The sequence below is a fragment of the Hemicordylus capensis genome, chromosome 3, assembly GCF_027244095.1.
Source record: "Hemicordylus capensis ecotype Gifberg chromosome 3, rHemCap1.1.pri, whole genome shotgun sequence".
Taxonomy (NCBI): Eukaryota; Metazoa; Chordata; class Lepidosauria; order Squamata; family Cordylidae; genus Hemicordylus; species Hemicordylus capensis.
Window position 1 is genome coordinate 98689908 of NC_069659.1, and position 123627 is coordinate 98813534.

At 42.7% G+C, this 123627-nt stretch overlaps 1 protein-coding gene across 2 annotated transcripts; it reads left to right on the plus strand.

Annotated features, from left to right (window-relative positions):
* Positions 1-5166: 5166 nt before the first annotated feature.
* On the plus strand, positions 5167-112583 carry LOC128350419 (amine oxidase [flavin-containing] B-like). 2 transcript variants are annotated; one of them, XM_053308711.1, is made up of 15 exons: positions 5167-5470; positions 33269-33363; positions 33799-33936; positions 66256-66360; positions 67999-68090; positions 73816-73957; positions 75311-75460; positions 83638-83797; positions 85574-85670; positions 86413-86466; positions 90464-90521; positions 92870-92967; positions 95851-95962; positions 104353-104415; positions 105485-112583. In XM_053308711.1, exons 1-15 carry the CDS (start codon positions 5419-5421, stop codon positions 105638-105640), a joined length of 1572 nt encoding a protein of 523 aa, XP_053164686.1. In that variant the 5' UTR covers positions 5167-5418; the 3' UTR covers positions 105641-112583. The 2 variants fall into 2 exon arrangements, with proteins under 2 accessions (XP_053164686.1, XP_053164687.1); XM_053308712.1 differs by lacking the exons at positions 5167-5470; positions 33269-33363; positions 33799-33936 and adding an exon at positions 66047-66161.
* Positions 112584-123627: the final 11044 nt, after the last annotated feature.

Consider the following 123627-nt stretch of genomic DNA (forward strand, 5'->3'; position numbering starts at 1 on the left):
CCAACACTGCTTACCTTGCAGGCAGACAGAAAGAAGGAAGACACCAACTTGTGCTAGCAAGAGGAGTGCCTCCACCTTTGTCCAGTTACCCAGTTTCTTTTCCTGCACCCACATTTCAGGCAGCAGAAATGTGGAGAAGCTCCACCAATCCTACATCCAAATATGCTGGGGATAAAATGAATTGCTGGTCAGGATTTTCTGATTTTACGACCATGCTTTTGTGGCAGGTAATGTTCCTGTTGAGCCAGTGGCCTCAAACCTGCCAATGCACTTCAGTCATGAGCAGCCAGGTAATTATTTGCCAGCCTTCCCCTGCCTTTCTTAATGGGGGTTGGGTGGCAGGAGTGGCCTGGGCATTACACATTTGTGTGTATGCCCCGTTGACCTAGTGGGAAAGTTTCTATGGCTGGTGATTTTTTTCCTTGGTTATCATTGGGTGATTCTGGTAGAGGGATATTGGTCATCCCCTCTGCCCTACCGTAGGTCTTTCCCCCCACTTCCATTCGCTTCCCCTCTATCTCACTTGGCAACATGCCCAGACACCAGGAGTGGGTGGGTCCATTTTATCATCTTCCTGTTGGCAGCCATGCAACCCTTCTGCTAGAATGCAGACATGGGTGGGGCTACCAAAAGTGCATCTGTGTCTTTAAAATGTTATGTGGAAAGCAACCCTGTGAATGGATGCTGTGGATTAGATAGTTGCTAAGCACCAAAGCCAGACTGATAACAGTGAGAGGTCTCTGGCGTGTTAATACCCTATACTGAGACAGATTTAGAAATGACTGGAAAGTGAAAAGCAGTCTTGTCTCAGCAGGATTATTTGCTTCAGGTCGAATGATAAAGAGAGGAGGGTGGGATTTTTATTAACTGGATGCAAATATGTTACTCCAAGTCTCTGAGACAGGAATTTGGTGATCTGATTGTTGGTGGCACTGAAATAAGACCACCTGATCAAGGCACAGTTGGATCTGGAAGCTCTCTTCTGCAAAGATAGAGATTGGTCTCTCCTGAGACTTACAGATTCTGTAACATACCAGAATGCTCTAGGCATATTATAGGAGGTAACCTTGATGATCAAATCAATGGATAGAGTAGGAATTTAACAGGGGGAATCACAGATGCCTTCAACATCTTCCCCAGCTTCAGAGGTCAGCAGAGAAGTTTAGAACAACACTGGAGAAGATGGGTCCAAGGTGATTCAAGCCCCATCTGAGGATTTTTAACCAGAAACAATTCCAATGAAAAAAATCACCCAATACCAGTAAACCATTCAACACATTGGATTGATATTGTATTTAATATAGCATTTGTGTGTGGAGGCGGGGTACCTATTGAAGATCTGGCTTCTCTGAAGAAACTGTCTGCCTTCTGGATAGCCACAGCATTTCAAAAATGCTGCCTTTCCTTCTTGCTCTACAGTGCACTGAGAAAGGAAGCAATGACATGGCATATCTTCTTCCCGGTGCATTTCTGGGGGGAAATCATCACACCTGACCCCGATGCATCAACCTGACAGTGATGTATCGGCTCGATGTAATCCAAGCCACTCAAGGGATCAAATGCATGGTTTGATCATTTCTGGAAATGGGTTAATACTGACTCAAATAATGACAGTCATGCATGGCCCTAATATTTGTACCCCACATTTTGGCCTCCAAAAGTGCCTTTAAAGCAGCTATGTGGCATATGCATGCTGATGTATCTGTGCTTTACTGCATTGCCCCCGAGACTTGTAGATCTCAGCACCAGCTATGGTGGAGAAAATACCTGGGAATAAGAGAGGATCTAGATGGGGGGCAGCCACACAACAAGTTAGCAAGAGACAATAAAGAGAATTGACTCAAATAGAGAACAAAAGGCTGCTTGATTGCATTGTAAACCATCAATGAGTGTTTCTTCAACATAGGAAGCTGTCTTATATTAAGACAGACGACTGATCCATCTAGGCAGTGTCATCTATGCTGACTGGCAGTGGCTCTCCAGGATTTCAAACTGGGGTCTTTCCCATCCACAGTTTCTGATGGTACTGGGACTTTCTGCATACAATGCACATGCCATACCATTGAGCTACATTCCAATTAATCAAGAATAAGGGGTTAACATTCATGACTTTTACTGCATACACCTAATGAGCAATAGTCTTTGGGTACCTGGTCTGCAGTTGACTTTGAGATTCATATGGTCTCACAGCACTCACTGGTCAATTCCCTGGGGGGGAAATGGGGGCTAATATTAAATTCTGGCATGTACTTACAAAGCAACCTGGTCAGCTGGAGAGTTAAGTGTATATGTGTAGAATCTTGTTTTATATTCTGAACTCTAGAAGATTTTCTGGGGGAAATGATATTCAATTTGGAATGCACCTGAGCATTACATGATGGACAAACTAATAATTTAAACCAGATTATGATGAACATTGGTAATGTCTATATGAGAAGCTGATCTTGGCTGCTCCCCATAAGAACCAAAAGATTTTTCTTTTAAAATGTGATGTGCTGCCCAATTCTATGCATATTTACCAGAAGTAAGGACACTGAATATTTACTCTCTAGTGAGTTTTTTGGGGGTGGTTTAAATAATTTGCTTGCTGCTTTGATTGGTAACTAGCAAGCCAGAGGTTGCTGGTTCAAATCTCTGCTGGGATGTTTCGCAGACTATGGAAAACATCTATATTGGGCAGCAGCGATACAGGAAGATGCTGAAAGGCATCACCTCATACTGCGCGGGGGATGGCAATGGTAAACCCCTCCTGTACTCTACCAAGAAAATCACAGGGCTCTGTGGTGGCTAGAAGTCAACACCAACTTGACGGCCCACTTTACCTTTACTTTATTGCATTGCTTTAAATAGTATGTGCAGCCTATACATTTTAAAATAGTATAAATGGTACTATATTATTTTTAAAAATATAGGCTGCATTACTATTTGTACTATAGTACAATTAGGTCAAAGCAACATTAACTTGAGAGACAGAGTGAATGCTCATTGAGAATGACAGTGACAATGTGAATTATGCAAATAGAGTATTAATAGAGTTTTGGAAGTGGGCACTTGGGCTGCAACAGAGCTAAGGGACTGCAGTAGAGGAAGGGAGATGCAGTAGAGATGTGCACAAATTTGTTCAGCATTCCATTCAAGGAACGCCGAACAGGTTCGGAACCCCCACATTCGAACTGGTTTGAGTGCAGGGGTGTAGGAGGCTTAAAGGTGTGGGAAGGCTGCTCTTACCTCCCCTGTCGCATTTCCACCTACGGAGGGGCTTTTAAAAATGCTAGCACAGGGTGGCTAGAAAACCCTCTTGCTGCCCCAGTCAGCATAAAACCCAGAAGTGGCGTGCACCCGCCACATACGTGCACATGTGTGGCAGGCACATGCCACTTCTGGTTCTACCCTGACCAGGGTATAATGCGGCGGGGGAGGTAAGAGCACCCTCCCTGTGCCTTAAAGTGTGCACAGAACCCCTAATATGCAGACATAGCCAATGGGGTAAGATGGAATGGCAAAAGAAAAAAAATGAGGAGGAAATGGGATGCCAATATGGTGGTGAAGCAACCCCAGACTGCCAGTGTAATAATGTTGGAGCTAGGACCCCGGCGGCATCAGCTCTCAGATGAAATGTCTCATAGTGACCACTGTGGGGGCAGTTTAGGGTCATGGATAAAAGTGCTGGACTCCACCTCTCTTTGTTCTTCCAGTGTTAGTCTCCATTTTGTCTCTTCAGAGATGGCTGTTTGCTTTGGTCTCTCTCTTCAGCCATGAGCTACAGCTGAAATTAAGGAGCAGGCATTTTCCTTTTGTTTGTAACCTTTTCTTTAAATAAATCCTTGAAGTTCTTCAGTACTAAAGAATTGTCTCAAGATCTCTTGCTTTGCTGCTTTCTCACCAAACTGGTTTTGCTTTACTATTTGGGGACTGAACCAACCCCTGCTAAACTGGGCAAAGAGGCACCTTTAACGTGGTGGTTCTCTTTATTTAGCAGGGGGAGAGTAAGTGGCCTATCCACCCCCAGCACAGTACCTCCAGAGATGCTGGTGTCTACCTTATGTTTCTTTTTAGAATGTGAGCCCTTTGGGGACAGGGAGCCATTTTATTTGTTTGTTATTTCTCTGTGTAAACCACCCTGAGCCATTTTTGGAAGGGTGGTATAGAAATCGAATAAACAACAACAACAACAACAACTGCCATCCTTCCCCTACAAATAGAAGGTGGGATGCATGAATGAAGCTAGGAGATACAACAGAAAGTGACAGCAGAAGAATCAAAGCTAAATCTGGGTTGAAAATGGGGCTGTTGGGTGGAAGCAGCAAACCCAGTTGGTAGGTATGAGCAAAAGAGCAAGACAATACTTCCGGGAAGAAGATGACATAGTGGCTAGTAATTCAAATTGCTACAAGCAAGCTATAATGAAATTTGGACATATCCAAAAGTACTTTCTGAAGAAGCCATAGGAAGCTGGATTATGCCTCTGAGAAAATTGGAAGGCACCATGCAACCAGCTGAACTTTATGTGGTGCCATTTGGCATCAGAACAACAAATTGAGCGGGGCACAGAAGAGGCAAAGTGCATTTCTGGGTGGGCAAGCTGTGCCCCATGTGTGAGATTTCTAAACCAGAAAATAGGGGCAGCTACTTTTCAGGAGACACTTTCACACCCTCTGCAGTTGAGCTGCACTTGACTGTAATGCCCCAACATGCCAATGCAACATAGCAAGCAACACAAGAAGAATGATGGGGATTGCCATGTTCTACTTCTGTTGGTATTCCTGTTATTCAGAAGCTTGATTTGTAAAGAACAGCTTCTTTCCGGGCCTTTAACGGCTGATGCAGAAATCCAACAGGTGAAGCTCCCCTCTTTTGTTGCATCTTCAAAGCAGGACATTTAATTAAAACATTTCTATACTGCAAAAGCGATATGAACGTGTGTTGTGGTTTTTTTTACAACCAAGAACTAGCAAGATAATAAAACAACAAAACCAAAACAGTTTTTTTTTAAAATGAACAATAAGCAAATCAAAAAGCAGTACACATCCAAATGGTTGGAGAAATACAGCAAGGGAGAGCGACAGCCAGTCACGTATCTCAAATCAAAGGTTGCAAAAGGCAAGCAGTAATTTGTTGAAGACTTTGTGATATTTGTGTTGGTGCTAATAAATGTACCCACCGGCTTTGACTCCGTTATTCTTCAGGCTGCCCCTGCCCCAATTTTTAAGTCCAGTTGAGACTCGACCATGGAGTCTTCCCTCCAGCGCCTTCTCCTCAACCGAGGGCTTGATAAGAACGCTGCAGGCGGGGCTTCCGCCGGGCAGAGCAAAGCAAAGCGAGAGGCGTGTGTGTGTCTCATTTAGGCTGCTGCTGCTGCTGGCGGAGCTCACTCCCAGGAGCTTCGGCGGCTGCAGAAGGAGCATCCGGAAAGCAACCATGAGCACCAGCAACAGATGCGATGTGGTCGTTATTGGGGGAGGCATCTCAGGTCAGTGCAGTAAACGAAAAAGCCCCATCCTCACCCTTCATGGGCAGCTCTACATCATCAGCTGGCTGGAAGGAGGGAGATGTCAGGGCGCGCGTCGCTTACAGGATCGGGTCCAGCGTGGTTTTAGAACTTGTGCCATTTCTTGAGTGGAGAAATGCTCTTAAACCAGCTGCGAAGCTGCCGCTGCTACCTCCGGAAGTGTTCGCTACTCTCTTTTTCTCCTCCTAATTTGCTCTTGTTGTGCTCTTTACGCAGCAGGCAGTCATCCTGCTCCAGAACGCGGGGGATGCAGGCCGGTTGCTCTTAGGGGTGCTTCCACAAACTCCTCGTCTCTATCCAGCCAGCAACTAGCACGCAGTCACTTAAAGCAGCGAATGCTCTACTCAAGCCTTACAGTAGAATTAGCTTGAACGTCTGCCGGAAACAGTCTTGCAAGCCCGAGCTCTGAAATGTCCCATAAATACATGATGGTGACATAATATCTGAACCATAGTTGTTAAATGTTGGTACCTGTATGTGTGTATTCTGAAGCTCTAGTTTCCTATAAATGCTCTCTATCTTATCCAAGCCTTGAAATGAAATAATTATTTCATTTGAACACCCAGGAATTGCATATTTAAGCCAACTATGTATTCCAAGACTGAAAGATCCCTCAACTAAGAGGGAGGCTGTTGCAGGTTCCTGATGTACATTTATTTATTTCCTCTGGTAGATCATTACTAGTGGTATTACTAGTAGTAATATTAGAGCAAGATAAAGCTGAGAGATACTGAAGTAGATAGGGTATAAAGAGGAAAGCATATTACTAGCAAAAATGGATTGATTTGTTCTCCTGATATTTTTGGAAGAATTTCTGAAGAGAGGAGTACCTCGATAAAAATTGTAGGGTGGGGCAGCAAGAAAAACCAAAGGCAAGGTCTGTTTAGCCCTTTCATCTTCCAAACATCATTATGACATCACCTTATTTCATTTACAGTTGACTGTCATGCCACCTGTTACACAGTGGCTTTTCTTAACAATAATGTTTACCCCTATCTTTTCTGTCTTTTTTAAAAAGGAAAAGTTGCTAGTCTTTTAAAATGATTTTGTGCTTTTAATTTCCAGAGATCTTTTATAGTTGGATCAGTTTTACTTACTGTTGTCCTAACTGTGCTTTGAATTGTAATGGTTTGCTAATGTGTCTATATTTATTTATTTTTCTGTATGGTATTTTAAAACTGGTATTTTAAAGATGGTATGTTTGGTGTACTATGGCTTTTATGCTGATGTACCATAAACCTCCAAGGCATCTGCCCACCTAACATCATGCATTTTGTGTTGTTTAGTGGTCAGAGTGTCTGACTAGGACTGGGGAGGCCCAGATTCATATTTCTCCTTACTTGATCAACTTAGGCCTATCACTTTCCCAGCCTAAGCCACCTCACAGGGTTGGTGTGGGGAGAAAAGGAGCATGATGGCACATTATTAGCATTATTAATTATGACATGTATATCCTGCCCTTCAGTGTTCTCTCTAATTTTTTTCATCTGTGTGTGGAATCAGTTTTGTTCTGGGCAGCAGTATCAAGGCAGTATGTGTGCACATGCATTCAGAGTGGGGCCTTCCTGATTCAACCTGAGCGGGATGTAAAATTAACTGAGCAGACATCAGAAAATGTGTGAGCACATGCCTTAGAGGGAACAGTGCTGCCCTTCTGCTTGGATATAATTAATTTCCATGTCATGATTAATAAATAGTGCTCTCTAAACACTTCTGGCTCTGTACGTTTACCAACTGCATAAAAGGTGGAAACTCAGAAGATGTGATTTCCCCTGGCAGAGAATGGAGACTAGAGATGTGATTTTCCCTGGCAAAGATGGAGAAGTTGGGCTTGTTTAATTTCTGTCATGTCGCTTCTAAAGTCAATAGAAGTCATAGCTTCTAAAGTCATAGAAAACTTGCCATAAGAAGTGGCTTTTGTATGTGCCTTCATGTGGGGTGGGTTGTGGTAATGTTATAGCTAAGTTGAGATCTTGGTCTGGGTTGAGAGGTTTAGTCTGAACAATTTAAAATAATAAATATTGTATTAATATATATCTGTCTTGATGTAATCTGTCTGCATTAATGTATATCTGTCTTGAGAATTACTGGCCATTATCAGGCTGCAATTGTGCACATCCTTACAAGGGGAAAAGGCTTATTAAATCAGAGGAACACATTTCCACATGAACATGCAAAGGATTATAGTGCATATATGTTTTAACGTCGACACTTTTTGTGGCAAGGTAGAGGACAACTTTACAGCTTCCAGGAATGTTCTCCTAAACCTGGCTGTATTCATTTTTGGCATCTATCTCAAATGTGCTAAACAGGGCCGGACAAAGGATTTGGGGGCCTAATGCCAAGTGAGATTTGGGGCCTCCTGCAATTCATGTGGCACCACAGGCATTGCTCAAATGTTGGAAGAGCCTTTTCTACATCCCACCTCATTGGGAGGGTTGTAGAAAAAGGCACAGCAAACAGCCCCCATAGCCACACTCACCCTGACAACATTGCCCCATAGCCACACAGAAAACTGCTTTATACTGAGTCAGACCATTGGTCCCTCTAGCTCAGTCGTGTCTACTCTGACTGGCAGCAACTCTCCAGGACTTTTCAAACAAAAGTTGTTCCCTACCATACTCTACCCTCCCTGCAGATGCTGCCAGGGAGTGAGCATGAGACCTTCTGCATGCAAGCATGCAGATGAACTTCCAATGAGGAGGAAGCAGGTTTTAAAATAATTCCCTGTGATTCATTTTGTAAAATCTTATTTTGATGCAAATATAAGAACAGACCACACAAAACTATGTCTTTTGGGTGAGGGAGGAAAATGTTTAATTTTCATCTTTGCAGTCTGCAAACCTTTGCAAAGAGTGAAATTAGGTGGGTGTTCTGCTGAAAGCTAAAAGTCTCAACTGCCCCGCCCAGAAAAATGTATGCCCTCTTCACACATTATGGTCAACACTCTAAAATCTGGTCCGCCCCCACCTCTCTTCATTTATTCATGACTTCACTCACTCACTTGTGGTCTTCCAGGAAGACCACAAGCAGGAGATGAAGCTAAACCCTTAAGATTTCAGGCCCAGACTAGACTTTTACCACCCTTGCCCCCTGAGTTTCTTTTAGCCAGAATCAACAGAAATGCCAGATTCATCACAACACACATCATTGTTAAATGAATAAATAAAAGTACAGCACATCATAAAGAACTCCAAAAACTTGCAACAACTGGAAATCTTATAGAAATTATCTCGTCATGTATCTCCAACTGTGTAGATTAGAACTCATAGATCTCAAATTAGACCTATACAAAAGCCAAACCCTTCATGATTGGACAGTGCTGCCTAATAAAAATAAGAGACACAGGTGAATTATATCAAAAACCTCAAGGCTCAGACAATACTTACTGAAGGAGAGCTCTGCCTTCAAGGAGCCCAGAGTGGTGTTCATGGTTATGCTTATTCTCATAATAACTGTGTTAGGCTGTCTCTCAGCCAGCCTGAGAGAAGTGACAGTCGCAGTCACTCAGTGAATTTTATGGCTGAACAGGATTGTGACTGCTGGTCTGCCCAGTCCTAGTTCAACACTTTAACCCAGGGCTGCACAACTTCAACTTTCCTGCCTATTTTGGACTACAACCTGTAATCCAACATCTACAAGAGAATTAAAACTCCCGTAATCCCTTACTATTGACCACTGTGGCTGGGGATGATGGAAGTTGTACCAGAAACAGCTGGAAGGCCAAAGTTGTGCCCCCCTGCTTTAACCACTACACCATGTGAAAAAGAAGGAAATAAAAAGGAGAGTAAATTAATAAGCCTTCTCACTTCCTGCGATGCTTGGGGCTTCATTCTGTGCTTCATCCGCACTGGATGTGAGCTGCTCCTTTGTCAGAGTGGGGGCTGCAGGGGTGCGGTTAAGCTGTTGTGATGTTGACGCCAGGCTGCACCCCCCACACCTGGGACAGGGGCTAAGTAGCTTGTAAACTGTCACACATTTTTGAGGTCCCTTAGTGCATGCGAATGGATGTGCAGCAGGAAATATATCATCCATCTTGATTGGAATATTAACATAGGCTTTATCTGATTGTTTTCTTCTGGGGTCATCTTTCACCTCTCTAATACATTGAATGCTCATAAATCTGGTATGGCACTGGCAAGAGAAAGCTATAGGGGGAAAGACCTTTTTACAAGAAACTTAGTAACTGACCCCAGCCATGGCAATTCTTGCTGAAAGCCAGCCACACAATCACGTAATGGAGGGTCTTTTATTTTTCTGTTTACATTTGACAAGGAATCCATGCAAATGCATCATTTACATGCCCATTGAGTCAGGCTAGGTGGTAATATGTAACCTCGGCCATTACCTTTCTAAACCATTTGGATTTTTATGTTGACTGAAGGAAATTAAAGGTATGCTGATGTGGATCTTGGTTGTTAATGAACAACAGGTAAAATCTTTGTTCAACCAACAATTAAAGTCTGAAACTTCAGGATTACACTCTCTCATAATGACCTAGCAAATGTCTCAAGTTACAACCAAGTCAAATGTGAAATGATGAAATAATTGTTTCTCAAGGTTAATGTTCAAGGTGGTGTAGTATGAACTTTATGTACCGTCAGCCCAGTAGCATCAGAAGCATGATACCTCTTCAATCCTTGTCCCTATTTTAGCATCTTTCTTCAAAGTCTATAGACTTTTACCCTTCACAGCTACTGAGCTCACTGGACAGGAAGCTTGAAGATGCTGAGAGAGGCTTAAACTTTGTATCACAATAAGTTACAGAGCATTCCTGGGTGTGCTTGCTACATAGGTTTGCAGTGTTATACCCTTTGGCTGCAGTCCTATACTCACTCACCTGGTAGTATCCCACGGTACTCAGCAGGTGTGTAGCAAGCTGCCTGGTGGCCCAGGGACAAAGTTTCCTGGGCGGCCCCTGGTGTGTGGGCTTTGCATGCATGACTCACCACCCAATCCATGCTCCCTCCTTCTGTGAGGGCTGCCCTTGATTTTTTTTGGGGGTACTCACCCTGCCACTGACCTCTACTGCTTGCTGTAGTCCCACTGCTCATACTGCCCATAATCTTCACTGCCGGGGGAGCAGGCCACCCTCCGTGGTGGAGGGCAGACTTCTCCCCCCCCACTCCCAGCCGGCCCATTGCTTCTTCCAGGCCTTTGCACCTGCCGCCTGCGCACTCCAATTATGTATAGCATCATGTGTCATGTAGACATGCAATGCTATCCATAATCAGAGCGCACAGGCACACAGGCCCAAAGAAACTGGGGGCCAGCCAGGAGTAGGGCGGAGAAGCCTACCCATCGTTGCCATGGTGGGTGGGCAGCTCACCCCAGAGGTGAAGATTTTGGGATTATGGGCGGTATGAGCGGTGGGGCTGTGGAGGTCAGCAGCAGTGCTGAGGGCAATGCTGGGCAACAGGGTAGTGGCAGGCACTGGTGGCCCAGGAACATTCACACCCCCTTGTCCAACGGAAGCTACGCCCCTGGTACTCCGTGGGACTACACTTCTGAATAAATATATATAGGATTGCACTGCTAAGGCTTGGCTGGAATGTATTGCAGATGATTTATATATAGTTTGCTGAAGGATGGAACGGGAAGGATAGACAATAGGAAATGGGGGTGTTAATAAAACATGGTATAGGAGCTTCCATGGTCCGCTTTTGAGGTATCAGCTGTTGGAGGCTGGAAGATAAGGTGTGCCATTGGATAGGAGACATGAGTTGTGGGTGTGGGCAGAAGGGGCTATGTTTCACCTTGACCCTTAATCAGCCCCATTTGCTTTAAGGATGATAGGAGATAACTCTTACCTCTGACTTGCTTCCCCTTAAACTTTCACCCCATACTCTCTACCTTGAAGAAATCTATGTTGATTTCAGTGGAACCTGTTTCCTATTCCCACACTTCTATTCCTAGATAAGGAGGCTGTTCTCACAGCAGCCTAGCCCAGATTGGGGCAGCCTAGTCTGTGCTAGTCTGCTCGTGGAGTGCTGGGATCTGCATGGATCCCCGTGGTCTTGTCCAGCCTAACCTCACTCCTGAGCCCAGCTCTTAGCCAAAGTTAAGGGAGCAAGTGCTCCCTTAACCCCGCTGCTGGGCTTGTGTGTGTCCTCGGCTCCACGGAACCAAGGAGACACAGAGATGGGCACCTAGAGCACCTATCTGATAGGGGGAATAATCCAAGGCACTGCAATCGCCACACGGTGCCTTGTGAGATATGCAGAGGCTGGGATAATAAGTTCCCACCTCTGTTTGCCTGTGCTGCTGGGAGCAGCCTGGATAGTCATCCAGCAGGATATGTGGGTGTGCAGCTTGCACGCTGCAGGGGCTGCACACGATCGTCTGGTGGAAGGTTGAACCCTGCCCCCCCCGCCCATGAGTGCAATCATGTGAATAGCGACAATACGTATGTAGCTTGGGAGTGTTCCTGGATCCACAAGTCTCTCTGGTTTTTCAGGTTGACGCAGTGGCTAGGGCACTTTTAATCAGTTTGGGCTGATACGTCACCTGCGCCCATTTCTTGAGGTAAATTACCTTAAAACAGTAGTATATAGTCTGGTAACCTTCAGGCTTGACTACTGTAATGCACTCTATGTTGGGCTGCCTTTGTACATAGTCTGGAAACTACAGTTGGTATGTAATGTGGCAGCCAGATTGGTCTCCGGGACAACCCGAAAAGACCATATCAGACTGATCAAAAAACAAAACAAAAAACACTTCACTGGCTACCAAAATGTTTTGAAGCAAAATACAAAGTGCTGGTTATTGCCTATCAGGGTTGATAAACATTTGTGTGTGTTTTTAAACCATTTTTAAATTTAAATTTAAATACTATTTTTAAAAATTGATTTAGAAAAAAACAATTAATAAAGAGCCTAGGTCAAAGATATCATCAAGAATGATAATCATAACTTCTAATTATATTATATAAACATGTTAACAGCAGTATATGGGGATGAGAGATAGCAGACCTGATCAGTCTTATTCTGCTGGTGGTGTATATGCAGCACACACACAAAGTCAAGCCCCTGCTCCCCCGCCCCAGATGCAAAGACAAAGAAAGTCAAGGATGAATAGAGGATTTGGGGGGATGGAGTAGATCTGAGCAAAGAGGAGTCCTCTGTCTATAAATGTGTGGGGTGGGAAGGGGAATAGAAAGTGAAACTAAAAGTAAACAGAACATATTCATGCAGTCTGAGGAAACGTTTTCTGTGTGTAGCTTCCATTGTAGAAGGGAAGCATCTATTATGGCAGCAGGCTATAAAAGAGACTCCATTTGGGAATATTTTAATGAAGTTCTTGTACCGGTGGGTAAGAATGGCATGCGTCAAAATGCAAACAATGCAACCATGAAATGCAAGTCTTGGTTGCTCGAATGAAACAGCATTGTGAAAAGTGTGTGCCTACTTTCTAAAACTGAAACCTACTTTTGTCTCTAAACATGTCGTAAGGTTATATCAGACAACAAGAATGTACTTTTATAGAAAATAATGATTAAATAGGATCTGCCTGAGTAGTTAAATCAAGTTCTTCTGCGAAATTATTTAAATCATGGTTTAAATTCATTTGATTTAAATAAAATCAATCCTATTGTTAATAAAGCCCTTAACAGCTTGGGTCCAGGGTTTCTAAGAGAGCTCTTCCTCTGTCATGAACCTCCCTCCCATTAAGATAATCTGGGGAGGTCTGGTTATGGTTACTACTGACTTGTTTGTGGCTGCCCCAGAGCTCTGGAATCCACTCCCTGTCAAAATAAGAGCTTTTCCTTCTCTGGCTATTTTTTAAAAGATTCTTTTCTCACCTGTTTTCTCAGGCTCTTTGATTGATTGATTAGATTAATTAAAATGGTTTTTTAGTATCATAAAATTGTGTTAATAATTTTATCCTGTTTTATTTGTTGTATTTTAGCTGATGTACACTGCCACAGGGCTCTGTGGTTGCCAGGAGTTGACACCGACTCAAGGGCACACTTTTACCTTTAGACAGCCTAGGGATACACATAGCAGGTGGTACATAAATATGATAAATAAATAAATCTTCAGAGTGAGAAGTACACAACTCTTGTCATGGAAGATATGCAAACTGTCCCCACCCCAGAGCCCACTGGAAAAGGACTGCTCCTTGCACATTATCCCAGAAAGAAGAAATAGACATGACTCATGCCTGATGCTTCTACATAAAGCTTCTCCAAGACACGTTGTGGAATGAGGTTTGGGACTGTAGCTCTGTTGCTTGAAAGGAAACACAGGCATGAGTTATATTGTGTCTTGGTTGTTTAGTTAGAAGATGGGCTAAGATTATTAAAATGATATACAATACAGAACAGGTAGCCATGTTCAGTGTTTCTGCCACAGACTTCTGAAGTTGTGCTTATTTCTTTACTGGTCAGAGCATATGATCTTCAACAGACTTTCAGCATCACATCTGATATCTGTATAAACTAATTGTAATCACTGTATTTGGAAGGAAGATCCTTTCTTAATGGAATTTGCAGCTGTGGAAGAGGAAAAAGATGTGTGGGCATATCCAGAATCCATTTACTATAGTCAGCAAAGGGGCCCTTGCACATTTTAGAATTCTTGGTCACAGCCAGGTTGGACTGAGAGATCACAGTTGCTGAGACTTGAACTCTGCCCCATCTAAGGCTGATAATCCATCCATTGCAACACAATGACTAAAAAAAAAAGTTCTGACGCAGCTGCTGAAAGGGACAGTAAACAGACAGCATTAAAATGAAGTTTGGGGAGACTATTCCCCCCGCCCCACCAAAGTTACCCTTTATGCAGAAATCTTTTTTGTGTGTTTCACAGATGTAGAAACAGAAGTGCAAGTTCATCTTCTATACTATATGCAGTATTTGAGACGCAAAATGCTTGCAAAAGTATGTTGTGATGAATTAACTAAACTTATCTGCTTTTATAGACACATCATGTTATAAATTCTGGCATAATTACTTAATGGTAGCTTCTTAAAATGTTGACTTAATGTTTGTTAATTGTGTATGTGTGCAGTTCTTATGGACAATCTAACTTTTCATTGAAAATTAGCCTTTATTGCATTATTTTAAAATAATTCTACATATAGGTATTATAGGCCACTTTATAATTGGTGCACTTGGTGTATAGTGATATTCCTCTTTAGAAATCATTCTTTAGATGCTAATTTAGGCAACATCATAATGAGCAAAGCCAGGTTCAGTATCTTTTCAGCTAAAGGAATATATTAATGGCAATTCTAGAATTAGGCATCTGATTAGTCAGATATGGTGAAGTACTTTAAAAAATCCAACTAAGGATTCTAGCATTATATATAACATAATCAAGGATAGAATTACAAATATGTGTAACTGAAAGAAAAAGAGAAAATAATAATTATATGGATTATATCTACAATGCTTGATGTAATGCTAGATTCTATATGCTGCGGATGTACCCCAAGAGAACATTAACAACCTTGACAAGGTCTTATTAACAATCTTACTAATTTCAAGCCAAAATGGAACAATAACTGGAGAGGTCAGGGGCGGAGCCACCCTTGAGTCTTAGGGTTCAAAGAACCTGGGCAGCCAGTGAAAAGGATCACTGGAGCCCTCTTTGTGTGTGATGTCACATGCAAAGGGGGCTTGGCCTGCTCCAGTTCTCCAATCTCATTTCCAGCCAGTGTTTTCTGGTTGGCTTCATTTATTTCCCCTCCTCTTACTCCAGCAAGGGGGAGAGAGGGAAATAAATACACCCAACCAGCAAATGCTGGCTAGAAATGTGATTGGAGGGCTGGGGTGGGCACTCTGGCAATTGGGCCATGTCCCTTTTGCATGACATAATGTGTGGTGAGGCCACCAGTGGGGCAGAACTCGGGGCCGCCATTCTGCTGGCTATACTATTGGGACAGGATCAAATATGCGTAAGTGTGCCCTCATTCAAATTACACCTCCAATATCTAGGAGTCTGCATTACTTTAAGGCATTAAGGTTATTAGAAAAATGACAAATGTGTTGGCTTTCTTTCACTCTCATAATTGTTTCATTTTCTATACCTGAGCCAAGTCCCTCATAAGAATAGACAACTAGATCACATGGACATCTTACTCCATCCATGCTTTCTGTAGCAAGCTAGATGTAGTCACCTTTGCTACTGATGAGTACTTGTCATCCTGATCCTGTTTGGAGATTCTTGTATTTATATTTAAATTTATTTATTTATTTATTTAACACATTTCTATACTGCCCTAACCCAAGGTCTCAGGGCGGTTCACAACAACAAATACTAAAAACAATTTAAAACAAATAATAAACAATCAAAAGTTTTAAAAAGTTAAAAGTTAAAAAGTTAAAAAGTTTGGGTAAAAAGATGAGTCTTTAAATCCCTTTTAAAAGCCACTAGAGATGGGGAGACTCTTATTCTCATGGGAAGTGCGTTCCAAAGTCTCGGGGCGACAACAGAGAAGGCCCGTCCCTGGGTGGCCACCAAACGACATGAAGGTAGCCACAGATGAGCCTCCCCTGATGAACGTAGTGGACGATGGGGATCATGCAGAAGAAGACGCTCTCTTAAATACTGTGGGCCTAAGCTGTTTAGGGCTTTATAGGTTATAACCAGCACTTTGTATTTTGCCCGGAAACCTATCGGCAGCCAGTGCAACTCCTGTAATATAGGAGTAATATGGTCTCTTCGAGATGACCCGGAGACCAACCTGGCTGCCACATTTTGTACTAATTGTAGTTTCCGGACTACGTACAAAGGCAGCCCCACATAGAGCGCATTGCAGTAATCAAGTCTGGAGGTTACCAGCAAGTGTACTACTGTTTTGAGATCATTAACTTCAAGAAACGGACGCAGCTGGCGTATCAACCAAAGCTGATAGAAAGCGCTTCTGGCCACTGCCTCAGCCTGGGAAACCAGGGAGAGGTGTGGATCCAGAAGCACTCCCAGACTGCGTACCTGTTCCTTCTGAGGAAGTGTGACCCCATCTAGAACAGGTAGATCAGTATTGCTTCCCGAGTGACGACCGCGCACAATAAGTACCTCCGTCTTGTCTGGATTCAGTCTCAGTTTGTTATCCCTCATCCATCCCATTACTGCTTCCAAGCAGGCATTCAGGGAGGATATGCCTTCTCCTGATGATGTTGACATGGAGAAATAGATTTGGGTGTCATCAGCATACTGATAACACCCAGCACCAAATCTTCGGATGATCTCTCCCAACGGTTTCATGTAGATATTAAAGAGCATTGGAGACAATATGGAGCCCTGAGGGACTCCATATAAAAGCTCAGATTTTGAAGAGCAACAGTCTCCAAGAGACACCATCTGGAATCTGCCAGAAAGGTAGGAGCGGAACCACTGCAAAGCAGTGCCTCCCACCCCCAACACTCTCAGACGTTCCAGAAGGATACTATGGTCGATAGTATCGAAAGCCGCTGAGACATCCAAAGGGACCAACAGAGTCACACTTCCTCTGTCCATTCCCAATTGGAGATCATCCATCAGGTCGACCAAGGCAGTCTCCACCCCATAGCCCGCCTGAAAACCAGTTTGAAATGGGTCTAGATAATCAGTTTCCTCCAAGACCGCCTGGAGCTGGGAGGCCACCACCCTCTCAATCACCTTGCCCAACCATGGGAGGTTGGAGATAGGCCTGTAGCTATTAAACTCTGAGGGGTCCAAGGCAGGCTTCTTAAGAATAGGTCTAATAATTGCCTCCTTTAAACAAGGAGGCATCCTGCCCTCCCTCAGAGAGGCATTTATAATTGCCACCAGGCTCTCCACAACAACCCCCTTGCCAGATAGTATAAGCCACGTCGGGCAAGGATCAAGCAGACAGGTGGTAGAACGTACCGTTCCGAGCAGCTTGTCCACATCTTCAGGAGTCACAAACTGAAATTGATCCAGTCTAACCACACAAGAGGAATTGCTGGATACCTCTGCATCTGACACTGCGATAACTGTGGAGTCTAAATCGACCCGAATACAATAGACTTTGTCCACAAAAAACTCATTAAAAGCATCACAGTGGGCAACTGATGGTTCCAAAGATGGATTCAGGGGAGTAGGGGGCCCTACTAGACCCCTCACAACCCTGAATAGCTCCGCCGGACGAGAGCCTGCGGAAGCAATACGGGCAGAAAAGAAACACTTCTTTGCTGAACGTATAGCCAGAGCATAGATCTTTAAATGTGCTCTATGTCGTAATCTGTCGGATTTATAGCAGGTGACCTGTAGGAGAAACTTTGCTATGTGTTAGGTTTGTCTCCAACTGTTGCCATCACTCCTGTCTTTGCTAACAAATCACAACTGGGGGGGAAAAAATTATGTTGCCACTCACAGAATTGTTGTGTTGGCTTCATGGAATATTTGTTTACAACAGAATAACAGAATAGGCAGTCAGTTGACCTGACCAGCATAAGAACCATATAGAATTCCCATATAGCTTCTGAAGTAGGGCTTATATTATGAAAATTCAAACCCTAGGATGGACCAGAAGTTGACTGAGCAGAGATGTTAAGTTAGCAAATGATAACATTTAGTTCAGATTTATTGAAAACCACCTAACTAAGGTTGCTTCCACTTACAGAGAGAACAAAATCAATTGCTGCTCTTTTGTGTATGCAGATCTACAAAGATACATTTAAAATGGCTCACTGAGTAAAAGTGAACTTTAAAAGGGGGGGGGACATCTGCTAAGGAGCCACATGTCATTTGCATGCTATGCAAAACATGCCATTAAAGTAACCATTGGCCATAAGTTGTTACATAGATCTGACTGGCGTTGCAGAAGTGATGGTAACCATATCGTGAAGCTGAAAAAAAATGTTAGGTACAACTTGAGTGGCACAGCAGGGAAATGCTTGACTAACAAGCAGAAGGTTGCTAGTTCAAATCCCCCGCTGGTATTATATTGGGCAGCAGCGATATAGGAATATGCTGAAAGGCATTATCTCAGACTGCGCAGGAGGAGGCAATGGTAAACCCCTCCTGTATTCTACCAAAAGAAAACCACAGGGCTCTGTGGGTGCCAGGAGTTGAAATCGACTTGACAGCACACTTTACAACTTGAATAGCATTTGATAGGGCTGTGGAGGCTAAGTAGATTTGCTACTTAGATGAAGCCCGTAGCCTTCCAGTTGGTTAAGTCTGGTACCTTCATTTACTGCAAGCTTGATTCTAACTTTGCTTTTGGTGCCCACAGATAGGTGTGAAATGAAAAGTTTTTTTTAAGTTGTCATTCTTGTATTGCTTGAAGTCAGAATTTTAGTTCTTTCCATCAAATGTTATGACATGAAATGTCAACCCTATAAAAATATTTATACATATTTACAAACCAATAAAAATACTTTTTAAAGCTTTCTGTAAGTTCTCATCCAGCCACACCCACTGAACACTTCAATCACGTTTCCTGGAAATACCTTTTGATATGATTTGAGTAATATTGGTCAACAATCTATATTCATCCAACTGTGTCTTAAAGGCTGAAGCCATTGGATTGTGCATACATAGTGTAGTATCCTCTGTTGTTAAAATATAATGCATTAAACTATGTCTTCAATCCTGTGTGCATTGATCTGAGAGTAGTTCCTGGTACAGTTAATGGTAAACATGGAAAAAAACCATGTAACTATGGAAAGGAGAGGGCTGTACTTTAATTCTCAGTGTCCATGATTTCTCTCATCCATGTGAATGGGGGGCCAGTTTTCACAACCTAATTGTTCTTTTTCAAAATCTGCTCCCTCCCCCACACCCGCAACCTAAATTGGATTTGCTCATGTCGATCCAAGGGACATGCATCCAGAAGTCTTTGGGTTATCTTGCATTGCTACAGAAAGAACAAATTAGTCATACCTCTGTGTTCAAATGCACCTTTAAGGGAAGGATGTTTAGTAACTCAACTGAAGCAAAAAGGAAATTGTTCAGCAAGCTCTCAATAGAGGGAAACAATGGTTGAAATCATTCTCAGTTATTGAGAGACTGCTGTCAAGGAGAGAAGTGTGTGGGTTACTGGATCTATCTTTAGATTCACAGTGAAAAGGGCCTAATGTTTCCACTTTGACCCAAAATTAACATGAGAAAACACATTCTGGCACATGTCTTGTATGAAAAGGGGAGACCTGGCATTTTGTGCTTTTATGCTGTGCAGCTGCCTCATCTCTTTGACCTCAGGTTACCGCAGGACAGGTAAGAAGCCAATCTATGAATTGTCTACAGTAGTTGCATACTCATTCCCAGGCACTAGCAAGTTTAACCAATTAATAATTGATGAACAATTAATCAGTAGATGTAGCTTCCTGGGGAAGATAAAGAATCTTTTTCTATAGAAGGTTTTGAAGAAGAGATTGGGTGAGCCGCTGTAGTTAGGTTTATTTGAATTCAGGATCTCTACTAAAGTTACACTGAAGTTACACTGTCGCACTGTTCATACATTGTACATATGATACATGTACATGTGTTCACTTTAAAAGTGAACCTGGGTACAAAACAGTTGTGGAGCCAAGGAACAGAGGCACAGATTCTGCTCCATCCCTAGCGGTTCCGCCATGTGCGTGCCACATGTGCCAGTGATGCCCCTAGTGCATGATATCATGCTCATGTGGCCCAGTCTCCTGAGGGCCAGTGCAAGTCCTCCAGAGCAAATTCCCTGCCAGCGTTTGCTGGCTGGGTGCATTCTATTTCCCTCCTCTTTCCAGCAAGGGAAAGAAGGGGAAATAAATGCACCCATCCAGCAAACAATAGCTGGGAATGAATTCCAGAGGGCTTGTGTGGCCCTTCCATGGCATGCAGCTAGATTCTTTGAACCAGTCTGCTCAATGGTGGCTCCGCCCCTGGTACAGAACATAAAACTCCTCCACTAATCACATTGGTATTGTGATATCATTAGCCTTACATTGCCTAAGAAAGATGCAAGTCCCACAATAGCTAATACTCCTGAAAACCTTTTAACTGCAGATTAGCGTGGTGATACATGCCCAAGGTTGGGTGCTAGAAGCATTTGGTTCTTAGTCACGAAAATGCTGCTGAGCATTGGAATGACTTTTCAAATGTAGCTGTTTGTGCTGCTTTAGTGTGCTGCAAAGCCTGCGTTATTACTATAAATATATCAAGATATTTTTGTGTTCACAAACTGCTGTTACGTCTGTTGCAAGTAGAATGAAAGAGCAACTCTTTGTGTGAAGAACTTATTTCTGACTTCTCTGGATGGGCAATGAATCAAACTCTTTGACAGATGGTTATGTTTTAGGTTAAAAGGCCCATTAAAAATATATGCTTGGGAATTACACACAGAGTATCCTTCTCGAAGGACAAAATATGGCAAATGCACTTTTAGCTCTCCTTTCATATATCTTAGTCATAATTGTCTTCTGTTGGGATGTCATGATTTGTATTTCCCCACCTTCTACCAGCAGCCAATGCAGCAGAAGCATGAAGCCTTTATTAGTCAGACCACTATGCTTTAAATCTGGGGAAGAAAACAACTTCCACCCTCTTGCAAAAAGTGCACATTGGTTCTTCTGACTCAGGTCCAAATAGTGTGAGCTACTTGATGTTGTACAATAAAAAGCAGCCGCTACTCTTGCTAGCTGTGAAGACTTCATGTTGGGGCGGGGGGGACTGTTCTTGGTTCTTTCATTGATTAAATTGTATTTGTAGAGCGCAGGTCAGTAATAAAGCTGCATCACTATTTGATTTTTGCTGTAGCAATGCTGACGGATGAATTTAATGTCTGCACTCCTTAAATATAAAAATGCAAGATTATTATCATCAGTTTATTGGGCCATAAAAATAAACGTATATTTGTCAGCATTTTATAATGACTGCTGTTCAACGGTTGACTTTGATTTTAAGGGCAATGTTTCACAGCAAGTGTTAACTTCTTTTACTCTCAGCATCCTGCAGGGTTATGTTTGCTGCATTTAGTAAGTTGAGCTGCTATGTGTACCATCAAAGTCCTCCCAGTCCTGCATCAGCTGCCACTGAAATGTGACTGAAAGGCATGCAGGCAGCATCACAGAAGATTTAATAATTTTCTTCATAAATATTTTTTATAATAGGCACTAAAGAAAAATTAATACAACTTGCTTGCCTGCTTCTCTCTCCCTTCTTCTGGCTGGTTGTATGTAAGTCTCAGTGAGCTATAGGATGCCTTTTGTTGCTGATATTTCATTTCATTACCTTCCATTGATCTGATGCTCTGTAATCTGATTTTGTCTTTTCTTCTATGCTATTAAAAGGAAAATCCCCTTCCTGATGCTTTCAGTGGGAACTGTGGAGCATGTTGACAATGCTCTCTGAGAGAGCTATAATCTGATTGTATAGATTCTAATTCTGTACCCATGTTGCATTGTTTACCTGGCTGCATTCTGATATAGATATACTGAGAGGGAGGAGGCAATGCTAAACCCTTCCTGTATTCTACCAAAGAAAAACCAGAGGGCTCTGTGGGCACCAGGAGTCAAAATCGACTTGACGGCAGACTTTACCTTTACCTTAGTTAAATTTGATACGTCTCTCTGCTTATGACACAAACATTATGAAAAATCGTACGTGCAACATTTTCCTGCTTGTGACTCTTCCAAAATCACTCAAGCTTTTGCTTGAGAAAAGCCATGTTCAGGAAGAAACTGCAGGTGCTTTGTTTTCCATAATGGTGCTAATGTGTCTGTTGAAGATAATGTCCTTTTCTGAAGGGTGCAGAAACTATGCATCAAACATCAAATGCACGTGTAAACCCTTTGTTTCATAGCTGCTTCCCTCATAAACTCAAAGCAATCTTGTGTATGTTTAACTAAACTTTATTCAGAAACTGCTCCATCTTCCTCTTTATTCTTTCCCCTGCTTCTTCTTTCTGACTCCCCCGCCCCACACCACTATTCACATGAGTTCTTCACAAAACTAAAGTAGCCCAGCCCTATTTTGCATGTGCATATGTACCGCCGGGATTGGGCCCAATCCTGGCAGCACCACAGCAGCAAACCTGCCTATGGAGCCTCCCTCTAAAATGAAGTTAAGGGTGCAAGTGCTTTACCTTGTTTTTTCGATCGTCTGTAAGCTGCTGCTGCAAACAGCCATGGCTAGCAGACTGTGGCCCTCTTGGGAAGGAGGATTCCCATAATGCGCCACTCATTTTTGGGGTGTGTTATTGGAGCTCCAGGGGGCAGTGATGCTATTGGAGGTCTGTGGGGTAAGGATGTGTCCTGGCATCCTCAGAGCTACCAGCAGCAGCCAGTGTTTGTCTGGACAGGCAATCCACCTGCCTAAGGAAAGGAAACGGCTCATCTGCAGGGAGGTAAGCTCTTCAGGGCTTCCTCCCTGCTAACCCTATTGCCCTTTCTTGCTGGACTAGGACCAGGGAGACCCAAGTTCAAATCCCCATTCAGCCATGATGCTAGCTGGGTGACTCTGGGCCTGTCACTTCTCTCTCAGCATAACCTACTTCACAGGGTTGTTGTGAGGAGAAACTCAAGTATGTAGTACACCGCTCTGGGCTCCTTGGAGGAAGAGCGGGATATAAATGTAAACATAACAAAAAATAAAATAATAAAATATACAAGATTGCTAGAGAGAATACAACGCCATTCTTTCTGCCAAGTTCACAGCTGAACTAAAACGAGTCCTCCATTTTGTTACCTTGCAATATGTTCACAAATGTCTTGACTGAGGCTACAAGGCACTTGGTTCCATATGAATCAATCTCCCAATCATTTAAGATCAGCTAAAGAGGCCCTTCTTCAGGTTCTAATGGAGGCCAGATTTGGCCTCTGTGAGAAGCAGACCTTCTGGTTGCCACCCCTGTGCACCCCTCCATTTGCTCTACATTTGGTTCCTCCCCTCCTTGCATTCCATAAGCTGGTTAAGAAAATTTTAATTCAACATATTCTTTGTTGCTAGCCTTGTTCGGTTGTTACTGTGGTTTTTCTGCTGACTTCTATTGTTTTGCTGTGTGCTTTTAAAAATTGGTTTGTCCTTAAATATTGGTATGGGTTGTTTTTAAAACAGTCATTTGTAAGCCATCCTGAAGTTCAAAACCTTTTCAGGTAAAAGATAAGTTTAGTTAGTAAGTAAGTAAATAAGGTGTTTCTGATGATGCTAGTATAAATATTGCACATTATAACTTGGCAAAGAGGCACCTTTTAATGTGGTGATTCTCTTTTTAGCAGGGGGAGAGTAACTGGCCCTGTCCACTCCCAGCACAGTACCTCCAGTGACTGTTTCTGGTGTCTATCTTGTGTTTCTTTTTAGGTTGTGAGCCCTTTGGGGACAGGGAGCCATCTTATTTATTTATTATTTCTCTGTGTAAACCACCCTGAGCCATTTTTGGAAAGGCGGTATAGAAATAGAATATAATAATAATAATAATTAATAATTAATAAAATGGAGAAATAAGCCCCTGCATGGTCAATATTTGCACAATGTAAGTGGAAAATCAGACATCACCAAGACCTGGCAATGGCTTAAGAATGGCAACTTGAAGAAAGAAACAGAGGGTTTAATACTGGCTGCACAAGAACAGGCACTAAGAACAAATGCAATAAGAGCAAAAGTAGAAAAATCCACCACAAACAGCAAGTGCTGCCTTTGTAAAGAAGCAGATGAAACAGTAGACCACCTAATCAGCTGTTGTAAAAAGATCACACAGACTGACTACAAACAAAGACATGACAAGGTAGCAGGGATGATACACTGGAACATCTGCAAAAAATACAAGCCACCTGTAGCCAAACATTGGTGGGACCATAACATTGAAAAAGTTGAAGAAAATGAAGATGTAAAAATATTATGGGACTTCCAACTACAAACATCTGCCACACAATACACCAGATATCACTGTAGTAGAGAAGAAAGAAAAACAAGTCAAAATAATGGACATAGCAATACCAGGGGATAGCAGAATAGAAGAAAAAGAAATAGAAAAAATCACCAAATACAAAGATCTACAAATTGAAATTGAAAGGCTGTGGCAGAAAAAGACCAAAATAATCCCAGTCGTAATTGGCACCCTAGGTGCAATTCCAAAACAACTTGAAGAGCACCTCAACACCATAGGGGCCACAGAAATCACCATCAGCCAATTACAAAAAGCAACTTTACTGGGAACAGCCTATATTTTGTGACGATATCTATAATAACCAACAGTATTGATGATTAAATTCAGCCATCCCAGGTCCTTGGGAAGGACTCGATGTCTGGATAAAACAAACCAGTCAATAACACCTGTCTGACTGTGTAAACAAGAAATAATAAAATCAGTATTTCAGATGGGCACCTGACTCTCCTCCTTTGCTTGAGAAGAGCAACTTGATTGCCCCTGTACACTTTCTCTCTCTGCTGCACAGCATCCTGCGTGTTCATGTCTATCACCTGCTTTGAAGATTTCTGTTTAAACAGGAAGGAGAATGCCATAACCTCTTTGTTTTGGGCCAGCTGTTCCATATGCATTATTTAGACTGCCCAGATAAGAAATTAAACCCAGACTGTGTGGTGGGCAGCACATTGAGGCAGCTGAGCAAACAATTCATGCTACACACTGTTATTGCCTGCAGAGCTCATATACCTTAAGATCTATTGGATTTTAATGTTAGGGACCTGCCAAGAAAATATCAAGTATTTATTTTATTACCTTTCTATACTGCCCAAAACTTGTGTTGAGTATTGAAGTAAGTCTTTTCAAACAGTTTTGCTTTTGAGGCATAAGGCCAAATGGTCTGAAGCAATAGAATGAGCCCAGATGTCATGTGGCAGGGGAAGTTGTGTCCTCGGGATTAACCCTGGGCGTCATGCCTTCCAGAATCTTTGGAGAGGCAGATCTGTAAATATTTCTCTCACTTGCTGGGAGCAGAAGCCAGCGTGGGTAGGGGCAGACCCAAGGGTGGACTGGGAGTGTTAGTTTCCACCACCCTGTGTGCAAATATTATAACCTTGAACAAAGGAGCCAGATAATGGGGATGGGACCTTAGCTGAGTGGTAGAGCATCTGTTTTGCATGCAGAAGGTCCCAGGTTCAATCCTTGGCATCTGCAGCTAGGACTAGAAAAAGTCTCATCTGAAATTCTGGAGAGCTGCTGCTAGTTGCCGTAGGCAATACTGCACCAGAGAGATCAATAGTCTGACTCGGAATAGGGCAGTTTTCTGTGTGACTAAAGTTGCTTAATTTTTTTCTTATTTATAGGGATGTGCATGAAATGTGATTTGAGCTCAGAATCATAGCACATTCCCTGCACCTTCTAACAGGGAGGAGAGCAGGCCCATACCTGCTCCTTCTCTGCTCGCCACCAGAGGAGGTTTGGCAACACTCCCCCCCCCACTAAGATTGCATGCCAGCAGGGCATCTCCCAGCTGCCCTTGCATGATACCGGCACACATGTGGCCTTTGTGCATGTGCAGCAGCCATTTGTGTGGTCAGTGGCCAGGTATGAGGAAAGTGCTACAATTTGGAGCTTGAATCGTGTTTCATGCACATCCCTACTGATTTATTTAGAGTGAATGGCTTTCTGACTGTATTGTTCGCTTGCCTTATGCCAGTGTCCAAACTGTACAGTGAGGTGTGTATGGGGAGGGTCAGGAATACTTGTGAATTTTCTATAACACATCTGCACAGACCTTGTGTGTGTGTGTGTGTGCACGTAACATGCTCTGTTCAATAATAAACCCTGCTTTACTATGAATCCTGAATGTTGAGAGAGCGCCTAGGCACATACAGTGTGAATACATCTAAATGGCGGGGTGGGGGGCACCGGCCACTGCAATTCCACTCCCATCCCCCAGGCATTCTCAGCTGAAGCAGGGGCGTAACTATAATAGGGCAAGGGGAGACAGTTGCTGGGGGCCCACTGCCTTGGGAGGCCCCCCAGAGGCAAGTCACATGACTGACTCCCCCAGCTGTGCACCCGCCCGGGCTTCCTTCAGTTGCATTCATCCTCCGAAATTGATGTGAGTGTTTAGACCTGGAGCTACCAGAACAGCATGTCTTTCTCTAGTACCATTAAATGACTTGCATCGTCCACAATTTACAAAATCTTTTAAAAAATAATTTAGGATGATGTTCTATTGTGGCACATAGGTGTGTGTGTGTGTGTGTGTGTGTGTGTGTGTGTGTGTGTGTGCTTTTTGTTACCACTATTCAGCCTCATTTAAGATTTCTTTACTTCATGAGCTGAGCTTCAGTGGGGGGGGGGCACATTTTAAAATCTTGTCTCTGGGTCCACTCCAACCTTGCTATGCCCCTGGGCTGAAGTGCTCTTGTTCTAGAGCTAATGTTCTTAGGATAAGTGAATTCCGGGCTGATTTAAATGTGTCTGACATAAAGTCCTCTTTAAAAGTGTACCTGCTATAATTTGCAATGGAACCATTGCTGCATATTTATTTAACCTTTTGACAGACAACACTGCAGTATCATGGTGGTATAAGTCACAGTGAAAAATGTGGTTTCACACACAAATAAAACTTTCAGTGAAATGTTCACACATTTTTCTAAAAATCTGATGAAATATGATTGGTGTAATTTGTCATCTTTATTATTATTATTTTTAGTTATTTTTACATTTATATCCCGCTCTTCCTCCAAGGAGCCCAGAGCGGTGTACTATGTATTTGAGTTTCTCTTTCACAACAACCTTGTGAAGTAGGTTAGGCTGAGAGAGAAGTGACTGGCCCAGAGTCACCCAGCTGGTTTCATGGCTGAATGGGGATTTGAACTCGGGTCTTCCCAGTCCTAGACCAGCACTCTAACCACTACACCACGCTGGCTCTTTTTATACTTCTCTCTGCTTCATAAGATACAATCCTCTCTCTACTCATGAGATTTCATTATGAGATCTCAGGACCCTTTGATCTGAGAACATCTCACTTCAAAGCTGCCGTTTCCCTTCATGCTCCACCCTGTCTTGTGAGGTTTCACTGTAAGCTTTTAGTTAAAAAGCAGACATGCACAAAGTGAGTTTAAACAGGAAAATAATTTGCCCCAAAGATTGAGAAGTTAAATGGAGACTCAAAAACACAATGGAAATGGAAAGCTGAGCAGTTTTAGCTGATTGATTAGTGGTGAGTAAGACCAGAGGTGAAGGGACCTGCTGCCAGGTTCAATATTTCAGTAGCAGCAGCACAGTAATCAGATTGTTTGTATTGTGCTGACTGCTCTAATGCGCTCAGTGCTATTAAATGCAAGTTTCAAGTGAAGGGCAAAGTAATGTAATAAACAGAATACTGAGGCTTTCAGAGAAAATCTAAGCTTGGGAAATTGTATTGTAGCTGTGGGGAAAAAAGAGAGTTGTCTTCTTTGGTCCCTTCTTTTTACAGCTTATACATTTTTGGGGCCTCTGTATTCTAGAGTGTTTGGTTTTAAGGAAGTGCATGTAACAAATATAGCCAGGCTTGGGAACTGTTTTGTTCATAAACAAATATGAATGAAAGCCACATAGGGTTAATATATTCATTTGAGAAAAGGACTATATGAATAGGGTGCTGATCCTGCAGGGTGCCTCTAGGTAAACAACACAAAGACACTTTTCTTCATTTCTTTCATACTCACCACCCTTGTCAACGAGCAACCTAATGGTGCAGTGGGAAAATGACTTGACTAGCAAGCCAGAGGTTGCCAGTTCGAATCCCTGTTGGTATGTTTCCCAGACTATGGGAAACACCCATATCAGGCAGCAGCGATATTGGAAGATGCTCAAAGGCATCATCTTGTACTTCATGGGAGGAGGCAATGGTAAACCCCTCCTGTATTCTACCAAAGGCATCCACGGGTCTCTGTGGTTGCCAGGAGTTGACACCGACTCGATGACACATTTATCTTACCCTTGTCAACAAGTGGTCATAATTGTGGCACTATGCTGATTTGGTATTTATAGTATGCATGAAATGAAACAAATCCCACATTCAGTTGTTATGGAACCATTATCAATTGTCTGTCATGTTGTTTATCTCAGAAAGCGCCTTCTTCATGAACCCCACTGCCTATTAAGATCATTGGGGAAGGTCCAGTTGCAGTTACCACCAGCTTGTTTGGTGGCAACTGAAAACCAGGCCTTCTCTGGGGTTGCCCTAGGGCTCTGGAATATGCTCCCAAACAAAATTTCTGGCTGTTTTTAAGCAACATGTGAAAACACATCTATTTTATCAGGCTTTTACTTCATAACACGTTAAAGTGTTGTTGATAATTTTAAATTGTTTTAAATGGTCTATTATTTTGTTTTTAATCTGTAAACTGCCCAAAGGTTTGTATATGGGCAGTACATAAATGTGATGCATGTATAAATAAGAACATAAAAGCTTGCTAAGGCTTTTTACTGGTGTGGAGTTTGGAAGTATGTGAAAAAATCCCAGTGAGCCCCCCCCCGCCCATTACTTTATATGTGTAGTTTAAATAGCAGATATTTGGCTCCACATAATGGCTTTCTATTTAATTGTAAGACTATTCTAAAGCTCAGAGCTAGGCATTAACTGACTGTTCTCTACCACACTTGCAAGAGAAAGCAATTTAGACGGTAAGTCATAAGAGGAACAGACTAAAATGGCATTAAAGCATTTTTTATATTTTTATTTGTGAGTAAAAGTGGCTTTGGCTATTCTGAAGAAGTTGGGGGAGAAGAAATGCAAATGTGCTACTTCCTCCCATATATGTCTAGAGTATCCACAGCTGAGCCCCTGCATCTTCTCCTCAGAGAAATGTGCTATGTGCTTAGAGACAGAACTCTCCACAAGAGATGGATGGGGTTTCCTTGTGGTATTCTAAACAAGTATGGGAAAAGGAAGTGCAGCTCACTTGCACTTTCTCTCCCCCTACTTAAGAATGTATGAGGCCTCACAATGTCCTTGGAGAGCTTGGAGAAGTTATCTGAAGTTGCGGGGAAATTTGCTGCTCCAAGAATCAAGACTCTACACTCTCTGTAGTACTGCAAATGTCATTTATCTTTCTGATCAACATTTCAACTCTGTTTGCAGCTCTGTTTCCAGCTAAACAAGCATGGAAACACAATGCAAAAGTGAAGCAACATTATCACTCAGTACCTCTTTTTATATTGCCCTTTGATCTTCCTTCACCACTTGTGGAGGGTTTGTCTGAGAAGATGGCAGACAGTTGTATCACAGATACTAATTTACGACAGAATATCCTCTGTTTCATATGAGTCATACTGACTAACTATTAGGTTTCTTCGCAGAAATGTTAATATAACTTGAATTGCTTCTGGTCTCCACCTGGTGCTGAAAAGATAAGCAGTGTTGGTGTCAGGTGAACCTGCTTTAGAGCATGCCAAAGATAGTGTTGGAAAAGAGAAGGCTGTTTCATGGGTCACCACTCAACTTGCTTCATGTAGTGGGGGAAGGGCCTGCTCAAAGGGCTTTTGATAAGGATTGTCATACCTAGGCAGACTTGTATAGTGGAGAAGTGGCCTTTGTGGTATCCTAGTCTGAAGCCATTTAGGGATTAAAAGCCATGACCAGTGTATTGTATTGAATTGGATATCTTGTCAGTCTTACACACAACATGCTGGCTCCCAGTCTATTTCTAGACCCAAGTGAAGATGCTGATTTGAAAGAATGGCTATGGTTTGTGTCATTTACATCCATTCCACTTTTGCTTTTGCAGGTTTTCATATTGTTTCAAAAAGCTATCTGAACAGTGGTGAAAGTGGGGCAAAAGAAAGATGTGTTTATGCCACAGCACAGCCTCGCCCAAACACTCTTTAAAAACTATCGGCTGCCTCCAACCATATAGAGAATATCACTCACAGTTCACATTTTACAGTTGCATCAAGTTTGATCAGATATCTTTGTTTAGCAAAGGCTGTGAGATGTTGTTTAATGTTTTAATTTAAATATGTTCTAGTCAGATGTTTTTGTAAGCAAAATGGTTGGACTTCGATCTGGTTCACGACTGTTAAAAGAAATAAACTACTAGGAAAGCAAAAGCCCAGGTCTCACCAAATAATTATTATGATTGGTGACATTTCAGGCATGCAGTAATTTGAATACAGATTACTCTATGATGCAGAAGCAATTTCTGAAGATCAAACTTGAATTGCAAAAACCATTGGAAGCCAGTCTCCTCACAGTCACAGTCTCTTCAAGGGGATGCTCTTTGATAGCAGGTTGCCATAGTTACTTATGAAGGTTTGCTGCATTTGCTTTGCTTAACTTCTATCGAAGTGCCACAATGCCCTTTGTGCAAATAAGATCTATCTTTGTTAGTTCTTTGTTGTTTGTATGTATTTTGCTGCAATTGAATCTTTTAGGAAAATCTAAGTTAAAGGTGCTGCTTGTCACGGGACACTCAGTGCCTCAGTCCAGATATCATATCAAACCACTGATTGTGCTAGCCATAAGGTTAGTTCATGTAATCAGTAACTGGGTGGGACAAGTTTGGGACATGTGCCAGCTCCCATTTTGTAACTGTGTGCGAGTAAAAAACAAGGTAGGAGATGGTGGAAGAGAATGTGTGTAAGGCTTGCAATGGGTAGGAGGGCTTTTCCTCCTACCTCGTTAGATAACTGGGTAGGATGGAGACTTTCGCCACCACCTACCTTGCTTTTTACTCGCATACAGTCACAAAATGGGACTGTGTGCAGCTCCTGTACATGGACACTACCTTATAACTACTCATGAGAACCAGCCTATATTTAGAACCCAGATCACTGTCGGAGCTTCCATTCACTCAGGCAGACAGTATACTGCTTTTAGAACTGCTTTTGTCTTCTATTTGCTCAGCATCCCCATCTGTGTGTGCAAAGGCCTCTGGATCTTGGTCAATTCAGATGTCACAACACAAGCCACGATTTGTAAAATAATCCACTTTGGGTATTTGTTTCTGATTTTGCTTGTAGCTTTAATCCTTTTTTAGCCTGAAGCAAGTAGTGTTGTTCTCAGATCAGAAACCTCTTTGGTTTAAGAGAAAAGTTGTTCACAAATTCACTCGTGCATCAAAAAGGATGGTTATGTTAAGTTGAGGTGCCCACCTTAACTTCTGCATTGTGTAAGCAGTAAACATGTTTTATAGTCTTGCACACTGTGCTTGATTACAACCCTCCATGCATGGATACCCATATCATACAGACATTCTCAAGTTCAGTCCTGGCATTTTGAGTCTTAAAAGTGTTTTGAGCAGTAGAGCAGGGAAAGACTTTGGCCTGAGACTTGAAGAGCTACTGCCAGTTGGCACAGACAATACTGAGCTGAATGGATTAGTTATGACAATATAAGCTGGCTTCGTAAGCTAATGTTCACTCAACTTGCTTCTATATGCAGTATTATTGACATTTAACCCAATGTCCAAACTATTGTAATTTCTCAATGGTTGCATATACAAGGCAATAGATGTTTCCCCTTGAACTTTGCCTTACAGCTCTGACATCTATATTTACTTTGTTTTATAGGAGTTGAAATATTAACATCTTACTCAAACTTGTCAGATCACTACCTGGTTGGCAGGAATTCACAAAAGAGTCCCCTAATCAGTAATTTCATGCCCCTTACCACATTTCCCACTCCTGAATCAACAATCCTTCATTCTTGATCCATGATTAAAACTGAACAATTGAAATGAGATCAGGTATCTTAACAATCTAATTGACTCCAATGATATCTTGCAGCTCTAGGAAAAAACATTTCAACTTCCTATATGCTTCTTTCAGTGTGTCAGGAAGCAGTATAAAATGGGTTGTAAAAACTATTAGGATTTTTAGTGGAAAACTCTTCTGAAATATCTTCACAAAGAGGATTGCAAGCAATACATAAGCAATATATAAAATACCAAAAAGGACTGAGTTAGAGTAATTTAGTACCCTTCTGAACAAACTAAGGAAACTAATAAGCAAAATCTATGGAATAATGTCCCTAAAAGTCAATCACATCATGACAACCCTTTTTGGCATAATTTAAAGCTAAAGAATCTTACATTCTAATCTCATTTTACTTGTAGTTGACTTGTTGCAAAACTTAAACTGCATAAATGACTTCTTTTTTTAGCAGGTCAGCTCTTGCAGTTCTTAAAAATTTGTAAATAAGCTGAATTCTTGCAAAGAGCAAGTTAGAGCAGCTCCATGTAATCATATCTAGTTGCTATAATTTAAGAAAATGCAATGAAGAAATTAAAATTTTATGTGAAACTGGTCAAAATAAAAGCAGTTAAGAGAATATGCAGTGGTTTGCTCTATAGAACTTTTTTTAATGCCGAAAGTGTGTTTATGTCCTTGTTTCATTAATCTTTATAACACTGAGGGAGATTGCCAAAATTTCCCTTCTACAGTTGAGGAACGGAGATAAATTCATTTTTCTTCTTCAAAATATCAAATAATAACAAACTGTGATAAACCTAGATACTGATTTTTAAAAAAATCTTTATTGGAGTTGGGTCTCCTTACCATTTTCTCCATCTGACTGCAGTCTAGCCACAAGGTATACTAGTGTAATTTTGATCTTTAACGGTGATTAGAACTGTGACATAACAGTGACCTGGTAAAATTTGTGTCTCTACATAGCTGGACCATGAAAACAATTATTTCCACAAATGAATTCTGATTTGGGGAAATGGACACCGTGTGATAAATGATGAACTTTATCTATCCATTGCCATTATCTTCCCAGATTCCAGAATTGCTTTTTAATACTGGTCAGATGTACTTTCACTGTTAGTTCAATCTTTGTAATATCAGTAAAAGGAGGAGGGGTCTAAAGATCTGAAACTTTTTTCAGATGTTCTTCCAAGAACAGATGTTCTTCCAAGTGGCTGTGAAATGTTTTTGAAAGCATAATATAGCCTTTCGTTTGTTCTCTAGGTCTGTCAGCAGCCAAGTTACTGTTTGACTCAGGATTGAGTGTTGCAGTACTGGAAGCCCGTGACAGGGTTGGAGGCAGAACATTCACTGTAAGGGTAAGTACCCTTAATATAATACCAATGCAGAAATTGTATATGCAGGGGGGTGAAAAGTTGATGAAAATACTTACTTCTTGTTCCAGCTGCACAATGTGCCTTATACTACTGTCTGTTATCACTGGTTTAAGTATATTTCATTTTTATTTGATTTTTTAAAAAAATTGTGTTTGCTCCCTGAACACAAGAAAAGCCAAAGGCCCATCTAGTGTAGTATCCTGTCTCATGCAGTGGCCAGTCAGGTACATCAGGGAAGCCCGCAAGTGGGGAAAAGAGGACAGCCACCCTCTCCCTGTCATATCTTCACCATGTAGGGGTACCCATCTGTACTTGTATATATTCATACCATAATCTAAAAACAGGCATGTTGTACAGAAGCTGAAAACCTCTGGTTATTTGTATGGAGATTATGAGTGTTCCCCATCTTTCTTCCAGAATAAGCATGTCAAATATGTAGACTTGGGAGGAGCATATGTGGGACCAACACAAAATCGTATCTTGCGGTTGTCGAAGGAGCTAGGACTAGAGACGTACAAAGTGAATGAAGTAGAGCATCTCATTCACCATGTTAAGGTAAGATCAGTACTGTTCTTGAAATTATCTTATGGGGTGAGGGTGAGTGGTTGTACATTTTTCATGTTTGATGTAGAATGTTGTAATTGTTCTCACTCAGGGTTATTGATCAGTCATGAAGTAATGCTGGAAACTAGTAAGCATGAAAATTTGGCTAAAAATGTGTATGATACAGTCTGTTCATCTGGCATCATGGTTTTAATGCTGTTTTAAAATATTATTTAAAAAAAATTAAATTGTTGTAATGTGTGTGCCCCCCCCATTTTTGTCTTAACGAATGTTTTACTTTGTTTTTATTCTGTTGTAAACCACCCAGAGCCGTAAGTTTTGGGCGGTATAATAATGTTTTAATAAATAATAAAATAAAAATAAGTCATTTCAGAAAATCAAAAGGAGCAGATTCCGCCTCCCTCCAACATGTTTGCTCTGAAACAAAATGACAAATGGATACTAGGGATGTGCCAAAATGTGATTTGGCATCTGAACTGCGGTCACATTCCTTTAAAAATGAGGGCTTACTCAGCCGCTTTAAAGCGGAGGAGAGGAGGTCCATATCTGCTTCTCCTCCAGTCGCTGCCATTGCTGTAATCCTGGCATGGGGCTGCGGAGAGTGGTGGGAAGGCAGGATAACACCTACCATTCCTCCATACAATTCTTGTCTTCTCCTTGTCTGTGCTGTTGCACACCTAAATAAGCTGTGCTGCAAGGAGTGGCACAGCCATCTGGAGGTCAGCAAAACAAAGTCTGGCCTCCCAAAATCCCACAATGCACCTTGCAAAGATTGACTTGCATTGGGGGATCTATCCGCTGCTGTGCACTCTAGCCGTCTGACTCTGTGGCTGCTCGGGTTGTAGGGAGCCAGAGCAGCCATACAGCCGGGGAATGAGTGAGAAGGCATAATCCCCAAGCAAAATCCTCCCAGCAGCTAGGGATGCTGGGAGTTGTAGTCAGCAACATCTGGGAATCCCTGTTAGAGGGAACACTGGTAGAAGAACATGCTCACACTCTTCTACCTTGGTAAAAGACCAGGTAGAATACTCCTGCTATCTGGTGGGGCAGTGCTAGGATTGGGACCAATCCCGGCACTTCACATGAGCAGCCTTACCCTGGTAGGGCTGTGCAAACCCAAGTAGAGCTGCTCTTGTGAATGCCCTCTGTCTTTTGAGGAATAATAAAATATTGTACTCCTAAATCAATCTTTGTTCCTATAAGCCAAGATTTTCTTCACTGAAGTAATTCACATGTGTGTTGAAAACTGGGCTAAGGAAGCCCAGCCCGGTTGGGCATGTGCGTGTGTACTGCCGGAAACGGGCCCAATTCCAGTGGCACCACGGTTGCAAACCAACCTATGGAGACACCCTCCAAAACAAGTTTAGGAGAGTCAGTGCTCTCTTAACCCTGTTTCTTTGATTCTTTCTTTGAGTTGGCTTTGGGGAGGGGGGATCCCCCTTGCGCGGTGCATTATGGGAGCTCCGGGGGGCTGAGCGATGTGTCTGGCAACCCAACCGTCGGAGCTACTGGCAGCAGCTGGTAGTTGTCTGGGCAGGTGATTTACCCACCCAAAGGGAAGAACTAGATCATCTGCGGGGAGGTAAGCTTTTTCAGGCTTCCTCTCTGCTAGCCCTTTTGCCCTTTCTCACTGCTCATGGGAAAGGGCTCACTGATTAAATTCTTAAGCACATTGGGCAAAGTGGCTACATTTCAGGAAGTGCCATTAGTTTGAAGTTCAATGTTTTAAGCCAATCAGGAAGTTTTGTAGTCGTGTTTATTCCCCCATTGACCTGTGCCTAAAGGAGGGCATTTGACTGTATCGGTTCTTATTGAACTGTAGATAAAAAAATAACTTTATCAGCCAACACAGATTAGTGTACAAGATTCATTTCAGTAATTCTGCACTGAAGTTTGATCTTGTATTAATCCAAGAGACTTAGTTAAACAATGAAGAGGCTTTGTGTTTTGTGGAGTTTGAAACTTTTAATGACTTCTCTAAAAAGATTAATCAAACGCTTAAATAGAGGCAGCTTTTGAGGAGGTTTGCCCATGTTGGCATCTGTTAGCTGAGATTCTTGTAGTAAATGGTGAGATTCCTGTAGTAAATGAATTTAATGTAAGCTTTTCACATTATAGTTTAAGGGTTACATTTGCCTTGGTGGTGCTTAAAAGTTAGTGGTTCAGTTGTGTATGAATATAACTTGGAAGGTAAACTAGTGTGGGTTCTTAGATGAATATCCACTGCCAGACCTTGTCAAACTGGGACACTTTTAATTCCTTGATAGGCTTACTAATTATGGCTTCAAGGCAATCCCAGGATATAGCACTAAATTATTTAATATGGGCCAGAGATTGATTGCTGGATTGCACAAATTCATATTGGTTTTCTTGAGTGAGGATAGTTAATGACAGTTGCCTAGGGCCTAGGCTATTTTAACTGTGTATGACAATTGTGGAAGTATTAATCATTATGTTATTACATTACATTGTCTTTGCCCTCATCTCACTAATTTTTATTGTAGCAATAATGGCAGATAGTTATAATCACTAAGTGCAAATGGTTTATAACCCCTCTGGCTTTTTGGATATTGCCAGTGCTCCCAGATGTAGATTAGACAGACTTGCATTTGAACTGGTCACTCGTTCACTTAATTTTGCATTGTCTGTGAGCCTGTGGCTGAACACAAACTCTGGGTATGGAATAGTAAATCTAGATTGGGGTTCCTTTTTTCATTAAACAAGAATTGGAAGCCTGCAAAAACATGCTGATTGTAAAATTCTCTGCTTCTTGGCCCTTGTTATTCCTTTAGATTTACCAGGCCACAATGACAGTAGAAGCCAATTGGCTGCATCCCCTTCCTTCATATGCATCTCTTAAAGGTATACTGGCCCTCTAAGGCTCTCTGTATCTAGCAGCTGAATTCCTCTTGGCTGCTGGGCCCACAGTTTCTGTCTTTTCAACCCTCCTTGCCTTTTCACATCCTCTTTCTCAATAATACCCAATTCCTCCTGTCCCTAGACCCTATGTGAAGGTTGGCTCTGCCTACTTCCTCCTGGTCTCTTCCTATGTTCAGTGCCATGTCTTCACTAGTTTGTGTTATTCTGCTCACAATTCGTAAAATCCCCACTACCTTAAACCACCCTATTAGACTTCCTAGCCAACAATATGCAGCCCATTCTGACCATAAGCACTGTGAGGTTTTTTCAGACCCACTCTGTTCCTTATACAGCTTCTTCTTTCACCTGTTTTTGGTCTAATCTGCCACCTTCCTTCAGTCATATTGTGTCTAGGCTTCATGCTCCTTTTCTTCCTTATCTATTGTCCTTTTCCCAGTTCTCAACTTGACCCTGGGTCAAGTTGAGAACTGCTGCTACTTTCCCTAAGAGCTATAGCTAAGACCTTAGTTCCAGATAGATAACTTTCCATTCTTTCATAGAGAAGCTGTTCTGCAAATATTCTGACAGCTTTGTTGTTTGAGCAGTTGGCGTTTTTCATGTTGGAGGCTCCACTGTCATGAGAAATTCAGTAACGTTTATGATAACTCTTACTTAAGGTTGCACCACAAAGCTAAGTTTCCTTCATAATTGTTGGAGCTAGGACCCTGGCAGCATCAGCTCTCAGATGCAATGTCATGATGACCACTGGTGGGGTGGGGGAGGTTAGGGCCATGCGTAAAAGTGCTGGACTCCTGCCCTCTTTGTTCTTCCAGAGTTAGTCTCCATTTTGTCTCTCCAGAGATGCATGTTTGTTTGGGTCTCTCTCTTCAGCCATGAGCTACAGCTGAAATTAAGCTTCAGACTTCTTCACATTTGTTTGTGATCTTGTAGTTCTTCAGTACTAAAGAACTGTCTCAAAACCTCTTGCTTTGCTGCTTTTTCCACCAAACTGGTTTACTGAACTGCCATTCTTCCCCTACAATAATGGGCAGTGAACACTATAGATGTCTGTCAACCAACGTTCAATGGATGGTGGTAGAAGCAAAGAAAGCCTGGACTATGGTGTTGCACTTAACCCTGTGGTTTTCAGAACAATAACAACTGAAACATACAATATTGTAGCTATAGCCAAAGTGTTAATCTGAGTGTTGCCAGAACCTAAGGGATATACTCGTGGGTCAAATGGGCCGTAACCCAAAATTTGGCTTAAAATAAGCCAAATCTGGCAACAGGCTAAGGTCACATTTAAAGGTGCTTATCACAGGCACTGTTGCATTACAATGCCATCTAATTCATGTGTAGCATTACCAATGTTACCTTGTGGATTTGCACCTGGGAGATCTTGGCTCAGATTTTGGTTCAGACATGAAAGTGTCTTTCACAATATCAAAGCCCTATTTCTGCTTTTCATTTTTGTAAAATAATTGATTTTACACAATTGTTATGAGTTATGCAGGGTTATATTCTTACATGTACTGACTGAGATGTGTTAGATGGTTTTGTGAGAACACAGTGACATGTAAAGGATTCTCTTCCTAGTATTTATTAAAGCCTTTCTACAGAGCATGTAAAACCTCTTGCTGTTTTACAGATGAGTGCTTCAGAGTTAATTAAATTCACTAATTGAAGTGCTGCTTTAATTCAAGCAATCTGAGCCTTTCTTTATAATACCAAATTAACAAAATACTCCCTGAGCCGAAGGAGATGTATATTAGAAAGCAATCACTATATCAAGTAGTATGCTTCAGAAACTAAGCTAAACAGGAGTCTTCTCTATGGGGTGGGGGGGTGGGGGGAACAGCAAGATGGCGGCCAGCTAACAGCTCAACTCTCAAGCTCCTGTTCTATCTAGACTTTCCCCCCTTCCTGAGCATGCCTTCAGAGGGATTGACTACCATCCCTCCGGGGGAGAAAACATTCTTGGAAAATTCCTACCAGCAAGAGCCCTCCTGAGAACGGGGGAGGGAGAGCAGGGAAGAAAAAACAACTGCTGATTGAAAACTTCTCCCCCCCCCCCCGAGGCAACGATGGGAGATTCATTTACTTGAGTACCAAGAATAGATTCACAGTCCTGGTCACGGATGCTTCCTCCCACACACCCAAGCGGGGTGCTTCACACAAGCCCAGCACCTTAGAAGGCAGATACAAAACAACCTACTTTGAAACTGTCTCATCAAAGGGCCAAGCAGGGAAACCCCTTGAAACAGGGAGCCGGGGGTTGTATAGCTTCCAACTGCACACCTTATTCCTCACCTGACCTTGTTACCTAGTAGCTCAGTGATGCCTGTCTAATTTCTGCTGGATCTCTAATAATTATACCTGGAAAACTAAACAAAATTGGAGGGGAAGTAGATAATTTAACATATGCTTTTGCCCATTTCACTGCTGATTGGAGTTAAAAAGGAGTTTAACAAGGAGTTAAAAGCTCAGCCGACATTAACAGTTCCCGGCCAGCTCCTCCCTCTGCCTCTGCACCTGAATCACTATGAAGAACGTGTCCTGAAGAATTTTGCAGACCCACCAAATTCTTATTCAATTCCCTCAGAAGGATTCCCATTTATGGGCAAGGAAAAAATTATTCTTGCTTCCCTCTCAGAAATTTTAAAGCAAACCCATAGAGCTGGAGAACTTCCATTTCCTGCCAACTCAATCAGATCATAAAAGACTATTCTTAACTTTTAAAATAGCCCATGTTCCTTCACAACTCTTATGCTCAGTCCAGTGTTTAAGGCAATTTAATTTAAGTTCTTATCGCCCCTTTAGGGACTTTGGCACTAGATTACAGGCTTGCTAACTACCAACAACAATAAACCTGTCAACTTCATTACCAATCAAATACCCCTTCCCGACCATATCAACTCTTCATAAGCTGAGCCACTGAAGGCCCAATTAAGGCCTTCATCTAGCCCTAGTCATAAGAACCAAGATAAGCCCCAACCAACTCTTTTTGCAGAGATGGCTAATTTCCAGCCCTACAGCAAGGATGATTTACTACACTTTAAAAATAAGCTTATTGTGCTTATTTATTATTTTATTTATTTATTCGATTTCTATACCGCCCTTCAAAAATGGCTCAGGGTGGTTTACACATAAATAAGATGGATCCCTGTCCCCAAAGGGCTCACAATCTAAAAAGACTAAGCCCACAGCTGAAGATACAAGAGGATGTATGTCTAGACTCAGATTCTGAAAGCAAGGTGGGGCATGATATGGAAGTACTATATAATCCACACTATAGTAAGACACTCCACCCCCCATAATTCCATCATAAGGCCTTGGCTCAAATAGTTACAGCTGGACCACCCTGCTGAAAATGTCTTCCCCTCCCAAACGTCTCCTTAATGTTCACCCTTTGGACTTTGAAATTGAATCCAAAATGGAATCGGATTTAAAAAGTAAATGTGAAAGTGACTGTGCCTCTGCTTTCTCCTGCCTCTACTGGATGCCTTAGGACAGTGAGTACAAAGGCCCCAGACACAGCAGACATGCACCTGGGAGTCCTTCTTGCCTCAGACCCACACTTTGATAGTGTTACTGCTATCCTCACTCCAGACAGACTGCCTGAGTCACAGACTCTCCAGGCCATCCCCGCAGTGCCTTTTCTCGCATCTATAGAGACGCCCACTATGATGGAAATCCCGACTCGCACAAACCTCTTGGCAAAGAATGAGAGTGAAGGACAGAACCTCCCAGCAGCCCCTCCCCCCACTGCATCCCTTTATTACCAACCTGCTAATTCCGCAAATGCACTTACCGCTCTGGAAGAGATGGGTACAGAGGTGCACTCGATCAGTAATGCTCATCTCAAGAATACAGGTGAGTTGAATAACCAAGGCAGCCAGGTCCCTCCTGCTGATCTCCCTGGTATAGAGATCCAGGCCCTTTCTGTAGCCCCAGAGGACAATGACACACAAGATATGGGTCCAGGAACTCTCCCTGAAAGCGATGAGCCAAGCACTCAAGGTAGTCTACCAGAGACTGAAAGTATTCAGGACTTTCCTACTGACCTATCTGGACTGGATCCAGATGGGATGGAAGTGCTGGATCAACTGAGTGTCACACCAGTGTCTCCAGGGCCAGATGGGCAAATCCTGGAAGTTACCCCCCCCCACACACACACCCCATGGAGTTCCTCTGCTCTGACACCAGTTTGCAGTCCAAACCCATGACATTCAGAAGACAAGCATAAGGTGGCCCTCCTCTCCTGGAATGTGGCTGGGTGGGCTGCATCTGCAAAGGATGCCAGATTCACTGATTTTTCTGGCCTGCCATGATATCATCCTGATACAGGAATCATGGACGGAAGAAGCATTACTTGATGGGGCTGAACCAGGGATGGGTCGTGAAAGATCCAAAGGCAGTTTGAGAGTGCTAGTTTCCACTGCTCTTCGTGCAACATCAAGATCTCTTCCACCACTCAAGCATTATGCTATGGCAGTGTTAATCCAATTCAGTCATCACTCTTTGCTGATAATTAATACCTATCTTCCTCAGAATGCAGCAGAACCCCCAGCTCAGAACCATCTGGGCTGAATTGGAAACCTACATTGCCAATTTCAGCATTTCTTACCCTGACGCACTGGTGCTCCTAGGTGGTGACTTCAGTGCTAGGCTGGGTCCTGATGATCACACCCTGTACACAAAACATCAGTGCCCCCCTCCCAACCTCAAGACTGATGGACTCCTTCTCAACTGAATTTCAAAGGACCGGAGGTCAAACTTTGCGGGACTCTGCTTGGTACAAACAGCTACCAGACTCAACCCTTTCATCCTGAATGGCTCAGTCAATGGTGATCTGCCAGAAGAATCTAACTCTCTCTCAGGCTCAGGAATGAGCACTGTCTATTATATAATCATCCCCAGGGATCTGCTGCCTTTTGTTGAGAGCCTAGAGATAGGCTCTATCTCTCCTAAATTTGACAGCGATCACCTTCCGATCTTCCTTCAGTTAAAGTCCTTCACCCATTCAATCCACACTGAGGGCCACTATCAGCCCCTAGTATCCCCGGCAGGGAAAGCCCTTTGCTGTGCCTAATGGACATCCTGCCCCCCAACTTGTTCAAGTGGAAACTGGGTTGCTTGCCTTGGAGCACTTTCAACCATCTCCAACTAGCCCTGATAATAACTGAACCCGCTGTCACACCTCTAGAAATTTACAGCACTCTAGTCTGTGAGCTTCAATGGCATCTAAAACACAAAAACAGTGCATCCCTGTGACAGCTTCAACGGCACTCCAAACCTTGATTTGATAAGTACTGTGTTAATGCCAGCAAAGCTCTCACCAGGTCTATAAAGCCAGCAGTGGACCAATGGCTGCAGAAGAGAAGATACAAACAGCTGGTGGTGATTAAGAAAAAAGAAGCCATGAAAGAAAATTGGGCATGGCTCATCCAGGCAGTCTGAACCAATGACTCAGCCTTGTTCTGGTGCATCACCACGTGCAACCATAGCAATGGCCTGGTCCATCTAGATTGTCACATCCCCCCAGGAATTTGGGGAAAACACTTCTATGAACTCTATTAGAATTCTTCCGCAGAAGGCAGATACCCTGGGCAAGCTATAGAGAACACAACCATGTGGACACCAGTGACAACATCTCAGATCAAGAGCCTTGTTACCCAGTTGAGGCCCAGGAAGGCCCCGGGGGAGGACCTGATTCTACCTGAGGCCATTAAAAACAATCTGGATTGGTGGGCCCCCATTTTGGCCTCACTATTTACCTTCATTGATACACATGGCCTTATCCCCATGGACTGAAGGACAGCAATTATTGTTCCCATTTTCAAAAAGGGCAGAAAGAATGACCCTGCCAACCTACCCAGGGAGGCTTGGCTTTGTCCTTGCAGCTCCGGTGAAATTGAAACTGTTGCTCATATTTTATTGTATTGTAGTTTCTATTTGGATTTTAGGCACTGTCTAATTCTACCCTTATTGACTAGGTTTCCTGGACATTCTGATGATTTTTTAGTTAAATTTTTAGTTGCGGATAATGATTCCCTTATTTCTTATAACGTGGCAAAATTTTGTTATATAGCTGTTAGGGTGCAGAGCTCCTTGACTGATTCAAAGGGGAGCTTGGACTGTTCATGAGACTGCTGTGATTATGATTTGGTATCACTCTAATTGCTACTGTGATATTGTTTATTCATCTGATATTTGTTTTTTGTTTTTGCAACCTTTGTAATTTCTGGCTTTATTCTTGGTCAGTGACCGTAAATAAACTAGCTGACCTTGCTAACTACAGACCCATTAGCCTGCTTAACACAATTAGCAAGCTGTATATGAGGCATCTGCATTGGAAATTTTGGGACTGGCTGGAGCAGGAAAATCTGCTGGCTTCAGAGAAGGACGATCCACAATCGACCAGTGCTTAGTACTCTAGCACCTTATTGAAAAATACTCTTCCTGCAATACAACCTCCCTTTATGTAGCCTTCATTGACCTTTTAAAGTGGCTTTTGATTCACAAGTCAAATTATGGGAGAAGCTGGAAGCCTTCTCGATTGATCAACGACTGTAATTGACCAGCGACTTAATATGTATGCTACATACCGACACCTCACTCAAGGTAAGGTGCAACCCCCAGGGATATCTCACAAGTGCTATCAAAACATGGAAGGATGTAAAGCGAGGCTGCATACCGGCCCCACTATTATTTAACTTTAACATTAACGCCAGGGTGGGCCAACTCAACAACCTAGATTTCTGCCCCTCTAAACTTGCAGGAGCCCACATCTCCACCCTACTATATGCAGATGATGCAGCAATACACTCAAGAAATCCCATTGGCTTTAAATGTGCATTGAGGCCCTTCATACAGTATTGCAAGGACGATCTGCTGGAATTTAATTATCATAACACCAAGATTATGGCCTTTGCTAAATGCCCAAGATCTGCACTTGGTCTATAGAAGAGCACAAGATTAACCAGACTCTTTGATTAAAACAGGTTACTTGTTTTAAATACCTGGGGGTAGTCCTTCATACCACTGGCACTAGGACATGGTGACCATGTTGCATTAAATGCACAGAGGAGTATCTCTGCTATCCTTAAGTTTCTCCGGACAAGAGGTGGCCATTATTTACCCACAGCACTTAAATTGTATGAAGCCAAGCCACTAGCACAGCTTCTATACGGTGCCCAGCTAGGCCTCTTCCCCAACTTCACCCCATTGGAGCATGTACAATCAAAGTTTCTAAGAGCAGCTCTTCAAGTTCCAAGATGTGTGAACAACGCTACCTTGCGACTGGAGATGGGCTTGATGAAAGTGGAGGCAAGGGTCTGGATTACCATACTTACCTATTGGCTTAAACTATCTTTCTGTCCCCTAGGCCTTGCCCCCCTAACCTTGAACGATGACTACTAATCCATCTGGAAACAGTCATTTAGGACTAAGATATTGTCCCTGGGCCTATCCCCACCCTTCTTAGCTAACATGGACTGTAATCCGATCAAGGCTCTTATCAAACAGTGTATTACAGACATAGAGCGCCAATCTGATATAGGTAAGGCCCTGAACTTCCTCATCAGTGAAGAACTCAAATATACTGCCTCTCCTGTGGCATAGCTGACACAACTGGATGTCCCAAAGCACAGGAGGGCCTTCACGCTGGCACATTGCCATGTTCTTCCCTCAGCTGTGCTCAAAGGATGATATAGGAAGATCCCACTCCTGAAATGTCAATGCCCCTGCAACGCAGAGCAAGTAGAAACGGGGCACGTATGCTTTCAGTGTTTGTACTACAGGGACATTCGTGCCCCCTTCATTCTACCATTATTACATAAATATCTTGATCATACGGACTAATTTTACACCTCTTTACTGATTTCTGATAGCAACTCCACTGCAGTGTTGTCGGGTTCTGTGCAGCAGCAATTAAAATCCCGTGGATGATGACCTCTGGCTAACTATCTATGGACTAACTCGACCACACCTTTTCCTGCTGCCTCAGAGCACTTAGCCCAGCATACCTACAGTACTACAGTCCCACAGATTCTTGGCTTTTTACCTTGCCCTAAGTTGATCAGACTCTTACTATGTCTATAGTTGCCCTTGTATGATTGTATATTTCCTCTTATGCCTCCACATTTTTTCATATAACTTTTCAATGCATTCTTGCTTCTTTCTTTTAGGCCTTTTTAAATGATGTTTTAAAGGATGCCTTTTAGAAATTGAGGCCCCTTTTTAACTGCAATTTTCAGATCTTGTCCACTAAGTGTCATTTAGTCTTCAGTCCTGCTTTGGTACAGACAGCCATAGTTTTATTTTAAAATTTTACTTCTGATTCTTATAGTCTTTTATCATAGTATTTCATTATATGCTTGTACTGCACCCCTAAGCTTTTAATATTTACTTTTATATTTAATATGTAATATGCAATCATCCCTTATACTGATCTATGACCGTAATAAACATTGATTGATTGATTGAGTTCTATGGTGCAGTTACTTTAACAGCTAATTCACCTGTGCATGTTTATGACACATTGGCTGACATTCTGCAGCATAACACGGGTGGTACAGACCCACTCATGCTGCTGTGGGGCAATAAATCACCTGTGCAATGGTGCTGCTCTTGTTGCACATTGCACACTGTTTCTATTATTAGATAGTAAAAAATCCCTGCCAGTTTAAGACCAGAATTAAAGTGAACTCATTTTGGCTCAAGCTCTACAAAGCCAGGAAATTGGAGCCTAAGGCTGCTGCTTTAAGACATGCCCCGTGATCAGTAATGTTGTGCAATGTCACAAATTGTGCTTGCTTCCAACTTGCCCTCCATGCACCCACACTCTTCCTTGGTCTTTGAGGACCAAATCAAGATGGGGAGGATGGAGTGCCTGGCATCAGCAAAGATACCCACATCCTGATCATGTACTGCCATATGAATAATCTGAGTTTTACTGCATGGGTTTTCAAACTTGGGTTGCCAGACGTTGTTGGACTGCAATTCCCATCATCCCCAGCCATTGTGGGGAAAGTTGTCTATATGGAATTACAGTACACACCTTACCTAAAGGGGTGCTCCTGTGCCCTTTTAATTCCCAATGGAAGAAGTATGCAATGTGTTATCATGCACAAGTCCACAGTGGTGATATTGCCATCTTGTGCAGCAACATTACTGGGTGATTTGGAGCTCCGTAGTGGCCTCTGTTATGTGGAATGTGTCAGCCAATTATTTCAAGATCAATGATCCGCTCCTACCTGGACAAAGAGGTACCTTTCAAGTGGTGGTTCTCATACATACAGCAGGGGGAGAGCAACTGTCCCTCTTCATCCCAGGACAGTGTTTTCCCCCCCAGCAGCTCATGCTGATATTTCCCTTGCATCTCTTTCTTTTAAAGAATGGATTGTGAGCTTGTTTTAGGACAAGAAACCATTTAAAAAGAATTCTCTATGTAAACCACTTTGAATTTCAAGTTGAAAAGCAGATTTCAAATTTTGTCTTCATATGTGAGAGTCAATGTAACTGTTATGGTAGACATGGGCATGCCACTAAAAATAACATCTTGATGTTTTCATCTTCTCTTTCCTCATAAAATAGTTTAACTTGCCCCACTTAAGTAGCACTGCGGGGAAATGCTTGACAAACAGAAGGTTGCCAGTTCAAATCCCCACTGGTATGAAATGACTTTATCCGGCCGCAGCAATACAGGTGAAACTCGGAAAATTAGAATATCGTGCAAAAGTCCATTAATTTCAGTAATGCAAATTAAAAGGTGAAACTGATATATGAGACAGACGCATTACATGCAAAGCGAGATAAGTCAAGCCTTAATTTGTTATAATTGTGATGATCATGGCGTACAGCTCATGAAAACCCCAAATCCACAATCTCAGAAAATTAGAATATTACATGGAACCAATAAGACAAGGATTGAAGAATAGAACAATATCGGACCTCTGAAAAGTATACAGTGTACTGTGCTTGATTGGCCAGCAAACTCTCCTGACCTGACCCCATAGAGAATCTATGGGGCATTGCCAAGAGAAGGATGAGAGACATGAGACCAAACAATGCAGAATTGCTGAAGGCCGCTAATGAAGCATCCTGGTCTTCCATAATACCTCATCAGTGCCACAGGCTGATAGCATCCATGCCACGCCGCATTGAGGCAGTAATTGCTGCAAAAGGGGCCCAAACCAAGTACTGAATACATATGCATGCTTATACTTTTCAGAGGTCCAATATTGTTCTATTCTTCAATCCTTGTTTTATTAATTCCATGTAATATTCTAATTTTCTGAGATTGTGGATTTGGGGTTTTCATGAGCTGTACGCCATGATCATCACAATTATAACAAATTAAGGCTTGATTTATCTTGCTTTGCATGTAATGCATCTGTCTCATATATCAGTTTCACCTTTTAATTTGCATTACTGAAATTAATGGACTTTTGCACGATATTCTAATTTTCCGAGTTTCACCTGTATAGGAAGATGCTGAAAGGCATCATCTCATACTGCATCTCATACTGGCAATGGTAAATCCCTCCTGTATTCTACAAAAAGAAAACCACAGGGCTCTGTGGATGCCAGGAGTCAAAATCGACTTGACGGCACACTTTACCTTTATGATATGACAACCACACTTTGTGTTTCCATGCCCTCTCTGCAGCCAGCAGCAACCACTGATGTGGAGTGGGAATGGGGGAAAACACACATTCTGATGATATTCCATTGTGTGTGTGTGCTCTTGTGAGAGTTTGCGAGCGAGCTGCCGAGAGGGGGAGAGGGAAGCAACAGTGGTGGGGTTGGGGAGAAAAGGTGAATGGGCAGGTGTATGGACAGACGGGCAGAGTGAGGGAAAGAAAAAGAGTGGGGGGAGAGAAAGGTGTATGGGCATGTGGGGGAGAGGAAGTAGCACACAGTGACAGCTGCTGGCCAGGCAGCCAGCTGGAGAGAGAAAACAGTGTGTGGGCGGGCGGGCAGGGGGGAGAGTAAGTGGTGGCCGGGGGGAGTGGGGGAGGGAGGTCCAGCGGAAGTGCACACTGTCTCCACTGAGAGCTGGTGGGAGAGCACACGTCGCCTCTAACAGGGCTACTCATGAGGAGAATGGCCAAGCAGGCATGGGAGAACACTGCAAAACCTCCTCCTTTGGGCCCACCTGCCACCCAAATGACTTGTTGGGCCATACTCGGACCATTTCAGGCCTCTCTGCACCTGTACAGAGAGCCTTGAAATGGGCTGAGAAGGGAGGGGGAGCTGAGGGGGAGGGAAGGGAAGACTGGAGAGGGCTGAGAATGGGGAGGGGGAGGGGGAATGGAGAACTAGAGGCGCTAATGCTCTGTGCCTGGGCCAGCTAGTAAGCAATATAATTATGAAGAGAGAGAGAGCAGAAGACCACATGCGAGTATTGTGTTTGGCAGCATCTGCTTGCCTACCATAACATGTATCTTTGCCCTGATCTTGTTCATAAAGTGAGTTTCTTTATAAATATTTGTTTAGGGGGGTTATTTTGTTTTGAATTGCATGACATACTCTGATTCTCTTGCCATGTGTAATCTAAGGGCCCTGCAAGGAAAGTGGGCCTCGGGATGGCACTGATAAGGAGCTGCCCTCCTTGAATGCACACATTGCAATCCAATCTTGTGTGAAGGAATGAGGCCTTTACCTCTTCCTTCTGGAAATAAGCTCTTACGTTGTAACTGTAAATTGCCTTGCTATTCACTATATTAAGAAAGCCATGCGAGGGTCAAATGTTTGTGGCTCCTGCTCTATAGTTCATTTTTGAGGGAAAACAGTTTGACAGTTAAAAGTTTGGAGGAAAGGGGAGGTTTGATTTTAATGGTTATGTTTTGAAAAATGAAGGGAACAAGTTATATTGATTGGATGGTTTGGAAAAATGGGAGGGAAGTTTGAATATATAAGGAGGCTGCTTTCAGCAGAGTTTTAGTACAAGTTTGCTGCTGGAAAATAAGAGTCCAAGAGAGTGCAGTTTAAGTTGGAAGAAGGGAAGAACTGAAGAATCCAAGTGAAAGAAGTGCTGGTACAGTCTGAGAGAGAATCTGAGCTGGGGCTAGAAAGAGCTGGGAAATCACTGGCAGAGTGGGGAAACTGCCTAGAGAGCTAAATCACTCTTCAGCAAGAAGAAACAGTTTGGGGCTGAATCCCTAGAACTGTGAAGGAGAACAGGACCTGAGGCTGAACAAGTGACAAGTCGGGATTGCTGGAAAAGCTGAGATGACTGCAGAGGACTCTGAGTTAGGGCCCAGTGTTAGATCAGTTTGGATGCATTTTGTTCAACCTTTTTATTTCTTCCTTGTGCTCATCTGGTTGCTGTTTTGGTGCTAACCATTTCAAAGAAACTATTGGTTTAAACTGAGCTTTTTTCAAAGTAAAATTTGTTACTTGCATCTGTATCTTCTGTCTGTTTTTCTCCACCCGACACCTAAAGCCTTAACCACTCCACTAAAGTCATTTTTTAAAAAAATACATCAGAGGTTTGGAAAGCTGTTGTAGTAGATTCACCCAGAGAAAGCCGAAAAGTCTACTTGGTGGCAGGAGTTAACCTTAAAGGTTATGAGGCTAGTTGAGACCCATGCTAGCTTCTTTGCTAGCTTCTTATTCATGAGTGATAGGGATGTATACCTTGGTTCATGCACTGGTTAGAAGCTGAATCGGTTTGGTGTGTCCGCTGAACAGGTTCAGTGGGGTGGGAGAGGCAGCGGTGAGCAGCATCTTTAAAAGTGAGGACAGTAACTCCTTACCACTCCACTGCTACTCCACACAGCTTCCTGCTGTGATGGTGCACCCCTCATCAGCCCACACACGGTGGCGCTCCCATCAGCCTGTGTGCAGCAGTAGCACACACACATGTGTTGGAACAGGTAAGGACCTGTTGTCCTCACTTTTAAAGGTACAGCTTGGCACCGCCCCCCATGCTCGACCCGACCGGCCAAACCTGTTTGGCTTTGAACTAGAGCACAAACAGAGGTTCATGCACATCCGTAATGAGTGAAATAGGTGAGACTGCTGTTACTTCTCTGCTAATTAAATGTGAATGTAAGTCATTTCTATATTGGTAGGCATATAGTTTTGTGATATTTCTCTTGTGACAGTAATGCAAGTGATTTATTCAAGTCCCTGACCTGCTCCACAAATATATGGCAGTTTCCATTGGCATAGCTTGGAGCAGAACAGCTTAAATGGATTTTAAATGACTAGATTAAATTGCTTCCATTTTTCTTTTCCAGCCTTTTCTTCACAAACCCATTCTAATTAAAGTAAAAATATGAGGCGCTTCATTTTGAGAAAGATGGCTTTTAATGTCTTCATTCTTCTGGGCTTCCCCTCTGTTTTTGGAATATTGGCTGAGTTCTATCTGAAAATCTGACCACATATCTAGCAAGAAAAACTGTTCCTTAAATAAATAAAGCATTCTACATGTTTGAAAGCTGAGTGTCCTCAACTAATAGCTGAAAAATAAAGCCAACTGAATCTCATAAATTCAATTTATACAATCGCAGGGAACTGTGCATATCAGTCTCTCTCTGACAAGCAAGTACAGACACAACTGGATCTCAACACAGAACAGTAACAATACATAAGTTGTACCAAGCTGTCGTCATGTGATGAAATAATAATAAGCAGCCCTACAGGCATGTCTATTCTGCACGTTTTAAATGTTCCACAGCGTACTCATTGGCGTATAGGATTGTAAGCTATGGCTGAAGCTGTTCCTAGAATCCACACACCCCCCCCCCATGTAGTTTCCAATATTTTTCATAACATAAAGTCATTAAATTTGTAGGATTGCTTTCAGTAATCCTTTGGAGATTGTTACTTATTCCTGGAGGGGCAGGCAACCCTACTGGCATAGCTTCCCACCAAGAAATATCGTGATCTGTTGTTCTTGGACAGGGTTATCTGTCATTTTTACTCAAATGGGCTTTGTGCATGCATGGAGACTACACTGGAATTTTCCTGGGTTCAGCTCTCCTGTTTAGTGTGAACCCTGCCCCTAGCTGCTGTATGCAGCTGCACCACTCTGCATCTCCCCAGTCTTTCATTGTCCATGCTTCAGTAGACATTGTTGAATCTTTCAAGCTTCGAGCTGCAACAAGCAATTGTTGTTTTTTTATTTGCTTTCCCTCTGCTGTTGCCCTCACCTCACTCTCATTTATTCTCTAGTTGTTTTTCATGTAGTTTTCTTTTTAACCTCACTAGGTTTCCTCCCTCCCTGCCGCTCGCGGATGGGATTCTTAGGCCTTGCTAGTGTTGTATGGCAAACAAGACCACCCTTTAAAAGTATGTTCTCTGTGAAGCTAAATTGCCTTCTTCAGATACCCACAGCAAATGCCTATCTTGTTTGGGGAGTCACATGTCACTGAGACCAGTGTTCCCTCTAACAGAGATTCCCAGATGTTGTTGACTAGAACTCCCATAATCTTCAAGCAAAGGTTATTGCAGATGAGGATGCTGGGAGTTATGGTCAACAACGTCTGGGAATCCCTGTTAGAGGGAACACTGATTGAGACCCCTGCCCACTGCCAAAAATTCACTGAACAGGTGAGGAAAAATAGGGCCTCTCATCTGTGTTCGGCTCTGTGGGAATAGGCACTTCATTCCTCTCAGGATATAGCCTGAAAAGGAGCCACTAAAATGTCTGGTGACACCGTCCCACTCTCGACAAGCTTGGACACTTAATTGGTGATTCAGCACTCATCAGGCGCAGAGCCAGCTGAGTGGCAGCCTGCATCCAGCCCTGTTTGGTGGCCCCTTCCAATATGCCTGTGTGTGCGATGTCACGTTCACGTGGCATGGCTTGGGCTCCATAGGAGCCCAGAGCGAACTCCCCCCTCCCACGCCTGGGCTGCCAGAGAGGCAAACTCTCTGCCAATTATTTCAGGCAGCTCCCACTGCCCCATAGAATGTTTTTCCCTTCCTCTCCCTCTCTGGAGGGAGAGAAAGGGGAAAACGTCCTATTAGGCAGCCGACCCTGCCTGAAATGATGAGCCGAGAGTTCGTTCGGGCTCTGAGCAGCCCAGGCCACACCCCTTTGCACATGACAAAGGCACATAAGGGGGCGTGGCCTGGGCTGCCGAGAGTCCAAACGAGCTCTTGGCTCGTCATTTCAGGCAGAGTTGGCTGCCTAATAGGATGTTTCCCCCTTTCTCTTCCTCCAGAGAGAGAGAGGAAGGGAAAAACATTCTATGGGGCAGTCGGAGCTGCCTGAAATAATTGGCGAAGTGTTCGCCAGGGCTCTCTGCGGCCCGGGGGTGGGAGGGGGAAGTTTGCTCTGGGCTCCTATGGAGCCCGAGCCACGGGTCGGGGCTCTCTCAGTGGCCTTTCCCCATTGGCTGCCTGGGTTCTTTGAACCCTTTTGCCCAATGATTGTTCCGCCCTTGGCACTCATCCAAGTCTCAGTCAGTACTGACAGTTCCAGTACTAAAGCTGCTGATGCTGGCTATTCCATTGCCTTCCTCGCTGCCACTGACACTATTGGCATGGGATCAATACTGAAACTCTTGGCACTGAAGCCTTTGGCTCCTGCAGCTTCAACAGGCTTCTCATCAGGAATAGTAGCCAAGGAAAAGAAGACCTTACACCTACAGCCACCTTTACCAGTGGGACAACATCTGCCCCACATCCTGCAATGCAAGCATCTGGCAGATGCCAAGTTGGGCCTGAAGAAGCTGAAGAAGAAGAACCACCAAGGGGATGATAGTCAGCCTCTACCTCAAACCTTGGCCCTGCACACTAGGTATGTGCATGGACTGGTTCGGTGCCTTATTGGGGAAGCACCGAACTGGCTCGGTGGGCAGGGAGCAGTTCCCTTAAAAATCAGGTCCTTATGTGCTCCTGCACTGCCCCACTGCTTTCCCTGGCATGGCGCTGACATGCCAAGTACAGGCTGCAGAGAGCAGCACCACAGCTATGCACAGCCTTTTGTAGAGCAAGAGCCGTTCCCAGAAAGGAGTGTGGCAGAGCAAGTCAGGGAACTGCTCCCTGCCCTGCCCAAGCCTGTTTGGGTTCATCCATACTGAGTACATCTTTGTCCCTAATTCTGAGGGAAGAGAAGTGCCTGTGCCAATGCCAACCTCGACTGGAGTTGACGCTTCCCCAGAGTATAGGCTGACCTGGCCTCACTCTCTAGATCTAGAGACTGACAATGAACCAGAGTACCTTCTCTTTGATGCAAGCAACTACATCCCTGATTATTGAGACCAAACACCTCTGCCATTGATACCTAAGGCACCCCTCACCATCTGAGGCTTTTCTAGCCTGCAAATGTGAGATGCATCATCGGTACTGAGACCCTTCCTCAGATTGACATCTCATCCAAGATTGAGATCGTTACACCCCCCATTATGTGGATCAGCAACTGGAGCAGCAACTCACCAAGAGATTCCCTCTACAAAGGCTGCAGAGGAAAACTTTATAAAAACTGGGACTATAGTGACCAAGATTAGTTACTATAGGCAGGACTATGATAGATGTTGGTCGACTTATGGCTCTAGCCATTATCTGGAGGATCCTTGGTACCGAGACTACTTATATGATTGGGTATGGACTTCTATGGCGACTTTCATCGGAGCTGGTCAAGGTCTCTATCCCAATCCCGCTTGGGTGACAGTAGACTAGCTCTCAAGATACATTAAGAGCAATGAGCTTCACCTCGCCTGCATGAGGATGTGATGACAAAACCCATCACCCTTCTTAGAAACCGTCACACTCTGAGGTTGTGGACTCAACTACTACTCTCATCCTGAAAGCTTCTATGGTACCGGGGGAGCCTCGCATGCTATAGTACTGGAATGAATTGAACCTGTCAGAACCAATTGTCCAGGTTTGAGTTAAGAGGAGGTATTAGAGGATGAAGAAGTGCATTCCCTGTGTTCAGAACTGACTCCATTGGGGTCTTCTCCACAGAATCTCCTTGCTGACTCCAAGCCCATTTCACCATCAGAGGGCCTAAAACTTTACTCCGACTATATCTCTAGGATGGCTATGGCACTCATTAATATGGACCAACAGCAAAAGGGTGAGCTAGACCCTTTGAAGCTGATGCATATCTATCTTTTGAACATGGCTCTGCTGGACACTGTGAAGACAGAAGCTCATTGCCCCAGCCTATGGTTCAGATGGAGGAGGATTCTTCTGCCTTTTTGCAAAAACACCCTACCACCAATTCTATTGTTGTAGAAGCCACATTGCCAAAAACCAGAATAAGGTCTACTGCCACTTTAAAATTGAAAATTATCAGGCATATAATGCCTGTTTATCCCCCTAAGTCCTGCTATGCTGCCTCATCATCGTGGGGGGATGTTCCTAGGAGGGATGAGCGAAGTACGCCGGGAGGTATATTTCCAGTAGGGTCACCCAAAGCATGCAGGTCATCCCAGCTGCCCAGCTAAAGCAAGCAGGCACCTATATTGAGCAGCAGTTATATAAGAAGGTGCTGGAGGCAGACAATCACTTCAGTGACAACGACAAAGGCAATTCTTACTGTGTGGGAGAAGGCAATGGTAAACCACTCCTGTATTTTACCAAGGAAACAACATGGATAGACAGAGAATCTACCTATGTGGTCATTAAGAGTTGCCACCGACCTGACAGCACTTAATCAATCAATGTCTGTTTATAATCATTTCTTTTTGGAGAAAGTAACAAAGTTTATTGACCAGCTGCCCACTGATAAAGACCTGGTGAAAGTATTCATCAAGGAGGCGGCACAGTTGGTGAAGTGGGAGCTATATTCTGCACAAGATTCTGTAGAGTGTGCAGCAAAGGTCCTGGCTACTTTGGCAATGTGGAGGCATTCTTGGCTCAGGTCATCGGGTTTGACATATGAAGCGCTTTCAAGAATTGAGGACTTGCCCTTTGAGGCTCAGGCTCTCTTGGGTGAAAAGACTGATGAAACCCTCAAAATGCAAAAGATGAAAAGCACAGTCAGGTCTATGTCCTTGTAATCCAAGATGTCCAAAGTGCCTAGACAAACCAAGTGGCCAAACTACCAGTCATTCAGATTATTCCTCCTACAGTCCACTTCAGACTGTTCCTTTCACCTGTCCAGTTTCTGCCAAGGCCCAAGCTGTCCTTTCAATCCAGCAAGCCGGCCTCTTGGAAACAAAAGCCTTCTGCCTTCCCTAAGAAACAATTACTTTTTTAGCCTGGGCAGTTGGCACCTGCTTAGTACCGTTTTGCTCCGCTTAGGATGCTATCACTTCAGACCAATGGGTCCTTACCATCATTCACCTTGGTTGTGCTTTGGAGTTGGTTCGCTGCATCACCTACTCCTTCTAAAGGGCCTTGACCTCCATCTAAAGCAGGGGTGTCAAACTGAGGTCCTCCAGATGTTGTTGGCCTACAACTCCCATCATCCCTGGCTACTGGCCATGGTGACTGGGGATGATGGGAGTTGTAGACCAACAACAGCTGGAGGGCCACAGTTTGACACCCCTGATCTAAAGGATGCAATAGAGAGGGTACCTACAAATCTGGCACAAGATTTTTATTTCCTTTATTTTACCATTCCGAAACATGACAGAAGTCTCCGACCCATATTAGATTTCAGAGAGTTGAACAAATACAAATGTACAGATATTTTCAGTCCCAACTATCACGTCTCTGCTCGAACACCAAATGTGGTTAGCATCCCTGGACCTGAGGGATGCATATTATCACATCTCCATATGGCCACAGCACCACAAGTTTCTGCACTTCAAAGTGGGCAGGCAGACATATCAATTCAAGGTTCTTCCATTTGGCCTGGCACCGGCCCCCAGAATCTTTACAGAATGCATTGCCCCTGTAGTGCTGTTCCTGCAGCAGGAAGGAATCCAAATATTTCCATTTATGGACAATTGACTGATCGCTGCAGGCTTACCTCAAGAAATGGCAGCCACAGTCCATAAGCCCATTCAGATTTTAGAGTCCCTAGGGCTCCAGGTCAATTTCAAGAAATCCCAATAGGCTCCTACCAGGTGTATTCAATTCATAGATCTGATTTTCAGCACTCACCTAGATGGCTTCTTCTTTCCAGATGCTGGAATACATACTTTGACTACTTTGGCTATCTGCATAATGTCTGGAAAGACTCACTGGGTGAAGACTATTCAGCACCTGCTAGGATACATGGCCACTACCACTTATGTACTGCTCCACACTTACCTCTGTACAGTATGTGCTGCTTCAGAAGTGATTCCTCAATGCCTTCAACCCTCACAGGTACTGTCCGAATGTCATCCTCGGACCTCCTGGGTATGTCCAAGCAGCAAGTGCCTGGTGGGCCCTCCTTGGTCGTCTGTCATATGCAAGCTCTTTCCATCCCCCCTCACCAGGCAGGGTGATCACCACGGACACTTCCGAGAGTGGTTGAGTTGCCCACGTGGGACAGTTCCATCTGAGCACGCACTGGACTTCACAAAGCACCACAGACATATCGGCTACTTGGAATTGCTAGCTCAATTGTACTCAAAGGGTTTCTCCCTCTGGTTTGAAACCTGTCGGTTACCATCCAGACAGACAATACAACAGCCAACGCTTTTGTGAACAGGCAAGGCAGAACAGCCTCAAGGTCACTGTTGGTCTTAACCATACATCTGTGGCAGTGGTGCATCACTGACAAGGTTGACACCATGAGTTGTACGCATACAAGGTGTGCAGAACCGGCAGGTGGATAACCTCAGCAGCTCCTCTATGATCCCTCATGACTGGTACTTTATTGTGCCACTCTCCTCAGTGTCTTCAGTTGTTGGGTCATCCCCACGCTAGACACATTTGCCATGGAAGACAACCCTCCATGTGTGATGTACTGTTTGAGAGCCAGGAAAGGGATAAACTCATTGGGGGACGCATTTGCCATTCCTTTGGTGGAACACTATACTTTCACCCTCCAATTACATTAATTCCGAGCATACTCCTAAAAATCAGGGAAGAGCAGGTGAAGTGCATTTTGGTGGTCCCGGAGGCCATGGTTCCCACAGCTGCGGCAGATGGCCTTGGCGTATATGCTGCTTCTATGTCATGCTCATCTCTTCTTTCAGCCCTCAGGTCACATACTGCATTTGGACATGAAGTCGCTCTATCTGAAGGCATGGAGGATCTTGACTCTCTTTCCCCAGATCTTTAGGAAGTTCTCCAAGCATCTCAGACACGTGCAACAACAAAATTATGCTCTCATAAGTGGAGAAGGTTCCTTACGTTTGTGAATCAGCATGGCTTCAATGTTCATTCCTTACAAGTTCAGCAAGTTTGTTCATACTTATTGCATGTGAAACACTCAGGGTTAAAGTTAACTTTGTTGAAAGTTCACCTGGCACTGATTGTCACCTATTCTCCTAAGACTGAGCACTCCTGGTTCCACCATTCCATAATCAAACAGTTCCTTAAAGATTGCCCTCATGTCCTCCCTGACGACCCTGCCATGGCCCCTGTACGGGATCTGTCCATGGTTATGGCCTGTTTGTTGAGTCCCCCATTTTGAGGCTCCAGCCACTGTGAAGCCCCGCTTGCTTACTAGTAAAGTTGCATTCATAATAGCAATCATTTCGGCGCACTGGGTAAGTGAACTCCATGCACTGTACCTGATTTTCCATGCGTACAATGTGACCCTACAGCTAGATGTGCAGTTGCTGCCCACGGTGGTCTCTATCTTCCACTGTTCCCAGCCAATCAGCTTACCTGTTTTCTTTCAAAACCCATCTACACTAGTGGAACTCAGATTACACATCCTTGACATAAGGTGGACCGTAGCCTCTACCTCCAGTGATGGCAGCATGGAGGTAGTCTAAGTCCCTTGTTTGTATTTTATGAGGGACAGCAACATGGATGTCAGATTTTGCACAAACATTATCCCAGTGGATAGTCTCCACAATAGAACTCTTACAAGTTAGCACATAAACCATTGCCACCTACCATCAAGGCACACTCCACTGGGACCATGGCATCTTCTGCAACTTTCGAAAGAGCAGTATTGCTGGAAACTATCTGGCAGGCAACCACCTGGACTTCACCACATTTCTTTATCCAGCACTATGCCATTGATCTTTGGGCGCACAGACATATGGCTTTTGGCAGAACTGTCTTCCTATCTATGTTTCATTAGACTAGCCACTAGGGATGTGTGAGTTGGCTCATTTTAAACTGGGTTCGGTTGAGCTGACTCAGCTCAACAAGTTTTGGTTCGAACTGAACCAGACCCAGTTCTAACCGAGCCTGTTCAGAGCTCTACTAATAAAGGGGAATCCAGTGAAGATTCCCCTTTACCAGTAAAGGGGCAGCAGGGCTTGCATAAGGGTAGAGTAGGCAGGAGGAGAGTAAGTAAGTACTCACAAGTGGGGGTGGGGGGGCCTTCAGTGGCCTGTTTCTGGGCTTCTTCAGCCCAATTTGGGCCTCTGTGCATGTGTGCAAGCCATTTTAATGACCTCTGCACATGTGCAGAGGCCTGAACCGGGCCACTGGCTGTGACTACTCTGGGGCAGGCTGTCAGGGGTCGGGCTGTCGCTGCCAGCACTTGTAAGTACTTACTTATTCCCCTTTCTCCTGCTCTACCCTTAGGCAAGCCTTCTTGCCCCTTTACTGGTAAAAGGGAATTCTTACTGGATTCCTCTTTACTAGTAGAACTCCGAGTTGGATGAACTGACTCAGTTCAAACTTGAACCAGATCCAGTTTGACTGGGCACAAAACCAAACCAGGCTGGGTTGGCTTGAACTGGGTCTGGTCTGGATTTGAGCTGAACTGGAAAAATTAGTTTTATGCATGTCCCTTCCCACCAGCATGTGGGTTATACACCCATTTGTGTAAAAGACAGAGACCCCACTGAAGATCGACAGGTTGCTTACCTGTAACTTTAGTTCTTCTAGTGGTCATCTGCCCTTTTATACTTCCTCCCATTCTCACCATTCAGGCCTCCTGAAGGCAGACTCCTTGAATGAGGGGATGAGGAGTGGCGCAGCCACATATAGCAGTTGGGGCAGGGTTCCTGCCAAAAACAGGACTGCTGAAACTTTGAAAATTCTGACATGGTCTCTATGCATGAAGCCCATTTGTGTAAAAGGACAGATGACCACTGGAAAAACCAAAGTTACAGGTAAGCAACCTGCCATTCTGTGTGATAGCTAGCAGTTAGGGCTTATCCACGCCGTTAATTATTCCAGCTTCAGTGCAAATTTCCACAGGAAATACAATGATGTGTACAGATGATGTTAAAGGCACTGTGCAAGTTTACAGCACCGTCTGCTAACAATCTGTGGAAAACTCATCTGTTTTCAAGAATACATTTAAATTGGCCTTCAAAACAAATGAGTATTTCATGAACTGTTGGTAGATGGCCAACAGATGCCACTGTGAATTTGTGTCACATCCTTTAACGTCATCTCTGGACATCTCCAGTGGAAAATTACTCCGAAAGTGGAGTAAACATGTGGATAAGCCTTCTAACAGTCTTGGCAGCTCTACAAAAACTCCTTGGAATAAACAATCACAGCTAAAATGGTTTGACAGTGATTTAAAGTAGTTTCTTAAGATTCTGGCTAATGGAGCTGAGAATCATTGCCTTGGATAGATCTCTCCTGGTCACAGAAGCCTGTAACTTTGGTGTTCTCCTGGTTATGTTGCTCCACTTAGAATGACAGGATAGCTGGTCTTGTGGTAGCAAGCATAAATTATTCCTTTTGCTAAACAGGGTCTGCCCTGGTTTTCATTTGAATGAGAGACTACATGTAAGCGCTATAATATATTCCCCTTAGCGAATGGGGCCATGCTCGGAAGAGCATATGCATGCTTCTATGCAGAATGGTCCAAGTTCCCTCCCTGGTATCTCCAAGAGAGGGCTGAGAGAGACTCCTGCCTGCAACCTTGGAGAAGCAGCTGCCAGTCTGTGTGGACAGTACTGAGCTAGATGGACCAAGGGTCTGACTCAGTATATGGCAGTTTCCTATGTTTCTATCTTGTTATGCTAACTCTACCCCTCGTTAAAGGTTGCAGTCCTTCAACGTGATGCCGTGCTAAGCATTATTAATGGTTACATCAAGGCCTTCTACTCTTTTATATTCCTCCATGGCCCTTAGGCCAGTGGCATAATTATAATTGAACAAGGGGTGGGGACAAATGTCTCTGAGGGAGAGGGGGCCTGCTTTCTGAGTGACAGTTTGCTCTTTGTTCTCCCCATCCTGCCTCTCAGAAGAAGGTGGGAAGAGGGGAAGGGGGAGAGGCCCAGCTCCCCGCCCCCCATGGTCCACTCCAACCTTGCTATGTCCCTGCTTAAGATTAGCTATTAACAAAAAACTTGTGCTCCAGATATGAACAGAAAGGGCATATAAAGAAGCATTCATGGAGGCTGCCATACAGTTAAAGCCTTGTCCCTGTAAACTTTCCTAAAGGCCAACCTAAGTTGGGAAGTGGGAGGTGGGGAAGAATTTTCATTACTTTCATTTCTCCCATGGGCACATCTGTACACACTTAAATAATCTTCAGTGTTTCAGTCCAGTATTCTCTAAATTTTTTTTGTCTGTGTGCGGAATGAGTTTTGTTCTGTACGGCAGTATCTAGACAGTGTGTGTGCACATGCATTCAGAGTGGGACCTTCCTGACTAAACCTGAGGAGATCTAAAATTACTTGAGCAGACATTTTAAAAGTGTGAGCGCACACACACGTGCATGACTTGGAGGGAACACTGTTTCTGTCATAAGCTTTGTGCTCACATTTGTTTTTTAAGCATTATATAGTAACTCGCTGGGCCGGGCATAGAGCATCTGTGCCTCTAGTTTTGCCTACCCAGCCACCGCCATTTTCTCCCCGCATCCCCAGCTGCCACTGCTTTGTTTCCCACCTTTTCTGCCAGCACCACTACTTTTTTTCTCCTGCCGGCAGCTCAAACACGAACTCTTGCGAGAGCTGCCATGCATGGGATTAGTGACGGGTATGCCTTAGAGAAATAGAAAGATAGAAGTTACAATAGCAACAAACCATGTTGTTTGGGAGCAGAACCACTGCAGTGTGGTGCTTCTAGCTCTCAACCCACCAAACAGTTTAGAATGACATCCTAATAGGTGGTTGCAAGAGGTCTAAGAGAATAAACAGGGATCTCTATCTCCCAGCATTGTTGATTCAATAAGCTTCCTAAGGCAGTTTCTGTGTCACAAATGTGTCTGCTGGCAGCCTGATAGCATGGAACTGGTTTCAAGACATTTCTTTTTCATTAGAGTGGGAAACTGTATCTCATCATGTTATCACTGGCATTGAAAACAGTATCTCATCTTGTCCAACTGCACTTTCCTATCCAGTGCTGCAACTGTCATATTGCAAACAATCTCAGTCTGCTGACCTTATGATTTTGTTTTGCTATTATTGCTTACTAAGTATATCATTTTCTTTTGAATTTGATTGCTTGTAGTTTTAAACATCTCTTTTCATGGACTATAAAAGTAAGGTGTGCCATCGAGTCAGTGTCAACTCCTGGCGCCCACAGAGCCCCGTGATTGTCTTTGGTAGAATACAGGAGGGGTTTACCATTGCCACCTCCTGCGCAGTCTGAGATGATGCCTTTCAGCACCTTCCTATATTGCTGCTGCCTGATATAGGTGTTTCCCATAGCATCCAACTGATATTTCTAGTCTCCAGGGGCCTTTTGTATTTTGCTGTCCTCATCAGAGGGGTGTGTGTGTGTGTGAGAACAGTTGCAGCTTTATGTTGCCTACCTTTTGTTAAAGATGATAGATAAAATGAGACATAATGCTGATCCACAAAATCTCCTACCAAGTGATTTCATGTTACAATCAATTTATTAACATTTTAAATCAGATTACCATGCTTATGAATCAGTTCATTTGAATTAATTTGTCAATTTAACCATACACTTAATCAAATACTTATTAAAACTGAATATTACATTCAGGCAGCACAATCCAATTAAGCCAAAAATGGAAGGCAATTTAGCTGTATTGATGGAAACAAGAAGGATAACCAAGCTGAAATCCTTTTACGTTGGCTTATGGGGATTACTGTGACCACTTCTGGTGCTATGCGCTCAAAACACATGAGGATTTTCTAAATATTCTGAACTAATGAGTCCATCCAAAAAAAAAAAGGGCTGTGGGAGGTGGAAACTGGAATGGTGCTGCCATCTTCCCCTCACGCGTACAGAGAGAAAGCCAAGCTGCTTCTGTCCTGGCCAGTCAGTTTTCATCACAGCATTTCTGTAGTTCTCTCTGCAGAAATGGTTTATTTTTCTGATATGCACACTTGGTTCACTCTGAGAAACAGCCAAGGTGGGAGCAAGCTCTGTGAGATTCTACAAGCAAAATGGGACTGTGCGTTCCCTTCCTTTCTAGCTAAAGGGAGGAAATGATAGACACACTTTCTTCCTATCAGCATTTTATTTATCAGTGGTGTAGTCTCAAATTCAGAAGTCCAGGCAGTCACCATGCCAGCCCACACACCACACCCACCCGTGCAGCTCTGCCCCATAGCCACACCTCCATGCAAAAAACACCTCAGCGAATGACAGCTTTATATTATTTTTAATGCAGTTTCATTGTTTTCTGGGCAAACATGCAAGCTGTGGGAAAGAATCATTTTAAAAAGAAACCTGTCCAAAGTATACTGGATCATATTAGCATTGCCAGTCATTAATATTCTGAGAGAAATAGATGGCGATAAAAACAATTGGGTGGACGCCCATAGTACAAGTGGCCACAGTAGCCAATAATCGGGAGTAATGGGAGTTGTAGTCCAATATCGGTAGAAGGGCCAGAGTTGTGCAGCCCTGGTCTACACTGACTGGCAGCAGCACTCCAAGGTTTCAGGTGGGAGCCTTTCCCAGCCCTACCTGGGGATACCAGGGACTGAATCTGGGACCTTCTGCATGCAAGGATACAGACAGGAACATAGGAAGCTTGCATATACTGAGTCCATCTAGTCCAGGGATCCTCAACATTGGGCCCCCAGATGTTATTGGACTTCAACTCCCATAATCCCCAACCAAAGGCCACTGGGGCTTGGGATTATGGGAGTTGAAGTCCACTAACATCTGGGGGCCCAGCGTTGAGGATCCCTGAGTCTATATCATTTTCTTTTGAATTCGATTGCTTGTAGTTTTAAACATCTCTTTTCATGGACTATAAAGGTAAAGTGTGCCACAGAGTCAGTGTCAACTCCTGGTGACTACAGAGCCCTGTGGTTGTCTTTTGTAGAATACAGGAGGGGTTCACCATTGCCTCCTCCCATGTAGTATGAGATGATGCCTTTCAGCATCTTCCTATATTGCTGCTGCCTGATATAGATGTTTCTCATAGTCTGGGAAACATACCAGCAGGGATTCCAACCAGCAACTTTCTGCTTGTTAGTCAAGCATTTCCCTGCTGCGTCACTTAAGGTGGTTTCTGTTGGGAATTCTTTGTGGTAGGAGAAATGCTTTTTCATTATAGCAGAGTGTACAGAGGCACAACACAGCAAAATTTAGTTAGGCATGCATGTATGCTGAGAGTAAAGTAACTTGGAGCCAGTTCATAGTTTCAAATCAATATAAATGGTATTTATTAGAGAACTCCATTCTAGATAGGAAAGTGAGGAGATGGGATCTCTAATCTAGCTAGCTAGCTGGATGCAGATGGATTCTGCATCTCTGCACACATGGTGCAGGGGAGAGAAGCTTGCATGTTGCAAGGTAGAAGGAAGGGAAGAGAAGGGGAAGAGGAAGTGCAAAGCAGGAAGGAAGGAAGTTAGTCCCTAAGAGTAGCAATCTACATTCCAAAGGGATAGTGTCAGAGCAGTAGAGAAGGGATGACCAATGTCTTGACCCTCTAGCCCTCTGACTTGCTAGTCTGTCCTCCACTGTCTTTGAGACAAGAGATAGTGCATAGTCCTTCACTTCCAACAGTTTCAAAGGTGGTAATGGAGCAAATTAAAAAAAACAACAACTAAACTTTTTAAAAACCAGGGTTGTAAAGAGTCTTGACAACGGAACTTATTTCCCCCATAGTGTTTTTTGCACAGGAAAGCATTAGGAGCATTTCACCTCAATAAACACAATCAAATATACACAATAAATATGACAGTGACCCAAGTGCAGATGAGAAATGAAATAAAACCGCATTAAGTCTTCTAGAGAGAGGTGGGACTTCAGGGATGCCACTAGAGAAGACTGCAGCTGTCCATAGACATCACAGCTAAACCCAGAGCCCCAGTAACTCTAGAAATGATCTGGAAAGGAGGACAAGGGGTTTCCTGAGTCATATAAGCCGGCCTAGCCACTCAGTAGTGCTGGTGCTGGAGAAAGGATAAAAATGTGGCTTTTAAAACATTGACATGATGTGGCTAGAATACCTGGAGAAAAGCATTAGGAAAATGGGTAAAAGTCATTTAAGTAACCTTATGGCTCAAATTCCTGAATCCTGCACAACACCTTTTCTACAGCTGGACAGTATGTCTGATTCCTGGACTGTTCAGGCCATGTGACAGCCCTACTTCTGTTTTCCCTGCCATGTTAAACCCAGCTTTTTCCTTCCTTGGTGGGGAAGGACTGTCAATGCTGCTGCATCTCCACATTGTGTGGGGCTGGGTGATTCCGCCCTCTCCCAAGGCAAAAACACAAAGTCTGGCTCATGCTAGACTTGCAATGTTTTGTAGTGATCATGGGCTAGGCAAAGGGCCAGGTAGGCCATGTGACTCTGTGCTCAGCCTTCATCGATCCACACAGTTCAGAGAATGCAAAGCCAAGCCCAGTACTGGCTGGCTGGTGGGAAGTAATGGGAGACCAGGTGGCTTATGTGTACTGTACAAACGTAAGAACAGCCCTGCTGGATCAGGCCCAAGGCCCATCTAATCCAGCATCCTGTTTCACACACTGGCCTACCAGATGCCTCCAGGAAGCCACAAGCAGGAGTTGAGGTGCCTCTCCTCGTCTGATCACAACGCTGCCTCTCCTCCTCTGATCACCTCATCCATGCTCTTTCTATGGTCTAAGGCTTTTACCAAAGCTGAACATCTGACACTTTGATCCAAAATATAGATGCAGTTCATATGTTGGTAATGTTAGGCAGTCCTCTCACGGAGGAGGAATGTGTGGGCAGCACCAGTAGCCTTTATGGGATGTCTTGCTTGAAAAAGGGGAAGATAAATGATGTGATGAGGCATCTGCCTGATGGAGCGCTGGCATGGAGGCCCTGGCTCACACATTCACATAGTGCATGATGAAGGAGAGGGGCACTCACCTTTTCCTCTACCACTACACCATGGCCATTGGTGACATATGTACCAGGGTATATTTCATTGGGGAAATGCCCCAGTGATTTCAATCAAGTTTACTCTTGGGTCCCTGTAAGCTGGGAATATTGGAAAAGGCCATGAACCAACAACACTTGTATTCTACTGTCCATGTCTTTGATCCCACAAACCCCATAGAACAAGGTAGCATTTGGTAAAGCAGAATTGTTCCCCCTAAGACCAGTTGAGATCCAACCAGTTCTTCAGAGATGTAGTCAAGTGGTGGTGGTGGGGAGGTCACCGGACTGTAGTCAGTGACCATCTAATAAGGATTAGTTGGTTATTGCATACGCTAGCAGTCTCTTCCTTATTTTATTATGCTATCATGCCTAATGGTCACATGCTTCCAATTACAAATTCAAATACAAGATCCTAGCATAAACTTACTGAAAGTGTTTATGATTACACCATCCTGCTGCTCTTGGAAATGTGCATTTGCAAGAAACAGATGTGCAAAACCAATACACAATGCATGGGAAATATTAGCAGTGATTAAATGTTGGGAAATGTGCATTTGCAAGAAATGGATGACATGCAGAACCAATACCTGGGAAATATTTGCATGGGAAATATTAGCAGTGAATAAATGTTACAATGTCATTTATCAGGAATTTGTACACATTCAAAAGATCAAAGGTTTTATCCCAGGATTGCTATGTTGAAAGAACCTTGATTTACACAATAAAGCATTTAGAGTTTCAATAATACTTCAGTTTCAATAATACTTGCTTGCTTGATTAGCTTGAGTCATTCAAAGTTCAAGGTGTTTCTCTGGAACTTTGAAATCCAGTAACCGCTCATGGTCATAGGCTGAAAGAGAGGTCAGCAGAAGATTTTTGACCTTGTCAGGGGTTGCTGCCTTTATTTCAGCATATGTCAACATCAGGCTTACAGCTTTAGTTGGCTGAAGTGAGCTCATGCAATTTTATACAAAAGTGACTGATTGTGTCAACAGTCCTGATGATAGTATTATCCTTTATTACTTGTCCCAAGGAACTGAATGGGCATCTGGGGGTTCTGTTGTGGAAAGGGTCCTCAATATTGATTTGCATCGCACCAAGATTTGCTCAATCAACTTGGCTATGCAAAGTAAATATCTGACTTGAGTGTCTCTTTTGTTTTGATTGAAACGGTTTATTGCAAAGTGGTATATAAATATTTGTGTGTGTTTTCTACCTTTCAGGGCAAATCTTATCCTTTCAAAGGTCCTTTCCCTTCTATGTGGAATCCCATTGCCTACTTGGATTACAACAATCTGTGGAGGACCATGGATGAAATGGGGAAGGAGGTATGGCCTGTAGCTGCTCCAGTTTAGCTAAGGAGCACAATTGCTCAGATTAATAAACTGATAGAATAATGCATTGCATTGTACATGCATTCAGGGGTCTGAACTCATGTACATATTTTTATGTGAATGACTGTACTGTGTTTGTTTAAAAAGGGAGCCTGGCTACAGGTCCTTCAGATGCATGGTACAGACAGGAAGAGTATTGTGTTCAATACACTATGTTGAACATAATACATGTCTTCAACAAAATGTGTGAATAACTGTACATCCATGCAGTTTGTGCATTGAATGTAACATGTGACTAGGGCTAGAGTGTCTGAACTGCAACCCTTTTTATTTGAGCCTTACTACCCTCTATTTGCTTCAGGATATACATCTTTCCTCTCTCATCGTCTTGCCTCTCCCCTTTCTACCTGCTAATGTTCTCCCCCCCCCCTTTCTACCTGCTAAGGTTCTCCTGCACTGATAAACTGGCTCTTTTTTGATGTGTCCAGGAGCAAGAATGAAAGTTCTCCTGTCTCTAACAGAGAAACAGCTATTTGGTTGGGTGGTGGTGATCTTCCATTGTATTGAATCTGACTTGATGATTAAGGCTGCAGTTCTATTATATATACTAACTTCTGGTTAAGTCTTAGAAGTGAGCCAAAAGCTTGGGATACTGAGGAAGAGGTAAAAGCTGGAGTGGGGAGAGACCATGTAACTACTTCCACATTTTGTGGAGTGGTAGGGTAAAATGTATCACCAGTCCTCCTGGCAGCTGCTGCTGATGGCTGCCATTTCCCCCCAGAATTCCTCAGGAACAACACTGCATCATGATGTAGTGTTGTTTCTGTGGCTTTATGTGAAAAAATGGTGGCCTTGTATGTATATTTTACCCAGAGGAGTCTGGTAAGAATCACAGCATAACAATTCCAAAATCCACCTCCCATTTTTTGCTTTCTACAACTCAGAAGCAAAACTAAGGGTTGTTTTGAGACATTATTATACATATCAGGGCTTCTAAAATCACTTCAAAAAATGATTTCTGATTGGGGTTTGTTGTCTGATCCCAAAACATGCTTTCTCAGCTCCAATGTCATGCCAAACTGTAGTTAAATTTCATGAACCATGATACAATGTGATGTCTGAACCATTATGTGGCTTGCTGTCTTAGGCAAGTCACATACTTTCTACATCATAGTTCTTGATTTGCATAAAATTGTGCAGTTCTTGATCTGCATAACAACAATGTTGCAAGGGAAACCTAAGAAAAACTGTACAGAACTTGGCTAATTTAAACCTGCTATATCATATCTTTCATATCTTCAATTCTGAATGGAAATCCATTATGTTTGATAGGCATAATACACTCTGAAAGTACAAAGGGCTTATTATATTGTGACAAACTGGAGAGTAGAGGACCTTTCAGAAGACAAAAGCTCTTTGGCATTATGAATAAACTTATAGAAAACAACAGTTCTACCTAGAGAACTCCATTAACTTTTTGCCTGTAAGATCTTGCATAGATTTGGCACTCCTGAGGAGAAAGCCCAAAGAACAGAGTAGTTGGATTTCTAAACATTAACAAATCAGAAGTATTTTCCAGTTCTGGAAAGATGTGTTTTGTGTTTTTGTTTTGTTGACTCTCTTCTCTCATAGATTCCCAATGAAGCTCCATGGAAGGCACCACATGCAGAGGAATGGGACAAAATGACTATGCAAGAGTTAATAAACAAAGTGTGCTGGACAAAGTGAGCAGTGGTTTTATACATAATTTATAAATAAATTTATAAATTTATACATAATTTATAAGATAGATATCAAGAATACCTGAGTACTCCTTGATCCTGAGGCTCTTGCAGAGAACTTATTTCCATTACAGTGCATGGGACTTCTGATTAGTTCAGAATTGGGAGATATGATGAAATAATTTATGCAGAGAAATGTATACTAAAATACAGCTTTTTTCCACCACAAGGTGACTTTAAGGCAAAGATCTGCACAAAACTGCTACAAATATTTATATATTGCTTCTCAAAGTGGTTTACATTAAAAAATAAATAAAAATGTGTATGCATTGATCATGTCACATGCTGCCTCAACATGCTTATCCAGCAAGCCTTATATTGAGTCTTGCTTGCCCCTTGGTAATAGTTTTGAAGCATTCCTTGTTTCTCAAAGAACAAATTGTTCTGGTAAAAACTAATCTGCCTACTTTCCTTTTACTATTCCTACAACTGGACTACATTTGGTCCAAATCAGTTAGGCAGTTCACAAGTTAGCCCACTTGCACCTCAAATGTTCACACATCTGCCATCTTGAATTGGGGTAGATGACATAATCACAAACTCTGCCTTTGAGGTCTCCCTCCAACTGTACCCAATTTGGTTCATATTGGTTCAGCCATTATGAAGTTGATAGGGGACACACACCCCTACCTCATAAGCTTACTTTCCCTTTAAAACGTAAGCTAAAAAAATTAATGTTATCAATGTACAAGGAAGGCAAACTTTTCTTCTTCAGTCTACCTCTTGTAGCCATGGTTACCTTTTAGCAAAATGTGGACCTTTATTCCCGACAAATGTCTATTAAGTTCTTTAAGTTTTCCATTATTAGCTGGGGGAAATAGCTTTGTGATTCTGGACCACTTTTATTACTTATTTAACGACATGTGTGGGGCAACTAAAAGAGGGGATGAACAGCAAACTGGATGAGATGTTGTGTGGCAGTTGTGCATCTTGTTTTCTCCTAAAGAGCAGCCTAGGAGATCCTGGATTGAGTTCATGGTGGGGAGCAGAGGGAGGCTTTAAGACTCCTCCCCCACCTTGCCCCCCATTGCAGTTCCTAAATCTCCCTCTCCCTCTCCCTCTCCCTCTCCCTCTCTCTCTCTCTCTCTCTCTCTCTCTCTCTCACACACACACACACACACACACACACTCCTATTTAGAAAAGACAAGATGTGCAACTACTAAGCAATAATGTCTCATCTAGTTTGACCCTCAGTCGTGATTGTCAAAACATATAATCAATACTGCATAAAACTGCAGTGTTGCTCTTTCAGTGGTTGACCATTTGGAACTATTACCTTGTTGTCATGCATGTGCATGAAAAAAAGATCAAATGTCAGGTCTCCCCAGAGGGCAATTCCACGTTTAAGCACAGTCTGCTCTTTCAGCTAGAAGAAACAAATGTGAAATGTTGCCTTCTGCATTGTAAACGATGAAAACCAGAAAAACAAGATTGTCAGAAGAATATTGCTCTTTTTCATTTCATGTATTTGATGTTTTATTGACTGTTTACAAACCAAGATTAATCTTTCTTCTCCCAGCCCCATGGTCCCAATCCTCCCATAGTTGCTTTTATAAAAAAATTAAGACACTGAAGATCAAATTATGGGTCTCCAACATATAGTCTAGTAAGACCCATAGCTTTTCCTGGAATCAGGACATAATTTGAAATGAGATTTTCCAGATACAACTTGAGAAGGTCTTACAATACTGGGGGTGGGGTGAGGTGCAGCTCTTGAAATAATAGTAATGAGAATGGCTGTGAGCATATAAAGAGTGCCTTTTCTAAACCACCATCTATTGCAAAAGACAGCCCTCATGGGAGCATGGGTATCTAAGTTGGCATCTCTCAATTAAGCACTACCTTGGAACGCTGAAAGTGGGGTCTTTGTGGGAGGGAGCAGGATGCACCAGCAAGAACAGAATCCTTCCTCTCACAAGCACCATCAGGTCTCCATCCCCCTCTCCTTCCCAGGTGGCTCATAGGTTTTCCAAAAGAGAGGTGTGTGCATGCGCGCATGCATGCATGCATGCATAGATTACCCATCATGTGAGGTAAGGCAAAAAACTGATTATGTTACATTCTACAGAAAAAAATGGGTATGCAGGAGCTTAACATAAATGCTTGAAGTTGATATACTGATGAGGCTGAATATACATGGTACAAATCAGCTCCTAGCAAACATCCCGATTGTTTTGGGGATGGCATGCACACAGCATATGAAGCCCATCCTAGGATACAGCTACAGTAACTCAAAAGCCATTTCTGCAATTTCCCTGGCTGAAAATTTGCTACGACAAGTCCCCTGAAGCTGTATCACTGAAGGAGTTAGTTCACCAGTTACATTCTACGTGTCCTCTTGGTGCAAGCCAAACATGAACAGCTTTAACTGAATCTCACAGAGCTGATTTTTACCATATGGGACACAGTTTCTTTCAAGTGTTCCTGCTCTCTGATTTAAAGGCTAAGTAATGAGCAAAGGTTCAAATACATAAAATGCAGTGCTTAAATACCAGCTGGAAGCAAGAAGGGCAGTGGATCTATAATTGTCAGTTTGGGAGTTTGTGCTCTTTCTTCCCTACAGATGTATAGGAGGATATTGAATAAGCTGACAAGAATAGTTTAGGCCAAGTGAGTTCTGCATCATTCCAAGGTTTGGAGATGATGAGCTAGAATGTTCCTCCTTATTTACCTGGGCGTTTTTCATACAGAAGACTTTACTGCAAGTTTACTGCTAGCCTTTGCTGAGAGTTCGAAGTTGCCCCCCCAAACAGACACAAAAGGTGGATTTTTAAACCCTGGATATTATTATTATTATTTTACACAGTCAGACAGGTGTTATTGACTGGTTTGTTTTATCCAGACATCGAGTCCTTCCCAAGGACCTGGGATGCCAGAATTTTATTGTCAGCAGTTATAGATATCGTCGCAGAATATAGGCTGTTCCCAGTAAAGCTGCTTTTTGTAATTGGCTGATGGTGATTTCTGTGGCCCCTATGGTGTTGAGGTGCTCTTCAAGGTCTTTTGGGACTGCACCCAGGGTGCCAATTACCACTGGGATTATTTTGGCCTTTTTCTGCCACAGCCTTTCAATTTCAATTTGTAGATCTTTGTATTTGGTGATTTTTTTCTATTTCTTTTTCTTCTATTCTGCTATCCACTGGTATCGCTATGTCGATTATTTTGACTTGTTTTTCTTTCTTCTCGACTACAGTTATATCTGGTGTATTGTGTGGCAGATGTTTGTCTGTTTGTAGTCGGAAGTCCCATAATATTTTTACATCTTCATTTTCTTCGACTTTTTCAATTTTATGGTCCCACCAATTCTTGGCTACAGGTAGCTTGTATTTTTTGCAGATGTTCCAGTGTATCATCCCTGCTACCTCGTCATGCCTTTGTTTGTAGTCAGTCTGTGTGATCTTTTTACAACAGCTGATTAGGGGCTTGCGTGCGCTGAGGAAGGTGAGAGCTATGCCAGAGGTCCAACCATACTGGACAGGTCTCACCAGAGGAGCCAGACAAAGAGTGCCTCTCCCATCAACAAGATGGTGAGACGTAACTTTAATAAATCTATACCGGATCAGTCGTCGCCCGGGTCAACAAGGACCGCACCAGGTGCTGGAGTCCCTGGACATTTGGTGGCAAGTGGGCAACAGGACTCAGGGTCTTCAGTTGAGCAACCAGGGCTGAAGACAGCAAAGTTACTGGAAGAAACGTCGCTTAACCGAAAATATTATTATTATTATTATTTTATTATTTTATTATTTTATTCAATTTCTACACCACCCTTGCAAAAATGGCTCAGGGCGGTTTACACAGAGAAATAATAAATAAATAAGATAGATCCCTGTACCCAGAGATCTCACAATCTAAAAAGAAATATAAGGTAGACACCAGCAACAGTCACTGGAGGTACTGTGCTGGGTATGGACAGGGCCAGTTACTCTCCCCCTGCTAAATAGAATCACCATGTTAAAAGGTGCCTCTTTGCCAGGTTAGCAGGGGTCATACTCTGATATAAATTGGGTTACACTCTGATGCACAATGAAACACACAAATTATGTGTGAAGTGCTCACCGATAGTTTGCAGGGACTTCGGGGTAAATCTGGATTGGGGGGCATGGTTATACAGTGGCCCTGCTCCTACCTTGATGGTTGTACTCAGAAGTTGGTGCTGGGGGATGCCTGTTCTACCCCTTGGCCTTTAGCCTATGTGGTACCACAGGGATCTTTTATTTATACATACATACATACATACATACATACTGTACATACATACATTTATATCCTTCCTGCTCTTCCTCCAAGGAGCCCAGAGTGGTGTACTACATACTTGAGTTTCTCTTTCACAACAACCCTGTGAAGTAGGTTAGGCTAAGAGAGAAGTGACTGGCCCAGAGTCACCCAGCAAGTATCATGGCTGAAGGGAGATTTGAACTTGGGTCTCCCCGGTCCTAGTCCAGCACTCTAACCACTACACCACGCTGGCTCTCCAGATTCTGTCCCCCATGCTGTTTAACACCTACATGAAACCTCTGGAAGAGATCATTCATAGGTGTGGGCTGCGGTGCCATCAGCTCTACCTATCTTTTAAGTCAGCAGACACCAGGGAGGCAGTGGATGCTCTGAACCATGGCTTGGAGGCTGTTCTGGACTGGATGGGGGCAAACTGAAACTTAATCCAGATAAGATGGAAGTGCTCTGGGTTGGTAAAACTAGAGACAAGGGCTTTTTCGGGTGTGGCCCCTCAGCTTTGGAACACCCTCCCTGAAGAGCTTCACCATGCTCCCTCCCTCAGTATTTTTTAAAACCCATCTTTTAAAAGAGGCTTTTTAATGTTTCACCTGTTGCTTTTACCCGGTAGGTTCTTAAGTCTTTAGTTTTTATAATTCCTAGTTTTTAGCTTTTTAAAGAATTTAATTTGAAATTTTAAAAGCTAATTCTGATTGTGGTTTTAGCTTGGATTTTTAACTTGTTTAATTTGGTTAATTTTATTAGTCTGATTTTATATTGTAAGTGTTTTATAAATGTTGTGAGCCATCCCACGCAGTAATGTTTTACTTATTTATAATATTGTAAATAAATATTATTTATTTATATTTATTTTAAATAAATAAAATGTTTTAAATTAAATAAATAAATAATCTGGCCAGTCTAGAGGAGATATGAGCTAAAAGCCTTGTGTGAAAACTGCCCTGCTATTGGGTCTCTCTGTATCTATACTAAATCCGCCCCCACCCCACTTCACAATGGAGAGAAGGCAACCAGAGGAACAACACAGGTTTTAGAGTGAGTTCCCACGCATCCCTTCAAGACTTTTCCTCTGAGGTGCTTTTGCTGCTGACTGAACTTTGCTAGTTTCTTCCTGCATTCTGCAATGATAGGTCTTTAGAAGAGAGATGATAGGTGCAAAAGGCAGGTGAAATCTGAGTTATTTAGTTTCAGAAGAAATGAATAGACCCTTGCACAAAATGAATTAAGATACGCTTAAAGGAATGTATTTTCAAGGTACTTTGGTATCTTCCCATGATGGTGGACGCAAATTATGAATTGAAAGGCAAACAGCTACTGTTGACTTCAACAAGAGAAGAGAGTTCCAACACATTTTCCTTTCCTTTCTGTTCGAGAGCACATCAGGAAGATGTTATCTAGCTTAACCAGATTTTTCTACTTTGGTTTCACATGCAGTTCTGCCAGACGGTTTGCTACTCTGTTTGTGAATGTTGATGTTACCTCTGAGCCCCATGAGGTTTCTGCTCTCTGGTTCCTGTGGTATGTCAAACAGTGTGGAGGGACAGCCAGGATATTTTCAACCACCAATGGAGGCCAGGTATAACAATTTCTTGCCAGTTCTATGTATTGGATCATCATGGCAACAATGCTGCAGTCACTTCTCAGTTCTGAGGAAACACAGTGTAGATTTTCAGCATAGATCAGTCCCCTAGATGGCATATAATGAGTTTTGATTCTTGATCCGTGTATCAAGAGAATAACTGAATTTGAAAGGCACTTTATGTAATGGTAGAAGCTGTTATTGTGCCAGCAACAACCACAAGTAGCACACATGTGGGTCAGACATGGGGGAAGAAAAATAGAAAAATGAAGCATGATGCTCATACATATAACCTCAAGTTATTCTGGTGTCCAGGGAGTCAATTACTCAGCATACCTGTGTGTTTATAGTATATTGTGGTGGGATCTGCAGCCTTTGGGCAGCACACCTAAAAGCATATCAAGCTGCCTTGTATTCTACCAAAGACAACCACAGGGCTCGGTGGTTGCCAGAAGTCAACACTGACTCAATGGCACACTTCATTTTACTTTATACAGAGCTGGATCAGCATTGGACCTAGCTCAGTTTTGTCTGTTCTGACTGGCATCAGCAATCCAGGGTTTCCGGCAGAGGTCTTACCCAACTTTTACTGTCACCTTTAAGTGGATTGAATCTGGGAGTTTGTGCATGTAACCCATATGATCTGCCACTGTTATGGACCCTTTCCAGGAAGGGTCCAAAACATTTTGCTGCCTGGGGTGAAGGACACTATATTTCTCACTCTGCAGGTGGGTGCAGTGTGTGGCATGAGAGCCTTCTCGGATTATGCCGAAAGGCCAGCCAGTGGTGGAAGGGTTATTCCTAGCTCATATCAAGGGGGAAAGAGGGGAAAGAAGACACATTTTCCAGTGGCGTGAGGAAGGAGAAATGAATGATATACTGTCCAGTGGAGTGAATAAGAGTAGTAGGGAAGCTTTTGGGGTGCTTGCACCCTCCACATCCCTCCTCACAGTTGTACCTGAGACAACCACTTCACTCTGTTTCATGGAAGGGCCACCTTTACACTTCTTAAAAATGATTTTATGGTTCTCAGTTTTTAGCTTTTAAAACAACTTTTAATTTGAATATATTTTTTAAAAAATGTAATTTTAGTTGTGGTTTTAGCTTGGTCTTTTAACTTGTTTAAGTTAAAGTTGGTTTATTCTAATCTTATTTTATATTGTATCTTTTTATTAATGTTGTGAGCTGCCCTGAGCAGTAGTGTGCTGGAAGGGTGGGCATAAATAAATAAATAAATTAAATACTCTGTTCACCATTGTAATGGATTCTATTGCAGTTCCAGGTATCCTGTTTTGTGTGGATTTCAACAATTTTTCCTGTTGTACAATATTATTTTTCTTTGTCTTCCAGGAGCGGAAGTTTATTGGAGGTTCTGGTCAAGTTAGTGAGAAGCTTATGGAATACCTAGGAGAACAGGTTAAACTCGAGAAGCCTGTAACATTTATTGATCAGACAGGAAAAAATGTCATAGTGGAGACACTGGATCATGAAAGATATGAGGTAATTTAAGACGGCATTATAATATCTACAAAGGTTCTCTTTGGTCAAATACAGTGAGGAGAAAATATAATGAGCAGGACATGTTATTTTTCAAAAGAAAGCAAACAAAATCCTTAAAATATAATGAATCAGTCATGATTACATGCTATTTTATTTTCTAACTATTCTATTTCTGTTGATTTTTGTGGCTACACTTAGTTGCTCACAGATGGGTCCATTAAAGGTAATAGGATCTGTCCACATGCAATTCTGTTGTGATTACATCTTATATTTTAAACTCATTTAATATTAACTAGTATGTATTCAGATTGTAAAAAAATTATTTTATTTTTGGTAAAACATTGGGATATTTTTAAACTCCTTTACTGAATGAGTTATAGACTAGGGGTGTGCAATTCGGGATTTCGGGTGATTCGGCTCGGACCCGAACCGAATCACCCCTGTTCTGTTTTGTGCCCGAATCTGGGTCACCCGAATCACCCTTGATTCGGTTCGGATTCGGATTTAATCTGAATCCGAATCCGAATCGATTTGGGGGGTAAAAAGGGGCCCAGGGGCAAAATTTTGGGGTGGGGTGGTAGTGCCCAATGGGTAGAGTCTACCACCCCAATTTCAGGGGGATTGGGCAAAATCCTGATTTTTGGTGATTTTTTAAAGTTTTAGTGACTTTGGGGCAGTTTGGGGGCATAGCATGGGATATGGGCAAAAGGAGTGGGGTGGAGTGGTAGTGCCTAATGGGTGCAGGCTACCACCCCAATTTCAGGGGGATTGGGCAAAGGGCTGATTTTTGGTAAAATTCTGAAAATTTCATGTCTTTGGGGCATATTGGGGCATATTGGGGCAGAAAGTGGGGCCTGGGGCAGAATAGTGGGGTGGGGTGGTAGTGCCTGATGGGTGGAGGCTACCACCCCAATTTCAGGGGGTTTGGACAAAGGGGTGATTTTTTGAGAATTTTTGAAGTTTTAGTGACTTTGGGGCAGTTTGGGGGCAGAAAGTGGATCTGCCCCAAAATAGTGAGGTGGGGTGGGGTGGTAGTGCCTAATGGGTGGAGGCTACCACCCCAATTTCAGGGGGATTGGGCAGAGGGCTGATTTTTTGAGAATTTTTGAAGTTTGGGTGTCTTTGGGGCAGATTGGGGGCAGAAAGTGGATCTGCCCCAAAGGAGTGGGGTGGGCTGGTAGATAGTGCCTAATGGGTGGAGGCTACCACCCATCCCCAATTTAAGAGTGATTGGGCAGAGGGGTGAATTATGGTGAATTTATTTGTATGAGGTTTGTCTTCATAAGGTGAAGTGTGCTAAATTGATTACTTCCTCATATTATTCATAGTAAAGGAAAGTGTGAAAAAGTGAAAGTGGGGTCATGAGAGTTGTTTAATTGAAAAAAATCTCATTTGCTATGATAGAATGAGCCCCTGGTGGCGCAGTGGTAAAACTGCTGCCCTGTAACCAGAAGGTTGCAAGTTCAATCCTGACCAGGGGCTCAAGGTTGACTCAGCCTTCCATCCTTCCGAGGTCGGTAAAATGAGTACCCAGAATGTTGGGGGCAATATGCTGAAATCATTGTAAACCGCTTAGAGAGCTCCGGCTATAGAGCGGTATATAAATGTAAGTGCTATTGCTATTGCTATTGCTATTGCTAATTCACACCTCAGAAGTTTTTTCTGAGGTGTGAATTCTCATTCTATCATAGCAAATGAGATTTTTTTCAATTAAACAACTCTCATGACCCCACTTTCACTTTTTCACACTTTCCTTTACTATGAATAATATGAGGAAGTAATCAATTTAGCACACTTCACCTTATGAAGACAAACCTCATACAAATAAATTCACCATAATTCACCCCTCTGCCCAATCACTCTTAAATTGGGGATGGGTGGTAGCCTCCACCCATTAGGCACTATCTACCAGCCCACCCCACTCCTTTGGGGCAGATCCACTTTCTGCCCCCAATCTGCCCCAAAGACACCCAAACTTCAAAAATTCTCAAAAAATCAGCCCTCTGCCCAATCCCCCTGAAATTGGGGTGGTAGCCTCCACCCATTAGGCACTACCACCCCACCCCACTATTTTGGGGCAGATCCACTTTCTGCCCCCAAACTGCCCCAAAGTCACTAAAACTTCAAAAATTCTCAAAAAATCACCCCTTTGTCCAAACCCCCTGAAATTGGGGTGGTAGCCTCCTCCCATCAGGCACTACCACCCCACCCCACTATTCTGCCCCAGGCCCCACTTTCTACCCCAATATGCCCCAATCTGCCCCAAAGACATGAAATTTTCAGAAATTTACCAAAAATCAGCCCTTTGCCCAATCCCCCTGAAATTGGGGTGGTAGCCTGCACCCATTAGGCACTACCACCCCACCCCACTCCTTTTGCCCATATCCCATGCTATGCCCCCAAACTGCCCCAAAGTCACTAAAACTTTAAAAAATCACCAAAAATCAACCGTGAACCGAATCACCCGAATTTTTCATGCCCGAAATTCGGGTGATTCAGCTGGTGCCCAAAAAATATCGGGGGACATCGGGGGTGATTCGGTTTGGCCCCGAATCACCCGAAATTGTTCGTTTCGGGCACAGATCGTTCTGTGCCCGAAATTTTTTGCACATCCCTATTATAGACATTTGCTAATAAGTAAAATTAAATGTGATTTTGAATCTCACTTTTTCACCTTCAAAATGTGCAAGGATTCTTAACAACTTTTTTCACATTCACTTTGAAACCCTGTAGTTGATGTGCACAGGGTGTTTCAGTCTGCATAGTTCTCCCAAGTTTTTCTGTAAATATTTGAAGCACTCTTAGTTGTGGAACTCAGGACCAAATGGGGAGTGTAGGATGTTGCAATCTGAACTTGCCCTTCAGGTGCATGTACAGGGAAGCCTTGCTATCTACAGATCTGACATCCATCAGATTATTTGCGGTCAGGTAATTGACACCAGATCTCGGCATACATGGGGGAAAAAATCTGGTTTTTAAAAGTTTAATTTTGTGTATCCGTGGTATTGGTAATTTCCGGCCACCATTTTGAGAAAAGGTTTTATTTTGTGGCTCATTTTAAAGAGAAAAGCATTTCCCCCCTACAATTTTCCATGGAAAAAATTGGGCAATTGGGACTTTGGGGTGGTATTCCTGGACAGCTAGAGACCCACAGAGCATGTTAGGGCACTTTATTTAGCTATTTTAAACATTTTAATCCTTTTTTGCCCATTTTCTAGCCTCCAGGAACCTATTCCCATTGACTTTAATGCCTTGTTATCTGTGGTTCCATTATCCATGATTTTAGGGCAGAATGTAACCCCCGTGGATAATGGGGTTCATATGTACAAAAATCAGGCAATGTTTGTATTCATCATTTTAATTCCTCATATTGTCTTGCAGCGGCTGGTGAAATTATGTGGCTATAGCAAATGGCTATTGGTGGACATTTCAAGTGGTTTTAGAGGAAGGGAGTGGCAAATTCATTGCTGTGTACATGTGGCTGCTGGCTGGCCAGCAACACCTTGCATGAGATTGGGAAATGATGTCAGCAGCCAATGGCTTTATAGTGCTGGTCTTGCAGTCTCCTTTTCCCAACAACACAACTGCATAACATCTACCAGTAAGGGCAGGGGGTCCCTGCCCCTTGGTTACTACTCAGTGGCAGCAACCATTTGCTATTGCCACACCACATCACCATGGCTCCTTTGTACATGGTTAAGTCCCACTGACTAGAATGGCACTTGGATATGTGCAATAGTGAGCAGCCTTAGTGCTCACTGCTAGTTTTGAGACTGAGTTAAGGGCCAAACTGCACATTAAATTGTCAGTCAATCAATCACCTTTATTTCGGTCTTAGGCCAGCATAAGAATATGTGAGGTACAGGCAGGGGTTCAGTATAAAATATAAAACTACAGTTATGAAGCTATAAAAGTGTAGGGTAGTAATAAGGTGGAATTTTTTTAAAAAAATTTTAAAAATAGAACTGAGACTGTCTACGAGAGAAAAGTCTGCATCCTAGTAAACAGTTGGTCAGAAGGGCTCTACGTGTAAGGGTACTTAAAAACAAGAGTGTTTCAAAATAAATAAGAAAAATTAAAGTATGCAAATAAAAGGAGGTTACAATAACTTGTGTGAGAGCGGAGGCTAAGGCTGGATTTTGTAGGCTCAGCCCACGTTCCCTCTAGGCGGGAATTGTCATGGCCCTGTGGATTCTACACAGCACAGTAGGCACAGAACTTGGCAGTATTGTGTGTGTGTGATGGTGGGGTCTTCATCCAAGAGGAGCAACAAGGTATAGAATTTACCTGAGCAACCAGGGTACTTGAGGAGTACTGGCAGGATGAGGTTGGTGCGACTGTAAAAGGGGCAGAAGAAGAGAACATGTGCTATAGTTTCAACATGCCTTGTGTCACAAGGATATGGTCTCTCTGCCTTCTAGAACAGCTGACGGGAGGGCATGGCAATGTGCCAAAGTGAAGTCCCTCATATGGTCTGGGATTTCCAGCAGTGACAGTTACACAGCAGGAGAGGGGAGGTATCTCAGACTTTCCAGTGTGGGGAAGTCTGGGATCCTGCCTAGGTCTGTTTGGCATTCTATGTCCAACATCCTTTTTTTAAGCACAGATTTGGCCTGGTCATATCCCATAGCTAGTAAAAGGGGGAGAGAGAATCCCAAGCTTGACAGTTTGGTCTGGACAGCTCTTTTCCAAGAAGATAGAAAGGAGTCTGTGGGGGGGGGGGAATCCATGAGGATGGAGGACTAGCTTAACCCCGTAGGTGATGGTGACCAGCCATCCACTTTCATCTAGCCTCCACTTTCATCATTCCTGTCTCTAGTTGCCGAGTGGCATTTGGAATGCAATATTGGATTTGGAGGGCAGCTATTTAAAAATGTGGATTGTACCAGTTACAAGGGGGCAAAGCTAATAGGGGGACCCAATTGTGTGCCATAGAGTAGCTGTGCCAGCGACTTGGCTTCAAATAATTTGAGTGCCACAGTGGCCTCCTTTGGCCCAGAGAAATTTCAGGAAAGCAAAGGAGCTCCTTTGCGTGGCGAGGGCGACATGTTCACTGTGGGCCCTTCTGGAGTCAGAGGCATGTAGAACCACCCCCAGTTACCTAAAATAGATGCTCAATCTTGTGGGCGTTTTTACTTCTGGAACGAGTCTTGGGTCTCTTAGCCATGATTTTAGTTTTTTGATAGTTAATTTTGAGCTGTTCTTCCTTGCAGAACTGAGCTAGAACTACCAAGGCTCTCCTTAGCCCAGTAGGGGTCCTTGAAAGGATTGCATCATCATCAAAGTCTGGCCTGTTTAAATGGCTCACCATATCATTGATATAAAAGTTTAAGAGAAGTGGGGCAAGTATGCATCCCTGTTTAACTCCCTTGTGCATAGGAACTGGCTTTGAGAGGTGGCTTTGAGAGGTGGCCTTGAGAACTGCAGCTGACCTTAAGGGACGTGTCTGTGTGTGTGTAGGATATGGATCAGGTAAAGCAGGCATTGCTCAATCGAGGAGGTTTCCAGCTTCTCCCATATCTTGACTCTTGAGATGGAGTCAAAGGCAGCCTTGAGGTCAATAAAGGCTGCATATAGAGAGGTTATACTCTTGTTGGAATATTTTTTGAATGAGATGTTGTAGAACTAAATACTGATTGACCATAGATCAGCCCTCCCTAAAGCGTGCTTGCTTCTTTGCGAAGAGGTTTACATGAGCTATCCAGTCCCTAAGTTCCCATTGTAAGTGTCTTGCATAAAGCTTGTCGATGTTGTTGAGCAAGCTGATGGGCCTGTAGTTTGCAGGGTCCTCTCTTCTGCCTTTCTTGAATATGGGAACTATAATAGCTAATCCCCAGTCACTAGGGATACTTCCATGTGAATTGATACAGATGAAAAGTGCGACCAAGACTGGATCCCACTACTCTGGATAATTTTTAATGTTGCAAGGGGATAAGGTCCCCGTCCCAGGGGCCTTCCCGGGTCTCAGATGTACAATAAGGCTCTTATTTTCAGATATAGACACAGGTGGCCATTGGCCACTTGGGCAAGTCTTCCTTAATTCCCTATCTGGAAGGAGGAAACCACAGTCATCAGGGAGGTATTCGTAGAGCCTCTGAAAGTAATTTACTCAGACCTCTGGTAAGATGTGACTATCTGTGCCATTCCAGTTTTGGGGAAGCCAGCCGTGATACTCCAGAACGTGGAACGTGATACTCCAGAACTTGGCCTTGGCCACCTAGATGAGTCACTCTCATGTGGCCTTCATGTTGTCTCTTTTCTTGTGTGTCACTAACTGTTTGTAGAGTTTCTTCTGCTCAAGGAGATCCCTCTCTCTGCAATTGGGCCTTGCTGCTCCTGTAGGTGTGATAGCTGGTTTGAAGCACTTTCCTGGCCTTGACACAGTCCTCATCAAACCAGGGTTTGGGAGCATGTGCAGGTTGCTTGGGGTGTCTGCTGTTTTACGTGATAAGTGAATTTGGAGGTCTTCTAAGGTTTCATAGATCAGCAGCGGGGCGCAAGGTGAATCCATTGTAGTTAGGTCCTGTTGATAGCTCTGGAAAGGTTATAAGGCAAGCAGTTCTGCCAGTTGTTTGTCTAGTTGGAGAGTCCATTTAGCTTGGCAGCTACCTTTGCATAACGGTAAAATGAGGGGATGAAAACGATCTTCAATGCTGTACGTCTGGGTAAATGACCAAAGTTGCAGTGAGACCAGAAAGTGATCACTGTGGAGGTGTGGGATGAGATGATTATGTAGTCTATAGTGGACATTTTAGAGCCAGACAAGTAAGTGAATTCCCCTGGTGGTCATCTTTAACTGAGCCATTTAGTATCAGCAAGTTTAGTCTGTGGAATGTTTATGTAAGACAGAGACCTTCGTAGTTGGATCTCTGATCTTTGGAAAGACGAATGAAGGGAAGATGATCTGCTCCCAAGTTGGGAGGGTGCCAGTGATAATATGTGCAATAGTGATCAGCCTTAGTGCTCACTGCTAGTTTTGAGACTGAGTTATTCAGTTAAGGGCCAAACTGCACATTAAACTGCTACTACCAGTGTGTCTGGTGGTGACTCAGAGGCAAGCTCTCTCTGTAGCTGCTCCTGGGCTGTGAAATGCACTCCTTGCAGAAATCCGTAATCTGAATTCTTTATTGGCCTTCAAGAGAGACCTCAATCTCAATCGCTATCTGTTTGGCCTGGCCTTCCAAGGTTTTTTAATTGTTGTAAATGGTTTTAATGTTGTAAGCTGGTTTTTCAGGGTTTTTAATCTGTTTTGAATGTTTTAACTGCTATTGTTTTATAGTGTTTTACAACCTCTGTTTTTAACTGCTAATTTATTTTAATTGTTTAGTTTTAATGTAAACTGCCCTGAGCCATTTTGGAAGGGCAGTATAGAAATCGAATGAATGAATGAATGAAGCACATTGCTGATGCTTTTTGTGCTTGCTTTTTCTGAATAACAGTTGAGGGGCACAATGCAGTTTGGGGCTGTGGTGGGAGGAACAGGAGATGTAACCCTTTGCACCTTCCATGGCCCTGATCTGGTTCAAGTTCTCTGTGGTTGCTGTTGGTCCTAGGAAGGAAGCTGCTTTCTCTCCTGGGGCAAATCACAGCCATGGGAGAATCCAGTTTGATACCATGATGGGGGTCAAATAACTTCTCCTGTTGCAACAGTCCCAATGCCTCTTGCAGCTGCTATTTAGGTAGAGAAAAATAATCACGCATTGGCCAACAATGTACTTAAAGGAATGGGTTGTTACTTGAAGAGGCTGCTGTAGTGACATTAAGAGTTCCCATTGAATCATTTTCTTATGAGTGCTTTGGCACGGAGTGCGAGGCCATCTTCAGGAATAATAGCACACACTGAATTGAAGAAAATAAGTTGGCTTTCATGTCAAAAGCCATCTAAAACTAGCCTTGTTCTCTCTTTGACACAACAATCTTTTCAACAACTTGTCGCTCAAACACTTAGAAAAGTGTAGGCATCTATTTTTGTCATTTATTTAGTGGCTCCCCATCACTTACCACTCAGTGCAAAATTGTATTGTCATTTCTTTAAGTGGAAATGACACTTAAAATCACTTTAAATAATTGTGTGAATATGCTTTCTAGATAATTGGAAGTCTACTATTTTAAAAACATTTTTGTGTTCCTTGGAAAGATAGATTTAATCTTGGTTTGTTTCCCCCCCCCCCCCACAGGCCCAATATGTTGTTAGTGCTATCCCCCCAGCACTTAGTCTAAAGATTCACTTCAGTCCACCTTTGCCTTCGATGAGAAATCAGTTGATCAACCGGGTTCCGATGGGATCAGTCATCAAATGTATGGTATACTATAAGGAAGCCTTCTGGAGGAAAAAAGGTATTTTATGAACGGAAAGGGAGAGTGGCCAGTAAGGGAATAATGGGCTTCAATTTACAGTAATCCATGAATCTAGAATTTAGCACTATCAAAACTTTCAAAGCTTTTCCATTTCCTCCCTAGTCTTTAAGCCCATATGTGTGTAAGGGGCGGGGGGAGGGCGCTCATCCCACTTTTCATTGGTGTGGTCTCCAGAGGTTTGTTTACTAAAAACAAACATGTTTAACTTTGTCAGATGTGTCTGTCTGTGTGGCAGACCTTCAGTTTCATGGGATGACCCCTGGTTCTAGTGTTCTGAGAGAAAGGGGAAAATGTCTGTTTGTCCACTCTCTCCACACCATGCATAGTTGTATACACCTTGATTATGTCTCCCCTTAGTTGCCTCTTTTCCTAAGTAAAGAGCCCCAGATGCTGTAGCCCTGTCTTATAAGGAAGGTGCCCCAGGCCATCTTGATTGCCCTTCTGCACCTTTTCCAGCTCTACAATATCCTTCTTAATATATGGCGACCAAAACTGTTCGCAGTACTCCAGATGTAGCCGCACCATAGATTCATACAAGGGCATTATAATTCTTGCATTTTTATTTTCAATCCCCTTCCTAATGATCCCTAGCATGAAATTGGCATTTTGACAGCTGTCATACACTGAATTGTCACCTTCAATGAGCTGTCCACCATGTCCCAAGATCTCTTTCCTGGTCAGTCACTGACAGCTCAAATTCCATCAGTGTATATGTGAAGTGGTGTGTGTGTGGGGGGGGAGTGGGTTTGCTCCAAAATGCATCACTTTACACTTGCTTACATTGAACCACATTTGCCATGTTGTCACCCACTCCCTCAGTTTGAGAGAGATCTTTTTGCATATTTTCACAAACCCAAAAGTGCAGATGTCAAGTTTAATTTGCATTTGCAAATGTATTTTGTTCCACATTCCTCTCAGTGCTAGATTAGAAATGTCAACTATGTTTATAACCCTATATACTTGGAAATATGGAGAACTGAGATTAGAATCTTCTGAAGGCTTTGTGGTTTTGGGATTGCTTTTTAGGTATCTTTTGTGGTCAGGAGGTAGGTCTTTAATGCCCAATAGGGATGTGCACAAAATGGACTTTGTGTTCTGTTTTGAGCTCAAAATGAAATGCAGATGGCCAAAACACTAAAAAATATTTCAAGTTTGTTCCATGAAAACAGCCGTGGCTGATCGCTGTTTCAATGGAACAAATTCAAAATGTTCCAAGTTTTCTGGCCATAGGTAACAATGGGAAAACTCGAAATACCCATTGTTCCCCATAGGTAGTTCCTAGGCACACCAAAGTGGTTTGTGTGGTAGGGCATGATGTGCAACCTACCACCCAACCCACAAAAGAAATGGGCAAGCAAGCAATTGAAACAAATTTTTATTCTTTCCCCGAAACCCCCATAGGACAAGCAAAGCATACACAAAAGAAACAGAAGTTCTAATGCGAATTCTTACGAAAACACTTTCTCCTGCCCTAAACTTCCAAAGCTCCTAGCTGTGGCTTCCTGCTCCCTTGAACTTACCAAGCTCCTGATGAGAATCAAGCCTCCTGCCAATCTCTCACCCTGAGAAATTATCCTGCAGCTCTGCCATGAGGCACCTGACCTCATGCTAGTCTGCACTCTCCGCACTGACTTCCTTTCTTGTTGCCAGAAATCCCAGCAACAGCTCTCTAGTCCCACCCACCTAGAGGGAGGGGAGCCTAGTCACTACAACTCAATTGCTGATAACTTGATTTACTTTTCACTCCTTTTTTAGATTACTGTGGTACCATGATAATTGAAGATGAAGAAGCACCAATTGGTTTGACACTAGATGATACCAAACCTGATGGAAGCTTTCCAGCCATAATTGGGTAAGATAGCAAAATGTTCCCCATTGTGCCTTGTAGGAAGGGAGTAGAAGGCTGAGAAGCAGAATCTAAGTTTGAGAAGAATACTATCTGTGACTTGACTGAAGTATCTGTCGTATGGTCAGCATGCACACAGAGCACTTGCTGTGGAAAGTTCGCCATAATATGATGGTGGCTTCATATTTCCTATGTGGTACAGAAAATTGCCCATGAAAAAGGATCCTAGTGGATTCAGAATGGGATTTATACTGTCTTAGTTACTAACTTTGTGCCTATTCAGTTTTATCTCTGCTCCTGTGTATTGATGTAAATGATTCCTGCGTTTTTGTAACAATATCAGGGCAGCTTCATTTATTAGCCAAAACACTGAAACAGGAAATGTGAATCTTCTTTAAAATGCACTTTGGTAATGTGCAAAAGACATTTCACATTTTCCCATGTGTGGATTGTGTAAGCTGTACCTATATCAGATGCCTATGTGTTTCTTCACAGAGGAAATCTACACTTTTCTCTTTTCCACATTACCCTAGAAGTGTGGAAGGAAGAGCCACCACATAAAATGGAAAGCTACTTTCCATCTCAAGGTTTGGAAAGGGGCTTTAAGAAATAAAAGGATTAAAAAAAAACCCCACCAAACTAGCAATAGTTGATTCTGTTTTAAAATGTATTAAATATGTGATAATCAAAGTAAATGTTTTCATTCTCTTCTATATTTTTCTTCACTTATTCCCTTTTTCATTTTTAGTTTCATTCTTGCTCGGAAATGTAGAAGATTGGCTCACCTCACTAAGGAAGAAAGGTATGCGCAGTATACTCAGAGGTTTAGTTTTCAATAGCCAAAATGTTGGGCCTTTCTTTCCATATGGTGGCAAAAATAAGTATCTGCTTATGAATATAATACACTATATGCAAAGATGGTAACACTTAAGCATCAGACCTCCAAAACCAAGCTCTTAACTCCATAACACCTTGACTCAGAATAGCATAGCCATGTTTAAAATATTGTTTTATTAAAAAAATCCTATATTGAGCCATTTCCAATGGTATACAGTAGCCACTGGGGTACCCCATATGCACAGTCAAGTTGGTTTTGTTTCACCTCCTTTTTTAAGGCATCACTTCATGGTGATGTGTTTTAGATAAAAATTAAATACAGTTCACCCTGATTTGATCTGGGAACATGATAGTGTCAGGAGGCCTCGTAGCGGCTCTCTATAACAGCCAATATTTGACGCTTATCTGTTACCCTGATACCACTGTAAAGTAAGTACAGAGGGAAACACTTATCAGAAGTAGTACGCTAAAGTATTTTCAGGCATCTATAAATTCTTTTTCCTTGATTATGGGGAAATTAGATACTGACATTTTTGTTCACTCAGGCCTTTTAAATGTTGATCTGATTTTAACTGTTTTTTAAAAAATTTCCTTTAAATATTGTTTTGTATTGATTTTTTATCCCCCCCCCTTTTATCTCTTATTATTTAATGTCCCCTGCTACCTGGGCAAAGAGGCACCTTTTTAACATGGTGATTCTCTTTATTTAGCAGGGGGAGAGTAACTGGCCCTATCCATTCCCAGCACAGTACCTCCAGTGACTGTTGCTGGTGTCTATTTTATGTTTATTTTTAGATTGTAAACCCTTCAGGGACAGGGAGCCATCTTATTTATTTATTATTTCTACGTAAACCGCTTTGGAAGCTTTTGTTGAAAAGCAGCATATAAATGTTTGCTGTTGTTGTTGTTTTTAATGTGTGCTGTAAGCTGCCCAGAGAACAATTTGTTATGGGGCAGCTAACAAAATAAAGTTATTTTATTATTATTTTATTAAATAACTAATAATATTATTTTAGACAGAGATGATGAGTAGAACTTGCAGCTTGGAATGAATGAATAAGTAATAATTATTGTAAATTGCCCAGAGACGAAAGTTTGGGGCGATATACAAATTTGATACATACATACATACTGATATTATTCATTGTGTGTGTTGGTGATGAGGAACTAATATTCAAGAAGAATCTTGCCCCAGTGATCAGAGAGCTCACTCTGTGAAGGCTCTCTATGAGAAATAGAGCTGGCTATGTGAAGGCTTCTTCTGAAGTCCATTTTAAAAATAAGTGTTTTTAGAAGTCGTGTCCTGAACCCAGGGCTGTCCTTAGAGAGCTCTGGTGGGGTGCAGGACCTGGGGCAAATCAGCCAGTGCAGTGCCCCCTTCCAACTAATTTTAATGGGAGTTAAAATAGTGGTTTTTCATCAAGAAAGAAGCCATAGGACAGTCATTTTTCACTTGACCATCTGCTCTAGTCAGCATAGATTTAAATACAAATGGGAAATAACAAAAGTGCTGTTAGTGTCATAGTGTTTAGTGGAAACACACTTAGAGCTTTTATAAAGTAAAGGTAAAGTGTGCCATCGAGTCAGTGTCAACTCCTGGCGATCACAGAGCGCTGTGGTTGTTTTTGGTAGAATACAGGAGGGGTTTACCATAGCCATCTCCTGCACAGTATGAGATAATGCCTTTCATCATCTTCCTATATCGCTGCTGCCCGATATAGTCTGGGTAACATACTAGTGGGGATTCGAACTGGCAACCTCTGGCTTGCTAGTCAAGTCATTTCCCCGCTGCACCATTAGCAGCTTTTATAACACATGATTAATTTTACATTATGAGACCCAGGGTGGCATTATTCAACTACAGAAACATTAATGTATATTCCTCAGTTACATGAATGCTTTGGAATGCAAAGTAACTACAGTGATTATGATATTCAAATTAGTACTTTGGGGTAGTGTCATTAGAACCGGTGTCATCGCTCCACTGTAAAGAGATTGATTATTGCACGCCAGGTGGCTTATGGCTTGATTTGATAGGAAGGGTAACTTTTGAAGAATAATAAAATATTGGTTTAGCTATGCTAATTCCTTGGTGTTTGAAGCATTCCAGTTACTATATTTCAGTTTGTGTAAGTGCACTAAGAGAACATCGGTAACCACTGAGTGGGCTCCTGTTGCTGTGAAATGAACGAATGTCTGAGTTATTGAAAGGGGAATGCCATAAAAACTGTTTATTAGTAGGTGGAACATATGTCTGACTCTGAAATACCTCATGGTTTTGGGGAAAAATAGCATGTAATAGTAGGACATGGGGCATTTGTCTGTTTACCCAACGAAATACTTTTAATCTAGCATATAGTTAATGACTTGCTCAAGCGTTTACATTGCTATGTGAAATACAATATAAAAGCAACAGTGATCATGCAGGAAGATGTGTCTGGATTCAACGCCCCCCCCCCCCCCCACCGCCAGTCCCTAAGCAAGTAGTAGCCAGTACTGCTAATACCTGTGCTGACACACAGTGTTGTGCATGGGGGATCATATCCAGAAGGTCCACTGAGACCTAGAAATCCTGCTTGCTGCATTTGGGGCATACTAAGATTGGGAAGTTTTGGGAAGGCATTTGTGACGCTGACCAATGTCTGGCTGAAGAGCTCTGATATGACACATTGCACCCTTGCTTTTAAAAAGGGGCTCCATTCATGCAGCTTACTAGGCATGGGTGGAGCTGAAGCCCCCTTTTAAAAGCAAGGGGCAAGATCCATCCCCTTCTGTTACTCCTCGGAACAACCATCTGACAGGATTTTAGCTTTTTAGGAAGAATTCTCTGTGTGTCTGGCTGGCTGATGTGCCTGTTGGACTCATTTGCCTGGGCTGGTCCTCATCCTACTAGTGCAGACCCTGGAAGCCTGCTTTTGTGAATAGCCCCAGTAGCTTGAGGCAAAAAGGCTGACTTGAGGGGCTTTAGATGCCTGTTGCTGAAGTAAAGTACCAGTCCCTGTGAGTCTTTAATATGCCCTGATACTGTTTGTTGTTTTTACTGCAACAGACTGACATGGCGCAACCCTTCTGGAAGCCCCCAAAAACAGACCAGTAACGAATCTAAATAGAGTTATGTTGAAATTCAAAATCAGAGCAGACTATTCTTTGTATTTTTACAGATAAAAAGAACAGTGGTGCATCAGCTGGTAACCTCCCGGCTTGACTATTGCAATGCGCTCTACATGGGGCTGCCTTTGTACGTAGTCCAGAAACGTCAGTTAGTTCAGAATGCGGCAGCCAGGTGGGTCTCTGGGGCAACCCGGAGAGACCACATGATGCCTGTTTTGAAACAGCTACACTGGCTGCCGATATGTTTCCGGGCAAAATACAAAGTGCTGGTTATTACCTTTAAAGCCCTGAACGGCTTGGGTCCGAGATATCTTAGAGAGCACCTTCTTTTACATGATCCCCACCGCAGGTTAAGGTCATCTGGGGAGGTCCGTCTCCAGTTACCACCAGTTCGTCTGGTGGCGACTCAGAGGCGGGCCTTCTCTGTGGCTGCTCCTGGACTGTGGAATGCACTCCCGGCAGAAATTCGTAGTCTTAATTCTTTGCTGTCCTTCAAGAGAGCCCTTAAAACCTATCTGTTTGGCCTGTCCTTTCAGGGTTTTTAATTTAGTTTTAACTGTTTTAATCTTAACCTGGTTTTCAGGGTTTTAATTGTTTTGATAGTTTAATTGTTTTTTAAGATGTTTTTAAATTTGATGTTTATATTTGTATTTCTATTTTAATTGTTTTTAATGATTTCTGTTTTTTAAATTGTAAACCGCCCTGAGCCGGCTTGGAAGAGCGGTATAAAAATTGAATGAATGAATGAATGAATGAATGAATAAATAAATATTTTTAAACTAAATACAGATCAGAGCTATAACTACACACACACGCGTATACTTGTACATGTTTTAATATTTCTCTCATAGGAAAACAAGAATCTGTGAGCTCTATGCAAAAGTGTTGGGGTCTCAGGAAGCCTTACATGTAAGAACTTTATATTCTCTATAATGTATTCATACATTTCTTGCAGCATAAAGTGGTGACAAAAAATAGCTTCATGTTTTTTGTATGTTTTTTTTTTTACTGTCCCAAGTATTGGTTGATTTCCAAAACATAATAATGAAAAACTATTCATGAAACTCAGTGCCCATTAGGTGGTTGATTGCATCTGCATTTTTATAAGGAAGTGAAGAAATGCTTGTTGAAGGAAATTTTAGGTCCTTGTTCCAAGCTGTTTCTTGATCAATTCCTGGTCATTTAATGTGCTGTTGTGATGCTGGTCAGCCTAGGAGAAGACACAAGTGGAGGAGGGCAACAAGGGCATTTTCCTAGGGCAGCAGAACACCTTGACTCTGGGTGAGGCTGTCCCTCTAGCACAGAAGAAGCATTAACGGAGGGCCAAACTAACAGTGGCATGATATAATGGGTCTCCAGTGTTTTATTTTTTCATTAAGAACATAAGAACAGCCCTGCTGGATCAGGCCCAAGGCCCATCGAGTCCAGCATCCTGTTTCACACAGTGGCTCACCAGATGCAGCTGGAAGCCTACAGGCAGGAGTTGAGGGCATGCCCCCTCTCCTGCCGTTACTCCCCTGCAACTGATATTCAGAGGCATCCTGCCTTTGAGGCTGGAGGTGGCCTATTGCCTTCCTACTAGAAGCCGTTGATAAACCTCTCCTCCATAAAGTTATCTAAACCCCTCTTAAAGCCATCCAGGTTGTTGGCTGTCACCACATCTTGTGGCAGAGAATTCCACAAGTTGATTATGCATTGTGTGAAAAAGTACCTCTGTTTGCTGGTCCTAAATTTCCTGGCAATCAATTTCATGGGGTGACCCCTAGTTCTAATATGATGTGAGAGGGAGAAGAATTTCTCTCTCTCCACTTTCTCCACACCATGCATTATTTTATAGACCTCTATCACATCTCCCCGCAGTCATCTTTTTTCTAAGCTAAATAGCCCCAGGTGTTGTAGCTTTGCCTCATAAGAAAGGTGCTCTAGGCCCCTGATCATCTTGGTTGCCCTCTTCTGAACCTTTTCCAGTTCTACAATGTCCCTTTTTAGTTGTGGTGACCAGAATTGTACGCAGTACTCCAGGTGTGGCTGCACCATAGTTTTGTATAAGGGTATTATAATATTAGCAGTTTTATTTTCAGTCCCCTTCCTAATGATCCCTAGCATGGAATTGGCCTTTTTCACAGCTGCCGCACGTTGAGTCGACACTTTCAACGAGCTGTACACCATGGCCCCAAGATCCCTCCCCTGGTCAGTCACTGACAGCTCAGATCCCATCAACGTATACTTGAAGTTGGGGGTTTTCATCCCAATGTGCGTCACTTTACACTTGCCAACATTGAAGCACATTTGCTATTTTGTTGCCCACTCCCCTGGTTTGGAGAGATCCTTTCGGAGCTCCTCACAATCTGTTTTGGATTTCACTACCCAAAAGAGTTTGTTATCACCTGCAAATTTGGCCACCTCGCTGCTTACCCCTGCTTCCAGATAATTTATGAATAAATTAAAAAGCACCAGTCCCAGTACAGATCCCTGGGGGACCCCACTTCTTACTTCCGTCCATTGTGAAAACTTTCCATTCATCCCTACCCTCTGTTTCCTGTCCTTCAACCAGTTAGCAATCCACACATGTACTTGTCCCCTTATCCCATGACTGCTAAGTTTCCTCAGGAGTCTTTGATGAGGAACTTTGTCAAAAGCTTTTTGGGAGTCCAGGTATACTATGTCAACTGGATCACATTTATCCACACTTGTTGATACTCTCAAAGAATTGGTGGCCCGAAGTATTGCGGCACTTGAGGTGAGATGCCAAATGCTGCTTTGCCCAATGGCTCTGATGAGGGCCAGCCCCCTTTAAAAGCACTGAGTGCCATGGAGGATGGAAAAGAGCGAAAGTTACCTGCAGCTGTATCCTTCTCTCACCATGCTTTTTATGAAGAGTGTGGGGTGAAGCACTCCTTGAAAAGCTTGCAAGGGTCAGATCAGTCTTGCAAATGGTGGCGGGGGGCGGGGGGGCATGTCACCACCCTGCTGGCTCTCCAGTAATCTGCCATCTGAGGCGAACACCTCACCTTGCCTCATTAGAAGACCCTATTGTAATGAAATATAGGTCCAGGGGACTGTCAGTTGACTGAAGCAGTGGTACTGTGGGACGGGGTGTTTGACTTTTCTCCCCCATGCCAATTTTTCTCTGAAAATGCCCCGAACTAGCAGTTTGCCCAAAAGGGAATAATTCAGGCACCTTCGCAGCTCTCTGTTGTTTTTTAAAAAGTTTTTTTGATTTTACCCTTCACGTTTTGTTAATTCTGCCTTTATAGCCAGTGCACTATGAAGAGAAGAACTGGTGTGAGGAGCAGTATTCTGGAGGGTGTTACACAGCTTACTTCCCCCCAGGAATAATGACTCAGTTTGGAAGGTATGATAAAAATAACCAGGGTCATCTTTTAGAAAGACAGACAGACAGAAATATGATGGGATAATATCAGCCATTCTAACTTGTGATTAGTGATTGATTTTTTTTTAGCAATTAATGAAAGTTGTAAGCATTCATGTTCTATTGATTGACACCCATGCCTTTAATAACTATTTATTTATTTAACTAACATATTTTATACCACCCAAAACTTAATTAGTTACTTAATCAAAGAAGGATTACAGTACCTCAATGCAGATAGAATTCTTTGGGAAATTCTTAAGCATGTTTCTTAAATAAAGATTTGTATGTTGATTGCTTATATGACATGTGACACATCTTAGTTGAAATCCAGTTTAAATTCCATATTTCTAATATGTGGTTAACAAATCAACTGAATAATCAAACTGATTCAATGTTAATGTTGTTGGCCTTGGAAGTATCAGAATTATTTGCCTTGATGCAACAATCAAGCCTGCATATGGGGACAGACTTCTGTGCATTGCTACACTCGCAGAGTTGGCTCTCATGCATACAGAAGGCTGCTATGCTAGATGATAAAAACCCACATCCAGCTCCCAGGATGGATGGATGTATTTACAACCTGTAAACTACCTTAGGATTGTCAACTGGCAGCAAGGTAAATTGCAAATGCAGGATACTAAGATTCTTTCATCGTTGCAGATGGTTGGTATAGTAATCTGTGACAGGACCTATCATTTATTGAGAGCAAGAGACGTGTGTGTGGAGATTATTGAATCCATACCTGCCTACATTGATTGGCAGTCCAAGCTGATTGCAACAGGTAGCCTTACATCCTGAGCAACAGTACACAGACATGTCTGCACACAAAAATGTTTTTGAATGTTTTTAGCATATTGATTGGATGATATGTGATTCCGTCACTAATGATAGTCTTTTCTTCAATCTCTACAAGTTAGCCCTTATTAGATACATATCAAATGTCTGCAGGTTTGCTCAGAAGTGTGGTAGTAAATGCCCTTCATGACTATGCTTTGCTCAAAGTGGAGGAAATTAGCTCCAATGGGCAACAAGCGGCATACAGCTCTCTTGTAACCTTAAAATATTGTATTTACCTGAATTGGACAACTATGAATTTAAGACAAGGTTAAATACAGGTTATACCTGCATTTACTCAAGAAGAGCAGGACTCTGAATTTAAAACAACCTCCTGGTTTCTAGTATCAAAAGATCTAGTCTTGAATTCAGCTAAATACAGTATCAGGGAAAACTGATCGTGATATGGATACACTGGAACTTAGAATAGCTTGAAACAAGGGAATACAGACACGTACCTTGAAAACAAATAATTGTTTTATTGAGGGGTAATAAGGGTACAGAATGAGAGAGGGCTAATTAAATAGAGATTAAAGGTAAAAGGTAAGTGTGCCATCAAGTCGATTTTGACTCCTAGTGCCTACAGAGACCTATGTTTTTCTTTGGTAGAACACAGGAGGGGGTTTACTATTGCCTCCTCCTGCGCAGTATGAGATGATGCCTTTCAGCATCTTCCTATACCACTGCTGCCCAATAGAGCACCAGCAGGGGTTCAAACTGGCAACCTTCTGCCTGTTAGTCAGACATTTCCCCGCTGCGCCACTTAGTGTCTAGCAAACCAGCTGACAATGGTCTTCCCAAAAGGGATTATTATTATTATTTATTATTTATTCGATTTCTATACCACCCTTCCAAAAATGGCTCAGGGCGGTTTACACAGAGAAATAATACATAAATAAGATGGATCCCTGTCCCCAAAGGGCTCACAGTCTAAAAAGAAACATAAGATAAACGCCAGCAACAGTCACTGGAGGTACTGTGCTGGGGGTGGATAGGGCCAGTTACTCTCCCCCTGCTAAATAAAGAGAATCACCACGTTAAAAGGTGCCTCTTTGTCAAGTTAGCAGAGGTTAGCAGACTCTCTGGTAATGGCTTAGGTTGCCCCCATGTCATAGTGCTAAGGGAGAATGGATAGAGGTTTGGGGAAGAAGGCTTTAGAGAAAGAGAGATCATATCTTCCTTTCTTCTGATCAGATTCTTCTCTGTGATGGTGCATGAGCAAGGTGGTGGGGGAAAGTGGGCAAGTATCCCTGTAGCCCAGGAGTCCAGGGGAAGACTCTCATTGGAGAGGATCTTATAGTCCAAAACATAGCTGTAGGATAGGAGTGGTGGGGACTAGTGTATTTTGAATACTTGTTCCATGTAAGATGTGGTACTGTGTCAATCATACATCCTGTGTGCTATCACTCAGATGTCCCCTTAAACAAAGGAGTTTCTCAACATGTGCTTTGCTACAAATATTAGTTTGAATAAAAATGAGAGCAGTGGGAGATCTCTTTTTGACAACATTACTCTCCTGAAACTACTCAAGAAGAGAGAGAGGAAAAGAGGGAGTGTGTTCTTGGGCTTGTCTTATCTGCCAAGGTTCGTTAAGAGGGAAGGAAACCTGCATCCTTTTGTTTTCTGTCTCATTTGTGTGCTGGTCTGGTCTGCCTTGACTCTGCATGTGCTTGGATGCAAGTCCCATTACAGTCTCACTAATGACCTGGGGGCACCAGGGAACACCTAAACCAAATGACCTGTTGTCTTAGGAATGCAGCGGGCGAAAGTCTTAGTTTAGTGTAGGCTGAAACAGTCATGTTTCTGGTCTAGGAGTGTCTTGAGATGCACCCCAAATGGTGAATGGAGTCAGCATGGCAACAGAAATGCTAGAGTTATTGAGACAAGAGTATTACACCATCCAAGTCGTTTTAGAAACTTAACAGAGGCTAGGGACGATCTGTCATAGGGAACAACATTCATGTACCATATGGTATTAAGAACAGTTTTACTTAACTTGTGTTTCCATATTCTATGCCTTTTTTAAAGGGTCATCCGTGAGCCGGTTGGGAGGATCTTCTTTGCTGGCACTGAGACAGCTTCTGAGTGGAGTGGCTACATGGAAGGGGCAGTACAGGCTGGAGAGAGAGCAGCCAGAGAGGTACAGAGCACATTCCCTAACACACATTTAAAAAATGTCTTAACACATTTGCTGGTTTGCCTGTTCCTATTCTGGCTCTGGGTATTTTGAAAAACCCTTTAAATGTGCATTTTGGGAGGATAATTAATATCTCTAGTCCTCATTATATTGATTTGACAAATATCTTGAATCTTATCTGGGATGTAAATCTTTTGTCAGGTAACATCATTCTCTTAGACATTGTAACTCTCCGGAAAAACCTATGTGGAGGAACGCTCTAACATTGTTTGATCTACTTGCATTGGGCATTTTTAGCCACTTCCCTAAGTGTGCATTAAGCAACTATACTGTGCACCCTTAGCATTAACTCCTTCCTCTGCTCCCACAAGTGGTGCTTGTTAGCACACCTAGGCCCCCCCCCACCAGCTTCCTTGATTTCTGTTCATAATGGACAAATGTTACACTTGATTTCCCCCACTTGCCCCTCCTCCACGCAAGTGCTGGTGCTGATACTTGCCTGAGAAACCTCCATTAGTTCCTCTTAGGAACATAGGAATATAGGAAGCTTCCTTATACAGAGTCAGACCACTGGTCCATCTAGCTCAGTATTGTCTACACAAACTGGCAGTGGCTTTTCCAATTTCCATTTGTTCCTCTTTTGATTGATTAATTGATTAAGTGCTGTCAAGTCGGTGTCAACCCTTAGCGACCACATAGATAGATTCTCTCCAGGATGATCTCTGTCTTCAACTTGGCCTTTTAGGTCTCTCAGTGGTGCATTCATTGCTGTCGTAATTGAGTCCATTCACCTTGCTGCTGGTCATCCTCTTCTTCTCTTTCCTTCAATTTTTCCCAGCATTATGGACTTCTCAATGGAGCTGGGTTTTAACATAATGTGTCTGAAGTATGATAGTTTGAGCCTGGTCATTTGTGCCTCAATTGAAAATTCTGGATTGACTTGTTCTATTATCCATTTGTTTGTTTTCCTGGCTGTCCACAGTATGCTCAAAAGTCTTCTCCAGCACCAAAGTTCAAAAGCGTCAATATTTTTTCTATCTTGCTTCTTCAAAGCCCAGCTTTCACATCCATAGAGTGTCACGGGGAAAACCATTGTCCAAACGATTCTTTGTAGGTACAGAGACATCAGGCATCTAAATTAAGGATGTGCACGAATTGATTTTTTCATTTTGATTTTTACCCAAATTGAGACACCCCCAATTTGTTTTGGGTCCAAATCTGACCTGGGAATCACCCCAGATTCGATTTGTACCTGAATTTTCTGAATCTGAATTGATTCAGATTTTTAAAAGGCTCCCAGGGCCGAAAGAGTAGGGGTGGTGGTAGTGCCCAATGGGTGGAAGCTACCACCCAAATTTCAAAGAAATTGGAAAAAGGTGTGATTTTTAGTGAGTTTTTGAAGTTTACACATCTTTAAGCTTTTCCCCATAGGGAATAATGGGGATTCCAGCAACCTTATAGCTCCACATGGGGGGCACCAGGGTGGCCCAGAGTGGGGTGTGGTGGGTGGTAGTGCCCAATGGGTGCAAGGAAGCTATCACCCAGATTTCAAAGGAATTGGGCAAAGGGCTGATTTTTAAAAAGAATTTTTGAAGTTGGCATGTCTTTGGGTCAGAAAAGGGGCAGAAAGTGCCCCAATGGATGCCTGCTACCATCCAGATTTCAAAGGAATTGGGCAAAGCGGTGATTTTTAATGAATTTCTGAAGTTTGCATGTCTTTAAGCTTTCCCCCCATAGGGAATAATGGGGATTTTAGTAGCCCCATAACTCCACTTGGGGGGCACCGGGGTGGCCCAGAGCGAGTTGTGGTGTAGTGCACATAGGGTGCCAACCACCCCCATACCCACAAGCCCACGGGGCACTGGGTTTTGTTGTTTCTGAGCATGGGCAGAATTACGATTAGGCAAGGGGAGACAGTTTCTAGGAGCCCCACTGCCTGGAGGTGCCCCCCAGAGACACCTCACATGACTCCCCATTGCCCCCTGCCCAGCTCCAAGGCCCCTCAGCCACTTGCCCTGTTCACCCTCTTCTCTTCTGCTTGTTCTCCTGGCCTAGTGGCTAGAGCTCCTTCTCTTCCTGCCTCTCAGCTGATTGGCGGGTGGGCAGGACTTCCAGAGAGGCCTCCGTGTAGGCCTTGCTAAAGCCTGAACTTGAGTAGGCTGGCAGGCCCCAAGCAAGCCAAGAAGGAGGCAGCCAGAGTGGCCACCACCATTCTCTGCAGCAGACCCTCTGCCCAGGCCAGCGCGCCCAGCCTTTGCCAGGTAGAATGTGAATTCCTTTTTGTGGTTACCCCCTCCCCCCCAGATATATAGGGATCTGCTTTCCATTGGGCTTTGATATGGGGGGGTGGAGACTGAGAAGTCTCTGAATATTTAATTTAAAACAGATTGGAAAATTTGCTGGCTTAAAAAAAAGCTATCTAAAAAGTCCTATAAGTGGCTTGTTTCATGGTAGAAAATTACAAAAAATTCTGGAACAAACAGTATTATATTATATTATATTATATTATATTATATTATATTATATTATATTATATTATATTATATTATATTATATTCATTCATTTATAAATGCATGTATGTTCAAGTTGTTTTGCACCCCAGAAGGTCTGAGTGAGAACTGTGAAACATGTGTTGTGCTTTTATTTTATTTTATTTTTGTGTGTGAACTGCTCCCCAATAACTCGCAGGGAATTCAGGGTAAATCTGGCCAACATGTGAATGCGGCACCTCCATTCCAGAGGAGATGTGTGTTAAAGGGCTTTAAAAGCCTCGTGTGAAAAACTTCCTGGAATCAAACTCTACTGAATTTGTTCAGAATTCTGAGAAAACATACATAGGCTCATACTGCAGGGCTGGAAGTCTCCTTTGCTAATCTGTAGCAAGGGGCCCATTTTAATAATTAGTGTTTCTAGTGTGTTCTAGGCATTAGAAGTAGCACAAATATATAGTATTCAATGCATATCACTATATATTGTGAAGTGTATGTCTGTGTGTTCAGTGAAATGTATTTCCAGGCAGCATACTTATTTTGAAATATCAGACTTAAATCCTTGGGAGCCTGGGGTGTGTGGAGGCCCTGGACTTTGAGGGGGAGGGCCCATTTTAAAATCTCATCTCTGGCCCCACTCTAACCTTGCTACGCCCCTGTTTCTGAGGTGTTCTTAGTGTAGATTCTCTGGTCGCAAATGAGTGGAATTATTTTCAAAGACAAACAATGAATCCACTCTTATTTGCTACCAGAGAATCTACTCCCAGAACACCTCAGAAACAACAAAACCCAGTGCCCCATGGACTTGTGGGTATGGGGGTGGTTGGCACCCTATGTGCACTACACCAAAACTTGCTCTGGGCCACCCTGGTGCCCCCCAAGTGGAGTTATGGGGCTGCTGAAATCCCCATTATTCCCTATGGGGAAAAGGCTTAAACACATGCAAACTTCAGAAATTCTTTAAAAATCACTGCTTTGCCCAATTCCTTTGAAATCTGGATGGTAGCAGGCACCCATTGGGGCACTACCACCCAACCCACTCTTCTATCCCAGAAGCCCCTTTTCTGCCCCAAAGACGTGCAAACTTCAGAAATTCTTTAAAAATAATCCTTTTGCCCAATCACTCTGAAACCTGGATGGTAGCAGGCACCCATTGGGGCACTACCACCCGACCCACTGTGGCACTCCTAGGAGGCTCCCACAGTCAGAAATAGGCACTGTCTATCCCCGTTGTCCCATAGGGTGGATGTAGACACATCAACAACAACAGCAGAGCTTTGCAAAGAACAAGGTTTCCAAAGGTCACGCACATCCACTGTGTCACACACTCTCCACATCCATTGTCTCCCCCCACCCTTGAAATGCAATTCATTCATTCATTCATTCATTCATTCATTCGATTTCTATACTGCCCTTCCAAAAAAAAAAAAATGGCTCAGGGCAGTTTACACAGAGAAATAATAAATAAATAAGATAGATCCCTGTCCCTAAAGGGCTCACAATCTAAAAAGAAACAAAGATAGACACCAGCAACAGTCACTGGAAGTACAGTGCTGGGGGTAAATAGGGCCAGTTACTCTCCCCCTGCTAAATAAAGAGAATCACCATGTTAAAAGGTGCCTCTGTCAAGTTAGCAGGTTGTTGTTTCACACAAAGGTGTGAAACAACAAAAATGAAATGCACTGCCCCATGTGCCCCCTCCCAATGCAGGGTAACAGCAGCAGCCAGCAAGTGTGATATCACAGATGCATCAGACTAGGGCCAACAACAGCATCAAATGTGCCCTGCCCTCCCTCCCACAAGCATTTTTCATCCACAAGCAACAGACACAGCTAGATCTGTGGCACCTGGCCATAAAAGCGGGTTAAGTAAGGAAGAGTGTAAAACAACATTCTTCCAGTGGAACAGCGAGATTTGCCCCCCCCCCCACCTACACAAGTAAAAGAATTATGATGACAACAATGGCACACAATTTCTGGGCACATTTTTTTTGACATTTCTGCAACAGATCGGCGCCTGTGGCACCAGCACAACCTATTGTAGAAGCAAGCTATCTAGTTTAAAAAAAAATGATGATAATACTAGAAGTCACAATATGACCCAATCTTCATTGCAAAGAAGTACACACACACACACACACACACACACACACACACACACACACACACACACAGAATCTGTCCTGTGCCCATCCATGAGGTCCCCAAAATACAGGCACAACAACAAACCATCCAATGCATTTGAATTGATATATATATGCGCACACACACACACACACACACACACACACACACACACACACACAGAGCTAGACTTGAGATTATGTAGCAGGGAAGCATAGTATACCTGTGCATGTGTACTCTGCGGAAGGCTTAGTGGGTTTAGGGTTAATTTTTGCCATGGCCTCAGAATGCTGCAGTTGGGGGGTGGGGTGGGGGTGGGGTAAATGGGTGCAGGGAGGAGGCTAGAGTCTGTGCCTTCCTGCCCACTCAGAGCCTGTAGGTTGCTGGGCAGAGAATATTAATATGGATATATTATGGGCACAGACGGCTGGAGGACAGGCTTCTGTTTTTTAAAAATGGGAAAAAAAATCTTTGGAATGGGAAAAAAGACAGAATTGTTTTTTAAAACCACAAGAATGCTACCCTTCTAACCACTTACTAGTACTAGCTAACGGGGATCCCTCCTACATAGAACCCCTGTTTAAACCTCTTCTAAACTAAACAACACACAACTTTTTAAATTCAATTGCAATCCAAAACCTCCCTCCAAACAGGAAAATCCCCAAGAATACAGAATTCCAGAGGGGTGTATGTGTGTGCGTGGATGCGAACGGGGTACACTTGGGCTTCACCCACGTTGTGTGTCCAGTTGTCCACTTCTGTGGTCTGGTCTCTGAGTCTACTCTTTCTTCTTCAATCTTCTTCTCCTTCTGTCTTCAGATTTGGAGGGGAGCAGGGGCTGGGGCAAAAGGCTGGAAAATCTGGGGGCCAGATGGCCAGTGGCCACAGGAGCTGGGGGCAAAGCCTGGAAAATGTGGCTGGCCAGTGGCCACAGGATCTGGGGCTGGCGGCTGGCACAGAAACAGCAGGCACAGGCAGGCAGTGATTGTCTCAGCAGCAGGAAGTGGGTGATAAAAGAATTATCTTCTTCTCAGGAACAGAAAACAAGCAATACAGCAGATATTCCATTCCTAGGCTGGCATGCAGCAGCAGGGGCAGGCCGGCTGGTCTTAGGCTGGCAAGGCAGTAGGCATGGCATGGCATGGCATGGCATGGCAAAGCAAAGCTCTCGCTTTCGCTCTTCTCCCATGAGGCAGAAAGGCAGAATGGTGGCTGCTGCCTCTTTAAATCTAATTGAAAATCCTTCCTTGAACTACCCTCACCCTTGCCCCTTCTTCAACCCTTCCCCTGGCCAATGTGGAGTCAGTCAGGAGTGGCAAGAGCCAAAAAAGCCAATCTGGAACCAGGAGGTAATCATCATCAGATCAGCCCATGCTTTTGTTCACTGATCTGAAGCTTGGAAAGGTGGGAAGTTCAAATATACGTCAACCACAAAATGGAGACTATATGGAGATAGCCACAAAATGGAGATTGCCACAAAATGGAGGTCCAAAACAATAAAACATTTGGTTCCGAAATTCAAGCAATTTGTTTTGGAGCCAAATCTTTCGGGACTTGCAGATGGGTGATTTGTTTTGTGCGCAAATTGCCCGAAACAGGCAGATTCGGATACAGATTGTTCTGTACCCAAAACGTTTCACACATCCCTAATCTAAATATGCTTTCCAAGGGCTTCATTGCAACCCTACCAAGTGCTAGTCTGCGGCATATTTCTTGACTGCTAGATCCTTTACTGTTGATGGTTGATTCTAAAAGGCAGAAGCTATCCACCACTTCAATGTCTTCGTTTCAGTTCTGAGGCTGGTTGCTGTACCTGTTGTCATTAGTTTAGTCTTCTTTACTCCTTTGCCAATCTGGAACTAGTCTGTTTCACCATGTTCTGTCTGGACTGTGGCTTCATGTCCTGTGTATAGGTTTCTCATGAGAACAATGAGATGTTCTGGGATGCCCATTTTCCTAAGGATATTCCTCAACTTGACATGGTTGATGCAATCTAAGGCTTTTTTGTAGTCAATAAAGCACATATTGACTTCTTTTTGTTGTTCTTTGGCTTTCTCAATTATCCAGCATGCATCATCAATGATGTCTCTTGTTCCTCAGCCATTTATTTTATTTTATTTTATTTTATTTTATTTTATTTTATTTTATTTTATTTTATTTTATTTAAAATATTTATATCCCGCCCCTCCAGTGCACTACAGCTCGGGGCAGCTCACAACAATAAGATGGCCACAAGATACAATGAAAGTAATAAAATTAACTAAATTAAACAAGAAAACAAAAATGAAGAAAAAAAGTTGTCAGATTAAAAACCACAATAATTAGGTTCAAATTAAAACTGAAAATTATAAAAAGCTAAAGAACCTACCAGATATAACAACAACAATAATAATAATGGAGCATTAAAAAGCCTCCTTAAAAAGGTGCATTTTAAGATGTTTTTTAAAAACACGGAGGGAGGGAGCATGGTGAAACTCTTCAGGGAATGTGTTCTAAAGCCGAGGGGCCACAACTGAAAAGGCCCTGTCTCTAGTCCGCACCAACTGGATCTCTGTTAGTGGCGGGATCATGAACAGGGCCTGAGATGATGAGCGGAGGGCCCTGGAAGATTCATATGGGTGAATGCGTTCTGACAGGTACCCGGCCCCAAGCTGTGTAGGGTTTTTCTGAAACCAGCTTGAACATTTCCCTTTCATGTAGGGCTCTAATCTGTGTTGGATGATCCTGAGCATTCTTTTGCTAGCGTGTGAAATTAAGGATATTGTGTGATGGTTTGCACAATCTGTTAAGTCTCCTTTCTTTGGTATGGGTATGTAGACTGACCTCTTCCAGTCTGTTGGCCATGGTGTCATTATCCACATTTGCTGGCATAGTTTGGTTAGAACCTCACTGACTTTTCTTCTGTTGCCTGCCATATTTCTGTAGCTTTCCCATCAATTCTGTGTTAAAAGGAATTCCCAACAAATTGTGCACAGTATGTTTAAACTGGACAGGAAACCTGTTGAACATTAGGTTTAAGGATCGGTCTGACATATTTGGAACTATTCTAGGGAAATAATCTCTTAAAGTAGCAGCTCAAGCATTGCTTTGATTAATCTCATCTTCATGTTTGAGTACATGAAGGGTATGTTTTGTGTGAATTGTTCTGCTTCAATTAATGGTCCTGTATAATTTCAGCACTGAGGTGTTAGTTGCTTTTCATAAATTCACATTTACATTTGTTTGTACAACTCCAATTCATTTCAATAAGATCTGAAATCTTGTGTCTTCTGTTACAAGGTGTTTTCCCTTCTGAGATCAAGGGAGCAGGCAGGGTTGAGACAATTACAGACACAGCAGAAGTCCAACAATGAAAGTGTACTAAGGGAGATTGAAAACAAGGGATAAGTGGGCATTCGCATGAAATGAGTGTCTATGCATGTTGACTCGCATGCCAAAACATTGATTTTTCTACTGTTTAACACTCTTTGCTAATAAGAACCTTAACTGCTAATAAATCAAAGTGGGTTCATATATGTGAACTAAAGGTAGACTCTTCGGTGTTAATAAATAGGGTTTAGATTTTCTGATGTGAGTTTAAATCGAGGTGTCCTCTATGCCAACACTGCATGGGGGGGGCGTTGTGGTGCCTAAAACCAGCCATCTCCTGTAACACTTTCAATGCATAATTTTCCAACCTTTTAGCTTGGCAGTGCCAAGTGTTTAAAGTGGAATGTGAAAGTCATGTATGTTTCTCCTCTGAAGAATGACTCAGACTTAATAAGTGTTATCCTTTTTCAGATATTGTGCTCCATGGGGAAAATTTCAGAAGGAGAAATTTGGAAGGCAGAACCAGAATCAGTTGTAAGATCTTATTCAACTGCAATGTTTCTTTTGATAATAATGTTGAGGTGGGAAAAATGCTGCATTTATCTGATCAAATAAAACCTATGTCAACCACTTTGTGACATATGTTGTGTATGATCTCTAATGAAGAGGAATATAAAGCTTGACTTGCTGGATCAGTCCCAGGTAATCCAGCACAGCATCTTATTTCTAGTGGCAGCCATATCTCTCTAGAAGCTCACAAGCAGGCTGTGAAAGTGATGGCCATCCCTTCTTCTTCTATCTCTGGCTTCTGATACATAGAGGTTTATTGTCTCTAAAGATAGTGGCCGTAATCACATCCTGTGGTAGTAAATTCTACAAGTTAATCATGTGTTGAGGAAGAATTGCTTCCTTTTGCCTGTCTAAAACTACTGTTAATCCAATTGTATTGGGTGACCTTGTGAGAAATATCTCTCTCTCTCTCTCTCTCTCTCTCTCTCTCAATCTCAATCTCAATCTCTCAATCTCTCAATCTCAATCTCTCAATCTCTCTCTCATGTTCTGTATAAACATGCTGGTTCCAGATATTCCACCACAATCTGAATAGGGACAGAGCCCAGGGCAGGATTATACAGACAGAGGCTGGCTTAGTTCTCACTCAAATAATATGCCAAATCAGATCACAATCTATATAGGGTGCTGGGAATATTTGCACAGTAAACTTTTTCATTTCAGGTATTTCAGGGTGGGTGGGGGGGAGTCCAATTCAACATATTCTGGAAATCCTATATCACCATTCTGCACACACTTATTTATGTGTTCTTTTGCTTACGGCAAGGATTGTGTAGGGATATGTTTAGAAAAATAAGGTGAGCAAAAATCATTTGTGTCCAATTAAAGTGCAATTCTTCATTAGTTCTAATTCCTTTCATTAAATACACTATTCACCACCTTTGTAAAGAGTTCTCCTACATCATTAATATTTGGGAGAAGCTGTAAAACAAGAAAATAACTAAAAACAGAGGCCTTCGCTTAAAAACATATGTTCCTGAAGTTTCACTCTCTGAGTAGAAGTGCAAACTAACAATGAATTTCTTCCATCCAGGATGTCCCAGCCCTGCCAATCACTACTACTTTTTGGGAAAGGAACCTGCCTTCCGTACCGGGACTACTGAAGTTGATAGGATTCTCCACTTTCTTCACATCAGTGGCTGCAGCTGGGTTCTTTGCATATAAAAAGTACCCACTGGTGCTAAACTGAAAATCGATTTCCTCATCTGAAGCAGTATATTTTGATCTCCCCATTTGTTTGCATTCGCACAATCATTTTACTCTTGCAGAAGAATGATTTATTGTAATTACCTAAGTACATTACCTATGAAATTTAGCTTTGTGAAAGGATCCAATATGTATTCCTAGGATACTACTCAACTGGTTTCCATAAAAACAATCCCCATGAATCTCACCACAATAACACAACATAAGTTGCTGCACAGTGGGTGGAAATTAGTTTTGCAAACTTATCATTTTGCCTCCAGATCTATAGGGGGAACTGATAAGTAAAGGGGAGAAGTTCATTTAAGTGGAGAAGAGTGAATAAATCCTAGTAACAAAATTCCACATAGATTTTTGATCTACATTCCTTAGCAGCATCAATACAAAAATGCTAAGAGAAAGTCTGTGCTCTTGGGATTTAATTATTTTACTTATTTATTTATTACATTTCTATACCACCCCAAACTTGCGTCTCTGGGCGGTTTACAATTAAAATTTAAAACATCAAATCACTTAACAATTAAAATCGTTTAAAACATTAAGATTTTTAAAAACATTTTAAACCCAGTATTTTTTAAAATAGCCAAGGCCAGATTAAAGGTTGTGAGGACTCTAGAGCAGTAATGCTGTTAGGAGTGCTAAGATTACATTTCCTTGCCCTCACCTTTTGCTCTTAACATTATGGAGATTGCATTGATCCCAGCTGAACCAAGTTCAAATCCCAGAAAAGGGTTACTATCTTATGGCTTCAAAATGCAAGTCCAGAATCGGGGAAGAAATGACCAAAGATTAGAGTCTCTAAGGATCTACCTTGTACTGAATAAGACCATCTAGCCCAGGACTGTCTATTTTGATTGACAGGGACTTTGCAAGTTCTCAAGCAGAGGCCTTAATCCAGCTCTGCTAAGATCTTTTAACTAGATATGCTCTTCACCATTGATCTGTACTCGCTCCCCTTAAATAATTGTGCAATGATCCTATAGTATTGCAGCAGCCAGATATCTGGAACTTGCTGATCCGCTTTGTGAACTTTGTGAAATACATGTCACAAGATATTATGAAGATTTGTGTGCCCTTAGAATTTAAACGCTCCTGCCACTGTGAGTAGCATCTCAGTAAGCAACTTTAAACTGCTATTGATGAGAAGGAAATTAATGCCATATTTTGAGGGAGAGAACTGCAAGGACTTCTGGAGAAGTGGAGCAAGGACAGGAAATATATCCATGGCAGGAGGATAAGGAACTGTGCCAGGAAACAGGAGCAGAGTTCCCTAACCACTCACTAGGTTTTTTTGGTTTCTAAGACTGTAGTCCATATACTTCCATTTTTTTATGTGTGACAATGACAGCCATTATAAAGAAGATAAGATGTTCAGGGTCCCCCCCTTCATCAGTAGATCAGTAGATACATCAGTAGATGTTGCATTTGCATGATTATACTCTAATGAAAAATCTCTTAAATTGCAACACAGGATACATGTCTACCTCTGAGGAGGCCATAGATCAGGAAGGTCCTTTCAAGAACCATGCCATACTTGTATCTTGTTTGGTGGTGATTGGAACCATGGTGGATGCAGACTGTTAAATCCCCCTCCCCTCCATGCTGTGGTCTCAGTCTGTTGCTGTAATATATGGCTGCTGTTTACTGAAGAACAACCAAACCTATCCATCCTATTATGAGGCTTAATATAACATGTAGTTTGGCCCTAATATTTATTTTGCTATTCAAATGACTCACTGAAACCAAGTGGATCATTAGAGTGCTATAACTGGTATTTCAGAATGTCAGATTTCAGTCTTTATTGAAATCACTTGTCTGCTTCCAGCAAGACTTAAGCTATTTCTGTCTGTTCCAGCTATGCTATGTGAAGCTGTGATCTCAAAGCACGTTTTCAACTTTAGAGCACTCTTTACAGGTCTGAAAGGCAGAGGAAGAAGCTACAGAAAGGACACACTATCTTCTCTCTTGGAGAAGTTGTCCTCTGCTTACTAACAGACTCCCAACTCTTGGAGTATAGTTTTGCATTCTTTCCTAATTTAGGATTACCTTTTCCTAGCAGCTTTGTGACTTCTGTAGTCAGCTATGCATACTGACTACAGAATGCAACCCTTGGCCCGAATAGGATGCTCAGATTGTTTAGTGTTTAGGTTAATATATTTGTCGCCATCTTCTTGATTTTGTTCCTAATCATCTCTCTGGCATGGCATCTTGTGGTAGCAAGCATGACTTGTCCCCATAGCTAAGCAGGATCTGCCCTGGTTGCATATGAATGGGAGACTTGATGTGTGAGCACTGCAAGATATTCCCCTCAGGGGATGAAGCCGCTCTGGGAAGAGCAGAAGGTTTCAAGTTCCCTCCCTGGCTTCTCCAAGATAGGGCTGAGAGAGATTCCTGCCTGCAACCTTGGAGAAGCCACTGCCAGTCTGTGAAGACAATACTGAGCTAGGTAGACCAGTGGTCTGACTCAGTATATGGCAGTTTCCTATGTTCCTATGTTCAGAGCACCCTGAAAGACACTGGCTGACAAGCTGATTTACAAAGTGTACATGCTAGGAAGGTATGTGAGGGCGCACAAGTCTCACACAACTCCTGCAGCTAATATTCTGCTCATGCTGCAGAAACACTCTGTAAGAGGGAGACACATCATTGGCCTCCAGTGCTACTGGGGGGAGTTGCGTGGGGGCTTCTGGCACATCCCCACAGACCTTCCTAATGTGCATGCTTGGCTAGAATGTCAACCCTTGTCATGAAGAAGATATTTTCCTCTCCCCGCCCACTATTTTCAGCTCACTATTCACAGATCGTGAATAGTCATGGTCGATGGTTGACTGGTCAAGGTCGACCACTTTATGGCAGCATTGAACAGTTGACCAGTTTAGATGTTTGACTGGTCAGGGTCGATGGTTTATTGGTCACGGTCGATGTTTGAACAGTTACGGTCGATGGATGACCGGTCATGGTCGACCAGTTTATGGCAGCATTGAACAGATGACTAGTTAAGATGTTTGGATCATGAATCATTGTCATAGAAACATAGGAAGTTGTCCTGTGCTGAGTCAGACCATTGGTCCATCTAGCTCAGTACTGTCTATGCTGACCAGCAGCAGGTCTCCAGGGTTTCTGACCATCTTTTCCAGCCCTATCTGGAGATACCAGGAAGTGAACTTGGGACTCTTTGCATGCAAAACAGGTGCTGTACAACTGAGTTTGGGCCCATTCCCATGGTTACAAAGAAAACCTCAAGACTATAGAGCTGTGGCTGTGCAAAGAGGCACAACAAATCACTTTCACATGCACACTGCTGTCTCCTCTGTTTCTTTTCTTTTCAGCTGCTACTGTGTGTGCAGTCACTTCAGTATTCTCCCAAATTTCAGGAGTTGCTTTCTAAACAGTGATATTTTTGGATGGGATTCTCAGAAACCTAGCAGTCCATACATTGTCTCTATTAATTGTCTATCCAGCCTTTTGGATTTTGTCTAGTGCTCGCAATTTTTTAAAGACCATGCAACTTTTATTGTGAAATTCTGGAGCCTTATGATTTGGCTTTCTTTCTCCAGTAGAAGGAATGTCATCATTAAATTGCTTCTCTTGAACCATCAAAATGTAGTTATTCTTATGACCAGTTAGAATTTATTAATCAGAGCAGTGGTAAAACTAATGACATTTTTATTGTTAAAGAAATTGGTCATTTATAGATGATGTGATCTGTACTAGGAACATTGTGGTCATTGGATATCAAATACAATATCATCCCTGAATACCAAAATACTAATATGTATGGGCATTTTTAAAATGTATGAACCAGACCATCATCTAGCCCAATAATGTCTACTGTGTGGCTCTCCATTATCTCAGGCCCAAGTCTTTTCCAGTCCTACTACCTAACGTCATTTTAAGTGAAAATGGCAGCGGCTGAACTTGGGAACCTCTGCAGGGAAAACACATGTTCTTCACCTGAACTGTAGTCCATTTCCTTCTAGTGCGCAGAGAGATATTCCTCATAGATGCTTCATAGTTCATCCTCATAATGCTGCCAGTCTGGTCATTTCTTAGAAGCACTGTAAAATGGCCTGTACTCTCTTGTACCTCATTCAGTGAAAAAAAAAAAGAAAAACGATAGGCAATTCTTATATCATTTGCCTTTCTGGATCATCAGGCCAAAGGTCCATCCAGTCCAGTATTTGGCCTGTTCAAGGTTAGCCAGATGCCTCTGGGAAGGTCACAAGTAGGGTATGGTGGAGATTCTTCTTCACAGTAGGAATTAATTCTAAGAAGATTGTAAAGACAAATAACATGAGGCATGGATTTGGATAACAGTTTTAATGTGGTTATTTTGTGCTGTGTTCTTAACTTGTCACGTGTATTCAGCAATCTGCTGTTTCTCTTAAAATCCTGCACTTTACTGAATCAGTAAAAATGGAGTGTAAGTTGCTGTAGATTTTTTTAAATGAATGGATGAATGGGGTTGTGTGCGTCTGTGTTGTATATGTTTGAGTAGACTATGCATCTCAATTTGACCTTGATGCCATGGCTGTGGTAGGCCTTTTGGGGCTACATTTCCAGTTGGTGAGTGAGTGCGTGCGCACACACTACCCAGTTCTGCAATGGGCAGCAGGTGACAGCCTCACACTGATGCCAGCATCTTTTAGGGGGAAACCAGGCAATCTTTTCATCATTTTGGTACTTTGGGCAGTGAGGAATACATATGTGTACTGTGGGCAATGAATTCAATTGTTTTGGGAAGAGGGGGTGGCTACCCATCTTCCAGTCAGTAATGAGATATTTTTATGGTATGGACAGCTGCTCTTGGGGAACAATAAACAATGGTACTAGGCACTTAAATACCATTGAAACTGAAAGTAGTGTTGAAGAGGTGGTGGAGCATAACTAATGCACCTTGAATGGAAAGTGATTCTGGATGCTGTCCCAAGTTTCAGGAAGATTTGCAAAATATGTGGAGGGCCCAGAAGACAACAAGGAACACAAAAAGGGTCCTGCCAGTTGTATATGAATTGTCCCTGATTTTATCCATGTTGAAGTTATTTGTATCTGTTTATAAACTATATAGCTTGGTAGCCATTGTATTACTGTTTTTGATGTCCATGTGGTCAGAAAATCAGCTGTGACCCTTGGCAGTGGGAGACTTAATACCTCATTAAGGAGACTTTCACTATGTTGGGTCAAACACATATTCTGAGGCAACACACTGTTATGTTTTTGATATGTTTTCATATTTTCCTATAAGATGCCTTGATCCAATGTGTCAACATTGTCAGCCCAATTACATATTCCTACTAATAGCTTAACAAGCCCTATAAACTGTGGGATTAGGTTTTGTGCATACAGGTCTGTTTCTGAGGTCTCGAATAATCTGAGCCCCCACAAGCTGGAATATACTAGAAACAATATTTATTTGTGTTCTATCTAAACTAATATATAGTGTGACTGACTCCATGTTGAGAGATCCTGCCCCTAAACTTCCTCTTTCCATTTTTGGGTCCTGATTATAAGTTCTGTTGTTCGTGGTATAATATGATCCATTCAGGTCACCCTGAGCTGACCTTCCAATGACCACCAGCCAGTCCGCATGACAGAAGGGGACTGTACATAGGAGGGCCAGTGTGAGCAGTAATCTCTTTACAGCACAAGATACTGTAAGATCCTCTTTCTTTTTCCCATCAGAGATTGTCTAATGTACTCAGCCAAAAGTGGGGAGAAATTGCCACACAAGCATGTCCTTAGTTCAGTCACCAATAAAGCTACATATCACTTGATGGTTATTTTACAACCATCCATCACCACTTCTTTGTTTCCTTTTTTGCAGCCCTAGGGAGACAGGAGATTAAAAAAGGTCACACACCTGGTGAGAAGCCATACATGACTGGTGAGCTGTATTTAGCTTAGTGGCTCTGAAGTTGTACAGGTCTGCCTTAGTTAGAGTTCATTCTGTGTCATACGGTTACTGGTTTGTCATCAAGTGAACTTTATTTCATCTTGATTCCATTTCCCAAGAAGTTCAGTTCAGCTCACATGGGGCTGCCAGGCTGTGTTTCACGCAGGCACTGGCCATAACATACACATTATGTTAGTGGAGAAGCACTAGTCCAGAAGAGTACTTAAACATCAGAATTATATCAAGAGGCAGGCTTCTAAAATAACATCCATTCTTCAGAGATTAAAGGGAAATATTTACTTCTCAGAAAGAGAGAATAGTTCACACTATAAAAGTGTGTGCTTAAAAATGAAAGAGCTGATCCACAGGAAAGTAGGAGACTTGCCAGGAGCCTTTATGGACTGCAAGCTTAAGCATGGGAGGAAGTGGTGTAAGATCCCACGGCTTAGTACAAGAGCAGTCAAAGAGCAAATAAAAGGAAACAAATGTTTTAATGCATAGTTTGGAGTACAGCTTGGGCCATTCATATTTCCATGAGTTATGACGTTTGGCTTGCTCCCTGTGCAAATTTGAACAGTGCAATTAAAAGCAGTTTACTGTTCTCCCTAAGTAAATTTACCCTTTGATTAAATATAATGCTCCTTCCAGCATCACTTCTCTGAAACCTTCTTGACTAAAAGCAAATTGTTCAAAGTAGAGTGATTTTAAAAACATTTTTTAAATGAAATAAACTACACACACTCCTAAACTGCAGCTCATTTTCCTTCTTTGATCACATACAAGTCAAGTGGTGGCGTCTTTCTGTTTTGTAAACCAAAAGTGACATTACAGTACAGAGATATGGATTCTGTAAGTTATGGTTTGTTTGTGCCTTAAATAACTGTGGTGTTTTTCTAAAGTGCCTCTGTGGTGACTGTCTATGTTGTTTCCTTCTTACCTTCTTTTTCTATCCAATATGTTATCGAGATATTTTTATCTGGCAGCTGTGAACCGCTTTAAAATCCACACTCAAAGGAATAAACACTGCCATACTAAATGTCTTTTGAGTTTTCTTTTTGTCTTTTGGGAATCTGTGAATTTCATTTATATATACATTTGGTCATGATGATTGATTGATTGATTAAGTGCCATCAAGTCGGCGTTGACTCTTAGCAATAGATAGATTATCTCCAGGATGATCTGTCTTTAATTTGGCCTTTAAGGTCTCTCAGTGGTGCATTCATTGCTGTCGTGATCAAGTCCATCCACCCTGCTGCTGGACGTCCTTTTCTTCGCTTTCTTTCCACTTTTCCCAGCATTATGGATTTCTCAATGGGGCTGGGTTTTCGCATAATGTGTCTGAAGTATAATAGTTTGAGCCTGGTCATTTATTTATTATTTATTATTTATTTATTACCTTTATAAACTGCCCCATCCAAAGGCCCTGGGTGGTGTACAACAAATTTAAAAAGACATAAAAACACACACCATTTAAAACACTGTGCTAAAAACAATATATAAGCAATTCAAAAACCATTTAAAAATAATTAGAATACTTTAAAAAACAATTTACAAACCTTGGAAGGCCAGGCCAAACAAGTTTTCAGGGCTCTTTTAAAGGCTGACAGTGAGCCTAAACTGCAGATATCTGCCAGGAGCAGCTACAGAAAAGGCCCGATTCTGAGTCGCCAGCAGACGTACCAGTGGTTACTTTGTGCCTTGAGTGAAAATTCTGGATAGATTTTTTCCATGATCCATTTGTTTGTTTTCCTGGCTGTCCATGGTATCCTCAAAAGCCTTCTCCAGCACCAAAGCTCAAAAGCGTCAATGCTTTTTATATCTTGCTTCTTCAAAGTCCAGCTTTCGCATCCATAGATGGTCATAATATAGTTATGAAAAATATTTTGTGGTCACTTGTGGGAAATGTTCAGTTTTTTCAATTTTGGAAAATTGAACTATATAAAAAGAAATCCTAGTATAAATAAAGTCATAGATTTCCTGCTGAGTTCATTGGACTGTAAGTTAGCAGGGTACTGGATTCATACTATACATACTACAAACAGGGAGAGAGACCTGATGAAACTTGTTTTTTGCTTTACAGTAAAAGTTTCTTGGCACCTTCAAGATTAACTCACTTTTTTGTGTGTGGCATAAGCTTTCGTGGACAAAAATCTGCTTCATCCACAAAAGTTTATGCTACAATAAATCTAATCTTTAAAGTGCTATAAGATTCTTTTTGTGTGTGTTTGCTGTAATAAACTACCCTTCTAGAATTTCTTGTACTCAGAGTATAGTTAAGTAGGACCACTAAAGAGTAAGGTCCATTAGTTGTTGATGTAATTACTTGCATCAACCATCCTAGATCAATCAATGGAACTCATATAATCTGGTGTCAATGCAAACAGAATTTGTGTAAACACAGTTCACACATTCAGCTGAGAGTCACCAAATGATGGTTTGTTAAATGTGAGCATGCGAGTCTATCAAGCATACGTATTTCAAGCCAGATAGACGATTTTGTGGCAGCTAGTCTACTTCGTAGTAATTACATGGATGTGTTCTTTAACATGCATCTCTTTTTCTTTTTTTTCTGATGGTGGTGGTTTGGCTTTGGTAATCAAACTTTTCTCAATAGATGTAGACCCTATGCTGAAGTTACCTTGCCTGTGTTCATAAAACACATGAGGGGGAAATAGTATAGTGGCTAGCCACATCAGTGAGTGCCCCTAGCTGACCAGAGTTCCAAATTATGCATTCAGCATCGACATTTGCTGAATGCCCTGATAACCAAGGGCGTGGCCAGCTCTCATGCTCCCACCCCTTTTGTTTTGGTTGTATGTTTGTACACTGCCCCAAGATCACATCTCTGCATGGTTTGCATCAAACATAAAACAAAACAGATATTTAAAATTAAAACAGTTTCAAACCACAATTCTAGTTTAAAAGCTTGGGTGAATAAATACATCTTAAGAGTCGGAAAACTTCCAACAGGACTATATAGATAGCCAGTTCCTAACATGTGTGCAATCACACTCACATATACTTGGCACACTGAATGTGGCAGAGGGGGACACTACCTGGAACTGGCTTGGGCAGAGGTAATGCATCTATGGTAGATTCTACAGCCCTTCCAAACCCCTGAGGTGAGTTATAACAGGGAAAATTCTCACACCAAGCCTACCCAGAGTCTAAATCTGGGACCATGAACTATGAGCAGCCAGGCCAGTTGATCTGTAAATATAATAAACAAATACTCAAAATATTGAGTGTGAATTTTAATACTGGCACTGTCAAAAGACAAAATGAGGACTTTTGTAAAGTCCTGAGGATCTAACAAAATGTTACATACAGATGTGTGTAATAAAAGCCCAACAGCTTGCTGCTTCATTGAAAAGCAGTGAGAAGAGGGGACAACTTGAAATGGGAAGGTTATGAGAGTTCACTTCTCTTTGGCCACCTGTTACATTTCTGTTACAAATCTTCCCCAAACAATAGCTATATGCTTGGACTATACATTTGACTAGCCGCACCCACACATGATGAGAGATGTAGATGTGCAGGTCCTCCCACACACCATGTGCTGTCCTGCAGCACAGTCTCATAATTGTGTGTGAGGGGGTTATTTGAATTGCTCCTTGCATGCAATGCAACTATTACACACTAAACACCTCATTATTCCCATGGGTAGCTCCTAGAGACACCAAAGTGGGTTGAGCGGTAGGGCATGATGGGTGCTACCTACCTCTCACCCACAAAAGAAAGGGGAAAGCAAGTGATTTTTCAATGTTTTTAACCTATCCACAAAACCCCCATAGGATTCTTTCCCTAGGACCTACCCATGGGGAACAATAGGGTTCCCCATTGTTGCCTATGGCCAAAACAAACTGCACTCAGAGTTCGCATGACAAGTGCATTGCAATTTGCAATGTCCAGACATGGATCTCAATTCAGCAGTCGCCAAGAAATCTCACACACACACACACACCCTTACACCTGAGCTGCCACTGTCCATTTCTCACCACAACACCATTAGATCAAGCCACAACTCCAGGCAGGCAGGCACACACCCAAGTTCTGGCTTTGTCAATCTGAGATCTAGCAAAAAAACAAAAAACAAAACAAAAAGCTAGTTATTAATATAGCAATAGCACAGTATAATGCTGAAAAATGAAAACCACAAAATCATTCCTTCCTTCCTTTTCTCCTGATGTATCCTCTTCAAGGACACACTAAGGGTGGTTCTCTACCTACCCTCCCCATGCCCTTTGTAACATTTTGACATTTGTCCTTTTTTGTTTCCCCCTCCCCCCAGTGGCAATGGTGGCACAGTTGCCCATGACAACTTTTGATATGTATGATAACAAGCCAACCAAGACGTTATCAAGCCAATCAGAAGCAAGTGCCAGAAAACCAATCAGCAAGGGAAAAATACAGGGCTCAAACTGGTGTGCCAGTCACTGAAATCAATTCGAGATTGAATTGGGGTCATTAGAAATTGAATCAAATCAAATCAATTTGAGCTTGAATCGGGGTCATTAGAAATTGAAACTGGCCCTTTATTTTAAGGGCATTTCATTTTGAGTTTGAATCACTCAAAATGGCCCGATTCAAGCCCAAATCGATTTGAACATGAATTGATTTGTACATCTCTAGTAATAATTGACTATGTGGTTGAATAGTGAATGTGAACATTGCCCTTTTTTCTTTCACGTGCTATGTCAAATTGATGACTATTGACAATTTGGAGCATTGAAGTTTTAGGAGGAGGGATAGATTAAATGTTGTTAAACTGTACAAGTGCAGGAAATCAATAGGAGAAGAAAATGGCAATATATCTCAAACCATCATTTACAAAGTGATTTAGCATTTCTCAGCTAGAACTGAAGCAATTGTAGTCTGTACAGTAAACATTCTTTTGACAATCTTTTACTTCTGTGTGGATTTCTGCTCCTGGAGGCGTTTCAGTAACATTTTCAGTATGTTCCTCCACTGATGTATCCCAGATTTGTTCTCTGTCTTATGCCACTATTTGAAAATTGGGATCTTTGAATTGTTTACCTATCCTCAATATCTTTTAAAAATTTATAGACTTCTTTTTTAAAAATGAAATGTTTGCTATATTTGCATGTGCTCACAGTATCGTCTTAACTACCTGAAATCAATTTTTTTTTGGTAATTTTTATTTCAGTCACTGACCAGCAAACTCAAATCAATTAAAAATGGCAAACTGTGTGTGACTTTTTTCTCATAGTTGTAAAAAAATCCTTATTATTTGACAAACTGGGGATGAAGGTATCTTATTTAGTGGTAGAGGCATCACATTGGTTAAGGGCAAAACCTTTGCAGCCTATTCAGCCACTTCCTTTGGGTTGCTATCAAGGGTTTACTGTGGGATATGATTCTTGGAAGCTACTTGCATAGGGGGAAAGCCCTGTAACATAATCAAAAATTTTGTTTTAGCAAAAAAGATCACACACCCCAGACCTGTAAACCCAGGCCAAGCAACTGAAAATATCTGTGGCAAATAATCACTCCATTACCAAAATCAACTTGGTAAATGTAACACAGATTATATCTTATCCTAATTTCAGTGAAAGCAGAACCAGTGGAGAGTGGTTCAGAGAGAGAAGCCTTTGGCCACTTTTGGACAGACATAGCAGGAAACCTTGGGTTCATCAACCTGTGGTTTCATGCTATGACTGAAATCATGAACCCAGGAATCCCGCAGATGATCGCCCAATCACGGTCCAGCAATCTCTGGTTTCTGGACAAAGAAGCCCCTTCATTTTCTGGTCCACCAAGGTCAAATCCCAGCAAGCTGTGGGCTGCTCTCATTGCCAGACTGCAGGGAAGGTGTCAGCACATCATTAGGGCTGCAACCATTGGCCATGATTTTCGGGGAGTGGGGGCACGGCGCATGCTGAACATGATCATGCCTTTTCAGCACTGGTTGGCTGCCCTTAGGAGGAAGAGGGCATTTAAACCCCTTCATCAAACCACTTGCACCGGCAACCACGCAGTCTTGCAGAAGCAGAACTACTAGTACTCGGGGGGGGGGTAGCGAGGGGCACTTATTTTCTGTTACTCTGAGAAGAAATCATGATGACTTCCTAGGAGAAAATATGCATATGAGGGCAGGCAAAGGATCCCGGGGTTTGGTCCACTGTGACAAAAGCTGCTCTTGGACTCGGAGACCCAGGCCAAGCAAGCCAGAAACCTCCAATACACTCCTGCCCCCATGTTGGCTTGCTGGATGGGGATTAGTCCTCTCATGAGAAGACCACTCCACTGGGGAGAACCAGGACCAGAGGCTCCATGAGCTTTGGGTCTCTGCCAGCGTGTGCTCTCATGGGATAGCCTATCTAACTATAGGGGATTGCACTGCTGTGCCCCTCCCTCCAGTATTTCTGTTTAACAATAAAACTTGCACTCTGCACCTTTCTCTCTCCACTCAACCTTACAGACTCCCAGGGAGTCTGGGCTGCTCTGTATGTCTGGGCACTCCCAAGTGGGCAGAGCTGGGTGGCAATGGGCATGTCTCCTAAGACACATTCAAAATTCCCAGGCTTGGACTGGTGTTGTGGCATAAGTAAATCAGCCACCAAAGGGAATTCCAGGTGAAGGGAGCTCCTGCTTTCAGCAATCCCTGTCAAGCCAGATTGCTGTGGTGTGTAAATAAAAGCATCCCTATGTGCTATGGGTCAACCAGACTGCCAGAGGGAGCACTTTGGCTCCTGCTGTCCACCAGTCACTGGGACTGGGAAAGGTTTTCCCTGAGGCTTGTGGGGATCTAGCAACCAGGCTGGGTGCTAACATGCCTTCTGGCCCCCATGCATGTCTCCATGGCCTTCCATTCCTCTGAGATGCTCCCCTCCGCTCTGGAGCATTATCCATTCTCAGCACACAGGAAGAATCTCTTATGTGCTTGGACTGAATAATTCTCCAGGTGGATGGTTTGTCTCATGAGTGATGCCAGAGACTGCATGCTAGGGGAAGGGGCTGGGCCCCACCTTCCCCAACAAACTTGGAGAAATAATAGAGCAGCACCACCCAAGAATTCCAGGGGCTACCTTTTCACCCAAACTTGGGTATCACTCCCCTGGCATGTGTGATCTTTGTTGGGGGACAACTGAGCCACCTGGTTCCTGGTGGCACCGGGACTCCGTATGTTTGTGCAAATACTTCTGCAGCCCTTGATTTGTGGAGATCTCATGCTGTGCCTGTCTTGTCATTCCATCCCCTTTTTTGTTTGGATTGGGAAAGGGTGGGACATACAGGTGAAACTCAAAAAATTAGAATATCGTGCAAAAGTTCATTAATTTCAGTAATGCAAATTAAAAGGTGAAACTGATATATGAGATAGACGCATTACATGCAAAGCGAGATAAGTCAAGCCTTAATTTGTTATAATTGTGATGATCATGGCGTACAGCTCATGAAAACCCCAAATCCACAATCCCAGAAAATTAGAATATTGTGAAAAGGTTCAACAGTCTAGGTTCCAGGTGTCCCACTCCAATCAGCTAATCAATCCATAACATCTGCAAAGGGTTCCTGAGCCTTTAAATGGTCTCTCAGTCTGGTTCATTAGGAATCACAATCATGGGGAAGACTGCTGACTTGACAGTTGTGCAGAAAACCATCATTGACACCCTCCATAAGGAGGGAAAGCCTCAAAAGGTAATTGCAAAAGAAGTTGGATGTTCCCAAAGTGCTGTATCAAAGCACATCAATAGAAAGTTATGTGGAAGGGAAAAGTGTGGAAGAAAAAGGTGCACAAGCAGCAGGGATGACCGCAGCCTGGAGAGGATTGTCAGGAAAAGGCCATTCAAAAGTGTTGGGGACTTTCACAAGGAGTGGACTGAGGCTGGAGTTAGTGCATCAAGAGCCACCACACACAGACGGATCCTGGACATGGGCTTCAAATGTCGTATTCCTCTTGTCAAGCCGCTCCTGAACAACAAACAACGTCAGAAGCGTCTTACCTGGGCTCAAGAAAAAAAGAACTGGTCTGTTGCTCAGTGGTCCAAAGTCCTCTTTTCTGATGAGAGCAACTTTTGCATCTCATTTGGAAACCAAGGACCCAGAGTCTGGAGGAAGAATGGAGAGGCACACAATGCAAGATGCTTGAAGTCCAGTGTGAAGTTTCCACAGTCTGTGTTGATTTGGGGAGCCATGTCATCTGCTGGTGTTGGTCCACTGTGCTTCATTAAGTCCAGGGTCAATGCAGCCATCTATCAGGAGATTTTGGAGCACTTCATGCTTCCTTCCGCAGACGAGCTGTATGGGGATGCTGACTTCATTTTCCAGCAGGACTTGGCACCTGCCCACACTGCCAAAAGTACCAAAACCTGGTTCAATGACCATGGGATTACTGTGCTTGATTGGCCAGCAAACTCGCCTGACCTGAACCCCATAGAGAATCTATGGGGCATTGCCAAGAGAAGGATGAGAGACATGAGACCAAACAATGCAGAAGAGCTGAAGGCCGCTATTGAAGCATCCTGGTCTTCCATAACACCTCAGCAGTGCCACAGGCTGATAGCATCCATGCCACGCCGCATTGAGGCAGTAATTGCTGCAAAAGGGGCCCAAACCAAGTACTGAATACATATGCATGCTTATACTTTTCAGAGGTCCGATATTGTTCTATTTACAATCCTTGTTTTATTGGTTTCATGTAATATTCTAATTTTCTGGGATAATGGATTTGGGGTTCTCATGAGCTGTACGCCATGATCATCACAATTATAACAAATTAAGGCTTGACTTATCTCGCTTTGCATGTAATGCGTCTATCTCATATATCAGTTTCACCTTTTAATTTGCATTACTGAAATTAATGAACTTTTGCACGGTATTCTAATTTTTCGAGTTTCACCTGTATGGTGCAGTGCAACAGGGTTCTCTCCCTTTACATGCATTGAAGTGTGGGATGTGACAGCACAGTGTCCCTGTTGCTGGGCAACAGTGGGGCAACTGATTTGAGAGGTACCAGTGAGAAGCATGACAAGCCTAGAGCTGATACATTTCTGGGCTTATCTGAGCTGCCCTTTCTTGTTTCAGGAGCAGGCACAGCACGGAAGCCGGGTTACAATGGCAGCAGGATTTGGATGACACAATGCCATCTTCAAAGCTGAGGTTCAAGAAGTGAAACTCACTACAAACCTAAGGTTCAAATTACAGTTTTGGGAGGGAAACCTTGGGCCACTCTTGTGATGAAACCAAACCTCTGGCTCGTTCACCTCTGGTTTGGTGTTATGTGCAAAGGCTGCTTTTGTCTGTTTCTACCTCTCCTCACGGAGATAAAAATTTTCATGAGAACCAGCTGCTCCATTCTGTAGTACTCCATTTGGTTTTCAAAACAGCTGAGGCATGAAGTTGCAAGGCTTCCTTGGCTCAAGCAGCTCCTGGGTCCCCAGATGTTATTGGGCTTCAACTCCCATAACCCCCAACCCCAGTGGCCTTTGGTTGGGGACTATGGGAGCGGAAGTCCAACATCATCTGGGGACCCAACATTGAGACTCTTAAGTGACCTGTTTATATGCCTTAGTTCTACAGTAACAATATTTGGATTCAGTCTGCTATGCTGAAAAGAATACTACTTTATCCTTGTATCTAAAACCTCAGCATGTACAACTTCATCAAGTTGGAATATTATACTTCTAAGAGAAAACAGTACATTTGATCTAGTTGTCAGAAGCTTACAGAAGTAGAATGAGGATGAATTTGAAAATTTCCACTACATCAGAGCGAGGTGGGTTTTTTTTGTTTTTTGCTGTTGCTGCAGCAACTGCAGCAGCAGCAGCAGCAGCAGCAGCAGCATGGTGTCACCAAGTAGCAGGGCACTGCCAATTTTTAATGGAACTCTTTTGTTTGAAATCCCACTTACAGCTCCTGCAGTTATGAGAAGTGCTTTTCTCTGTGTGAAGTTTTGGAACACGGCACAAAGCAACATTAAGTGACTGAGAGCAGCTGCTGAGTGATACTACCACTTCATATGCTAAAAAAAGGCCTGTCATAAATGCCTGAAACCAGCAATGCTGATCAATCCATAGAAGCAAGCTACTGCATGAAAATGTCCCTTCCAGATTAGGGCCACTTATGCAGCAGGATGTGCTGAGTCCACCTCCTAGGACTCCTTTCTCCAGCATCAGCTTAATGATGGTTAGCACTATTACCTCTACTAACGCTGATCAGCCGGTGGGGGTGGGGGGGAGGACGGATTGACTCCATGGATCACATATGGACTGGCCATTTGTTTGGTGCAAGAAGGATACTTGTACATAGTAGTGCGAGTCCAGACCAGTGTTCCCTGTAACAGGGATTCCCAGATGTTGTTGACCACAATTTCCAGAATCCTCAGCCAAAGGCCATTGCTGCTAGAGATTCTGGGAGATGTAGTCAACATCTGGGAATCCATGTTACAGGGAACAATGGTCCAGACACCTGGACTTCATAAAGTTATATAGATTGGAGTCATTGTGCGACAAGAAGGGTTGAGGATTCATACAGTCCATACTCAATCAGGACTAGTGTTGCCACATGCCCAGGATTGGCCAGAACCATCAAGAAATTAGAAGTCATGTCTGGGATGTAGAAGTAGTGTTGTCCTGGATACAAAATGTCCGGGAGTTGACTGGGGAAACCACTTAAACAATTATTACCCATTTTCCTGATGCTTCTCTCCAAGCATTGTAGCTACATGATGTCCATTTTAAAATCTTTTTAAAAATAAATATCCGAACTACAAAATCAAAACAAGATTATGTAAATGTTCACAGAGAAGCAATACCAACAGAAAATCACATAGAATAATACCTCCCGGACACAGAGAAAAAAGTATACAACTTAAGAGCATAAGCAATTCATTTCCCCCTCCAAATTACTCTCTCACACACTTAAACACATATACATGCATGCACACACACTCAAGATACATACATATGTACTATATGCAGATATATGCACATAAACATGCATGCCAGACATATAATAAAGGTAAAAGGGAAAGTGTGCTGTCGAGTTGGTGTTGACTCCTGGTGACCACAGAGCCCTGTGGTTGTCTTTGGCAGAATACAGGATTGCCATCTCCCATGCAGTATGAGATGATGCCTTGCAGCACCTTCCTATATCACTGCTGCCCAATACAGGTGTTTCCCATAGTCTGGGAAACATACCAGTGGGGATTCAAACCGGCAACCTCTGGCTTGCTAAGTCAAGTCATTTCCCTGCTGTGCCATTAGGTGGCTCAGACACATCATATCTTTAATTCATCTTCCGTTGTTCCAAGCAAAACAAATTGCTGTACATTATCCTGTACTTTATTAGTCCAATAATTAACACAAAGGGACCAATTATGAATAAATCTGTTTTTTGGTTACGTCCCTTGTTCTGATATAATTAATTTGGGTAGGCACACTATGTCCCATACCTTATCAAGCCATTCATACTAAGTTGGTGAATCTGGATTTTTCCAGTTGGTATTGATTACAACTTTGGCAGCAGTCAGTAAATGGATTATTAACTCTCACTTCCATTAATACCACTGTGTTAATTTCACAGAACAGATAGTAGTTGGGGTTTTAATGATTATTTATCCTTCCCTTTGGGGAAAGTACAAAGTATTCTACCAGAGTGCCAAGGAAAGCACTCAGTTACAGAGTGTGGAGTTTAGTTGCTGCCGTTATCTAAGGAATATTCATGGAGATCACTGAAGAATCTAAATTACTTAACTAGTTTATTGGTGAAATGCATTAGGATAGGAAAGACCTAATCCTATCTACATAATGACTAGGTAGGGAGATAGAGATCTTTCCATCTTCTCTCTAGGAGGAAAGGGATAGGACTGACTACAGCACAGGAAGTACCTGAAGGGTCACAGCAGGGTTCATAGAATAGGCAAGCAGGGACAGGTAAGGAGACCCTATTGACTACCTCTACTTCCAATGCCCCTAGCGGTTATTGGGATAATCAGTGCAAAAGGTCGATGTCACTGGAACTCCATCTCCAACAATAGATAGAAGTTCCAAAGGCAAATGGTAACCAGTCATCTTCTCAATATTTTTAATTAACCGTCTCCAAAAGGATTCTATTCTGGG

Coding starts and splice junctions, on each gene's coding strand:
- LOC128350419 (XM_053308711.1), top strand. CDS start 5,419: ATGAGCACCAGCAACAGATGCGATGTGGTCGTTATTGGGGGAGGCATC. Junction 68,091..73,815: donor AACAAAGTGTGCTGGACAAA/GTGAGCAGTGGT, acceptor TTTCACATGCAG/TTCTGCCAGACGGTTTGCTA. Junction 95,963..104,352: donor GAGAGAGAGCAGCCAGAGAG/GTACAGAGCACA, acceptor ATCCTTTTTCAG/ATATTGTGCTCCATGGGGAA.